Source organism: Ranitomeya imitator, chromosome 2 (assembly GCF_032444005.1).
Source record: "Ranitomeya imitator isolate aRanImi1 chromosome 2, aRanImi1.pri, whole genome shotgun sequence".
NCBI lineage: Eukaryota > Metazoa > Chordata > Amphibia > Anura > Dendrobatidae > Ranitomeya > Ranitomeya imitator.
The window spans coordinates 652,223,816-652,331,769 of record NC_091283.1 but is presented as its reverse complement, the minus strand read 5'-3'; the positions used below and the strand labels follow the sequence as shown (position 1 = coordinate 652,331,769).

Genomic DNA, 107,954 nt, shown 5'->3' with positions numbered 1-107,954 from the left:
ATGTCTAGGTCCTGGTATACGAGAGATGCATTAATATGGCTACCAGGAACACATGAATTGGCCAATTTATGCGCTAAACTCTCTCATTTTTTCATATTTCTAGTGCAGTAATGCAGTTTAATTTTCATGTTTGCATGTTTTAGCGCCGCAGTGTGCTGCCTTATTTATTTGACTGTATACGAGTTGGTGACTCTAGGTTCAGCACCTGTTCACACTTAGTCTATGTTTGGATGTGACGGTCACTTTTTTTAAATTTCCATTTCAGAAGAAACTTGCCGCTTGCACTTCTTTATTACCCAAGGCATCCCTTTGCTCCACCTCCATAAAATGCTTCATTTGTGTTATCAGTTCTGCAATGGCGGGAGTTTGGATCTAGCCAATATTTAAGGAGCAGTTTCTTCGGTAATATAAGCAAGGTATGCAGCAGTATAAGATAGTGATGTGCAACCTTTTGACTTGGTGTCAAAATTCGCCAAAAAACCGAGCATAACTCGGGTGGTGTGTCACTTCGAGTAAAAAAAAACATAAATTTTGCGATATTTATAGTTTAAATAACAAAAATGTATAATTGTAATATATAACTGTATTTAATAAACAAAAAACCTAATTATTTAACTTACCTGCTTAGTGACTTCTTTGTACATCCTTTGTTTCTTTTGTTGGTCTTGACATGATTTAACTTGTTTGGGGTGCCATGAACTAAGATAAGTGAGGGGGAGGGGGAATTCTTTTTTATTGCTGAATTTCATTGGCTAACTCTTCAATTGAAGGTTGGTATTTTGTACACTTCAAGCCCAAGCAAGTGCTACTAATTTCATCTGTCAATCTGTTTCTTTTGTTGGTTTTGATATTATTTAATGCTGAGAATAAGGTCTCACAAAAGTACGTAGAGGGAAAAATGGTGAGTAAAGCCATTGCTATATTTTTCAGGGTGCTAAAAGTGTCTGGTAATCAGTTCCAGACACTCCAAATTTCTCGTTCGTAGTGGCACTACTCTTGATTCTCCAAGCAACACCTTTCCAGATTCTCAAGCTTTGACCGCAAGTCGACAAACACCTGAGCCCACATGCTTTGTGGTATTTTCCTGATGAAGGGGTCAGATAGGCCTTGAAACGCGTTGAATAAACCACCAGAGTGATTACATTCAAATCTGTATTATTGTAGCAGCGCGGACTTAATCCACAAACTATCCGATACGGGACTGATAGGCAGATCTGAGAGTTCTCATCTGTGGCTGGCAGGACATTGACATGTAGTGGTCTCTCCGCTGCACACACTTTTTTCCTACAGGATTGGTGGCTCAGAGCTTAGTAACCTTTGCAGTGCTGGGGTTGTGGGTTCAAATCCCACCGTGGCCACATTTTAGGCTTGTGCTGCGCTTCTCCAATCTTCTAAATATTAACTCATTGGCTGAATGTTGGTCTATAGAAGTGTTCCCCAACTCCCATCCTCAAGAGCCACCAACAGGTCATGTTCTCAGGATTTCCTTAGTATTACCCAGGTGATAATTGTAGAACCTGCACAGGCAATGATTCCATCACCTGGGACATACTAAGGTCATCCTGAACACATGACCTCTTGGTGGCTTGAGGAATGGAGTTGGGGAAAACTGGTATATACAGTAGAATTGCCCATAGAGAGGAAGTTATAGAAACTTGACTCCAGCTCAAGCAGTTGCTCTATGCTCATCCACCTGGGGCTCAGGCCTCGTCCTGGCCTCACATCAAGGATAATGGAAAAAAATTGGAGTCTAGCTTAACAGGACTGGATTTTTCCTTTTCTTTTTCAAAAGAAAATATGGTGCATCCAAAAGAAAAATTTATATCTAATACATGCGCCTTTTCTGGGCAGCTGTGAGCTGCTATTTTTAGGCTGGGTGGGCCTATATCAATGGCCCCTTACCAGCCTGAGAATAGCAGCCCCCAGCTGTGAGCTTTAGCAAGGCTGGTTGTCAAAAATGGGGGGACCCCACGCCATTTTTTAAAATTATTTATTTAAATAATTTAAAAAAAAACAGCATGGGGACCCCTCTATTCTTGATAACCAACCTTGCAGAAGCTGACAGCTGAGGGTTGCAGCCCCCAGCTGTGAGTTTTGTCTGGTTGGTTCAGTAAAATAGGGGAAAAAGAAGTTGGGTTTTTCATTCATTTATTTCCGAATGATCGCAACCAGCGGCTGTGGAATACCCCAATCCTCCACTCCTGCTGTCATTGTTATTAGCGGCAGCAGGTGTCGGATGATGGGGGTAACAGTCCCAAGAGCTCCCACCTGCTGTCGTTCGGACTTTAATATAACGCTCATCATTCTCCTCTGCTTGCACCAATCGCCGGCAGAGCAGGGGAGAATGATGAGAGTCGGCTTCAGCACCTGCCACCGGGGAACAGCACTTACTGTAGCGCTTCTTCCCCAATGCCGATGCGTGTCACATGGAGGACATCAATGTGTGTTCTCCGTGTGCAGGACGTTTTGCCATCCATGCTGATGGCAAAAACGTGTTTTGCCCACAAACAGTCCGTGGAAACACACTGACATGTGCACTGAATGGGTCTACGTGTGTTCGTGTGAAAACTGTCACCACACCTACCGGAGACACGGACGTGTGAAAGGGGCCTAGGAAGGGGTTGTCCAAATAGTGGACAACCGTGTTAAAACAAAGGAGAACACGTCACAAAAAAAAAAATCATAACCAAGGGGGTACATAAAGGCATCTCTTTATAATTGATGCATAAAGTGACACATGCCAGATTTGATCGTTCCAGAGTGAAAAAAGGATTTTTAATTTCTCCAGCTCTGATGATTTTATAAAGACATATAAAATGTAGACACAGACCTACCGTAAGTGGTATGTATGGACTTTGCACATTTTACATTTTTTTTAAGGGGGTGTGATGTATGTAAATTTCTGTTGGGTTCATAATTTTAGCCCCTAATATCAATTTTTATTTTTGCCCCCTATGATGCAAAATTGCATGGAGGTGCCTGTATGAACAAAGTGCCAAATGGCATTTTGTCAATGATCCAGGGGTGTATTTTTAAAAAATATATAGCTATAGGGTTTGGTATCAATTTTTTTAGTTTGGTCATTTAGATTTAATTTTGTACAACAGAGCAAAAATTGTCCTGGCTACCAGAAACACAAAATGTCAATAAACGCCTTGCAGCAAAAAGCTTAGCGGCCTTTATAGGCCTGTTTATCTGTGCCATTAAAGGAAATCTATGAGTAGGATGAACCCTCCTAAGCCGTCTATATGGGCATGTAGGTCATAGCAAGCTGAATAAAATGATACAATGATATCTGCAATCCAATGTCTTATTCTAGATAAATCCATGTTTTTCTTATATGTAAATGACCTGTTAAGATCTATGGGCGAGACATAGATCTCCATGAGAATCTTCCTCCAGAGATTATTTTATATGAAAGGGGGCAGTTCCGATGGGAGACAAGTAATGACTGACCATCTGCTCTCACTATCACACACTGACACACAGCTCTACAGTGACATCCGAGCTAACACAGCACAGCAGAAGTGAAGTTTTTGTCTAACAATTCTCTAAGTTATGAAAAAGTATCACCGGGGGTCATTCAGCAGACACCTGGGAACCTCCTGACAGGTCCCCTTTTTTATTCACTCATAGTTGGAGCAGCTATACCTTCACTATATGAGGTCTTACCTTTTTTTTTGTCGCTATGAGCTTTATATTTATTAAAGTGCTATTTTGCCAAGCCCATCTGTAAGGCCATATTTACATATAGCATAAATGCTGCATTTTTTCTGATGCTTTTTATCTACACCAAACTGCGTGATAACAATCTTCTCTGGGTTTTTTTTGTTTGAATTTTTTATTTGTTTTCCTCCTTATTTGATGTGTTTGTAACAAGGTGACATGGGGTGGTAGTCATGACCGAGTCCATTTAAAGCAACAGTCCACGGAGACCCCGGCCCCTTGTACATAAAACAGACAGAACAGATGCAATCCCAGGCAATTTATTTTTTCTACCGGGTCACTGCAGCATGGCATCAGGGTTCAGGAACACAGTTGTAATCCAACAGGAAAACAATTTTTTGCTGAATAAAAGACGTAGAAAAAATGGATGCAGTAGATGGAACGAAACTTCCTGCTCTATCCCTAGAATCCTTCACTGCCGTATCAGAGGCAGCAACAGCTACGAACACAGTCCTCAGGCCGATTTCTGAACGCTTATAGTCCTCGGCGAGGCACTACTCAGTCCCGATGGCCGCTTCACTGCCCGTGGTTCTGGGGCAGCAGTTTTCTGTGCTTTTTCTGGGGTTTGGCAAGCTCGCGATCATTGTGGAGCACCTGCCCAGGCAAGCCTGCCCAGGGCACTGACTGAGAAGCAGGAACTTCCTTCTCCTTTTTGGGGCTGTTAGCCCAACCTCCTGGGTTAACCCTTTCTGTCCCTGCCTCTAACATGTACATAGCAGGTATAACACACAATACATACATTACAAAACAATACACATCAACAGGTTACATACATCAAGATATTATAAGCATAGTACAGGAACACATCAAGACATTTAATAAACAGGTACACCATCCGGTAAAGTCCCCGCGGCTGCATGAGTCGTTGTTGTTAGCCGCAACACATGCAGGGATTGCCTACCAAGCAGGCACTGATAGCGCATGAACAGAATATGTGCTAGTCTTAATGAGCCCTAAATGAATTCTTTCTATGTAGCCATTTGGACATGACCATCTATCGGTAGCCGGGGGCTTCTAGGACAGTTTCTCTGCAGTTGGCTGGACAAAACCATAAATGAGTAGCAAAACAATGCATACAATTTGACCTCTTCATATTACATTGATAAGACATATTGTTTTTTTTTAAGCAAGCATAAAATTTAGCCGACTGAACTCAGCAGAGGTATGCATGGTGGAATTTTTGTCCGGATTATCTGGTTTTGCATCCAGTGGAGCAGGTATCATGGTAGGGAAAGCCTAGAGTTGAAAAGTTACTGGAAGTAAAGCTAGATAAGAACGCTGTCATTTTCAGGACCTTGTCTAAAACTTTTATGCCCCCCTCCTTTGCCCAAACTATCAATATGATTATGTAGCCCTTTAAAAGAGAAGTCCCTCGATCCATTAATGACCCCAAAGCACTGATCCAGCAGTGAGAAATTGCGTTTTGAAGTTCAGTCTGGAAGATGCACTTACAGCTCCTGGGTCTTGGCCGTACTAATGAGCTAACAGCGCACTTCCCTAGCTGATTGACAGGTCATTCGCTCTGGAACAATGGCCACTGACCTGTCAATCCATTTCATGAAAGTCCAGGGGCCAGAGTAAGGGATGCTTTTGCTTGTGATTTTCTTTGGATTCTCTAATTCTAGTATGCTTGGAGGGATGGAGATACTTGCAGCCATAGTCTGGTGCTAAAGAGTCTTCCCCCTTAGGGGAAGCCCATTAGGCGGGCGGGTGTTAATGCTTGGAGGTCAGTGCTGGTATTTGAAGGGGTTGTCCAGTGCTAACATACTTGACGACCATGATGGCCTGTCCATGGTGTGGGCCATCAATATAAGATTGGTGCGGGTCCGACACCAAGTGATAAACTGCCGGATGTAAACCGTGTATGGAGCTGAAGACTGTGCGCACCTAGACTGACGCGTCTCTCGCTACACACGGATACGGAAAGATCTCTCTCGAATTTTAGACATTCAAATTCAGGCAGCGCCTAATTCAACGCATCTGTCAGGACGTTGCATCCGTTTTTCACTATTTTTAAGACATCCGTCGATACGTCACATCGACGCCTTCTGACGGCCGCCTACCGACGGATGTGTCAAAGAAGCCTAAAATGCTGTACCTTTCACAGTAAATCATAGATATTAGAAATAAGGGAGCAGCATTAATCTGCGACAGGTTCCCTGTACATTGGATTAATCTCTTCCTGTTGTATTTCCCCTTCACTTACACGCTCTTCAGATGATGTCCTACTGATGCACCCACTGTCAGGACGGAGCTTGCAGCGGAGCATGGGGGTGAAGCCAAGGAAATGTACAGAGATCATGACTGCACTAAGAGGTTCTGATATGTACAGACGTGTTTATATTAAAGGGGGTCTGATATGGGAGATCTGATATATACAGATGACAGGTCTGTATTAAGGGGGTCTGATATGGGAGATCTGATATATACAGATGACAGGTCTGTATTAAGGGGGTCTGATGTGGGAGATCTGATATATACAGATGACAGGTCTGTATTAAGGGGGTCTGATATGGGAGATCTGATATGTACAGATGACAGGTCTGTATTAAGGGGGTCTGATGTGGGAGATCTGATATATACAGATGACAGGTCTGTATTAAGGGGGTCTGATATGGGAGATCTGATATGTACAGATGACAGGTCTGTGTTAAGGGGGTCTGATATGGGAGATCTGATATGTACAGATAACAGGTCTGTATTAAGGGGGTCTTATATGGGAGATCTGACATGTACAGATGACAGGTCTGTGTATAGGGGGTCTGATATGGAAGATCTGATGTATAGAGATGACAGGTCTATATTAAAGGGGGTCTGATATGGGAGATCTGATATGTACAGATGACAGGTCTGTGTATAGGGGTCTGATATGGGAGATCTGATATATACAGATGACAGGTCTGTATTAAGGGGGTCTGATATGGGAGATCTGATATGTACAGATGACAGGTCTGTATTAAGGGGGTCTGATATGGGAGATCTGATATGTACAGATGAAAGGTCTGTATAAAGGGGGTCTGATGTGGGAGATCTGATATGTACAGATAACAGGTCTGTATTAAGGGGGTCTGATATGGGAGATCTGATATGAACAGATGAAAGGTCTGTATTAAGGGGGTCTGATGTGGGAGATCTGATATGTACAGATGACAGGTCTGTATTAAGGGGGTCTGATATGGGAGATCTGATATGAACAGATGAAAGGTCTGTATTAAGGGGGTCTGATGTGGGAGATCTGATATGTACAGATGACAGGTCTGTATTAAGGGGGTCTGATATGGGAGATCTGATATGTACAGATGACAGTTCTGTATTAAGGGGGTCTGATGTGGGATATCTGATATGAACAGATGAAAGGTCTGTATAAAGGGGGTCTGATGTGGGAGATCTGATATGAACAGAAGAAAGGTCTGTATAAAGGGGGTCTGATGTGAGAGATCTGATATGTACAGATGAAAGGTCTGTATAAAGGGGGTCTGATATGGGAGATCTGATATGTACAGATGACAGGTCTGTATTAAGGGGGTCTGATGTGGGAGATCTGATATGTACAGATGAAAGGTCTGTATTAAGGGGGTCTGATATGGGATATCTGATATGAACAGATGAAAGGTCTGTATAAAGGGGGTCTGATGTGGGAGATCTGATATGAACAGATGAAAGGTCTGTATAAAGGGGGTCTGATATGGGAGATCTGATATGTACAGATGACAGGTCTGTGTTAAGGGGGTCTGATATGGGAGATCTGATATGTACAGATGACAGGTCTGTGTTAAGGGGGTCTGATATGGGAGATCTGATATATACAGATGACAGGTCTGTATTAAGGGGGTCTGATATGGGAGATCTGATATGTACAGATGACAGGTCTGTGTTAAGGGGGTCTGATATGGGAGATCTGATATGTACAGATAACAGGTCTGTATTAAGGGGGTCTTATATGGGAGATCTGACATGTACAGATGACAGGTCTGTGTATAGGGGGTCTGATATGGAAGATCTGATATATAGAGATGACAGCTCTGTGTATAGGGGTCTGATATGGAAGATCTGATATATACAGATGACAGGTCTGCATTAAGGGGGTCTGATATGGGAGATCTGATATGTACAGATGACAGGTCTGTATTAAGGGGGTCTGATATGGGAGATCTGATATATACAGATGACAGGTCTGCGTTAAGGGGGTCTGATATGGGAGATCTGATATATACAGATGACAGGTCTGCATTAAGGGGGTCTGATATGGGAGATCTGATATGTACAGATGACAGGTCTGTATTAAGGGGGTCTGATATGGGAGATCTGATATATACAGATGACAGGTCTGCGTTAAGGGGGTCTGATATGGGAGATCTGATATGTACAGATGACAGGTCTGTATAATGGGGGTCTGATGTGGGAGATCTGATATATACAGATGACAGGTCTGTGTTAAGGGGGTCTGATGTGGGAGATCTGATATATACAGATGACAGGTCTGTATTAAGGGGGTCTGATATGGGAGATCTGATATGTACAGATGACAGGTCTGTGTTAAGGGGGTCTGATATGGGAGATCTGATATATACAGATAACAGGTCTGTATTAAGGGGGTCTGATATGGGAGATCTGATATGTACAGATGACAGGTCTGTGTTAAGGGGGTCTGATATGGGAGATCTGATATATACAGATAACAGGTCTGTATTAAGGGGGTCTTATATGGGAGATCTGACATGTACAGATGACAGGTCTGTGTATAGGGGGTCTGATATGGAAGATCTGATATATAGAGATGACAGGTCTATATTAAAGGGGGTCTGATATGGGAGATCTGATATATACAGATGACAGGTCTGTATTAAGGGGGTCTGATATGGGAGATCTGATATGTACAGATGACAGGTCTGTGTTAAGGGGGTCTGATATGGGAGATCTGATATATACAGATGACAGGTCTGTATTAAGGGGGTCTGATATGGGAGATCTGATATGTACAGATGACAGGTCTGTGTTAAGGGGGTCTGATATGGGAGATCTGATATGTACAGATAACAGGTCTGTATTAAGGGGGTCTTATATGGGAGATCTGACATGTACAGATGACAGGTCTGTGTATAGGGGGTCTGATATGGAAGATCTGATATATAGAGATGACAGCTCTGTGTATAGGGGTCTGATATGGGAGATCTGATATATACAGATGACAGGTCTGCATTAAGGGGGTCTGATATGGGAGATCTGATATGTACAGATGACAGGTCTGTATTAAGGGGGTCTGATATGGGAGATCTGATATATACAGATGACAGGTCTGCGTTAAGGGGGTCTGATATGGGAGATCTGATATGTACAGATGACAGGTCTGTATAATGGGGGTCTGATGTGGGAGATCTGATATATACAGATGACAGGTCTGTGTTAAGGGGGTCTGATATGGGAGATCTGATATATACAGATGACAGGTCTGTATAATGGGGGTCTGATGTGGGAGATCTGATATATACAGATGACAGGTCTGCATTAAGGGGGTCTGATATGGGAGATCTGATATATACAGATGACAGGTCTGTATTAAGGGGGTCTGATATGGGAGATCTGATATGTACAGATGACAGGTCTGTGTTAAGGGGGTCTGATATGGGAGATCTGATATATACAGATAACAGGTCTGTATTAAGGGGGTCTTATATGGGAGATCTGACATGTACAGATGACAGGTCTGTGTATAGGGGGTCTGATATGGAAGATCTGATATATAGAGATGACAGGTCTATATTAAAGGGGGTCTGATATGGGAGATCTGATATATACAGATGACAGGTCTGTATTAAGGGGGTCTGATATGGGAGATCTGATATGTACAGATGACAGGTCTGTGTTAAGGGGGTCTGATATGGGAGATCTGATATATACAGATGACAGGTCTGTATTAAGGGGGTCTGATATGGGAGATCTGATATGTACAGATGACAGGTCTGTGTTAAGGGGGTCTGATATGGGAGATCTGATATGTACAGATAACAGGTCTGTATTAAGGGGGTCTTATATGGGAGATCTGACATGTACAGATGACAGGTCTGTGTATAGGGGGTCTGATATGGAAGATCTGATATATAGAGATGACAGCTCTGTGTATAGGGGTCTGATATGGGAGATCTGATATATACAGATGACAGGTCTGCATTAAGGGGGTCTGATATGGGAGATCTGATATGTACAGATGACAGGTCTGTATTAAGGGGGTCTGATATGGGAGATCTGATATATACAGATGACAGGTCTGCGTTAAGGGGGTCTGATATGGGAGATCTGATATGTACAGATGACAGGTCTGTGTATAGGGGTCTAATATGGAAGATCTGATATATACAGATGACAGGTCTGTATAATGGGGGTCTGATGTGGGAGATCTGATATATACAGATGACAGGTCTGTGTAAAGGGGGTCTGATATGGGAGATCTGATATGTACAGATGACAGGTCTGTGTATAGGGGTCTAATATGGAAGATCTGATATATACAGATGACAGGTCTGTGTAAAGGGGGTCTGATGTGGGAGATCTGATATATACAGATGACAGGTCTGTGTAAAGGGGGTCTGATGTGGGAGATCTGATATGTACAGATGACAGGTCTGTGTATAGGGGGTCTGATATGGGAGATCTGATATGTACAGATGACAGGTCTGTGTATAGGGGTCTAATATGGAAGATCTGATATATACAGATGACAGGTCTGTGTAAAGGGGGTCTGATGTGGGAGATCTGATATATACAGATGACAGGTCTGTGTAAAGGGGGTCTGATATGGGAGATCTGATATATACAGATGACAGGTCTGTATTAAGGGGGTCTGATGTGGGAGATCTGATATGTACAGATGACAGGTCTGTGTATAGGGGTCTAATATGGAAGATCTGATATATACAGATGACAGGTCTGTATAATGGGGGTCTGATGTGGGAGATCTGATATATACAGATGACAGGTCTGTGTAAAGGGGGTCTGATGTGGGAGATCTGATATATACAGATGACAGGTCTGTATTAAGGGGGTCTGATGTGGGAGATCTGATATGTACAGATGACAGGTCTGTATTAAGGGGGTCTGATGTGGGAGATCTGATATGTACAGATGACAGGTCTGTATAAAGGGGGTCTGATGTGGGAGATCTGATATGTACAGATGACAGGTCTGTATTAAGGGGGTCTGATATGGGAGATCTGATATGAACAGATGAAAGGTCTGTATTAAGGGGATCTGATGTGGGAGATCTGATATGTACAGATGACAGGTCTGTATTAAGGGGGTCTGATATGGGAGATCTGATATGTACAGATGACAGTTCTGTATTAAGGGGGTCTGATATGGGATATCTGATATGAACAGATGAAAGGTCTGTATAAAGGGGGTCTGATGTGGGAGATCTGATATGAACAGATGAAAGGTCTGTATAAAGGGGGTCTGATGTGGGAGATCTGATATGTACAGATGAAAGGTCTGTATAAAGGGGGTCTGATATGGGAGATCTGATATGTACAGATGACAGGTCTGTATTAAGGGGGTCTGATATGGGATATCTGATATGAACAGATGACAGGTCTGTATAAAGGGGGTCTGATGTGGGAGATCTGATATGAACAGATGAAAGGTCTGTATAAAGGGGGTCTGATGTGGGAGATCTGATATGTACAGATGAAAGGTCTGTATTAAGGGGGTCTGATGTGGGAGATCTGATATATACAGATGACAGGTCTGTATTAAGGGGGTCTGATGTGGGAGATCTGATATATACAGATGACAGGTCTGTATTAAGGGGGTCTGATGTGGGAGATCTGATATATACAGATGACAGGTCTGTATAAAGGGGGTCTGATGTGGGAGATCTGATATGTACAGATGAAAGGTCTGTATTAAGGGGGTCTGATGTGGGAGATCTGATATATACAGATGACAGGTCTGTATTAAGGGGGTCTGATGTGGGAGATCTGATATATACAGATGACAGGTCTGTATAAAGGGGGTCTGATGTGTGAGATCTGATATGTACAGATGACAGGTCTGTATAAAGGGGGTCTGATATGGGAGATCTGATATGTACAGATGACAGGTCTGTATTAAGGGGGTCTGATGTGGGAGATCTGATATGTACAGATGACAGGTCTGTATTAAGGGGGTCTGATATGGGAGATCTGATATATACAGATGACAGGTCTGTATTAAGGGGGTCTGATATGGGAGATCTGATATGTACAGATGACAGGTCTGTATTAAGGGGGTCTGATATGGGAGATCTGATATGTACAGATGACAGGTCTGTATTAAGGGGGTCTGATATGGGAGATCTGATATGTACAGATGACAGGTCTGTATTAAGGGGGTCTGATATGGGAGATCTGATATGTACAGATGACAGGTCTGTATTAAGGGGTCTGATATGGGAGATCTGATATCTACAGATGACAGGTCTGTATAAATGGGGGTCTGATGTGGGAGATCTGATATATAGAGATGACAGGTCTGTATTAAAGGGGGTCTGATATGGGAGGTCTGATATGTACAGATGACAGCTCTGTGTATAGGGGTCTGATATGGGAGATCTGATATATACAGATGACAGGTCTGCATTAAGGGGGTCTGATATGGGAGATCTGATATGTACAGATGACAGGTCTGTGTTAAGGGGGTCTGATGTGGGAGATCTGATATACACAGATGACAGGTCTGTGTTAAGGGGGTCTGATATGGGAGATCTGATATGTACAGATGACAGGTCTGTGTTAAGGGGGTCTGATATGGGAGATCTGATATGTACAGATGACAGGTCTGTATTAAGGGGGTCTGATATGGGAGATCTGATATGTACAGATGACAGGTCTGTGTTAAGGGGGTCTGATATGGGAGATCTGATATATACAGATGACAGGTCTGTATTAAGGGGGTCTGATATGGGAGATCTGATATGTACAGATGACAGGTCTGTGTTAAGGGGGTCTGATATGGGAGATCTGATATGTACAGATAACAGGTCTGTATTAAGGGGGTCTTATATGGGAGATCTGACATGTACAGATGACAGGTCTGTGTATAGGGGGTCTGATATGGAAGATCTGATATATAGAGATGACAGGTCTATATTAAAGGGGGTCTGATATGGGAGATCTGATATATACAGATGACAGCTCTGTGTATAGGGGTCTGATATGGGAGATCTGATATATACAGATGACAGGTCTGTATTAAGGGGGTCTGATATGGGAGATCTGATATATACAGATGACAGGTCTGCGTTAAGGGGGTCTGATATGGGAGATCTGATATGTACATATGACAGGTCTGTGTATAGGGGTCTAATATGGAAGATCTGATATATACAGATGACAGGTCTGTATAATGGGGGTCTGATGTGGGAGATCTGATATATACAGATGACAGGTCTGTATTAAGGGGGTCTGATGTGGGAGATCTGATAAGTACAGATGATAGGTCTGTATTAAGGGGGTCTGATGTGGGAGATCTGATATGTACAGATGACAGGTCTGTATTAAGGGGGTCTGATATGTGAGATCTGATAAGTACAGATGACAGGTCTGTATTAAGGGGGTCTGATGTGTGAGATCTGATAAGTACAGATGATAGGTCTGTATTAAGGGGGTCTGATATGTGAGATCTGATAAGTACAGATGACAGGTCTGTATTAAGGGGGTCTGATATGTGAGATCTGATAAGTACAGATGACAGGTCTGTATTAAGGGGGTCTGATATGGGAGATCTGATAAGTACAGATGACAGGTCTGTATTAATGGGGTCTGATATGGGAGATCTGATATGTACAGATGACAGGTCTGTATTAAGGGGGTCTGATATGGGAGATCTGATATGTACAGATGACAGGTCTGTATTAAGGGGGTCTGATATGTACAGATGACAAGTCTGTGTTAAGGGGGTCTGATATGGGAGATCTGATATGTACAGATGACAGGTCTGTATAATGGGGGTCTGATGTGGGAGATCTGATATATACAGATGACAGGTCTGTGTAAAGGGGGTCTGATGTGGGAGATCTGATATATACAGATGACAGGTCTGTATTAAGGGGGTCTGATATGGGAGATCTGATATGTACAGATGACAGGTCTGTATTAAGGGGGTCTGATGTGTGAGATCTGATAAGTACAGATGATAGGTCTGTATTAAGGGGGTCTGATATGTAAGATCTGATAAGTACAGATGACAGGTCTGTATTAAGGGGGTCTGATATGGGAGATCTGATATATACAGATGACAGGTCTGTATTAAGGGGGTCTGATATGGGAGATCTGATATGTACAGATGACAGGTCTGTGTATAGGGGGTCTGATATGGAAGATCTGATATATACAGATGACAGGTCTGTATAAATGGGGGTCTGATGTGGGAGATCTGATATATAGAGATGACAGGTCTATATTAAAGGGGGTCTGATATGGGAGGTCTGATATGTACAGATGACAGCTCTGTGTATAGGGGTCTGATATGGGAGATCTGATATATACAGATGACAGGTCTGCATTAAGGGGGTCTGATATGGGAGATCTGATATGTACAGATGACAGGTCTGCATTAAGGGGGTCTGATATGGGAGATCTGATATGTACAGATGACAGGTCTGTATTAAGGGGGTCTGATGTGGGAGATCTGATATGAACAGATGACAGGTCTGTGTTAAGGGGGTCTGATATGGGAGATCTGATATATACAGATGACAGGTCTGTGTAAAGGGGGTCTGATGTGGGAGATCTGATATATACAGATGACAGGTCTGTGTAAAGGGGGTCTGATGTGGGAGATCTGATATATACAGATGACAGGTCTGTATAAAGGGGTCTGATATGTGAGATCTGATAAGTACAGATGACAGGTCTGTATTAAGGGGGTCTGATATGGGAGATCTGATATGTACAGATGACAGGTCTGTATTAAGGGGGTCTGATATGGGAGATCTGATATGAACAGATGACAGGTCTGTATTAAGGGGGTCTGATATGGGAGATCTGATATATACAGATGACAGGTCTGTGTAAAGGGGGTCTGATGTGGGAGATCTGATATGTACAGATGACAGGTCTGTATTAAGGGGGTCTGATGTGGGAGATCTGATATGTACAGATGACAGGTCTGTATTAAGGGGGTCTGATGTGGGAGATCTGATATGAACAGATGACAGGTCTGTATTAAGGGGGTCTGATATGGGAGATCTGATATATACAGATGACAGGTCTGTATTAAGGGGGTCTGATGTGTGAGATCTGATAAGTACAGATGACAGGTCTGTATTAAGGGGGTCTGATATGGGAGATCTGATATGTACAGATGACAGGTCTGTGTAAAGGGGGTCTGATGTGGGAGATCTGATATATACAGATGACAGGTCTGTGTAAAGGGGGTCTGATGTGGGAGATCTGATATGTACAGATGACAGGTCTGTATTAAGGGGGTCTGATATGGGAGATCTGATATGTACAGATGACAGGTCTGTATTAAGGGGGTCTGATATGGGAGATCTGATATATACAGATGACAGGTCTGTGTAAAGGGGGTCTGATGTGGGAGATCTGATATATACAGATGACAGGTCTGTGTAAAGGGGGTCTGATGTGGGAGATCTGATATATACAGATGACAGGTCTATATTAAGGGGGTCTGATGTGGGAGATCTGATATGTACAGATGACAGGTCTGTGTAAAGGGGGTCTGATGTGGGAGATCTGATATGTACAGATGACAGGTCTGTATTAAGGGGGTCTGATGTGGGAGATCTGATATGTACAGATGACAGGTCTGTATTAAGGGGGTCTGATGTGGGAGATCTGATATGTACAGATGACAGGTCTGTATTAAGGGGGTCTGATGTGGGAGATCTGATATGAACAGATGACAGGTCTGTATTAAGGGGGTCTGATATGGGAGATCTGATATATACAGATGACAGGTCTGTATTAAGGGGGTCTGATGTGTGAGATCTGATATGTACAGATGACAGGTCTGTGTAAAGGGGGTCTGATGTGGGAGATCTGATATATACAGATGACAGGTCTGTGTAAAGGGGGTCTGATGTGGGAGATCTGATATGTACAGATGACAGGTCTGTATTAAGGGGGTCTGATGTGGGAGATCTGATATGTACAGATGACAGGTCTGTATTAAAGGGGGTCTGATATGGGAGATCTGATATGTACAGATGACAGGTCTGTATTAAGGGGGTCTGATGTGGGAGATCTGATATGAACAGATGACAGGTCTGTATTAAGGGGGTCTGATGTGGGAGATCTGATATGTACAGATGACAGTTCTGTATTAAGGGGGTCTGATATGGGAGATCTGATATATACAGATGACAGGTCTGTATTAAGGGGGTCTGATGTGTGAGATCTGATAAGTACAGATGACAGGTCTGTATTAAGGGGGTCTGATGTGGGAGATCTGATATGAACAGATGACAGGTCTGTATTAAGGGGGTCTGATATGGGAGATCTGATATATACAGATGACAGGTCTGTATTAAGGGGGTCTGATGTGTGAGATCTGATAAGTACAGATGACAGGTCTGTATTAAGGGGGTCTGATGTGGGAGATCTGATATGAACAGATGACAGGTCTGTATTAAGGGGGTCTGATATGGGAGATCTGATATATACAGATGACAGGTCTGTATTAAGGGGGTCTGATGTGTGAGATCTGATAAGTACAGATGACAGGTCTGTATTAAGGGGGTCTGATATGGGAGATCTGATATGTACAGATGACAGGTCTGTGTAAAGGGGGTCTGATGTGGGAGATCTGATATATACAGATGACAGGTCTGTGTAAAGGGGGTCTGATGTGGGAGATCTGATATGTACAGATGACAGGTCTGTATTAAGGGGGTCTGATATGGGAGATCTGATATGTACAGATGACAGGTCTGTATTAAGGGGGTCTGATATGGGAGATCTGATATATACAGATGACAGGTCTGTGTAAAGGGGGTCTGATGTGGGAGATCTGATATATACAGATGACAGGTCTGTGTAAAGGGGGTCTGATGTGGGAGATCTGATATATACAGATGACAGGTCTATATTAAGGGGGTCTGATGTGGGAGATCTGATATGTACAGATGACAGGTCTGTATAAAGGGGGTCTGATATGTGAGATCTGATAAGTACAGATGACAGGTCTGTATTAAGGGGGTCTGATGTGGGAGATCTGATATATACAGATGACAGGTCTGTGTAAAGGGGGTCTGATGTGGGAGATCTGATATATACAGATGACAGGTCTGTGTAAAGGGGGTCTGATGTGGGAGATCTGATATGTACAGATGACAGGTCTGTATTAAGGGGGTCTGATGTGGGAGATCTGATATGAACAGATGACAGGTCTGTATTAAGGGGGTCTGATATGGGAGATCTGATATATACAGATGACAGGTCTGTATTAAGGGGGTCTGATGTGTGAGATCTGATAAGTACAGATGACAGGTCTGTATTAAGGGGGTCTGATATGGGAGATCTGATATGTACAGATGACAGGTCTGTGTAAAGGGGGTCTGATGTGGGAGATCTGATATATACAGATGACAGGTCTGTGTAAAGGGGGTCTGATGTGGGAGATCTGATATGTACAGATGACAGGTCTGTATTAAGGGGGTCTGATGTGGGAGATCTGATATGTAGAGATGACAGGTCTGTATTAAGGGGGTCTGATATGGGAGATCTGATATGTACAGATGACAGGTCTGTATTAAGGGGGTCTGATGTGGGAGATCTGATATGAACAGATGACAGGTCTGTATTAAGGGGGTCTGATATGGGAGATCTGATATGTACAGATGACAGGTCTGTATAATGGGGGTCTGATGTGGGAGATCTGATATATACAGATGACAGGTCTGCATTAAGGGGGTCTGATATGGGAGATCTGATATATACAGATGACAGGTCTGCATTAAGGGGGTCTGATATGGGAGATCTGATATGTACAGATGACAGGTCTGTATAATGGGGGTCTGATGTGGGAGATCTGATATATACAGATGACAGGTCTGTATAAATGGGGGTCTGATGTGGGAGATCTGATATATAGAGATGACAGGTCTATATTAAAGGGGGTCTGATATGGGAGGTCTGATATGTACAGATGACAGCTCTGTGTATAGGGGGTCTGATATGGGAGATCTGATATATACAGATGACAGGTCTGTGTAAAGGGGGTCTGATGTGGGAGATCTGATATGTACAGATGACAGCTCTGTGTATAGGGGGTCTGATATGGGAGATCTGATATATACAGATGACAGGTCTGCATTAAGGGGGTCTGATATGGGAGATCTGATATGTACAGATGACAGGTCTGTGTTAAGGGGGTCTGATGTGGGAGGTCTGATATGTACAGATGACAGGTCTGTATTAAGGGGGTCTGATATGGGAGATCTGATATATGCAGATGACAGGTCTGTATAATGGGGGTCTGATGTGGGAGATCTGATATATACAGATGACAGGTCTGTGTAAAGGGGGTCTGATGTGGGAGATCTGATATGTACAGATGACAGGTCTGTGTTAAGGGGGTCTGATGTGGGAGGTCTGATATGTACAGATGACAGGTCTGTATTAAGGGGGTCTGATGTGGGAGATCTGATATATACAGATGACAGGTCTGTATAATGGGGGTCTGATGTGGGAGATCTGATATATACAGATGACAGGTCTGTGTAAAGGGGGTCTGATGTGGGAGATCTGATATGTACAGATGACAGGTCTGTGTAAAGGGGGTCTGATATGGGAGATCTGATATGTACAGATGACAGGTCTGTATTAAGGGGGTCTGGTGATAGACGTCTCCTCAGACAGGGCCATGGTTGGTGGCACTGCGCTATTGGCAGTGTATTCTCTGGCAGCACACAGGTGCCCCAGCTCTTTATTGCAGGGTCCTTACTGGCTGCCGTTGGGTAATATGTGACATAACCTCATGTCTCCTATGGAAACAGGGACATAATAAAGAGATTACATCTCTACGTGCTAGCTCTAGTGCCGGAAGTCACAGTAATCACATGACCAGATATCACCACGTGACATTTCCGACCACAAACCGGAAGCGCACAACACCACAGTGTGGAGGCACGTGACGTGGAGAAGCCTCCTGGGGTCAGGCAGGAGAAGCAGCATGGAACGCACAACTATGAGCGCCTTGGAACGCAGCACCCGGAAGTGATTCTTATAGCGATTTCCTGCACGTTTGTCTGTGGCGGAGCTCAGGCTGGTTCGGCTCCTCACTCTCTGGTATGTATTTTCAGTTTTATAGCTGTCAGTAGGGGGCAGTATGGAGGCCAGTGCAGACGGTCATTAAAGAAATACACATTAAGTGGGGTATTAACTGGTTCATTGGATGAGATGCCCTCAGTTGGTCTGATGTTGCAGGCAGTTACAGTGCTATTGGACTGATGAGGAGCAATGTGGCCACATCCTCTGCCTTCTGCACTCCTGATTGGCCGGGAGACGTCCTTATTACCCCCTCTGTACTGCCCCCATCTGACGTGGTCCGCCACTACAGAGAGCCACGTCCTGGGATGCGCCACCAGCTTGGGGTCAAGGGCCACACACTTGTCAACCCCATGGGCCGCAGTATTACCACAGTGTTACCTTCCGAGACATTTCTTGCATATTGAAAGTATGTGCAATAAATATCTCAAAGGTGCCGGTTCCATGTTTCGTACTCCAGCCTATCAGGAAGGGGTAGAGGCAGCCTTCTCATGGGTGTGAGTCCAAAAAGACCATGCCTTCAGCTCTCCACATTGTAGTATACGCGTGATGCCGAAAGTCGAGGGCTCCAATTCTACTACTAAATCCAATGAATAAGCAGTGGCCAGGCCACATCTACACCTCATCTATCCCTCAGACTGCCCCAGAAATGACCACACAGCACACCTTCCATAGTGCCCATCCCTACGGAGCTATGCACTATGGGTCTTCTCCATGGGCTGCACAGAAGGGCATAGCAGGCCTCATATGGCCCCCAGGTTGTCCACACCTGCTTTATACAGACCTCAAATAGGACTACCATTTGAGATGGACCTGTTTGAGATTAATTGCTCTTCTATATAATCACGCTTACCCAATAGCTGGGCTTTTGTTGGAGGGCTGACTTTGATGTTGAGGAAGATGAAGCTCTTGGTCACTATAAGGCAGTGTTCCCCAACTCCGGTCCTCAAGAGCCACCAACAGGTCATGTTTTCAGTATTTCCTTATGATAATTGCATTACATGGAAAGACAATAATTCCATCACTTGTGCAATACTAGGGAAATCCTGAAAACATGACCTGTTGGTGGCTCTTGAGGACCGGAGTTGGGGGCCACTGCTATAAGGTATCCCAGAAAGATTTCAGTTTGCTTAACGTAAAAGAAAGCTAAAAGGGTATTCTCAGCTTGTGTATTCAGTAGCTCCTAGCTCTGCAGTGTCCTTATTACTTTCTAGGGGTGGGTGGGTGAACACTCCTCCTTGAGTGACAGTCCGGGTCATTAGCAAATCGGTAGCATTAGCAGAACATGTTCTGATGTTATAGTTCTACTCAAATACCTTCAGCTATCAGTGGTTTGTTCTGACGCTACACTGTTTTCACTATATTGACACATAGAAATAATATAGCATTTGGAAAAGCACACAGCTCAGGAAAGTGAAAGCCTCAATTAGTAGAATTGCTCAGAAAGCAGCCAGTGATGTGGGTTAATAATTTTGCAAGATTTATCACAGTAGCTTGTCGGAGCTCAGAGGGAGGGGCAAGCTAACTGCTGTATAGAGAGCTATGTGCTGGAGGGAGGTGGCTGGTATGTTAGGAGTTAACTCCTCTCCTGGAATATGTAACTTCTATGCACAATTGGTTGAGCTCCATGGAAACAAGCTGTACATTATGCAAGATAAAAGCTCTCATGCAGGAGAAGGCCAGTAGATAGAAAAAGCAAGTAAATGGCAAACTTGCTTATTTTCATGCTGTTTACCTAACTAAAGCAATTTAATTCCATGAGAATATAGTTTGAATGGATTCATAATTAAGATACATGTCTTATGCAGTGAAAATGTATTTGCATCAGCCAGATGCCCAAAATGACTTTTAAACTCTAAGATGTATTAATTCTAATAAAAAAGAAAGCGGTAACCACTCTTTTCTTCTTCCAGAGAGAGGTGCCTTCTGCCCCTACCATCAGGACTCTAGTCCACTCTTGGGGTCTTCAGGATGGATGTGGAGGGCAGTCAGCTGAACAACAGTGCATTAAAGCTTGCCTTAGAGATCATGTTCCTGCTGACGGGAGAGGTGAGGGATCCAATTCCTTTAAGTCCCTTTTCTTTCTTGACTTGTGCTTACACTTTTTTTTTTTTTTGCTTCAAATTCACCAAATTGGCAGATGCGAGTCATGAATTTTGTGCAAAGCACTTTTTTTCCTGTTTTTACTGGTTTTGAGACGTTTCAGTGGGAAAAATGTTGCAGAAAATGAGCCAATATGACTGGCATACATCACTCCAGGGGCGACTGGAATAGAGTTCGCCAAATTTTGTGATTTTTTTTTTTTTTTTTTTTTTTTTTTTAAGTTACATTTTATGAATCTGCAAAAAAAAGCTACACTGACGTAAAAATCAGAAACCTAGCTCAAAAAAGACAACCTGGGGAAAAAGGAGCAAATCGTTTTATGGATTTGCCGTAACTCAAAAAATAATTGAGATATATTTTTACAAAAATTGTAATAAATGCAATGATGGGTCTGACCCATAGACTTCTGAGCATTGTAATTTAGTGTCGCTAATCTGCAGCTTTTCATCCCAGAATCCACAGGAATGATGGTTTTAAAATCCAAAGCATGTTCATTATTCAGGGTAAATATTTTACATTCAGAAAAGTAACTCATTCAAGTACATTCACACCTGAATACTGACTTATCCTCTGTGTGCAAACAGATCCTTATGGTTGGTGTTAAAAACTGCCATCTGAATGCTCCTGATATGCTGCGATCAATGTACCAGCTGTGTATGTGTAGCCATAGCTCTAATGTGGCATTGTGGAGAATATAGAAAACCCACCTGCATACAAGTACACGGTTTAGGCTTCTTTCACACTTCAGTTGTTTGGCGTCAGTCTGCTCCGACATAGTGACGGATCCGTCACAATTGTTGAGAAAACGGTTCTAACGGATCCGTTTTTTTGACGGATCCGTTACTTGGGGGTTGTCAGGGAAAAGTATCTACTTTTTGGAGCATGCGAAAAGCGGATTGGGGCGACGGATCCGCCGAAATGACGGTCGCGACGGATCCATCGCCCATAGGCGGCCATTCTATAGAATGGCGGACGTGACGGATCCGTCGCGAACCGCCATTTCGGCGTTAGACCAAAAACGTTATAATGTCCGTCAATGTCTAGATGACATCCGCCAAATCTAGACGGATCCGTCATCTCCCTCTCCCCCTCCCTCTCATTCTCCCTCTCCCCCTCCCTCTCCTCCTTCCTCTCCCCCTCCCTCCCCGGATCTGGCGAAAAAACGGATCCGTCTCATCACTTTTTCACAATTTACGACTAATCCGTTTTTTTTTCAGAATTCGCCGTATTGTGCCTGATGACAAAAACCTGATGTGTGAAAGCAGCCTTACACGTTTGAGATGACATGGATCCATATGTACTGTGAATATGGATCCGTGTAATCCAAAACACAAGCTTAGGAGCCTTTATGATCATGCACATTTTTTTATTTCTATCATGATCCATTACAATTCTATTTGACGGACCTTCTCACATAACTCGCCTGAGGACTGGCTTGTTGCCTTTTTGTGCACAACTACCGTGAGCTGGTTCGTCTTTCTTCCTCTCCCTTATATTCACTCTTACTATCTCTTTTTGCTCTCCCACCTCCTCTTTGTTTGCATAGTCGCAGCATTATGGCCCCTATGCCCATTTCTGTTAGTACTCGGGGAATAACGTGCTAGGAACATAGAGCGAGCACAGGTTCTGGAGATGAGGATTAAAGATGGCTTTCACTTAAATAAAAGGCACAGATAAATGGCCTATATCAGTTTTATAGTAAGTAATGCTGTTTTCTTTTAGGTTTATATCATCATTAAAAAGCTTGGTGATGGTGCAACGTCGGGCAGCATTCCCCATGTGTCCGAAGGATGGAGCCTGGCCCAGAACACACTCATGGTGCCTTCACCTCAGTCAGAGAAGAGTGAGAAGAGCTGCGATGAGAAAATCCTAGAACTCACCAAAAAGATCATAGCGCTGCTGACCAGAGAGGTGAGTGATGCTGGGACCTTCTCTCTTTCCACCAGGGGAAGGGTCTGGATGGTGACTGTGTCGTTGTATTTGTCAGGTTCCTATGAGGAGTCAAGATGTCACTGTCTATTTCTCTATGGATGAATGGGAGTACTTAGAAGAACACAATGATTTCTACAGGGACACCATGATGGACAATCAGCAGACCTTCATATCAACAGGTAGCAGGAGATTTTCAGCAATGGTGAAGGGACTCTGTCAGCAGGTTTGTGTATGAAATCTGAGAGCAGCTTGGTGTAGGGGCAGAGACCTTGATTCCAGCAAAGTCACTTGCTGGCCTGCATGTTGTCATATTGATGCCATCAGTGTTTTATCTGCTGCAGATCTACCAGTTCTCTGAATGCTGATCTCTTTATAACCCTACCCCCACCACTGATTGGCAGATTTCTGTGTATACTTTGCCTTGACAGTAAGCTGCTAATCAGTGGTGGAGGTGGAGTCGGACTAGGGGGCATAAGACATCTAGTCATGTAGTGATAATTTCCTGCTGAAAAAAAAACCACTTATTGAAACAGCGACTCACAGACCAGCAAGTGACACATCACTGGAATCAGGGTCTCAGCCCCTACATCATGCTGCTCTCAGGTGACATAGCTAAAACCTTCTGACAGATTTCTTGTAAAGAAGAAAGCAGTTTTGAGGGGCACATATATATATTACACACACAATCATGTGATGGTCACATATAATTTGGTTACCCGTGTGTTGCTACAGGTGGTTCCATTTGGACAAATACAGAACCAGAGGCACGTCCCAGTCTTCCTCATTCTTACCAGGAAAATCACAATGGCGCACAAGATCAGCAGGTGGTTTTAATGGTAAGTATCAATAGCTCAGTCTTCATTGTATGGCATGTTCATATTTTTGGATGTCCTGAACTTGTAAGAAAAAAATTACAATTCATGTTTGTTGGCAAATTAGATTAACCCCTTCACGATTGATGACTTATATTTACGCCATTGGCCATGTTTCTGCCTTTGATGTGGGCTTACCCCCTGAGCCTGCATGTTTCCACGCACTTGATGGCTGAATTAACCCCTTAGTGACAGAGATAGTTTGGCACGTATTGACCAAGCTAATTGTTACAATTCTGACTACTGTCACTTTATGTGGTTGTAACTCTGGAACACTTTAATGGATCCCGATGATTCTGAGATTGTTTTATTTTTTTCGTGACATATTGTGCTTCATGTTAGTGGTAAAAATTTCTTTGATATGACTTGCGTTTATTTATGAAAAAAACAGAAAGATGGCAAAAATTTTGACCACAAAATTTGTTGTGCAATTTCATCTGAGTACGCCGATACCCCACATGTGGGGGAAAGCCACTGTTTAGGAGCATGGCAGAGCTCAGAAGGGAGAGAGCACCGTTTGACTTTTTGAACGCAAAATTGTCTGGAGTCAGTGGTGGAGCCATGTCACATTTGGAGACCCCCTGATGTACCTACACAGTGGAAACCCCCCAATTCTAACTCCAACCCTAACTACACCCCTAACTCTAATCCCAACCATAACCACAACCCTCCCCGTTAAAGACAACAGTGTTTTTACTTGCCAAACATGTCTCCCATTTTTTTTATATACTGTATTTTTTTGGATTATAAGACGCCCTTTTTCCCCCAAATTTGGGGGGAAAAATGGGGGTGCATCTTATACTGCGCATATAACTTACCGGCCGCGGTGCAGCAGGGTCCCTGGGTCACTGCTGGAGGAGGCAAGAATGGAGCATTGCTGCAGGCCGGTATGAGGGGGTGTTCGATGAGCGGTGTGCCGCTGCGGGTGTTCAGTGCTGGTGGGGGCTTTGCTGACATTTTGTGAAAGCCCAGAGCCCCCACAGTTATATGGTTTCCTATGCGGTGGACTCCGGGAAAACGGGTGTCGGGGGAGCGGCGCATGTGCAGATGAAGATCTCGGCCCAAAGATCAGCACAGAGATCTCATCTCCTGAGATCTTCATCTGCTCATGCGCCGCCCCCGGCAGCCGTTTTCACACATCTGGACACCCCCTCATCCCAGCCTGTGGCCTGCAGCAATGCTCCATTGTAGCCTCCTCCAGCAGCGACCCTGGGACCCCGCAGCACTGCGGCCGGTTAGGTTTATCCGCATTATAAATTGCACCCACTTTTTTCCACCCAAACTTGGGGGGGGAAAAAGTGCGTCTTATAATCCGAAAAATACGGTGTGCATATATGTGTGTGTGTATGTATGTATATGTGTGTGCGTGTGTATGTATATATATATATATATATATATATATATATATATATATATATATATATATATATATATATATATATATATATATATATATATATATATATTATACCGTATATATTGGGAGACATGTTTGGCAAGTACCCCTTTTGCATTCAGAATGACTCAATTTATAAGACTGTCCCATTATTTAACCTGTAGGGTGAATAATGTAAAGAAAAATAAATGAATTGTAAGAATATTAATTTTTTGTGTGCCAATTTGATGAAAAAGTGTTCAAAATGTCTTACATAAAATAAATGGTTTCACTGAAAACATCACCTCCTCCCTCAACACAGAAAGACCTCACATAGTTTTTGCATTGCCATATTATAAAAGCTGTAACTTTAATGCTGGCAAACAGAACTAACTGTTTTTGTAAAAAAAAAAAAAAAGTTTAGTGTGGGAAAAACAGCAAAACAAAAAACCTGTATACGATAAATGTAATATAACTGATCGTACAGACTCAAAGAAAAATGTTTTTCTATCTTACTGCACAGTGAATTGTGTAAAATAAAAACAACAATTAATGAATTGTTGTTTTTTGTTCACTTTGCCACCCAAATGAATGGCACCAATAAATACTTCAGCTCATCCTACAAAAAATAACAAGTATAATAGTTCTGAAATGCTGGAAAAGCAACATGGCTCCCAAAAGAACAATCCATACTCTCAAAGTGCCCTGTTGAGCCTCACATCGTGCCAAATCCATATCAACATGTATGGCAGTGCTGGGGATGGGAGAACACACTTCTCCGGGGCTAATGATTGAGCACTCCTCTGCTAGATAGCTCATTAGTACTGGTAATGGGAGAACACGCTTATCCGGGTCTAATGATTGAGCACTCTTCTGCTAGATAGCTCATTAGTACTGGGAATGGGAGAACACGCTTATCCGGGGCTAATGATTGAGCACTCCTCTGCTAGATAGCTCATTAGTACTGGGAATGGGAGAACACGCTTATCCGGGGCTAATGATTGAGCACTCCTCTGCTAGATAGCTCATTAGTACTGGGAATGGGAGAACACGCTTATCCGGGGCTAATGATTGAGCACTCCTCTGCTAGATAGCTCATTAGTACTGGGAATGGGAGAACACGCTTATCCGGGGCTAATGATTGAGCACTCCTCTGCTAGATAACTCATCAGTGCTGAGGACGGGAGAACACACTTATCCGGGGCTAATGATTGAGCACTCTTGCTAGATAACTCATCAGTGCTGGGGATGGGAGAACACACTTATCCGGGGCTAATGATTGAGCACTCCTCTGCTGGATAGCTCATCAGTGCTGGGGAATGGGAGAACACACTTATCCTGGGCTAATGATTGAGCACTCCTCTGCTGGATAGCTCATCAGTGCTGGGGAATGGGAGAACACACTTATTCGGGGGTAATGATTGAGCACTCCTCTGCTGGATAGCTCATCAGTCCTGGGGATGGGAGAACACACTTATCCTGGGCTAATGATTGAGCACTCCTCTGCTGGATAGCTTATCAGTGCTGGGGAATGGGAGAACACACTTATTCGGGGGAAATGATTGAGCACTCCTCTGCTAGATAGCTCATCAGTGCTGGGGAATGGGAGAACACACTTATTCGGGGGTAATGATTGAGCACTCCTCTGCTAGATAGTTCATCAGTGCTGGGGAATGGGAGAACACACTTATTCGGGGTAATGATTGAGCACTCCTCTGCTGGATAGCTCATCAGTCCTGGGGATGGGAGAACACACTTAGGCTAGGTTCACATTGCGTTAGTGCAGTCCGTTCAATGCATATGTTAAACTGACTGCTCTGACGCAAGTGCCGACTCTGCACAGCGCTAGCGCAGATGGAGCATCTGCTAGCTCCATCTGCGCTAGCGGTGACGGACCCGGAAATGCTGCAGCCCGCGTCTCGGGTCTGTCACTCAATGTCGGACGCATCGCTAGCGCACGCCCATTGTGTGCACTGGATGTCAGGAAGGGTAAAAAAAAAGTATGTTTGCCCATCTGATTTTAAAATAAACCCAGCTATCTCAGAGTTATAAAGCCATTTTAACATGGATTTTGAAAGAAGATACATCTGTTTAATCATGTGTAAGATCTACTGTCACAATAGCTCGCAATAAAAGCTGCATAAAGTGTCCAGTGGAGCTTAAAGGGAGTGTCTACCAATAAGCAGTTTGGTATTTAAATAGGTTCAAGCTGTTTTGCAGACTAATCTCTCAATAGAGTGTTATAGTGGGCCCAGCTTTAGGCTACGTTTCCGTATTGAATATTTGGTGAGTTTTTGATCTTGTGGCATTTCTGCACCTATTAGGTAAATTAGATTACTTGCGTTTATTTTTAATACTGCTGTTTTTTTTTCTCCTTTTGGGCATTATTGCTCTATAAATCCCATGCACTTTGCTGGAACGTTATAACCCTGTGTGTTTATCTCAGGAAAAAAACACAGCATCAAAAAAAATATCACAAAATCTCATCATGGGAATTTTATAGTGGCTGGGAGGTCTTCTTCTCTTATCTGTATAGACTTAGGGTATGTTCCCATGGTCAGTAAACGCTGTGGGTTGGACGCTGTGAACATCTGCAGCTTCAAACCCGCAGCAGCCAGATGTTATAGCATAGTAGATGGGATTTCAAGAAATCCCATCTCCACTATATGTTCAGAGACGCCCTCGGTTGCCCTGCGGAGACGGACATGCAGCGCGTCTTTCCAGACCGCAGCATGTCAATTTATGTTGCGGAGACGCTTAGTCTCCACAGCATAAATTAGGCTACCATTTCCGTCGTTTGGCCTCTGTCCAAATGCGTTGTTCTGTGCAAAAAACGCATCCTGTAAAGTTGCCCGCAGGATGTGTTTTTTTGCACATAGACTTGTACTACCGACGCATCCCGACATATGGACACATGTTCCATACGTCGTGCACTGGATGCGTCGGTGTTTGGCGGACCGTCGTGGTGAAAAAACGTTCAAGGGAACGTTTTTTCGTACATCGGATCCTGCAATTCCTACCGCGCATGCGCGGCCGGAACTCCTCCCCCTCCTCCCCGGGACTTTAGAATGGGCAGCGGATGCGTTGAAAAACTGCATCCGCTGCCCACGTTGTACCGAATTTTCACAACATCCGTCGGTACGTCGCGGCGACGCTTAGCAATGGCCCCGTACCGACGGAAGTGTGAAAGAAGCCTTACACACGCACTATCATTACATGCGGTAAAACCACATTATCTTTATAGTCACATGCGTATTAAGTGTGGGAACGCAGCTTACTATGCATGTGAACTAATTTAAATAATCTCTTACCTTCTATCAAAGCCGGAAGTTCACGTCGACTGCAGTTCCCGCGATGAGCTCAGCTGACCGTGAGAACTGCCGTGCACGTGACCGCCGGGGTTATCTTTGGTCACTTGCCAAGTTCTCATGGTCATCTGATTGTGAGAACTGCAGTGCAGGTGACCGCTGGAGACCAGGTTATCGCTGGTGGTCATCTACAAGCTCTGCTGTGTCTGGAAGTCAGGCTGGATGGTGGCATAGTGCAGAGCTGAACTCGTCGTGGGACATTATGGATTATCTTCTCGGCAGACAGGTATGGTATATTATTGCATTTTTTTACTTTACTTTTTTTTACAGGATATTGAGGTCGTCGGGGAATTAGGCTAGGTCGTAAGTATGGTTTAATTTAGAATATTAAAGGAGTCTGTCATTTACTCCGTCGCCTCATTGGGTGACACAGGACCATGGGTGTTATGCTGCTGTCCACTAGGAGGCGACACTATGCATAATCTGAAAAAGATTAACCGTGGCTCCTCCTCTGCAGTATACACCTGTGGTCGGCGTCAGCCTTCTCCAGTTTTTGCTTAGTGTCGCATAGGAGGCACACCTAAGATTTTTTACTCCGTTTTTTTCCGACGGATTACAGATGAAGAAAAGTTGGTCTCCTGTGAGACTCCCAGCATGGCTCCTTCCTTGCCCCCTATTATGGGGTGCCCGGTTGAAGTCGAGATGGCTATTCCCTATGTCGCTCCTTCCCCAGTCCCTCGGGTGCTGGTTCGAAGTCGAGAACCCCCCCCCCCCCCTTCCCCAATTCCTTTTGGTTTCTGGGTTGAGGTTGAGGCGAAGATGAAGCCCCCTGAAGTTCATAGCAGCACCCTCCATAGTCCCCCTTTGGGGGCATTAGGGTGAGAGCCTCAGGTAGGGCGTGTACAGGCAGCACTCTGCAGCTCCCAGCAATGGGCCAGCACACTGCGCCTGCATCCAGGGACCCCAACCCAGCTGCGGGCTCCTGTCGGGGCCTGGGGGACTGCAAGCAGGCTTGGCACAATAGAGACACAGGGCTCCCTGCGCCCCTGTATCTGCGGCGGCACCAGCTCTATACTGCCTCAGGGGGACCCCTTACAGGGCCCCCCTTTCCGCTTATAGCCCCACCGCTATCCTGCCTGTAAATCTGGGGGGGGTCCGGTTCACATCCGACCCCCTTCCTGGACTTCCGCGCCGGCCTGGAACCCTTCTGGGCTTCAAGCATCTAATTTAGGCCGCAGCTTTGGCCTAGCTGAAGCTGCCGCCTCCTCTCCGGCCCACCAACCGGATGACAAATATGACACTCTACAGCAGTGTTCCCCAAGTCCGGTCCTCAAGAGCCACCAACAGGTCATGTTTTTAGTATTTCCTTAGTATTGCACAGGTGATAATTGCATCACCTGCACAGGCAATAATTCCATCACCTGTGCAATACTAAGGAAATCCTGAAAACATGACCTGTTGGTGGCTCTTGAGGACCGAACTTGGGGAACACTGCTCTACAGTGTCACAGAGTGGGTGGATCGAGACAGGCCGGCCTCACACTAGCGAGTTTTACGGACGTAAGAGCGCAGAAATTACGTCCGTAAAACTCGCATAACATACGGCACAATTATTCTCTATGCCCCTGCTCCTATCTGCCGTATTTTACTGATCAGTATTATACGGCTTTCTACGGCCGTAGAAAATCGCAGCATGCTGCGTTTGTCACCGTATTGCGCAAATAAAACGTCAATGAAAGTCTATGAAAGCCCCAAAAATACGGATCACACACGGACCAGCAGTGTGACTTGCGAGGAATACGCAGCGGTGTTAGAGAGAAAAGCCGGTAATTCATTGCGGTGTACAGTAAAATCACACTGACAGCTTACAGTAGAGTAGGTAGAATAAATGTGTACACATAGAATAGGTATATATATATATATATATTATTGTATAGCTGTATGTCGGTTTTGCAAGCCTGCGAGAAAAACACGCAGTACGGATGCCATACGGATTACATACGGAGGATGCCATGCGCAAAAAACACTGACACACCCTGCCTACGGAGGAGCTACGGACCACTATTTTGGGGACTTTTCAGCCGTAAAAAACGGACCGTATTTTCATACGCTGAGTGTGAAGCCGGCCAAAGGGCGCATTTTTAAACAGCTTTGCCACCTTTTTCCTCAGCTCTCCGCCCTCTTCTCCTCGGCTGCCATTTCTACTGCAGCAAGGATTAACCTTGCATCTCCTGGTCAGCAGGACCAGGCCAGCCAGTCTCCGGGTGGCACAGGACTGTGGTTCTTCGGCGCTGGACCTAGGAGCAAACTGGTGGGGTAAGATCACAGCTGGGTTGTTTTACTCGGCTGTGAATCCATATTCCCTATAAGGCTCCCCTATAGGTTTCTCTGCGTAGCTACCCCTGTAAGGTGCTCTGCATAACCAGCCCTTTTGCACTCATGCCTGGCTCAAGGTCCAAGAGAACCAGGCAGGACTGCTATTATGCATTCTGCACAGCCTGCGGGACCGCTCTCCCCAATGGCAGCACGTACCCGCACTGCCAGGACTGCACTCCGACTGTGACAGAGCTCCAAGAGGCCCCTGCCAATGCTTCAGTGTCTAATGCCACGCGGGAATGTGTCACTCAGATGTCGCAATCTATGACACAGTCTATAGATAACCTAACCTCCACATTGCTTCAGGCTCTGCAGAGTCATGCCTCGGCTATGACGGCTACCCAGCAAAGGGAGAGCTTGATTCAGGGACAGGACGACCCTGGCACATCCACGTCTAGGTCAGGATGCAAGCAGACCCACAGGTCACGTTCCTCTGCGTCATCCCATAGCACACGGTCATCCCCTTCTAGGGAGAGACACCGTAGTTCTAGGTCATCTAGACCGTCCCCTTCCAGGGGCAGACAATGCAGATCTCCGCAATCCCTGACCAGAGAAGGCCTCCGCCCCAGCTCACCCAGCAGGGAACGCCTCAGTGATACCGTTTTTTACGTACCGGTAATAGGATTTTACAGAGTCCACGACAGCACCCACAACGAGAGAGGGGATCCGTCCACCTTCCGGACAGGAACCTACAGGTTAAAAAGGGGCGGTCCCCCTCGCCCTCCAGTTTGTGTTCCAGAGTACAAGGGATACCGCCAATGAATCAGTACATGACAATATTATCTTAAACACTATTAAATACCACCACCTCTATAGAGTGATCACTAAAGGCACACCTTCCAACAGAGTGCAAGAATAAGTAACTAAATATGGGGGGGAATGTATGGGTGCTGTCGTGCACTCTGTAAAATCCTATTACCAGTACGTAAAAACCGGTTTTCCTATCGCCACGACAGCACCCACAACGAGAGACTTTCAAAGATTATCTATTTGGGAGGGACCACAGCACGAAGTACTGAACGGCCAAACTGTAAGCTGGAATTGGCAGATAGATCAAGGCGATAGTGCTTATAAAAGGTGGAAGGTGATGACCAAGTTGCCGCCTTACATATCATTTCAATGGGGACATCTGCCTTCTCCTCCCAAGATGATGCCATAGCCCGAGTGGAGTGCGCCCTGATGCCTTCTGGTGGTGTTACTCCCCTGGCAGAGTAAGCAAGACATATCGCTTCTCTAATCCATCTAGCGATAGAATTCTTCGTGACACCTGAACTCTTTTTCCGATTCTGGAAAGAAACAAACAGAGCCCTACTCTGTCTCCAGCTTTGTGTCCTATTCAAGTATTCTAATATCGCCCTCTTTACATCTAGAGTATGATATTTTTTCTCCTCTTCTGAACCTGGATTTTCATAAAAAGATGGTAAATAAATCTCCTGACTTCTATGAAATTTAGTTGCTACTTTTGGCAAGTATGCAGGATCAGGTTTTAAGACAATCTTATCCTGGAGAATTATTAGATAGGGAGGATCTACTGACAACGCATGTATATCACTGACCCTCCTGGCAGATGTTAATGCTAAAAGTAGAGCTGTTTTTAAGGTTAAATTTTTTATCGAAATAGAATCTAATGGCTCGAAAGGAGGTTCAGTCAACGCCTCAAGCACCAAATTTAGATCCCAAGGGGGTATTCTTACAATATGGATTGGGTTAGAACGCTGACATGCCTTAATAAACCTAGCAACCCATCTATTACCAGCTATATCACTGTTATACAGAGCCCCTAAGGCTGAAACATGAACTCTTAGAGTGTTGACTGCTAAACCCAATTCCCAGCCTTTCTGAAGGAATTCTAAAATAGCCGAAATCGGAGCTTTATCTCCTAATGGTTGCTGATAAAACATAAGGAATTTTTTCCAAATTTTTGTGTAGATTTTCGTAGTGACCTCCTTTCTGCTTTTCAATAAGGTAGCTATTAAAGCATTAGAGAACCCCCTCTCCCTCAGAAGCTCCCTCTCAAGTTCCAAGCCGTTAAGTGAAGAGTCTCCAAATCTGGATGACGAAATGGACCTTGAGAAAGGAGTTCCGGAACCACTGGCAACACCCAGGGATCGGTCACAGACATTGTCCTGAGGAGAGAGAACCAAGGCCTCCTGGGCCAGAAGGGGGCGATTAAGATCACTCTGGCTCTTTCCGCCCTGATCTTTCTGAGAACTATCGGAATCAGAGACATTGGGGAAAGGCATATGCCAGCTGGAAGTCCCAATGGACACGAAGGGAATCCACTATGAACGGTCGGTCTGCTATGTGTAAAGATGCAAACTTCCTGACCTTCCTGTTCTCCCTCGTAGCAAACAGATCTATTACCGGCAAACCCCAAAGACTGACTATCTGATCGAATATTTGTTTGTTTAGAGACCATCTGTCATTCCCTGACGAAGGGAATGGCGACTGAGATAGTCCGCCTCTATATTGAGTTCCCCTTTTATATGAACTGCCGACAGGGAATGCAAGTGATTCTCGGCTAGGGACAATATCTGTGCTGTAGTGGTCATTAGGGATCGTGACCTTGTCCCCCCCTGATGATTGATGTAGGCCACCACAGTCATATTGTCGGTTTGTATCTGTACATGCGAATTTTTCAGGGATGGTAGTAAGTGAAGAAGAGCTTGATTGACCGCAGCAAGCTCTCTTAGATTTGAGGAATTCTGGGATTCTTGAATCGACCATCGCCCTTGGGTTAGAATGTCTCCCATATGGGCTCCCCAACCGAACGGACTGGCATCTGTTGTAACTACGTTGTCCGGAGTGATGGTCCAGAGAACTCCCTTTGCTAAATGTGCTAGATTGAGCCACCATCTCAGATCGTGAAGAGTGGCGGGTGATAAACTGAACTTTCTGCTTAGAGAACCCCGAAGATCTTTCTCTGCTTGAAGAACTTCGTACTGAAGCATTCGAGTATGAGCCTGAGCCCATCTCACCGCCGGTATACACGCAGTCAATGATCCCAGTAGAGACATTGCGTCTCTTAAACTTAAGTTTGGAACTTTCCTTACGGCCGTAATCCTTCGAATGATCTTCTGCTTCTTCTCTTCTGGTAGAAAGGATGACTGATTTTCTGAGTCTAGAAGAACTCCTAGGAACATCTGATATCTTGTAGGTTCTAGTTTTGATTTTTCCCAGTTGATTATCCATCCGAGTTCCTGTAGGGATGATATTATGGCATTTACCCTAGCCGTACACTGAGCAATTGAATTCCCGACTATTAAAAAATCATCTAGATAGGGCACTACAAGGGTTTCCCTTTCCCTGATATGGGCCATTACTTCCGAAACAACCTTTGTAAAAGCTCTAGGTGCCATAGACAGGCCAAAGGGCATTGCCAGAAATTGGAAATATTTAATCTGATGGTTTACCCATACTGCCATCCTGAGGAATTGCTGGTGATTTCTGTGAACTGGAAGATGGTAGTGTCACGATTCCCCTGACCGCTGTCACCAATGGGTCAGGATTCACACCGTGACCGTCACCCCTACGTCACGGATTGAGGTGACTTTAGGCCAACAGACGGCTATCACATGTGCAGGGGGGCTTATCTTAGTTATCCCTCCACTCCACGATGTGATGAAAAAAATCACACACAAGGCTATTGACCTCTTAGTTTACAGCAGGGGCTTATTCTAGGTATCCCACTGCTTTCAATATACCACAAACTGCAGGGATTTATGTATATCCCGCTTACAGTTCCACTTAACACTTGCAGCTCTCTGGCGCCCCCTTACTCTCAGGTCAGATTAGGTACTGCACCCTGGGTAATTAGTCGCCAGAAAGGCTGCCTGCTATGTACTGGCTATTGGGCACGCTGCAGCGACGCGATAACTACTCCCACTCAGGCAGGAACAATAATTATTAACGCCGCAGCCGCTACAACATAACCCAAAAGTCTGCACACTTCTCGCTGCCACCAGCTTCGATTAAACGGGTCCGAAGCCAGCCCCACACAACAGTAACAGTAGCGTATTTCTCTTCAGAAGACTTAGGGTATGGTTTAGAACAGGAGAACGAACTAATATATAATATTATATCCCATACAAAAAATTAGGCAGTGCTTTATCAAAAATATTTTATCAAGATGTTACACATGAGACAATTGCAAATATGTACAAGGGTAATTATGAAATAAACAGGGTTTAAATGAGAAAAGTAACACTCACATGTTCAACGCATTGCAGGCAACCAGGCTAGTGGAGTTTTTCCCATACGTCCCAGCTCATTTGGACGTGAGCAGGGCTCTTCCAGGAGAAGACAAGAAATCAAGCAGAAAGAAATCAAGCAGAGAAACTCAGCTGGAGATGTGTGCAGCCAGTTATAACTTCAAGGCTGTGACATCACAGAAAGGCTGGCTTATCCAGACCCTCCTCTCTCTACATTCTGCCTAAACTTTAAACTATTCTCTCTAATTTCTATAACTTCACTACAAAACATGTCAGAGTCCTAAAAAACTCATCATTCATCTCAGATTAACGTGGGCATTCTAATGAGATCAAATATGTCCTATCTGGGATACATATTTACAGATAAATCCCTACTTCTTTACCAGATGGAGTTAGAAGCCCGAGTTTCAAGGGATGGGTAGATACACCGAGTGGGAATCAGAATATATATTTTCGTATTTCTAGCTTAAATCGTTTGCCTAATATCTAACAAAAACTAAACAAAGAATCTTTCATGAATTTTTGGAGCCACTTTTCAGTTCTAGCTAGTGGAAGATTCTAACCTGGTCGTAAATACCGTTCGGCCATAAAACTCCCCACACTCTCTGAGAAGGAAAGCCAGGAATTGGCAGCTACAAACTGTTACTCCAAGAAGGGGGGCTTAGCCCACGCAGGCTAGCAAGAGAACTACTTATGATATTTCATACCATATCGTGACAGGTAGTACGCATCTTTTAGATCCAAGACCGACATGTAGCACCTAGGAAACAAAAGCTTAGTTGTTGATTTAACCCCTTCCCGACCCATGACGCCACGTAGGCGTCATGAAAGTCGGTGCCAATCCGACCCATGACGCCTATGTGGCGTCATGGAAAGATCGCGTCCCTGCAGATCGGGTGAAAAGGTTAACTCCCATTTCACCCGATCTGCAGGGACAGGGGGAGTGGTAGTTTAGCCCAGGGGGGGTGGCTTCACCCCCCCGTGGCTACGATCGCTCTGATTGGCTGTTGAAAGTGAAACTGCCAATCAGAGCGATTTGTAATATTTCACCTATTATAACTGGTGAAATATTACAATCCAGCCATGGCCGATGCTGCAATATCATCGGCCATGGCTGGAAACACTAATGTGCCCCCACCCCACCGATCGCCCCCCCAGCCCTCCGATCTGTCCGGTACACTGTTCCGGCTCCCCTCCGTCCTGTGCTCCGCTCCCCCCGTGCTCTTGTCCGCTACCCCCGTGCTCCAATCACCCCCCCTGCACTCCGATCCACCCCCCACCCCGTGCTCCTTTCCACTCCCCCCCCCCCCGTGCTCCGTTCCACCCCCCCGTGCTCCGTTCTACCCCCCCCGTGCTCCGTTCCACCCCTCCCACGCTCCAATCCACCCCCCCATGCTCCGATCCCCCCCCCCGTGCTCCCCCCCACCCCATCATACTTACCGATCCTGCCGGGGTCCGTCCGTCTTCTCCCTGGGCGCCGCCATCTTCCAAAATGGCGGGCGCATGCGCAGTGCGCCCGCCGAATCTGCCGGCCGGCAGATTCGTTCCAAAGTGCATTTTGATCACTGAGATATAATCTGTCACAGTGATCAAAATAAAAAAAATAATAAATTATCCCCCCCCCCCCCCCTTTGTCACCACCATAGGTAGGGACAATAAAAAAATAAAGATTTTTTTTTTTTTTCCACTAATGTTAGAATAGGGTTAGGGCTAGGGTTAGGGTTTCGGTATGTGCACACGTATTCTGGTCCTCTGCGGATTTTTCCGCTGCGGATTTGATAAATCCGCAGTGCTAAACCGCTGCGGATTTATGGCGGATTTACCGCGTTTTTTCTGCGCATTTCACTGCGGTTTTACAACTGCGATTTTCTATTTGAGCAGTTGTAAAACCGCTGCGGAATCCGCACAAAGAAGTGACATGCTGCAGAATGTAAACCGCTGCGTTTTCTGTGCAGTTTTTCCGCAGCATGTGTACAGCGATTTTTGTTTCCCATAGGTTTACATTGAACTGTAAACTCATGGGAAACTGCGTTTTCCGCAGCGTGTGCACATACCTTTAGAATTAGGCTATGTGCACAGTGTGCGGATTGGCCGCTGCGGATTCGCAGCAGTGTTCCATCAGGTTTACAGTACCATGTAAACCTATGGAAAACCAAATCCGCTGTGCCCATGGTGCGGAAAATACCGCGTGGAAACGCTGCGTTGTATTTTCCGCAGCATGTCAATTCTTTGTGCGGATTCCGCAGCGTTTTACACCTGTTCCTCAATAGGAATCCGCACAAAAAACACTGGAAATCCGCGGAAAATCCGCAGGTAAAACACAGTGCCTTTTACCCGCGGATTTTTCAAAAATGATGCTGAAAAATCTCACACGAATCCGCAACGTGGGCACATAGCCTTAGGGTTAGGGTTGGAATTAGGATTGTGGTTAGGGTTAGGGGTGTGTTGGGGTTAGGGTTGTGATTAGGGTTATGGCTACAGTTGGGATTAGGGTTAGGGGTGTGTTGGGGTTAGTGTTGGAGGTAGAATTGAGGGGTTACCACTGTTTAGGCACATCAGGGGTCTCCAAACGCAACATGGCGCCACCATTGATTCCAGCCAATCTCGTATTCAAAAAGTCAAATGGTGCTCCCTCAATTTCGAGCCCCGACGTGTGCCCAAACAGTGGTTTACCCCCACATATGGGGTACCAGCATACTCAGGATAAACTGCGCAACAATTACTGGGGTCCAATTTCTCCTGTTACCCTTGTGAAAATAAAAAAATGCTTGCTAAAACATCATTTTTGAGGAAAGAAAAATGATTTTTTATTTTCACGGCTCTGCGTTGTAAACGTCTGTGAAGCACTTGGGGGTTCAAAGTGCTCACCACACATCTAGATAGGTTCCTTTCGGGGTCTAGTTTCCAAAATGGGGTCACTTGTGGGGGGTTTCTACTGTTTAGCCACATCAGGGGCTCTGCAAACGCAACGTGACGCCCGCAGAGCATTCCATCAAAGTCTGCATTTCAAAACGTCACTACTTCAATTCCGAGCCCCGGCATGTGCCCAAACAGTAGTTTACCCCCACATATGGGGTATCACCGTACTCAGGAGAAACTGGACAACAAATATTGGGGTCAAATTTCTCCTGTTACCCTTGGGAAAATTCAAAAATTCTGGGCTAAATAATTATTTTTGAGGAAAGAAAACGTATTTATTATTTTTACGGCTCTGCATTATAAACTTCTGTGAAGCACTTGGGGGTTCAAAGTGCTTACCACATATCTAGATAAGTTACTTTCGGGGTCTAGTTTCCAAAATGGGGTCACTTGTGGGGGGTTTCTACTGTTTAGCCACATCAGGGGCTCTGCAAACGCAACGTGACGCCCACAGAGCATTCCATCAAAGTCTGCATTTCAAAACGTCACTACTTCACTTCCGAGCCCCGGCATGTGCCCAAACAGTGGTTTACCCCCACATATGGAGTATCAGCGTACTCAGGAGAAACTGGACAACAACTTTTGGGGTCAAATTTCTCCTGTTACCCTTGGGAAAATAAAAAATTGCAGGCTAAAAGATCATTTTTGAGAAAATAATTTTTTATTTTTATTTTCATGGCTCTGCGTTATAAACTTCTGTGAAGCACTTGGGGGTTCAAAGTCCTCACCACACATCTAGATTAGTTCCTTTGGGGGTCTAGTTTCCAAAATGGGGTCACTTGTGGGGGAGCTCCAATGTTTAGGCACACAGGGGCTCTCCAAACGCGACATGGTGTCCGCTAACAATTGGAGCTAATTTTCCATTCAAAAAGTCAAATGGCACGCCTTCCCTGCCGAGCCCTGCCGTGTGCCCAAACAGTGGTTTACCCCCACATATGAGGTATCGGCGTACTCGGGAGAAATTGCCCAACAAATTTTATGATCCACTTTATCCTATTGCCCATGTAAAAATGAAAAAATTGAGGCGAAAATAATTTTTTTGTGAAAAAAAAGTACTTTTTCATTTTTACAGATCAATTTGTGAAGCACCTGAGGGTTTAAAGTGCTCACTAGGCATCTAGATAAGTTCCTTGGGGGGTCTAGTTTCCAAAATGGGGTCACTTGTGGGGGAGCGCCAATGTTTAGGCACACAGGGGCTCTCCAAACGCGACATGGTGTCCGCTAACGATGGAGATAATTTTTCATTCAAAAAGTCAAATGGCGCTCCTTCCCTTCCGAGCCCTGCCGTGTGCCCAAACAGTGGTTTACCCCCACATGTGAGGTATTGGTGTACTCAGGAGAAATTGCCCAACAAATTTTAGGATCCATTTTATCCTGTTGCCCATGTGAAAATGAAAAAATTGAGGCTAAAAGAATTTTTTTGTGAAAAAAAAAAAAAAAACTTTTTCATTTTTACGGATCAATTTGTGAAGCACCTGGGGTTCAAAGTGCTCACTATGCATCTAGATAAGTTCCTTGGGGTGTCTAGTTTCCAAAATGGGGTCACTTGTGGGGGAGCTCCAATTTTTAGGCACACGGGGGCTCTCCAAACGTGATATGGTGTCCGCTAAAGAGTGGAGCCAATTTTTCATTCAAAAAGTCAAATGGCGCTCCTTCCCTTCCAAGCCCTGCCGTGCGCCCAAACAGTGGTTTACCCCCACATATGAGGTATCAGCGTACTCAGGACAAATTGGACAACAACTTTCGTGGTTCAGTTTCTCCTTTTACCATTGGGAAAATAAAAAAAATTGTTGCTAAAAGTTAATTTTTGTGACTAAAAAGTTAAATGTTCATTTTTTCCTTCCATGTTGCTTCTGCTGCTGTGAAGCACCTGAAGGGTTAATAAACTTCTTGAATGTGGTTTTGAGTACCTTGAGGGGTGCAGTTTTTAGAATGGTGTCACTTTTGGGTATTTTCAGCCATATAGACCCCTCAAACTGACTTCAAATGTGAGGTGGTCCCTAAAAAAAATGGTTTTGTAAATTTCGTTGTAAAAATGAGAACTCGCTGGTCAAATTTTAACCCTTATAACTTCCTAGCAAAAAAAAATTTTGTTTCCAAAATTGTGCTGATGTAAAGTATACATGTGGGAAATGTTATTTATTAACTATTTTGTGTCACATAACTCTCTGGTTTAACAGAATAAAAATTCAAAATGTGAAAATTGCAAACTTTTCAAAATTTTCGCCAAATTTCCGTTTTTATCACAAATAAACGCAGAATTTATTGACCTAAATTTACCACTAACATGAAGCCCAATATGTCACGAAAAAACAATCTCAGAACCGCTAGGATCCGTTGAAGCGTTCCTGAGTTATTACCTCATAAAGGGACACTGGTCAGAATTGCAAAAAACGGCAAGGTCTTTAAGGTCAAAATAGGCTGGGTCATGAAGGGGTTAATGGATTCCATCTTAAAAGCGTGGTACTGAAGATATTTATTTAATTTACGCAAATTTATGATAGTCCTAAAGGACCCATCAGGTTTGGAGATTAAAAATAGCGGAGAATAAAAACCCGACTTCTCCTGATATTTTGGAACCTCTTTAATAACTCGCTTTGTAAGCAATTGTTGAATCTCTAATTCTAAGGCCTGTTGTTGGGCCGGAGAGTCCAGCGATGTTATTACAAAATGATTTGGGGGTGTTCTCAAAAATTCTAACTTTAACCCAGACTCAACTACCCCCATTATCCAGGCACTAGAAGTGATTTTTCTCCATTTATCTGAGAAGAATCTAAGTCTCCCCCCTACTGGTAGATCCGTTTTATCTGTAGTTACGTCTACGTCTTGAGAAGGATGAAGGGTTCTTATAGTATCTACCTTTCTTCTTTTGATCCGATGTTTCCCAGTCACGATTATATCCCTGCTGGTCTGACTGGAATTTTCTGAAGGGCATGCGTCTCCGGAAGGCGTTCCTAAAAGTGGGATTAAATGTTTTAGGAAATCCCTTCTTTCTATCTTCTGCCTTTGCAAGGATGTCATCCAGCACCGGGCCGAATAGGTACTCACCCCTACACGGAATGGAGCACAACTTGGCTTTAGCCTGAGCATCCCCCTTCCAGGTCTTTAGCCATAGTGCCCGTCGGGCTGCATTTGAAAGACCCGCCGATCTAGCGGCCAATTTCAGGGAATCAATCGAGGCATCAGCTAGATAAGCCGCCCCTTCTCTGACCTGAGACAGGGAATTCAACAATTTATCCCTGGGTTCTTTTGCTTTAAGCTGTTCCTCCAGCTGAGTCACCCAGACCATAATTGATCTAGCAGTACAGGTGCCTGCGATTGCGGGCTTAAAGGCTCCAGATGATGACTCCCACAGCTTCTTAAGGAGCATGTCAGCCTTCCTGTCTGAAGGATCCTTAAGGAGTCCTACATCCTCTAGTGGTAGCGAGGCTGTTTTTGAAGTAGAGGCCACTGCCGCATCTACTTTCGGAATCTTCATCCACTGAGATAAGGCGTCATCCTCAAAGGGGTACCTTCTTTTTGCGGCCGAAGGTAAGAACCCTTTATCCAGCTTGTCCCACTCCCGTTTGACCAGATCTTTAATGGAATCTACCACCGGGAAAGCTTTACGACTTCTCTGGCTCAGCCCTGCGAACATAATCTCCTGGGTTGTTTTCGCTTCTTTACTCTCTGCAACCCCCATAGTCGCACGGACTGCCTTAATTAAAGTCTCCATATTGTCAATGGAAAAGCAAGGCCTTCCCTCCTCATCCGAGGAGGATGGTGAAGAACTTTCCGAGCATTCGCCCTCTTGTAACGAAGGGCTAGAATCGGACACCATCTCCATACTGATCTTTTCATGCCGTCTAGATTTAAGGGACGATTTTATTTCTTCCCTAATTACTTCCCTCAAATCCGATACCCGGAGAGGGGCCTCTTCTTCTAATGTACGGCATATACACTTCTGACATAACTTCTTTAAATAGGTGTCAGGTAGTGGCTCCGTGCATAAAGCACACTGTTTATGCTTAGATTTAGATACCTTCTTCCCCTATAACAAAGCACAGTACAGAAAGCAGTTGTATCAGCCAACGGCTCGGATATAACACTCACCACTGCTGACAAATATAGAGTACCAGTTTCTGAGGGGGTGAGGTGCGACGTGACGTCGGGTTGCTAGGGTCCTGCTGCCCACGTACCACATCACCACTACGAGATCTGCTGCTGCTCCTCTGCTCTCCTAGCTGTCTGTGTTCGGCGTCTCCTGTAGAAGACATGCTGCCGCACACACTCACCAAGCGCTGCCTTCTTTTAAAAGTCCCGCGCTCCTCCTCCCGGTCTCCTCCGGAAGTCGAAAGCTTTACTTCCGGGTCATAAGCGCCGACTTGCTCCAGCAGCATCGCGCGCGCGTGGACGACCCAGGGCGGCATGCCTTCCCCCAGGAACGCCACTGATCCTTGCCAGACGAGGGGGGAAGCTGAACACAGAACTTCCCCCGACGCTGCTTCAGGGCCCCCGACTCTGCCGTTCCCCCCGGACACCGCACAGAGGCTTGGCAGACCCGGGTAAGACGAAATCCTGCAGGCTCCCGCCGTCCGGACAGGAACCCAAACTGGAGGGCGAGGGGGACCGCCCCTTTTTAACCTATAGGTTCCTTTCCGGAAGGTGGGCGGATCCCCTCTCTCGTTGTGGGTGCTGTCGTGGCGATAGGAAAACACAGGATTCGGAAGGCATCTGTGACTCCGACTCGGACAAGGAAACGGAGGGGTCCCTGATCCCAATCCCTCCTAGCAATACAGCGCTAGTTGAGGACTTAATCTCTTCCATCCATCGGGTGCTGGACATTTCTGATCTGCCACCAGAGGCCCCAAAACACAAGATTTCCTTCGAAGGACCTCTGAAGCCGCCTAAGGTTTTCTCTAACCACCCAGAGTTTAAGGCGATCCTTAAAAAGCAGCTCTCACAGCCTGAGAAAAAATTCGCTAATCGCAAATATCTGGAGGCGAGGTACCCCTTCCCACAGAAGGATACCAAGGAATGGACAGACCCACCCGAAGTGGACCCACCAGTCTCTAGACTAGCAGCACAGACCCTCCTTTCACTGCCAGATAGCTCAACCCTCGGGGATGCAGCAGACCGGCAGGTAGAACGCATGGCTCGTTCAATTTTCGAGGCTGCAGGGGCTTCCCTGGCTCCTGCGTTCGCTTAGCTTCATTCTGGCCTGGCCTGGGCCAAAAATTTACAAGCTGGCCTCCAAGCATCCGCTCCTGAGCTGCTGAACCAAGCGGTTCAAATATCAGTCGTAGCAGATTACATGCAGCTCTGGATTCAGCAAGGGGTGTAGCCATCACAATTCGGCGTATCCTCTGGCTGCGGGAATGGAAAGTGGACGCAGCCTCAAAGAAGTCCTTCATGCACCCCCCCTACCTCAGTGGGCGACTTTTTGGTGAACAGTTGGACACGATGATATCCAACGCCACCGGGGGTAAGAGTACCTCTCTTCCCCAACTTAAACCTAAACGCACTTACAAGAAGCGTAACCAAACTCGATTCCGATCCTTTCGGAATTCTTCGGGCTGGTCCGTCTCGCGTCCAGCACAAAATCGTAACCGTTCCCCACGCAGGGACAACTCACGGTCGACGCAAAGGTCTGACAAGACCTGGCAGTCAAAAGCAGCCCAGTCTAAGCCGAGAGGAGAAAATCTCAGACTTTCTCCTCATCATGACTCACGGACTCCAGAAGACACCACACCCGTAGGCGGCCGACATTTGCTCTTTGTTCAAGTCTGGCTGCCTATTACAGAAGACAGGTGGGTCAGGGAACTAGTGTCTTCTGGATACAAGATAGAGTTCACCTCCAACCCACTGGACCGATTCTTCCTTTCTGCCCCTCCAAAACCACCGGCCAAGGCTTGTGCTTTCCGACAAGCGGTCTCCTCGCTTTTTCAAGCAGGAGTCATAGTACCGGTCCCCACGGCCGAGCGCTTCCGAGGGTTCTACTCCAATCTATTCGTAGTCCCCAAGAAAGGAGGCAGTGTGCGGCCCATATTGGACCTAAAACCTCTCAACAAATATGTATGGGCCCGTCACTGACCACAGATGCAGATTTGGTGCAGATTTCACCTGCATCAAATCCTGAGCAAACACTGAGCCATTCCTGACCGTGGGAACATACCCTTAGATTTCTCAGGTGCCTAGAGCCACCACTAGAGGGAGCACAGTAGGATACCAGTCAGTGCTGTGAAAGTGCATCCAGTAAAATACTTATGCGTCACTATGTTCTACAGTTTCACACTCCCGTAAATATGCAGTTTAGTTCTTAATGATAAGTCAGCATGTGGAAATGCAGACTTTTTACTGTTACCCAGATTTTGATTTATAGCAGGTACAGGAACTGAGCTTTCTTTTTCCACTTGCTGACTTATTAATAAACCTTTAATTGCATATTTCTATTCTGTGGTATTACACTACTTAGTGTAACTCTGACATGCAGAATGAGCCTCTGCTAGGCCGGTATTCAGAAAGGAACTAATGGTCTGCCGTATGAGCTGTGGTCACATGATGCAGGACAAGGCTGGGGCAATGCTGGGGTTGGCAGAAGACCGCAATTGACAAGTGTTTAATGTGCTCACAACTACACACACATTACTGATTGATAAGTGAGGCTATAAAAAAACGCTAGGAATTGATCAGTAGGTTTTTCCCACTTAGTCTATGTAGCATATTGTGGAGACAAAGACCCTGATTCCGTTGATGTGTCACTTACTGGGCCACTGGCTGTAATTTTGAATAAACCACTGTTTTAGCAACTGGAAGATTTATCACTAAAGAACTAGTAAACCTGCTACCATATAGTCCTGAACATTCGTGAGCACTATATAACCCTGCCCCTATCACTGATTGGCAGCTTTCTGTCCAAGTTCAGTGTACACAGAGATGCTGCTAGATCTGCAGCCGAGAAATCTGGGATTTTATAAAAAATGACAGCAAACAGCCCAGTAAGTAACACATTACTGGATTCGGAGACTGTGCCTACGTAGGAAAAACCTGGTGACTTATTCCCGTAAGCTCCCTCTAGTGGCTGTAGACTGCCAGTTTCTTATGTTTTCATTGTATACAGTAGATCTGTATCAGAAAAACAAAGCTCCATCTGGTATAGAGACATTAAGAAATGTATCATCAACTCTGGACCTACAAGCTACATAAGGTGGACATTTTTTTCCAGATTTTGACCAATTGTCTCTTGATGCACATAAGTGGTATTCTCCTGATACGCTACAATAAGCTAGCTCCGACATACTCTTTCTGTTTTATGGGTACAAATGTAAATGCTGCATAGAGTGCGGAGGATGCACGTGTACTGGTTCTCTGCTACCCAGTCAGTCAGACTTGTGACTGTGTCTCATGAACAGTCCTCAGGAGGTGATGTTATTGGGGCTGTCGCTGGCAGTGAGACGTGGGGCTTACCGATGTGGGTATCAATATTTTTAAATACCTGTATATTATCTAGGATGGAGTCATGAAACGTATTAAAGTTGAAGCTGAAGACGCATCTCATATTAGTTCTCATCCATGCAAGGAGGAGGCTATTCCTACAGCTATATGCCCAGGTAAGAGCAAATCGGTGTGAACAATTGAGTTATTTAGCTCGTTTTGGAATTTCTGCAATGTAGTGGTTACATTAGTCACATTATTTATATCGTGTAGAAACATCCGGAATCAGAAATGCATCAGAGGAGTGCCTCATTGATCCATATTTGATATGTAAGACCGAGCTGGATACAGGCTTTATGCAGGTATATATTTTTTGCTATTCATATGTTTTTTATTTTTTTGCCAAATTAGATGAATGTATTATGCTAGAGCGACTCAGTCTGCTGTACACGGAGGTAGACAAGGCACCACTGTTGCTGAATGTACTTGGTTTATTTAGATGCGGCATAAACCAAGGTAAAGCAAAAAGTAAACACAGCCCTCTGGGCAAAACAAAAGGAAAATGATAGCGCTAGCACAGTCCTTGTATTAGCAAGGATCAGCCTGCTTGGTGTTAGTAAGCAAAAACACTTCTCTGGCATGTTCCTCTCCAGACACTGAACACTGCTGCCTTTGGAGGCCAGCTACTTGTGCCCCAGACCACACCCTGGGGTGGAGATAAGCTGGACCTCCTCCCTCCCGCTCTATGGATGTCCTCATAAAAGCCAGCCCATTTACAAATTAGCTTAATATCTCACAGCACTTCGTGTGCTGGAGGAAAAACTCTGAGTTATATATCACTGACGCCATTAAGTGTAGTGAAATCTATCTCCCCTCCAGCACTTTACCAGTGACTTTGCCACAGTATATATAATGTGTAGACACATGTCTTAGTGACAGGTTAGGGCATCAGCTCATGGGTCACCATCTCCTGGATGAGCTGGGCATTTTCAGACACAGTTCCCAGCAGATAGGTTTGATGCAACTGGCTGTGACCAGTTTTATTGTCTGCGTACAAAATTCTGCAAAAGCAAAACACAAATTCTATAAAAGAAAAACTTGGATGTCAGCCACTAACTATACACTCTTGTGAGTGCACAACATCCCCCAAAAACCATACCTGAGCATTGCAGGTGATTAGCCTCAGTCCTCACTGACATCTGCAGGGGCTAAATGGGGCAGGCAAATGCCCCGCTCTGCTGCCAACCTGCCCGACTGGTTTATTTACACCGTATAAGGCCCGAACTTGGGGGAAATGTACACACCATCCGCCATTATATATAGATCTATATATTTATAGGGGTTGGTGATGTGTACATAGAGGGAAAAAACACAGTACTGTGCAAAAGTCTTAGGCTAAGTAAGAACGCTTCCAAAATAGAAGTTAGTAGTTTAATTTTATCACGTAACACTGGGTAAAACCGTCAATGAAAAAGACCTGGGTGTATGGGTGGTGGATGACAAACTCACATTTAGTGGGCAGTGCCAGTCAGCTGCTACAAATAAAATAATGGGATGCATTAAAAGAGGCATAGATGCTCATGAGGAGAACATAATTTTACCTCTATACAAGTCACTAGTTTGACCACACTTAGAATACTGTGCACAGTTCTGGTCTCCGGTGTATAAGAAAGACATAGCTGAACTAGAGCGGGTGCAGAGAAGAGCCACCAAGGTTATTAAGGAAATGGGTGGCCGGAAGTACCAAGACAGGTTATATACCCCTTCACCACAGGGGCAGTTTCAGTTTTTCCTTTTTTTTTGTTTTTTCCTCCCCTTCTTCCCAGAGCTATAAATCTTTTATTTATTCGGACTCCCATGACAGCACTACGAGAGAGGGGATCCGCCCTTCAGGAACAGGAAACCTACAGATACAAAAGGGCGGCACCTCTCCCGATGCATCAGTTGGTTTCCTGTTCCTGGAGGGACAGGATCCTACAGATAGTATCTCGTAGAAGATCCCAGGCCGGCCGACTCTGGTAGCGGGGAGGTCTCCTACCTCGGCCTGTGCGGGAGTCCCTGGAGACGCCACGGTGGTCCTGGCTGGACTGCACGTCGGTGGCGTTGGCAGCAGGGAGCAGGGTCCGGAGGATTCCTGGTCTCCATGAAGCGCCGGCGTCGGTAAGTATAAATTCCCCCCCCTGGTCCATGCGGTGCGGTGTGGTGGCGGCGTCGGAAGGGGGGCGCCGTCCGGAGCGCTGCTGTTCATCTCCGGAGCGTTTCCAGCATGCTGTGACATCGGGGGCGGAGTCGGCGGGCGCTTCCGGTTCACGGGGTGGCTGCGCATGTGCAGTCGTTCCAAGATGGCGACGCCGGTTTTCTACATTAGCCACCGCTGACCTCCCAGCTGCAGCCTGTACAGCAGGGGCCAATGGGGAGGACGCCAGGCAGCCTGCTGACCGGAATACAGGGGGATATAAGCAGGTGTTGGCAGTAGAGCCCTGCTTTTGGCCACAGCTTCATCATGGAAGATGATGGTGAGCAGCAGCCTCAGCTACTCGATAAAGTGCGGCAGAAAGCCGTGGAAAAGGAGCATGTCAGAAGTGACCAGTCCAGCCGTAAAAGCTCATCCAGGCAGGGATCTAGAGCTTCGACTGGCAAAGAGCCCCCTCGTGTTCCGGTACCTTTTTTTGGCGTACGCTGGTAAGTGATCTACGTGAATGTTCACTCAGTGACGCGGACCCCTTATACTTTGTCATTCTAGGGGAAGAAAAGTGCAAAGACGAAACATAAGGAGTGCGCCCTTTGTGGAATCCCTTTACCAGATTCTTACCCTAAAAAATTATGCGCCTCCTGTATACAACAGACGGTGAGGTCTACAGGAGTGGAGGGGTTGAGTGACATCAGGCTAGATAGATGGTATCACCCTTATTGTCCTCCCCTAGGTAGCGGAAGAATCTGCTTCTACGGCTAATCTAAAGGAGATGATCCGTATGGAAGTAAGGGAATCCCTGCGGTCTCTGTCCCAGGCAGGAAGTTCAAAACACAAAGCTCCGGTGATCTCTGATTCTTCGGAGGAAGAAAAGGAGGAAGGTTCTTAAGGCTCGATTCCCTCTTCCTCGTCATCAGAAGAGGACTCTGGCCGATTTTGTCTACCTCTGGACCGGGTTGATAAATTGGTTAAATCGGTCAGGGGTACGATGGGCTTAGAAGAACCTAAGACGCAGCTTTCCCGTCAGGAGTTAATGTTCAGCGGCCTGGATCACAAGAAACGTAGATCCTTTCCGGTGAATGAAAAGATTCAAGACCTGATTCTCCGGGAATGGAAAAAAACAGAGAAGAAAGGTTCATTGCCACCAGCTTTAAAGCGCAGGTATCCCTTTGAGGATGCGGCTGTGGATACCTGGGACAAGGCCCCTAAATTAGATGCTGCGGTGGTGAAAGCATCAAAGATAGCCTCACTACCTTTTGAGGACATGGGGACCCTTAAAGACCCTCTTGACAGGAAGGCGGATACCTTCCTTAAAGATACCTGGGAGATGGCAGCCGGATCTTTGAGACCAGCAGTGGCCACGACATGTACAGCAAGATCCTTAATGGTCTGGCTGGAACAGTTGGAGTCCCAACTTAAAGAAGGCGCTTCCAGAAATTCAATCCTAAGTGCGCTCCCAGTAATTCAGGATGCTGCTGCCTTCCTGTCGGACGCTTCGGTAGATTCAGTCAAAATGGCGGCCAGAGCGGCAGGACTCTCCAACGCGGCTCGTAGAGCCTTATGGTTGAAGTGTTGGTCGGGTGACATTCAGTCAAGATCCAAGTTATGCGCTATCCCATGCAAAGGGGAATATCTCTTTGGACCAACCTTGGATGAGTTGCTCGAAAAGGCTGGGGATGACAAGAAAAAATTCCCTAATTTGTCATCGGCCTCTTACCGGCGTCCATTCAACAGAAAAAGATTTGGTCGTGGAAGGAAGCGCGCATCCTCGCCCTCTAGAGATTTTAGATGGGAGGATAGACGCAGGAGAGGTACCGGCTACATGTTTCGCCGTTCCTCAAAAGAACGTAAGAAACCAGACCAATGACTAGCAATCCCTGTGGGAGGGAGAATGGCAGGCTTCTCTTCCGCATGGACTAACATCACAAATAGTGACTGGGTCCGAGGTGTTATATCGGAGGGTCTGAGACTGGAATTTATTCACTGGCCTCGGGATAAATTTAAGCTAACCCCCTTACGTTCCTCCTCTACTGAACAGACGGCTTTAGAGGCAGAGGTCATGAATTTATGCCTTAAAAATCTGCTGATTGAGGTCCCAGAATCAGAAAGAGGAAGAGGATTCTACTCTCCTCTATTTCTGATTCAAAAACCAGACAAATCATTTAGGACTATTATTAATCTTAAATCCCTTAATGAATACCTGGTTAATACTACCTTTAAAATGGAGTCAATCAGCTCAACAATAAAAATGTTGTTCAAACACTGCTTCATGGTAGTTATGGACTTAAAGGATGCATACTATCATGTTCCTATCCATAGAAACTTCCAGAGGTTTCTAAGAGTGGCGGTGTCTATGGGAGGAATTGTTCGCCATTTTCAATTTAGGGCTCTTCCCTTCGGCCTCTCAGCAGCTCCCAGGGTATTTACTAAAGTAGTCGCTGAGGTCATGGCGCACTTACGAGAATTCAATATTCTCATTATTCCTTATCTGGATGATTTCCTTATAGTGGGGAATTCAGCAGACCATTGCCTTTCTCAAGTAGAGTCAGTTACGACTAAACTAGAACATCTGGGCTGGATCATAAATTATGAAAAATCCCGATTGCAGCCCCTAAAAATCCAGAGATTCCTAGGGCTGTTATTAAATTCCGAGACCCAACAATGCTGTCTTCCACCTGATAAGTTACTCCATATTCAGCAGCATGTGTTAAAAGCAATTAATAAACCATCCATGACCCTTAGGCAGGCTATGTCACTGTTAGGTTCCCTAACTTCTTGTATTCCTGCCGTCCGTTGGGCCCAGCTCCATTCCAGGCCTTTACAGTTTGAGGTATTGGATAATGATAGAGCCTTACAGGGTTCCTTGCAGGGTCAGATGACATTAAGTCCAGTGGTTCTTGCATCTCTTAGATGGTGGCTAAAAGAAGACAAACTGTCAGCAGGAGTTCCCTGGGTGACAAAGGTGACTCGTGTAATCACAACGGACGCCAGCCCCACGGGGTGGGGGGCACATATGGGTGACGTTGTAGTTCAGGGTCTATGGGACCCCCAAACATCAGCCTCTTCCAATCAGAGGGAGTTGATGGCAATTGAATTCTCAATTAAGGAACTCCTCGTATATCTACAGGGTCACCATGTCAAAGTCCTCTCCGACAACCAGGTGGCAGTGGCCTACGTGAATCACCAAGGTGGAACACGCTCCGAGTCCCTGATGGAAGAAGCGGACCGCCTGCTCCATACAGCAGAGAACCATTTTCTATTTTTAACTGCACTACATATAAAAGGGAAAGAAAATATAAGAGCAGACTTTCTAAGCCGAAACACCTTAAAACAAGGGGAATGGTCTCTGAACACAGGTATCTTCAACCAGATTGTCCGCATGTGGGGTCATCCAGAGGTGGACTTATTTGCCACCAAGGACAACAGAAAAACAAAAAAATTCTGTTCCCTAAATCCCAGGGAATATCCGCTGGCAGTGGATGCCTTCCTGATCAGATGGGATTTCCGATTGGCTTATGCGTTCCCCCCGCTGGGCCTATTGCCTCTGGTGGTCAGAAAGATAAGGGAGGATCAAGCGAGAATCATACTGATCACTCCATTTTGGCCCAGAAGGGCTTGGTTTTCCTGGCTCAGGACCATGTCAGTGGAAGACCCCTGGGTACTTCCGGACATTCCGGACTTACTTCATCAAGGTCCGATCAGCCATCCACAAGTGAAGGGACTCCATTTGACGGCATGGTTTTTGAGAGGTCACTGTTAAAAAAACGATGTTTTTCCCCAAATCTAATTGATACCCTTATGAAGAGTAGGAAACATATAACAACTAAGATCTACTCTAGAACTTGGAGAAAGTTCCTGGCCTCTTCTCTTTTAATATTGAAGAAGGAATACCAATCAGCCAGATTTTAGAATTCCTGCAGAAGGGGCTAGAGCTAAATCTATCTACAAGTACGCTAAAAGTTCAAGTCTCAGCCCTAGGGGCCCTGTTTTCTTGTAACATTGCTAATAACTATTGGGTATCAAGGTTTATCAAAGCATCTAGTAGAGCTAGACCTACAGTTAGGGCCAGAAATATTTGGACAGTGACACAAGTTTTGTTATTTTAGCTGTTTACAAAAACATGTTCAGAAATACAATTATATATATAATATGGGCTGAAAGTGCACACTCCCAGCTGCAATATGATAGTTTCCACATCCAAATCGGAGAAAGGGTTTAGGAATCATAGCTCTGTAATGCATAGCGTCCTCTTTTTCAAGGTACCAAAAGTAATTGGACAATGGACTCTAAGGGCTGCAATTAACTCTGAAGGCGTCTCCCTCGTTAACCTGTAATCAATGAAGTAGTTAAAAGGTCAGGGGTGGATTCCAGGTGTGTGGTTTTGCATTTGGAAGCTGTTGCTGTGAGCAGACAACATGCGGTCAAAGGAACTCTCAATTGAGGTGAAGCAGAACATCCTGAGGCTGAAAAAAAATAAAAAATCCATCAGAGAGATAGCAGACATGCTTGGAGTAGCAAAATCAACAGTTGGGTACATTCTGAGAAAAAAGGAATTGACTGGTGAGCTTGGGAACTCAAAAAGGCCTGGGGGTCCACGGATGACAACAGTGGTGGATGATCGCCGCATACTTAATTTGGTGAAGAAGAACCCATTCACAACATCAACTGAAGTCCAGAACACTCTCAGTGAAGTAGGTGTATCTGTCTCTAAGTCAACAGTAAAGAGAAGACTCCATGACAGTAAATACAAAGGGTTCACATCTAGATGCAAACCATTCATCAATACCAAAAATAGACAGGCCAGAGTTAAATTTGCAGAAAAACACCTCAAGAAGCCAGCTCAGTTCTGGAAAAGTATTCTATGGACAGATGAGACAAAGATCAACCTGTACCAGAATGATGGGAAGAAAAAAGTTTGGAGAAGAAAGGGAACGGCACATGATCCAAGGCACACCACATCCTCTGTAAAACATGGTGGAGGCAACGTGATGGCATGGGCATGCATGGCTTTCAATGGCACTGGGTCACTTGTGTTTATTGATGACATAAGAGCAGACAAGAGTAGCCGGATGAATTCTGAAGTGTACCGGGATATACTTTCAGCCCAGATTCAGCCAAATGCTGCAAAGTTGATTGGACGGCGCTTCATAGTACAGATGGACAATGACCCCAAGCATACAGCCAAAGCTACCCAGGAGTTCATGAGTGCCAAAAAGTGGAACATTCTGCAATGGCCAAGTCAATCTCCAGATCTAAACCCAATTGAGCATGCATTTCACTTGCTCAAATCCAGACTTAAGACGGAAAGACCACAAACAAGCAAGACCTGAAGGCTGCGGCTGTAAAGGCCTGGCAAAGCATTAAGAAGGAGGAAACCCAGCGTTTGGTGATGTCCATGGGTTCCAGACTTAAGGGAGTGATTGCCTCCAAAGGATTTGCAGCAAAATATTGAAAATAAAAATATTTTGTTTGGGTTATGTTTATTTGTCCAATTACTTTTGACCTCCTAAAATGTGGAGTGTTTGTAAAGAAATGTGTACAATTCCTACATTTTCTATCAGATATTTTTGTTCAACCCTTCAAATTAAACGTTACAATCTGCACTTGAATTCTGTTGTAGAGGTTTCATTTCAAATCCAATGTGGTGGCATGCAGAGCCCAACTCGCGAAAATTGTGTCACTGTCCAAATATTTCTGGCCCTAACTGTATACACAAGAATAGATCGGTACCTTGGGATCTCAACCTAGTTCTTTCAGCTTTGACTAGGGAACCATTTGAGCCCTTACATTCAGCCTCAGTTAAATTATTATCCCTCAAAACAGCATTTTTAGTAGCAATAACATCTGCTCGTAGGGTAGGGGACATACAGGCTCTTTCTAGACTTTCCCCTTATACAGAGTTTCTACAGGACAGAGTAGTCCTCAGACCGGACCCGGCTTATTTACCAAAGGTAGCCTCAGATTTCCACAGATCTCAGGAGATAGTTTTACCATCATTTCTCCCTAATCCTTCTAATCCTAAGGAGGAGCTACTCCATACTTTGGATGTTAGGAGATGCCTATTAGAGTATATCTCAGTCACTGACGCTTGGAAGAGAGAGGGGGGGGGCTCCTGCTTCATTGCGCGGTCTCAGATGGTAAAACGCCATGCTGCACTGGTGCCGGTTCCAGATTGTCTCTCCATAGCTAAAGCACGGGCGGAAGTCCCGCCCCTAGCAACTTTCTTCCGGCGGCCCGCTGCATCATGGTCACTGTAGTTTCCTGCAGGATCATGGGCGGAAGTTCCGCCCCCAGCAACTTTCTTCCGGCGGCCCGCTGCATCATGGTCGCTGTTGTTTCGCGCTCCCAGCGTTTCTAGGAGAGTGCAGGTATGGGAAAAATCAAGTCCCCTGCTTTGGCCTTTGCACGATCCTTATGGCGGCTCCTCCCCCTTTCATGATCTTCATAAGGGAGGTTTTCTCTGCTCAGAGCTCGGTTTAGTGTGGTGCTCAGAACCGACGGGGACACAGGACTGGGGTAAGTGCTACTTCCCTCAGCCTGACAGCAGTTTTTTGTTCTAAGACCCAGTAGCTCATAAGGCGTTTCATAGCAGCAACAGCAGCAATAGTCATCATGTCTAGAAGGACTAAGTCTCACACAGTCCTGTATACCTCATGCATTACTTGCCGGGCTTCTTTTCCGCATGCGCAAACTAGCCATATCTGTGAAGCTTGCGATTCCGAACGCGCTCAGGAGCCCCCGCCAGCTACCCCGCCTGCTACCCCGCCTGCTATTCTGCCGGGTATGCCTGTATCTGAGACTGTGGCATCTCCCCCTGAGTGGGTCGTATCCTTAACGCAATCTATGGCGTCTCTAACAAAGGTGGTTGAGTCCCTTCAAGCCCCTGTCAGGGACGTTCATCCATCTGTTTCGGAAAGATCCTCCGATTCTCAGGACCCTCCGGCCTGCAGGGGCCGTACTCCCTCTAGGCAGACGCGGGGGAAGCGTACCCACACTACGTCTCCCGGTCCGTCGGGTGCATCCGTCTCTCGGTCTCCCTCACCTGTGGGAGTGAGTGAACATGGTTCGGACTTTGACTCTGAAGGGTCTTTTGATTTAGAAACTCCTGATTATCAGGAATCAGTTGACAGTCTCATTGAGGCCGTTAACCAGTCTTTGGGAGTAGAGGATGTAGCCACCTTACCTTCAGGTCATAAGGTGTCTTTTAAAAGATTCAAGCAACCTCATAAGGTGTTTTCTTCTCATCCTGAGTTTGAGGATTTAGTTCAACGTCACATGGAGCGACCGGATAAACGTTTCTTAGGCCAGAAGGCCCTGGGTACCAGGTATCCTTTCGCACCCGAGATTTGTAAAAAATGGGCAGAATCTCCTTCTGTGGATCCTCCCGTGTCCCGTTTGGCCTCTAACACACTGCTGTCTCTTCCTAATGGGTCTGCTATTAAAGATCCAACTGATCGACTCTTAGAGAGTCTAGCTCGGTCGGTGTTTGAGGCTTCAGGGTCAGCCCTCGCGCCGTCTTTTGCGGCGACATGGGTTGCCAAAGCTATGATAGCTTGGTCAGAGTCCGTCACTAAGGCTCTTCAGGATAGGGAGATTCCTGTAGATGTGATAGAGATGTCTAATCAGATATCCTTGGCTGGGAATTATCTGATTAATGCATCTTTAGATGCAGCAAATTGTTCAGCATTGGCAGCTGCAAATGCTATCGCTATCAGAAGGGCTCTATGGCTGAGAAATTGGCAGGCGGACTCTACTTCAAAAAAGTCCCTTACATCCCTTCCTTATCAAGGTGGCCTATTATTTGGCGCAAAGTTGGATCAACTTATATCTGATACCACAGGGGGAAAGAGTAATTTCCTTCCACAACAAAGGGTTAAGCAACCTTTTCGTCGCCAATTTCAAGCAAGGTTTAAATCCTTTCGTAACACCCGGTGGTCTGCAGCACCAAGCTCAGGTCCTCCAAGTCGGTCTAACCAAGACAGGGTGCACCAAGTGTCATATAGAGCCAATCCATTGGCAAGAATGCGATATCAACCATCAAGATCTAGGGGATCTAGATATCCTCGGTCTTCGGCTAAATGACTGGAGGCAGCCTCATGTCGTCTTCAACAGAGTAGGCGGTCGCCTACTTCTGTTCCATCAGTCCTGGCTGTCAGTCGTTTCCGACAGATGGGTGCGAGAACTCGTGGTTTCAGGGTACAAAATAGAGTTTCTCTCTCTCCCTCCAAGCCGGTTTTTTCCGTCCAGTCTTCCCAGTTCAAAATCCCGTCTAAGGGCTTTATTCAAAGCAGTCGAGTCTCTTCAGTCCAACGGGGTCATTGTTCCCGTTCCAGGGGTAGAAAGGTTCCAAGGATTCTATTCCAATCTGTTTACGGTCCCCAAAAAAGACGGGACTGTAAGACCCATTCTGGACCTAAAGTGTTTGAACAAGTTCGTCAGCACTCGTCACTTCCGTATGGAGTCGCTCCGCTCGGTTATTGCGGCTATGGAAAAGGGAGAATTCCTAGCTTCCATAGATATCCAAGATGCCTATTTGCATGTCCCCATATTTCTTCCGCATCAAAGATTTCTACGGTTTTCCATAGGCGAACGTCACTTCCAATTCACAGCATTACCTTTCGGTCTCGCCTCTGCTCCCAGGGTGTTCACAAAGGTGATGTCAACAGTTGTGTCCATCCTGCACTCCCGGGGCATAGTCATTTTGCCATACTTGGACGATCTCTTGGGGCCAACTTTTCAAGCATGCAAAGAGAACGTCAGCATCACTTTGGACACTCTATCCCGACTAGGGTGGCTGGTCAATCTAAAAAAGTCATCTCTAGTCCCATCTCGAAAGATTTCTTTTTTAGGAATGATCTTCGATACTTCTCGGGGTCTGACTATCCTACCCCAGAACAAGGTACTCTGCCTTCGGCAGGAAGTGAAAATACTACAGCAGCCGAGTTTTCACTCAATCCGGTTTTACATGAGGGTCTTGGGCAGGATGGTGGCGGCCATGGAAGCAGTACCATTCGCCCAATTTCATCTTCGCCCTCTCCATCAGGCAATTTTGTCAGCCTGGAACAGGAGTCATGCTTCTCTCAACCTCCGGTGCCGTCTGTCTCCCCGGGTCAGGCAATCTCTCATATGGTGGATGAGGAGCTCCTCTCTGCGGCAGGGGAAAGCCTTTTCTCCAGTCCATTGGCTGGTAGTTTCTACAGACGCCAGTCTTCTCGGTTGGGGAGCAGTGTTTCACCAACACACAGCACAAGGTTTTTGGTCCCCAGGGGAGTCAACTCTTCCAATCAATCTGTTAGAGATATGGGCAATTTGGCTGGCTCTGCAGCACTTTCACCATCTTCCGGCGGGTCACCCGGTCCGGATCCAATCGGACAATGCCACGGCTGTGGCTTACGTAAATCATCAGGGGGGCACCCGCAGCAGGTCAGCCATGCGCGAGGTAGGGCAAATCCTCCGCTGGGCCGAGAACAACCACTCCGTGATCTCGGCAGTTTACATCCCGGGCAAGGAGAACTGGGCAGCGGACTTTCTGAGCCGTCAGGGTCTTGCGCCCGGGGAATGGTCTCTTCACCCCAACGTTTTTCAGATTTGCCAACGCTGGGGTATCCTGGACGTGGATCTAATGGCATCCGGGTGGAATGCCAAGGTCCCCAGGTTCGTAGCTCGTTATCGAGATCCAAGAACTCTCGCCGTAGACGCACTGGTCCTTCCTTGGAACCAGTTTCGTCTTCCATATCTGTTTCCTCCTCTGGCGCTCCTCCCAAGGGTAGTCAGGAAGATCAAGATAGAGGGAGTTCCGGCAATTCTAGTCGCCCCAGATTGGCCTCGGAGGTCATGGTATGCGGACCTCATTCAGCTGATTGCCGGGGTTCCTTGGCAGCTACCAATGCGGCCAGATCTTCTGTCGCAGGGGCCGATATTCCACCAGAACTTAGGGGCACTGCGTTTGACGGCTTGGCCGTTGAATCTTGGATTCTGACCCAGGCCGGTTTTTCTAAAAAGGTAGCTTCCACTATGATTAATGCTCGAAAGACGGTTTCTGCGCGCATTTACCACCACACCTGGGAAGTTTTTCTCTCGTGGTGCAGGAAGAAGGGTCTTCCTCCTTTACGGTTCTCCGTTCCTAATATTTTAGCTTTTCTCCAAGCTGGTTTAGACTCAGGTCTCGCTCCAAGTACCCTTAGGAGGCAAATATCGGCCTTATCGGTTCTTTTCCAGCGCAGGATTGCTACCATTTCACAGGTCAAGACTTTTTTGCAGGGAGTCTCTCACATGGTCCCCCCTTACAGAGCCCCGCTAGAAGCTTGGGACCTTAATCTGGTCTTGAGCGCTCTTCAGGAAGCCCCATTTGAGCCCCTCCAAGAAGTTTCTTTAACGTATCTTTCTTGGAAGGTTTTGTTTTTGGTAGCCATAACCTCCATTAGGCGGGTGTTGGAATTGGCGGCCTTGTCCTGCCAGTCGCCGTTTCTGCAATTTCATCAGGATAAGGTAGTATTAAGACCAGTTCCCTCTTTTCTGCCAAAGGTAGTTTCCTCGTTTCACATCAATGAGGACATAGTCTTGCCTTCTTTTTGTCCTGCACCTTCACACCGTGTGGAAAAAGCTCTCCATACTCTGGACCTGGTGAGAGCGCTGAGAAGATATGTATCTCGGACCGCTTCTTTTCGACATCCTGTTCGTTCTTCCTGTGGGTCACAGAAAGGGATTCGCAGCCTCTAGGTCGACCTTAGCCAGATGGATACGAGCCACCATTCAGGAGGCCTACCGCATCAAGGGTGCAGCCATCCCGGCTGGGATCAGGGCACACTCTACTCGAGTGGTAGGGGCTCCCTGGGCACTTCGGCACCAAGCTTCAGCAGAACAGGTTTGCAAAGCGGCCACTTGGTCCAGCCTGCACACTTTCTCTAAGCATTATAATATCCACACTCAGGCCTCTGCTGATGCAAGTTTGGGAAGAAAAATTCTTCAGGCTGCGGTATCGCACCTATAGGCGGTAAGTGCCTAAGGGTTTGTTCCAGTGAGTCTTTTTTCCCACCCTGGGACTGCTTTGGGACATCCCACAGTCCTGTGTCCCCCAATGAGACGATGGAGAAACAGGGATTTTTGTGTTACTCACCGTAAAATCCTTTTCTCCGAGTCATTCATTGGGGAACACAGCTCCCTCCCTATTTCTTCTTGTTATTTTTCTACGGGGTTGTTCAGACTGTAGTATTATTCTAGACATGTTGTCTTTGCTCTAATGCTGTTTTGTTTTTCTCTATCTCCTACTGCTTGTGCACCAAACTGGAGCTGTCAGGGCCAGTGTCAAGGTGTATACTATGGAGGAGGAGCTAACTTTTTTTTTGTCTACTTAGTGTCAGCCTCCTGGCGGCAATAGCATACACCCACAGTCCTGTGTCCCCCAATGAATGACTCGGAGAAAAGGATTTTACGGTGAGTAACACAAAAATCCCTGTATATGCTCACCTTCCGGCGGCCCCCGGTCCAGCCCAGGCATTTAGCGATGCTCCTCGCGACGCTCCATTCCCAGTAATGCCTTGCGGCAATAACCCGTGATGATGTACCGGTCCCGCGAGACCACTATGTCATCACAGGTCGTTGCCGCAATACATTCTTGGAACCAGAGCGTCGCGAGGAGCGGGAAAGGCTCCTTAGAAGCCCGGACACAGGCTGGGTTTTAAAGAAGCTCTGTAATGACAAGTACTGAGGTCTTCTACAGACCCCCGGCTGTCATAGCAACCCATTGGTGAACTGCGATCATGTCACAGACTCACTGATGAGCCCATGGGATGATGTGCCCCCATGCCAGCGCATGTTATAGGCCTCTATCAGAGATTGTTTACCGGTTAAATACCGCAATCAATGGCTTCACTCCATCTGCGGTTGTTAGAGGCAGGTCCTGGCTGTAACACACAGCTGTGATCTGCTGGGTCTGGGATGAGCGCACCCCTTATGGCTGCTCCATACTGCTGCTTCTGACTTGTGCTGTACATGTACGGTGCATGTGATGATGGGATTAAAGGGAACCTGTCAGGTCCCCCATACTGGCAAACCCAGCAGCATTCAGCTAACCAGACCTGTATAACGTTTTTATTTATATCTCATTTTCCCTTAATAACATTATACAGGGCTGGTTAGGCAGGGAATTTGCTCATGCATAGGTGAATGCTGCTGGGTTGGAGGACATGGGGGACCTGACAGGTTCCCTTTAACCTTTGGGTTTTTTAGTTTAAAAAACTGCTAAGGAGCAATCTTACTACAATGTGCAAATATGAGGGGACATACAGAGCTCTTTCTAATGATCTTATTTCACATGGGTCTGATATGGGGACAATGGGGCATCCTCAGTGTCTAGAGAAGGTTTAATCATAATCAGATGCAGATTCTTTACTGTAAGAGCAGCGAGACTATGGAACTCTCTGCCACATGATGGTGAAATACTTGATTCACTACTAAAAGTCAAGAAGGGTCTGGATGCATTTCTTGAAAAATATAAGATTTCAGGTTATAGGTACTAGATTCTGTGATGGGATGTTAATCCAGGGAACTAGTTTGATAATCGGGAAGGAATTTTTCTCCTAATATGAAGCTATTAGTGTCTACTCCATGAGGTTTTTGCCTTCATCTGGATCAACAAGTTAGGCAATAGGTTGAACTCTATGGACTTATGTCTAGCTTCAAAACAATGAAACTAGTAGCAAAATGAATGAACAAAAGAGAAATCAAAATCTCATAAATATTTGGTGTGACCACTAGGGATAGAAACGGTTTTGGTTCGGGTTTCCAGAACAGTACACGAACTTCCACCAGAACCCAAACGCCATTGAAAATAATAGATAACCGCTAACTGCCAAGAAAAGGAAAAGTTCTCACTCACTCTGGCTATCACTCTCAAAAACAAAATTCATATGTGCAGAGTTTTATGTCCCGTTTATAATTTGGGCTAGGAGCTGCTTAGAGGGTTGCTAATGCTTGTCTCGTCTCGTTTTAGAAGTTCCCCCACAGTCATCTCCACCCACCTACACCGGAGTCTGTGTTCAGAGATCTCATAATGTACAAGGATAGAAGTCACATTAATAAGAGGATATTGGACCTTACAATGGAGATCATCTACTTGCTCTCCAGAGGGGTGAGGGCTGCCGTTTTCTGAGTAGTATTCTTCTGTGGAACATTCGGTTTGGATAGTAATCAGAGACAGATTTTATTACTTTACTCAATTTCCAGGATTATGTAATTCTGAAGTCGTCTGGTGAGCACGTGATACCTAGCGGCGCCATTCATGGCTTGGCAGGTCAGAATTGTACCCACAGCCCCCTCATGCTGCCAACCTCTGACTCTCTGACCCGTCAGCTACACAACGAGCAGAAGATCTTAGAAGTCACCAACAAGCTGAATGAGCTGCTGACCGGAGAGGTGAGCGCTGCTGGGACACGGCACAGTTACCGGCGTACATAATGTCTGGATGATGAATATGTTTGTATGTTAGGTCCCGTTAAGGTGTCAGGATGTCACTGTCTATTTCTCTGTGGAGGAGTGGGAGTATTTTGAGCAACACAAGGATCTGTACATGAAGCGCCTTACATCACCAGGTAAGATTCGAGACCCTATATGTTAATGTCTGGAGATTAGTGCTTGCCTTCATGTCTGCCAACAGTGCTGAGTTTTGCCAGAGATTCGGATTGACTATGTGGTGTCACATTAGGGACTAAATTTACTATGGCATTTTGCCTCATAAGGGGCATTCTTTGGTGAAAGCACCACTCTAGCATTTTTTTTATGAAGTGGTGCTAAATGAAGTTCCCTGCACCTAGTATTATTCGTAACAAACGCCAGCTCTTCCTGGCGCTGCTTCAGTCGGTCTCCAGCAGTTTGTGACCTGACAGATTGCTCCTGTGTCCAGAAGTCACCAATCCTTTGAGAGCCTCATTCTGAGAACTTGTGAGTGCTACCTCTGACTTCCCATCAGCTAGAAATTGCTGTCACAAGATGGTAGAGCTTTGCCAGGAGGTGCTGAAGCTGATGGTTAGTAAGTATAACACTAGTTAAAGTAATGCAAAAGTAAACCTATAGGAGGAGTTTCACTATGGCATCTGACTGGTCTACTAACATGTGGAGAGAAAATCCAGGAAGCTCGGGCACTCCCTTAGGTTGTACCGTATATACAGTACAGACCAAAAGTTTGGACACACCTTCTAATTTAAAGATTTTTCTGTATTTTCATTACTATGAAAATTGTACATTCACACTGAAGGCATCAAAACTATGAATTAACACATGTGGAATTATATACTTAACAAAAAAGTGTGAAACAACAACTTCAAAGTAGCCACCTTTTGCTTTGATGACTGCTTTGCACACTCTTGGCATTCTCTTGATGAGCTTCAAGAGGTAGTCACCGGGAATGGTTTTCACTTCACAGGTGTGCCCTGTTAGGTTTAATAAGTGGGATTTCTTGCCTTATAAATGGGGTTGGGACCATCAGTTGTGTTGAGCAGAAGCCTGGTGGATACACAGCCGATAGTCCTACTAAATAGACTGTTAGAATTTGTATTATGGCAAGAAAAAAGCAGCTAAGTAAAGAAAAACGAGTGGCTATCATTACTTTAAGAAATGAAGGTCAGTCAGTCCGAAAAATTGTGAAAACTTTGAAAGTGTCCCCAAGTTCAGTTGTAAAAACCATCAAGCGCTACAAAGAAACTGGCTCACATGAGTACCGCCCCAGGAAAGGAAGACCAAGAGTCACCTCTGCTTCTGAGGATAAGTTTATCCGAGTCACCAGCCTCAGAAATCACAGGTTAACAGCAGCTCAGATTAGAGACCAGGTCAATGCCACACAGAGTTCTAGCAGCAGACAAATCTCTACACCAACTGTTAAGAGGAGACTTTGTGCAGTAGGCCTTCATGGTAAAATAGCTGCTAGGAAACCACTGCTAAGGACAGGCAACAAGCAGAAGAGACTTGTTTAGGCTTAAGAACACAAGGAATGGACATTAGGCCAGTGGAAATCTGTGCTTTGGTCTGATGAGTCCAAATTTGAGATCTTTGGTTCCAACCATCCTGTCTTTGTGCGACTCAGAAAAGGTGAACGGATGGACTCTACATGCCTGGTTCCCACCGTGAAGCATGGAGGAGGAGGTGTGAGGGTGCTTTGCTGGTGACTCTGTTGGGGATTTATTCAAAATTGAAGGCATACTGAACCAGCATGGCTACCACAGCATCTTGCAGCGGCATGCTATTCCATCCGGTTTGCGTTTAGTTGGACCATCATTTATTTTTCAACAGGACAATGACCCCAAACACACCTCCAAGCTGTGTAAGGGCTATTTGACAAAGAAGGAGAGTGATGGGGTGCTACGCCAGATGGCCTGGCCTCCACAGTCACCAGACCTGAACACAGTTGAGATGGTTTGGGGTGAGCTCAACCGCAGAGTGAAGGCAAAAGGGCCAACAAGTGCTAAGCACCTCTGGGAACTCCTTCAAGATTGTTGGAAGACCATTCCCGGTGACTACCTCTTGAAGCTCATAAAGAGAATGCCAAGAGTGTGCAAAGCAGTCATCAAAGCAAAAGGTGGCTACTTTGAAGAACCTAGAATATAAGACATAATTTCAGTTGTTTCACACTTTTTTGTTAAGTACCGTATTTTTCGCTTTGTAAGACGCTCCGGATTATAAGACGCACCCCAAATTTTGAGGAGAAAAATAGGAAAAAACTATTTTTTAATAAATTGGTGGGGCGTCTTATAATCCATGCATCTTATTACTTACCAGGGGTTGTGGTTGTGGTGGATCAGGGTCCCAGGCTCGTTGCCGGAGGCAGGAGTGGAGCATTGCTGCAGGCTGGGATGAGGGGGTCTGCAGGGGGCTCCTGTGCTGCAGGGGGGCTCCTGTGCTGCAGCCTGGGATGAGGGGTCTGCAGGGGGCTCCTTTGCTGCAGGCTGGGATGAGGGGTCTGCTGGGGGCTCCTTTGCTGCAGGCTGGGATGAGGGGTCTGCAGGGGGCTCCTGTGCTGTAGGGCTGTCTCCGGTGCTGCGGGGGGCTCTGGCGACATTTTGTGAAAGACCAGAGCCCCCCGGCAGTTCTTCCATGCGTTCCAGTATGACTAATTCCGGGAAAATGGCCGCCGGAATCTCGAGAGATGAGATCTCAGCGCTGAAATCTCATCTCCCGAGATTCCGGCGGCCATTTTCCCGGAGTCAGTCATACTGGAACTAACTCCGGGAAAATGGCCGCCGGAATCTCGAGAGATGAGATCTCAGCGCTGAAATCTCATCTCCCGAGATTCCGGCGGCCATTTTCCCGGAATTAGTCATACTGGAACGCATGGAAGAACTGCCGAGGGGCTCTGGTCTTTCACAATATGTCGCCAGAGCCCCCCGCAGCACCGGAGCCTTCAGCATCACCCGGGGCAGCAGCGGACAACCCCGGCAGTGGCGGCGGACGACAGCGGCGGCAGGCGGTAGCGGCGGCGGACACCCCCTCCTCCCAGCCTGTAATGGTAAGCGGTATATCCGCTTTGTTAGACGCACCCACATTTCCCCCCCAAATTTGGGGGAAATAAAGTGCGTCTTACAAAGCGGAAAATACGGTATATAATTCCACATGTGTTAATTCATAGTTTTGATGCCTTCAGTGTGAATTTACAATTTTCATAGTCCTGAAAATACAGAAAAATCTTTAAATGAGGTGTGTCCAAACTTTTGGTCTGTACTGCACATACAGTTAGGTCCATATATATTTGGACAGAGACAACATTTTTCTAATTTTGGTTATAGACATTACCACAATGAATTGTAAACAAAACAATTCAGATGCAGTTGAAGTTCAGACTTTCAGCTTTCATTTGAGGGTATTCACATTAAAATTGGATGAAGGGTTTAGAAGTTTTAGCTCCTTAACATGTCACCCTGTTTTTAAAGGGACCAAAAGTAATTGGACAATTGACTCCAAGGCTATTTCATGGACAGGTGTGGGCAATCCATTCATTATGTCATTCTCAATTAAGCAGATAAAAGGCCTGGAGTTGATTTGAGGTGTTGTGCTTGCATTTGGAAGGTTTTGCTGTGAAGTAAACATGCGGTCGAAGGAGCTCTCCATACAGGTGAAACAAGCCATCCTTAAGCTGCGATAACAGAAAAAACCCATCCGAGAAATTGCTACAATATTAGGAGTGGCAAAATCTACAGTTTGGTACATCCTGAGAAAGAAAGAAAGCACTGGTGAACTCATCAATGCAAAAAGACCTGGGCGCCCACAGAAGACAACAGTGGTGGATGATCGCAGAATAATCTCCATGGTGAAGAGAAACCCCTTTACAACAGCCAACCAAGTGACCAACACTATCCAGGAGGTCGGCGTATCAATATCCAAATCTACCATAAAGAGAAGACTGCATGAAAGTAACTACAGAGGGTTCACTGCACGGTGCAAGCCACTCATAAGCATCAAGAATAAAAAGGCTAGACTGGACTTTGCTAAAAAACATCTAAAAAAGCCACACAGTTCTGGAAGAACATTCTTTGGACAGAAGAAACCAATATCAACCTCTACCAGAATGATGGAAAGCGAAAAGTATGGCGAAGGCGTGGTACAGCTCATGATCCAAAGCATACCACATCATCTGTAAAACACGGCGGAGGCAGTGTGATGGCTTGGGCATGCATTGCTGCCAGTGGCACTGGGTCACTAGTGTTTATTGATGATGTGACACAGGACAGAAGCAGCCAAAGGAATTCTGAGGTATTCAGAGACCTACTGTGTGCTCAGATCCAGCCAAATGCAGCCAAACTGATTGGTCGTCGCTTCATACTACAGATGGACAATGACCCAAAACATAAAGCCAAAGCAACCCAGGAGTTTATTAAAGCAAAGAAGTGGAATATTCTTGAATGGCCAGGTCAGTCACCTGATCCCAACCCAATTGAGCATGCATTTCACTTGTTAAAGACTAAACTTCAGACAGAAAGTCCCACAAACAAACAGCAACTGAAAACCACCGCAGTGAAGGCCTGGCAGAGCATCAAAAAGGAGGAAACACAGAGTCTGGTGATGTCCATGAGTTCAAGACTTCAGGCAGTCATTGCCATCAAAGGGTTTTCAACCAAGTGCTAAAAACAATTTTTTTATCTAAAATTAATGAATCTGTCCAATTACTTTTGGTCTCTTTAAAACCAGGGTGACACATGTTAAAGGGAACCTGTCACCTGAATTTGGCGGGACTGGTTTTGGGTCATATGGGCGGAGTTTTCGGGTGTTTGATTCACCCTTTCCTTACCCGCTGGCTGCATGCTGGCCGCAATATTGGACTGAAGTTCATTCTCTGTCCTCCGTAGTACATGCCTGCACAGTGTAATCTTGCCTTGTGCAGGCGTGTACTATGGAGGACAGAGAATGAACTTCAATCCAATATTGCAGCCAGCATGCAGTCAGCGGGTAAGGAAAGGGTGAATCAAACACCCGAAAACTCCGCCCATATGACCCAAAACCAGTCCCGCCAAATTCAGGTGACAGGTTCCCTTTAAGGAGCTGAAACTCCTAATCCCTTCATCCAATTTTAATGTGGATACCCTCAAATGAAAGCTAAAAGTCTGAACTTCAACTGCATCTGAATTGTTTTCTTTACAATTAATTGTGGTAATGTCAATAACCAAAATTAGAAAAATGTAGTCTCTGTCCAAATATATATGGACCTAACTGTACATACACAGTAGATGGTGGCCTGATTCTAATGCATCGGGTATTCTAGAATATGTATGTAGTTTATTTATGAAGATTTCAGAATAATGCAATGAATACACAGGATTCGGCCGGCCGGGCGCAACCAGTTAGTGAAGTGTGGTTCAAATCCAGCGGCAATTTGCGGCCTGTCCAAGGTGTGTCCAAACTTTTGGTCTTTACTGTAGTTAATAGAGTAGTAGGACTATATATCATGTGCTGACGAGCTATGCAAGGGCGCATAGCAATGCTCTAAAGCCACTTAATTACTGGTCATTGGTAAAAACGGTGGGTTGGGAAACAATGCAAGACATATCTGGACGAGCACATTTTGAGTGCTTCACTAGGATCTTCTTCAGGTTCAAGAGTTCATGAAGGTAGTGGTTAAGTTTCAATTTTTGGCACTAACAGTAAGGTCAGAGGTCATCGTTTTAAAGTTCACTGAAAGATCTGTCTTGGAGCATACAGAGGTCTTTCATTAAACTGTAACGGATGACCTTCACAACAAAAATTTTAATTTAAATCTGAGAACCTAAACCGCTACCTTCATGAACTCTTGAGCCTGAAGAGGATCCTAGTGAAGCATCGAAAACATGTTCAGTCAAAGAAGTCATTTGTTTCTCACACCACTGGTTTTACCCAGATGTCATGACTGAGCAGTAATAAAATGGTTTTATAGCAACAAGCTGCGCCGGTGTTGCTCCTCTTTCCTGTAATTTTCCCGTCTGTACTAACAAGCTTCCATCCAACTGATTAACCCTGAAAGAGCCACTATCATTGTTAATCCTGGTGCTGAAACTGGTAGAGGGGGTCTTTTATTATCCCTGTCTGTTAACTTATCAACCAACACTCAGAAAACTATCCATCTGCCGTCAAGTAGAAGTGGTGTGTTAGTCATTGTTAGAAAGTTGAAAGTAATTGGTTTTCTCAGGGTGGGGAGGGGGGGGGGGGTGTTGAGAGAAGAGTGGTGCATTCTGATTTAATAGATGTGTTTTACTTCCTTTTGGATCTTTTAGGTCAGCGCACCAGTCAAGGTTTTCTGAAAAGAGATGATGCGCCTTGCAGAAATGTCAGTACTTCACCGGTTACCTCAAAATACAATGCCTTAAAAGAGTTAGCCACCTTACTAATATTTTAGCAAATGTGTTTGGGGACACTTAAGACACAATAGGTAGCTGTCGGCTGAATGATGGTTTGGCTGACAGCCTCTCATGTGACTTCTCCAGACTCTCCTGGTGACAACTGATGTCATCCCAGTAGTTATCCGAGCATGCTCAGGTGTTATCCAAGTATCTTGGGTGTGCTCGGATAATATATTCGAGTCCCTGCAGCTGTATGTTTTGTGGCGGTAGACATCTGCAACATATGCAGGGATTGCATGTTTGTTTGGCAATCCCCGCATGTGTTCAGGCTGTCTACTGCCAAAAAACATGCAACCGCAGGGACTCGAATATATTATCCCAGCACACCCAAGATGATCGGATAACACGTTATCTGAGATCATTTGTTCATCCCAGTGCAGTCCGATTATTGCGGATGCCGGCAGTGGAGTAGATCTAGAATTTACTTTCTCTGTCTCCTCCGCACCTGTGCTACGATTCTCTCATACAGGAGAATCAGAGCACAGACACTTGGCTCACGCTTTCAGAAGAGCATCATTAGCGTAATCGGACCTAACCTCTCAGAGAGTGGACGGCCGTGTGTGCTTTAAGCCCATACGGAATATAGAACTGTATCTTGGTAAACTGCTAAAAAGACAAAACTTGTGTCACGGTCCAAATATTTCTGGACCTAACTGTATATGTACATACTGTATTACACTGTGTTTATGTAAGGATTCAAAAAGGAAGCACACTGTAGCGCCATAGCATGTGAATATGAAAATTTAATTCCATTACTGCATTAGAAATATGAAAAATTGAGAAAGTTTAGCGCATAAATTGGCCAATTCATGTGTACCTGGAAGCCACGTTAAGGCATTTCTCTTTCCAGGAAATACCTTACTGTGGCTTCCAGGTACACATGAATTGGCCAATTTATGCGCTAAACTTTCTAAATTTTTCATATTTTTAATGCAGTAATGCAATTCAGTTTTCATATTTCATATTTAAATGCTATGGCGCTACAGTGTGCTGCCTTTTTGTTTGAGAGTATACGAGTTGGTGACTCTAGGTTCAGCACGTGTTCACACTTAGTCTATGTTTGGATGTGACGGTCAGTTTTTTGAAGTATGTAAGGATTCAGACAAATTATTCTTCATATTGCACAATTTTGATTTTATTTGGTTTTTAACGAGTTTTAACTTTCTGCCCGTTTTTTTTTTTTTTTTTTAGTCCGCACAAAATACGCCTTATAGTCAACCAAATACAGTCCAGGGAGATACTGACTTTTCTGACTCCGAAGAGGTAAGCATTTGTAACTTGGCAAACCGTTCTGTACAAAATCATTGCTTTTATTTAGGTATATTTTTATGGGAGGGAAGAGGATGATTTTTCTTAGTTTTATTAAATTTTACCCACATGTTCTGCAGTACATAAGCATTTTTTCCCTTGTTTTGTTGATCAGACGGTGTCTGACAGTGAAGACTATGAAGATGATGAAAGCCAGTCAGAAACTGAATCAGAAGATGAAGTTCCCTTGTCAAAAATAAATGATCCGGTAATATAACGTAGCGCAAACTACTGTATATAACTAAGAACATGTAAAGGAGCAATGAAAAAATGGCATTAAGGTTAAGTCCCATTGTTCTTGCCCATCATTCAGTCTTTTATTGTCATACTCTTACTCTGTGGGAAATAATAAACTATCTTTTATTCGTTTAGGACCTGCAAGTTCTTTTGAATAGGTTACGGAAAATGGTAAAGGAGTCTGAAGATTACAACCCACAGTGCTTCCAAAACGACCCAGAGTGGGGACCAGGTGAGATCAGCTCGGCAGAAGCACCGTATGCAGTGGTGGAGACGTGCAAAATATACAATTAGTCACATTACAATCACTGAAATAATGATCTCCATACTCCGTGCAACTCTGGGTGGTAATGTGCTGCGTGGCTAAGAATCAGATGGCAAAGCTGCATGTGATTTATTGCCAGTTTCCGCTGTTTGGGAATGCAGTTTTCGGGCATGCAGCCCTTCACCTGTACAAGCTTTGTACAAACACATTTCAAAATCCCAGCTATTTCCAAAATTGTGTGCAATTTTGTCTGCTGTTGTTAGTCCCGCAGCACAATAACCCATATTGAGTGCTCTCACACTAATGACAAAATCGGACAGCCATGTATCACAGTCAGAGTACAGACCGTGATGTCTCACAAAAGTGCGTACACCCTTCACCTTTTTGTAAATATAATATCTTTTCATGGGACAACACTGAAGATCTGACGCGTTGACACAATATCCAGCAGTCAGTGCGCAGCTTGTATAACAGTGTAAATGTGGTGTGCCCTCTAAATAACTCAACACACTGCCATTAATGTCTAAACCTCCGGCAGCAAAAAGTGAGTACACCCCAAAGTGTCAATATTTTGTGTGACCACCATTTTTTTTTAAGCTCTGCCTTAACTCTCATGGCCATGGACTTCACTAGCGGTTAACAGATTGCCACTGGAATCCTCTTCCACTCCATGATGACATAACGGAGCTGGTGGATGATGGAGACTTTGTGCTTCTCCATCTTCCATTTTGAGGATGCCCTACAGATGCACTATAAGGTTTAGGTCTGGAGACATGCTTGGCCAGTACAGCATCTTTACCCTCAGTTTCTTTAAAAAGGCAGTGGTCGTATTGGAGGCAAGTTTGGGGTCATACCATGTTAGGATACTGCCCTGCAGCCCAGTTTCTGAAGACAGGGGATCACGCTCTGCTTCAGTATGTCACAGTACATGTTGGAATTCATGGTTCCCTCAATGAACTGAAGCTCCCCACAGCCGGCAGCACTGATGTAGCCCCAAACCATGACACTCGCATCACCATGCTTGACTGTAGGCAAGACACAATTGTGTTTGTACTCCTCACCTGGTTGCTGCCACACCTTTGATACCATCTGAACCAAATAAATTTATCTTGGTCTCATCAGACCACAGAGCATGGTTCCAGTAATCCATGTCCTTAGTCAGCTTGTCTTCAGCAAACTGTTTGTGGGCCTTCTTGTGCATCATCTTTAGAAGAAGCTTCTTCAAGGACCACAGCCATGTAGACCAATTTGATGCAATGTGCAGTTTATGGTCTGAGCACTGACGGGCAGATCCCCACACCCCACCCCTTTTAACCTCTGAAGAAACATTGGCAGCACTCATACGTCTATTTTGAAGAGACAGCCTCTGGATATGACGCTGAGCATGTGCACCCAACTTCTTTGGATGATCATGGCGAGGCTAGTTGTGAGTGTAACCTGTCTTGTTAAACCACTGTATGGTCTTGGCCACGGTACTGCAGCTCAGTGTCTTGGTTTGGTAGTCTTATAGCCTAGGCCATCTTTAGAGCAACATTTTTTTTATCATCCTCAGAGTTCTTTGCCGCGAGATGCCATGTTGAACTTTCAAGGACCAACATGTGCGAGTTTGAGAGTGACGACGCCAAATTTTACACATATCACACCTGGGAGGGAAAATAGCTGATTGGGCGCAATTTGGACATGTTCACTTAAAGGGTGTACTCACTGTTGCCGGAGGTTTAGACATCAATGGCTGTGTGTTATTTAGAGGTCACACCAAATTTACACTGTTATACTAGCTGTACACTGACTACTACTGATATGGAAATTTGGGTTGGATAAATCTATCCCGTGTGTGCTGCGGCCGTTCCCAATAAGACTGAGTATTTTGAGCGCTCATCAAGAATGAGTCTGTACACGATTGTGACAGGAAAGCATTCCATCAATACTGATCCTTTATTTCCTGATACATAGTTTTATAATTGCATATAGAAAGGAGTGGTTAGGGGTGGTTAGTTAGTTAATTAACATATTGTCTAGCTCCTCTGTTATTGGTTATCTGAATATATATGGAATATTGTGATTAATGCACATATGACTGCTGATTAAGCAACTAAAATGAAGTTCTCTGCATCTGGGACAAAGTTGAGACAACTCATCAGCACTTAATACATCTGGAGTTCTTCTGCTTTTTGGGTGGAAAACACCGAACTGTCTGTCTGGCTTATATCAGTTTATGTCAGCCATTTTAAGCAATTGATTATAGTGTATATAGATATATTTGCGTTTATATGAGTATATATGATTATAGAGGAGTATACATGCAAGTGAGATCTACGTGATAGAAATATTTCTATCACACTACTACTATACATTTTAACAATATCTTCAGTGTTGTCCCATGAAAATATATAAAATATTTAAAAAAATATGAGGTGTACTCATTTTTGTGACATTATATACATGCTCATATCCTGTAAATATTATGCAGTGACACTGATCTTAAGTCTGCATGTCTTGCAATAAGTGACCTGTGTGCTGTAAATGGATACTTTGATTCAGTGAAGATCCTGGAATGAGTACGCGATGTGTGAATATATCCTTAAGAGTGCCCTTTTTTATTGAAATCACTGGGCAGCCACAGACTGATGATCTTACTGAATATAACAAAAGTGACCAGAAGTGTCCCTAATGGCTCCCCAATCCAACTTTCTAGCAAAAGTCATATCCTAATTTCCCAGTTGTGGGATCCTGGCATGCAGAGCGATATCCCGCAATCCTACGTAGGCTTCCTTGCTATGAAATTTCAAAGAGCAAGAGGCTACCTCAGCGCTGTGGCATCCTTTACTAAGTGGTTACCTAATGGTAAGTTGAACCGCTTAGTGGAGAATGTGGTAGTACCCCTTTCTGACATCAGACGTAATAATCTGTCCATTTGACCTGGGTCTATCTGACCAGGGACGGATTATTATGTCTGATATTAATCTGTCAGCTGACACCTGGCACTAAGTGCCAGGAGTGGTCATGCACCGCTCCCGGCACTTTAACCCCCAAACTGCTGCAGTTGAATGAGATAGAATTTCGGGAGTCGACACAGGGATGACAGTCCTTCCTGCCTTTGGATCGGAGACCCTGCAGCGTGACGCAGGGTCCCGGTCATTGCCATGGTGAGCCGATGTTGTCATGACGACATCCTCGTCACCAGAGCTAGGAAACTTGCTGATCATGCACAGTGCATGATCAGTAAGTTTCTTTGCCAGTGCAGATATGTCACAACAACAAAAAGTGTAATAAAACGCGATTATAAATTGATATTGATTTTTCATTCTGCCTCCCAAAGATCGCAGTAAGGCTCAGCGCATATTTATCCTGCGCTCTGCGTTTAGCACTTACATCGGGGCATCAATGTAAATCTCTGAAATACCTGATTCAGATGCAACCTCTGGCGGAAGATTCCCTATAATGAGGCAGATGGAGGCACTGTATACACCGTCTGACCTGTGTTCCGGCAGTGCCTGTCTTTTTAGGATTGCATAAAGGTGCATAAAAAGTGCCACTTTATAAACTACTCTGAAGCACGTAAGGGTTCAAGGTGGTCACCACGCATCAAAATGCATTCCTTGAGGGGTCTAGTTTCCAAAATGGGGTCAATTGTGGGGGTTTCCACTGTTTTAAGCACATGAGGGGCGCTCCAAATGGGATATGATGTCCATTAATGATCCAGGAAATTTTACATTCAAAAAGTCAAATGATGCGCCTTCCCTTCCGAGTGCTGCCGTGCACCCAAATAGTAGTTTTCTCCCTAATATGGGGTATCGGCATACTCAGGAGAAATTGCACAACAAATTGTGTGGTGCAACTTCTCCTGTTACCCTTATGAAAATGCAATATTTTGGGCCTCATCAGTGGATATATAAGGATTTCTTGGGGCGGCAGGACTTCCCATTATTAAGGATAGTGATGGGAAGAGGTTGGAAGAGACCATAACGGAGGAAGAGATTTAAATAGCTATCATGTCAATGATGAATAATAGGGCCCGTGGGGCTGATGGAATCCTGGGTGAGATCTACAAGCAATTAATGGAGGTATCGGTGACCAAGTTGAAAGAAGATGAGTAGTGATGAGCGAATATACTCGTTACTCGAGATTTGCCGAGCACGCTTGGGTGTCCTCCAAGTATTTGTAAGTGCTCGGAGATTTAGTTTTCCTTGCAGCAGCTGAATGATTAACATCTGTTAGCCAGCTTGATTACATGTGGGGATTCCCTAGCAACCAGGCAACCCCCACATGTACTTATGCTGGCTAACAGATGTAAATCATTCAGCTGAGGTGAGGAAAACTAAATCTCTTTAAGCACTTACAAATATTCGGCGTGCTTGGGAAATCTCAAGTAACGAGTATATTCGCTCATCACTAAAGGTGAGTTACTGGTGTCCATGAGAGAGGCGGTAGTGGTGGTTATTCCGAAGGAGGGTATGGACCCAGAGCTGTCAGAATCCTATAGGCACATTTTTGCCAAATTTCAGTTTTTTTCACAAAGGCAAGTCATACCAAAGAAATTTTACCACTATCATGAAGTACAATATGTCACGAGAAAACAATGTCAGAATCACTGGGATCCATGGAAGCATTCCAGAGTTATAACCTCATAAAGGGACAGTGGTCAGAATTGTAAAAATTGGCCCAGTCATTAACATGTAAACCACCCTTGGGGGTAAAGGGGTTGTCATCTTTCAGAAAATCTTCTGCAGTTTGTTCTAAAAAAGACAAGCCACCTTTTACCCAATTTCCGGGTCCAGTGCTGAGTCTCTGGTGATGCTCCATATGTCTGGTATTGGCTTTATCACTATTGTTACGTCGTCAGTGCGGGAGCCAATCGGTGAGCTCAGTGTATCTGCCTGTGTAGACAGAACGCCCTCCCTCAGAGCCACGGTGCTAACTGATTGCCTGCCATGTTGTTGATGTGACGTCTGTGCCACCGCCAGTAAAGAACAATGGGAGCAGCGTCAGAGACTCAGCAATGGACAGTGAGTAAAGCACAGATTCTTATTTAATAACAAACTGCAGCCTGAATTCCTACTATCGAATCCATTCCTGCCTGTCGCTTGCAGGGGTTGTCTCAATTTCTTAAATGGATAAATTTGCAAAGTGCATATAAAAACAGGGACCATTGCAATTTACCTCTTATTAAAGGGGTTCTGACAGAAATTGAATAAAATCAATACTTTTAAATATTACAAATATTACTGACTACCTTTATCTAAAAAGTAATCTTTATTTAGTGCACTGTCAACATTTTAAATATGCCAGTTGCCATAGCAGTTTCCCAGCCATCCAAGCTGTGACATAGTAGGACAGGATGGGCTAACCCGAAAAGGGAAGTCTGGGATCCTTTCTGAACACCCACTATTCGGGCATAGACTTCACCAGGATGTTGTGTTACTGTGCGGGTTCGGCACCCTGACACCGAGTGTTTCTCCCTCTGTCATCTGCGTGACAGCGCATGAAACACCGGCGGCTCTGATCGGCGGTGAGATTGATCCCACCTGTGAGATACACACACTATATCTGTATACAGTTTATAGTCATCTAGCATATATAACGTATATATATTATGTACAGAGTAGCATGCGGGTACCAACATATACAGTGTAACATACACTTTGGATACTTACAATAGTGAGAGGATTCTGTCACTTACTGAATAGAAATGGCTGAAGACTGTACTTTTCATCCAGCAGCTCCGTCCTCCAATAAACCTGTGAGGATGACAGAACTTTTCTTTAACTGACTAAGAACATTTATCATCTTCTCCTTTTGGCTATGTGCACATGTTGCGGATTAGCCTCTGGAATTTTTTGTGCGGATTCTGCCTCTCTTGGCAGAAAATGCAGGTGCGGATTTGATGCGTTTTTTATGTGGATTTTGTGCGGATTTACTGCGGATTTCTATAATGGAATGGGTACAAAAACTCTGCAGATCTGCACAAATAAATGACATGGATGAATGGATCTGCAGCATTTTCCGTGCAGAATTTTCCGCACCATTAGCACACCAATTTTTTTTTCCATTGATTTACATTGTACTGTAAATCATTGTGGATCTGCAGCGTTTCTGCACGGAAAAAAATGCTGCGGATCCGCAGTAAATCCGCAACGTGTGCACATAGCTTTAGTCGCTCCGCTCAACTCGTCCTGTCAGGTTCAGTGAACAGGATACTTGATCAGACACGACCCTCATACGACGATGCTATGGCAGCTGACATATTTAAAAATCCTGACAGTTTACTAAATAAAGATAACCTTTTTGCTAAATAAAAGGTATTCAGTAAAATGTTAATATTTAAATGTAATTTATTTTATTCAATTTCTTAGAGAACCGCTTTAAAACGGAGAGATCTTTAATGCTATATTTTATTGCCCATTGCCTTGGTTACCGGCCACCACTATAATCTATTAGTGGTCGCTGGTTTCCTAAGTAAGTAGTGCAGCGCTGGCAAGCTTTTTGCTATAAAGTTTGCAATGCTATTCAGGCGCTGTGCTGATCACCGGATCCCACCAGCTTCAGTGCCCTGTGCTCCTCTGATACTGTAGAGGTAACACTGCCTATGCTTACAGCCTTGGAGAGCGCACTGTTTGGGCCAGCAGCGCAGCCATGCCAGTAGTCCACATTGTCCATCAGGAGCGCACTGTTCGATCCAGTAGGGCAACCATGCCAGTAGTCCACAGTGCCCATCAGGAGCGCACTGTTCGGGCCAGCAACGCAGCCATGCCAGTAGTCCACAGTGACCATCAGGAGCGCACTGTTCGGGCCAGCAGGGCAGCCATGCCAGTAGTCCAGTGTCCATCAGGAGCGCCATGTTCGGGCCAGCAGTGCAGCCATGCCAGTAGTCCACAGTGTCCATCTGGAGCGCACTGTTTAAGCCAGCAGGGCAGCCATGCCAGTAGTCCACAGTATCCATCAGTAGAGCACTGTTCGGGCCAGCAGGGCAGCCATGCCAGTAGTCCAGTGTCCATCAGGAGCGCCATGTTCGGGCCAGCAGTGCAGCCATGCCAGTAGTCCACAGTGTCCATCAGGAGCGCACTGTTTAAGCCAGCAGGGCAGCCATGCCAGTAGTCCACAGTATCCATCAGTAGAGCACTGTTCGGGCCAGCAGCGCAACCATGCCAGTAGTCTACAGTGTCCATCAGGAGCGCACTGTTTGGGCCAGCAGTACAGCCCTGCCAGTAGTCCACAGTATCCATCAGGAGCGCAGCCATGCCAGTAGTCCAAAGTGGGAATCATCAAGAGTGCACTTTTCCCCTGACAAGAAGCAGGAGCCTGAGGGGGAGTGCTGAGCTTCTGAAGGTAGAAGATGAGAATAACCATTGAAAGCACCACTCTGCACTTGTGTTTTTTATTTGATTCCCCCCAGAGCTATGTCAATGGTGTGTCTTCCCTTCCCATAGTAAAAATACTTATCCGCCACCATTTTGTGCTCTTCCTGGCTCCGTTCCTGTCCCTTTCAGCCATCTTGTGACTGTATTCCCTGACAGACCAGGAATCAGAGGAAGCAGTCACAAGATCTCAATAAACCCTCGTTCTGGCTGCCATAGACATACATGAGTTGTCGCTTCCGTATTGCCCAGCAAACAGCAGGTTACAACCTGTAGAACAGAAGAAGATGGCAGCTGGTAAGTATAATACTAGGGGTAAGGAAACTGCATTAGGGATACAGCTCCGGAGGAGAAATAAAAAAAAAACCAGCTCACTGGAATGGTGCTTTCATACACTGCATCCTCTGAGAAAGGTACACAACACAAAGTAATCTCCGCTGTCAGAGCCATTTGTAGCTGAAAGTGATATAGATGTGGAATAATGGTAGAATGCTATTTTCCTCCTCTTTTCTAGGATTTTGAGAATTGTTGCCTGACATCTGTGTTTGAAGCACAGCAAGTTTGACCTAAAAATCGTGTCCCAACTCTGTCATACATGGATCATTTAAAGAAGCAGCTTTATCTGGATTCTTACTGACGTTTTGGTGGAAATTACTGGACAAATGATGATCTTGCTTCGGACTGGTCAAAAAAGCGCACTGGTTTTTGTTTTTTTATATATATTATATGTAAAATAGACTGGGATTTTTTTTAAATTGTAAAAATGTAGTATTTTTTGTTGAATAAAATTAAAAATGTACAATTTACAGATTTTTTTTGTCTGCATGATGCGGCACGTAGGACTAGCACAATGAGGCAGTTCCAATTAAAAATGGAGGAGGACATGTAACACTGAAAATGGGCCAAGATTTTTCACTATATGCTGAATTTCACACCTATTAAGGCTTGCAGATACTTTGCACCTTAGTAGACAATTTTAGAAAGCGTCTAGAGATAGAAGGTGTAGTTAAGAGTGGTTGTAAAATTCACCTAATCCATAACTATGTGCTCCCATTTTTTTTTTCTCAAAAAGTAGTTTAAAAGTAAGAAAATCAGATTTATCAACCACTATTACACCACTGTGACAAATGTGGTGCATTTTCAGAATATTCAAGTGAATATGGATGACTGCAATTGGAAGTGGATGCTGCACAGTTTCCCTTCAGTATCCATAAGGTTATGGTATATACCAGTGGTCCCCAACTCCAGGCCTCGAGGGCCGCCAACAGTGCAGGTTTTCAGGATTTCCTTAGTATTGCACAGGGGTTGGAATCATCACCTGTGCAGATGATCACATTACCACCAATGCAATACTAAAGAAATCCTGAAAACCTGCACTGTTGGCGGCCCTCGAGGCCTGGTATATACAAATACACAGGGACCACTACAAAATGTTCAGTTTGTCTGAATTTTCTCTTTATAGGTATATGTTTGAGTAAAATGTTCTTTTATTCTATAAACTACTGACATGTCTCCGAAGTTCCAAGCAATAAATTTTGTATTTATTTTCTGAAAACGAAAGCATCCCCAGATCAACACCTGGTCGTCTAATGGTTAGACTGAGACCTGGAGAGGCGTACAAGCCACAGTGTCTTGCACCAACTGTGAAATTTTGTGGCGGATCGATGATGATCTGGGGATGCTTCAGCAAGGCTGGAATTGGGCAGGTTAATCTTTGCGAAGGACGTATAAATCAAGCCGCATACAATGTTATCCTGGAAAACAGTTGATTCCTTCTGCTCAGGCAATGTTCCCCAACTCTGAGGACTGGTTTTTCCAGCAGGACAATGCGCCATGCCACACAGCTACTGTAGGTCAATCAAGGTGTGGATGAAGGACCACCACATCAAAGCCCTGTCATGACCAGCCCAATCTCTAGACCTGAATATATATATATCTACTATATAATTGTTTAAGGGTCACTTCCGTCTGTCTTTCTGTCTGTCTGTCACGGATATTCATTGGTCGCGGCCTCTGTCTGTCATGGAAATCCAAGTCGCTGATTGGTCGTGGCAAAACGCCCACGACCATTGCCACGACCAATCCGCAACGGGCACAGTCCGGCGGCAAAATGGCCGCTCTTTCCTCCCCACAGTCAGTGCCCACTCCATACTCCCCTCCAGTCAGCCCTCACACAGGGTTAATGCCAGCGTTACCGGAGCGCGGTGTAACGCACTCCGGTAACGCAGCTATTAACCCTGTGTGACCAACTTTTTACTATTGATGCTGCATATGCAGCATCAATATTAAAAAAGATCTAATGTTACAAATAATAATTAAAAAAAAAAAGGTTATTCTCACCCTCCGACGTCGCCTGCTGTCCTCGGCAGTGCAAGCGGCAGGTTCCGGTGCCAAGGATGCTATGCAAGAAGGACCTACCATGATGTCACGGTCATGTGACCGCGACGTCATCACAGGTCCTGCATTCATACCAACCCTGGGACCGGAAGCTGCCGCGTGCACCGTACACAGGCGCCAGGACTTCAACGGCCCTTCTGAAGGTGAGTATATGTTTATTTTTTATTTTAAGTCTTTTTTTTAACCACGCATATAGTGCCCACATTGCTATATACTACGTGGGCTCTGTTACATACTACATCTCTGTGCTATACACTATGTAGCTGGGCAATATACAACGTGACTGTCCAATATACTACGTGGCTGTGCAATATACTACGTGCTGTGTTATATACTACATAGCCGTGCAATATACTATGTGGCTGTGTCTGTTCTGTTATATACTACGTCGACTGTGCAATATACTACGTAGCTATGCAATATACTACATAGCTGTGCAATACACTACGTGACTGTTATATACTACGTGGCTGTGCAATATTCTACGTGGCTATGTTATATACTACATGGCTCTGCTATATACTCTGTGGCTGACCAATATACTACATTCCTGTGCAATACACTTCGTGGCTGTTATATACTATGTACGCTGTGTTACATACTACGTAGCTCTGTTATACAGTCATGGCCAAAAGTATTGACACCCCTGCAATTCTGTCAGATAATACCCATTTTCTTCCTGAAAATGATTGCAAACGCAAATTATTTGGTATTATCTTCATATAATTTGTCTTAAATTAAAAAAAAACACAAAAAGAATTGTCCTAAAGCCAAATTGGATATAATTCCACACCAAACATAAAAAAGGGGGTGGACAAAAGTATTGGCACTGATCAAAAAAATCATGTGATGCTTCTGTAATTTGTGTAATTAACAGCACCTGTAACTTACCTGTGGCACCTAAGGCTAGGGTCACATTGCGTTAGCGCAATCCGCTAGCGCTAAACGGATTGCACTAACGCAATGTTTTCTATGGGGCTGCGGTCGGGGTCGCGGTAACGTCCCCGCTCTCGCAGATCCCCGATCTGCGAGAGCGGGGAACGGACCGCGGGCGCGCCTCGGACGCTGCTTGCAGCGTCCGCGGCGCGCCAGGAAACACCGGCACGTCGCTAGCGCGTGCCGAACATGCTAGTGAAGCGCGTTCCTATTGCCTTCAATGGGCGCGTTAACGGACGCGTTGCACGGCGTTAATTTCGCCGTGCAACGCTGTCCGTTAAACGCGGTCCCATAAGGCAATGGGAACCCAGCCTTACAGGTGTTGGCAATAACTAAATCACACTTGCAGCCAGTTGATAGGACAGAGGTTGAGTTAGCTTTAATCCATGTGTCCTTGTGTGTACCACATTGAGCATAGAGAAAAGAAAGAAGTCCAAAGAACTGTCTGAGGACTTGAGAAACCAAATTGTGAGGAAGCATGAGCAATCTCAAGGCTACAAGTCCATCTCCAAAGACCTGAATGTTCCTGTATCTACTGTGCGCAGTGTCATCAAGAAGTTTAAAGCCCATGGCACTGTGGCTAACCTCCCTAGATGTGGACAGAAAATATAAATTGACAAGAGATTTCAACGCAAGATTGTTCGGATGTTGGATAAAGAACCTCGACTAACATCCAAACAAGTTCAAACTGCCCTGCGGTCCGAGGGTACAACAGTGTCAACCCGTACTATCCGTCGGCATCTGAATGAAAAGGGACTGTATGGTAGGAGACCCAGGAAGACCACACTTCTTACCCCAAGACATAAAAAAGCCAGGCTGGAGTTTGCCAAAACTTACCTGAAAAAGCCTAAAACATTTTAGAAGAATGTTCTCTGGTCAGATGAGACAAAAGTAGAGCTTTTTGGGCAAAGGCATCAACATAGAGTTTACAGGAGAAAAAAAGAGGCATTCAAAGAAAAGAACACTATCCCTATAGTCAAACATGGCGGAGGTTCCCTGATGTTTTGGGGTTGCTTTGCTGCCTCTGGCACTGGACTGCTTGACCGTGTGCATGGCATTATGAAGTCTGAAGACTACCAACAAATTGTGCAGCATAATGTAGGGCCCAGTGTGAGAAAGCTGGGTCTCCCTCAGGAGGTCATGGGTCTTCCAGCAGGACAATGACCCAAAACACACTTCAAAAAGCACTAGAAAATGGTTTGAGAGAAAGCACTGGAGACTTCTAAGGTGGCCAGCAATGAGTCCAGACCTGAATCCCATAGAACACCTGTGGAGAGATCTAAAAATGGCAGTTTGGAGAAGGCACCCTTCAAATATCAGGGACATGGAGCAGTTTGCCAAAGAAGAATGGTCTAAAATTCCAGCAGAGCATTGTAAGAAACTCATTGATGGTTACCGGAAGCGGTTGGTCACAGTTATTTTGGCTAAAGGTTGTGCAACCAAGTATTAGGCTGAGGGTGCCAATACTTTTGCCTGGCACATTTTTGGAGTTTTGTGTGAAATGATCAATGTTTTGCTTTTTGCTTCATTCTCTTTTGTGTTTTTTCATTTAGGACAAACTAAATGAAGATAATACCAAATAATTTGTGTTAATACTAATTTTCTTCTTGAAAATGATTGCAATCTGACAGAATTGCAAGGGTGTCAATACTTTTGGCCATGACTGTATACTACGCAGCTATGTGTTATATACTACATCACTGTGCAATATAGTACGTAACTTGTGCTATATACTACCTACATATTCTAGAATACCCGATACGGTAGAATCGGGCCACCATCTAGTATATATAGAGCGAGAGAGAGAAAAAAACAACCAGCACTCCTAATGTGAACACGTACAAGCTGCATCATATAGATAAAGAACACAGCAGCACATGTACATGAATCTAGGCCATGTAAAAACACAGACAAATATTCAATATGAATTATAGTTCTCAAAAATATTTTTCATGAAAAAATTTCAATTTTTTTTAAAAATAAAACTTAGTTATAGATGAAATGAAGATTCTTAGCGCATAAATTGGCCAATTCATGTGTGCCCATCAACCACGGCAAGGTGATTTCCTGATGGGTCCTACATTACCATACATGCCACTTTTGGGCTACCAGCCTACAACTCTGGACAAAACATGTCCGCTGCGGTTATCCCTGAAGATTTATCATGTTTTGTCTTGCGGTTTTCGCTGCGGGTTACTCCTGCACTGGTTTTACTTTTGATGCTGCATATGCAGCATCAATAGTAATGTTAAAAATAAAATAAAAAATGGTTATACTCACCCTCTGACGTCCCGATCTCCTCGGTGCTGCAGGCGGCGGTCCGGTTCCAAAGATGCTGTGCGAGAAGGACCTTTGTGACGTCACGGTCATGTGACCGCAACGTCATCGCAGGTCCTGCTCGCATAGCAAACCTGAGACCGGGCGGCCGCGTGCAGCGTTGAGTATATCATTTTTTATTTTAATTCTTTTTTTTTTTTTTACCACAAATATGGTTCCCAGGGCCTGGAGGGAAGTCTCCTCAACCCCGGGTAGCAACCGCACATTATCCGCTTACTTCCCACATGGTGGGCACAGCCCCATGCGGGAAGTAAGCGGATCAATACATTTCTATGTGTACAGAATCGCTGCGATTCTGCACAAAGAAATGACATGCTGCGGGTTGTAAACCGCTGCGTTTCTGCGCGGTTTTTCCCGCAGCATGTGCACAGCGGTTTGCGGTTTCCCATTGGTTTACATGTTTACTGTAAATGCAATGGAAACTGCTGCGGACCCACAGCATCAAAATCACTGCGGTTCTGCGGTAAAAACCGCAACGTGTGCACATAGCCTTAGCCGACTGAGTGCAGCCATTTGGTTACTGAATGAACAAATATGTCACACATGATATATAATAGTCTGTATGCCAAGATGGTGACCCTGAGGGAGGACACAATATACAGTACAATGCATTGTAGTTTGAGTAACACACTATTTGAGGCTGGAGCTTCATGCAGGACTTACTACATTTATTACGAGTCACACATCAGGGCATCTGCGGGCCACACAAGGAAATATATGCAAAATGAAGACATGAACGGGTCAATTCAACTTTTTGAAGCTCTAAACATTTTTTTTTTGCTTGTGACAGCCATATTTACATTATCAAGGATAAGAAATACATGACTGCTGTCTTCAAAAAGAAAGCGTGCTACAGATTGTGTATGGTATTGCTGTGTACCCCATTTATTTTAAGAGAACAGACATACCGGGATCATTTTCTGGAAGAAGCATGGACCCATTACAGACTATATCTGTGACCTCCATTGCTAGAACACAATTATGGCTTCCTTTTCAAAAAACCATGCTACTCTTCTCTGTGAGCTGGATCGAGCATTTACTTGCATGACTGGTGGCGGCAGGACCAGATGCAGACCATGGAAAGCGGGGGCTGGTTTTGGGAAAGAAACTCAACTATGCATATCTTAGTTAACCCCTTTCCGACGTTGGACATAATAGTACGCCCACACAGGACTGACTTCCTCCCTTTGGTGTGAGCTCCAGCACTGAGCCCACATATTTTGTGGCACATGTCAGCTGTTTTGAACAGCTGACATATGCCTCTATCAGCCGCAGCTGTTAACCCGTTAAATGCTGCTGTCAATCTCTGACAGCGGCATTTAACTCACGCTTCCGGGAAGCATGCCAGAAATGCCGCCCATCAGTGACCTTGTCACATGATCACAGGTCACCGATGAGCTGGCATGACAACCAGAGGTCTCCAGCAGACATCTATGGTTGTCACTGCTGGACTATGAGCACTCATGGTGGCCGGCGCTCATAGCAAGTGAGCATTTCTGCTACATACAGGCAATCTCATCATCGCCTGTATGTAGCAGAGCCAATCGGACAACTGCAGCTTCTAGTCTTCCAAGGAGACTATTGAAGCATGCCAAAAGTAAAAAAAATAATGTTTTTAAAAATATTAAAAAAATATAAAAGTTCAAATCACCCCCCCCCCCCCATTCAAAATAAAAAAAAATTCAAACATACACATATTTGGTATCGCCGCGTTCAGAATCGCCCGATCTATCAATATAAAAATAATTAACCCAATTGCTAAACGGCGTAACGAGAAAAAAAGGCAAAACGCCAGAATTATGGTTTTTTGGTCACCGCTACATTGCAATAACGTTCGATCAAAAGATATCTACACCAAAATGGTATCAATAAAAATGATAGCTTGGCGTGTTAAAAATAAGCCCTCACCCAGCCCAAGATCACGAAAAATGGAGACATTACAAGTCTCGGAAAATGGCGCCATTTTTCTTACCAAAGTTTTTTTTTTTTACCACTTAAATAAAAAATTACCTAGACATGTTTGGTGTCTATGAACTTCTAATGACCGGGGGAATCACCACAACAGGTCATTTAGTGAACATTTTTTTAACCAACTGTGGAATTGCACTTTTGTATGCAATTTCACCGCACTTGGAATTTCTTTCCCCCGTTTTCCAGTACACAATATATTAAACCCTATGGTGTTGTTCAAAAGTACAACTTGTCTCGCAAAAAAAACAAGCCCTCACATGGCCATTTTGACTGAAGAAAAAAAAGCTATGGCTCTGGGAAGAAGGGGAGCAAAAAACGTAAAAACGGAAACTGGCCCAGGGCTTAAACCCCTTGTTGTCTATACCATTTTTGTAAAAAAAAAAAAAAAAAACAGACAAATATATGCACACAAGAAAAAATAAAATATAAAATAGTTTTTTCACTACTATTTGACTCCCTTTCATATGTCCTAACTCCTCATAACAACAGCTTTTCTAATATACGTTCATTACCTGTGCTTCTTCTGTGAGCACATCTGGGTGTGAGGGGCACATGATCATTTCTGACATGCAAACATGTTTTGCCTATCAGCCCCTCTTCTGGATAGGTGATTTAGGCAGAATGAGTGGATGACGTCACATTGTTCCTGAAGGGGGCGGCGCTGCATAAAAATGTCAGCACACAAACTCAGGTTAGGGTACCGTCACACAGTGCCATTTCGATCGCTACGACGGTACAATTCGTGACGTTCCAGCGATATCGTTACGATATCGCTGTGTCTGACACGCAGCAGAGATCAGGGATCCTGCTGAGAATCGTACGTCGTAGCAGATCGTTTGGAACTTTTTCGTCGCTGGATCTCCCGCTGTCATCGCTAGATCGGTGTGTGTGACACCGATCTAGCGATGCATTCGCTTGTAACCAGGGTAAACATCGGGTTACTAAGCGCAGGGCCGCGCTTAGTAACCCGATGTTTACCCTGGCTACCAGCGTTAAATGTAAAAAAAAACAAACAGCACATACTTACATTCCGGTGTCCGTCAGGTCCCTAGCCGTCTGCTTCCCGCACTCACTGACTGCCGGCCGTAAAGTGAAAGCAGAGCACAGCGGGGACGTCCCCGCTGTGCTGTGCTTTCACTTTACGGCCGGCAGTCAGTGAGTGCGGGAAGCAGACGGCAAGGGACAGACACCGGAATGTAAGTATGTGTTGTTTGTTTTTTTTTACGCTGGTAACCAGGGTAAACATCGGGTTACTAAGCGCGGTCCTGCGCTTAGTAACCCGATGTTTACCCTGGTTACCCGGGGACCTCGGCATCGTTGGTCGCTAGAGAGCTGTCTGTGTGACAGCTCCCCAGCGACCACACTACGACTTACCTACGATCACGGCCAGGTCGTATCGCTGGTCGTGATCGTAGGTAAATCGTATAGTGTGACGGTACCCTTAGTGTTCTCTGCCCTTCCTGATGCTTTAGACTTGTGGCACCTTGAATTGATGAGCTCTGATGTGTTGGACATTAGCACTTGTCAATTGAAGGGGGCTGCACTTGAAATCATTGGCAGGGTCAATGCACAGGACAGTAAAGAAGTGTGATTACGGCTTGTGTGCTCAGACACAGTCAATCTTTTCAAGGCAACGGAGCCCCCATTAGGAGCAGTGCATTACGTTGCCAAAGCATGCAAGCTCATGCCAGACTTCACAGCCCCCTGCACTGACACTCCTGATGCTATCAAGTGTGGGTGCCGGCTTCTTCAGTTGTGTTTTGTGAGGAGCTTGTTATTATATTGCCTGCCCCGAAGTATTGGCAGGATCAGCGCCGTGCTTTAAACGGACCTTTCATCAAATTTTTCATGTTGAAGTGGACACACTGTTGTGGCTGCAGAGCGGAGTAAAACGTTTTAGATTTTATTTAATTTCGCCTTTCCGTTGCTGAGATATTAGCAATCAAATATTTGGCACATAATGCGTTAACTAGAGTTAAGTCCAAGTGGGTATTAACCCCTTAACTTCCTTCAACATTCTTGTGTACCAAGAGTAGAGTCCACGCACTTGATGACTAATTTAAATCAACCATCATGTGCCTCTAACAGCTGCAGGTAAAGCAGTACTTTGCCAGCGGTTGTTATCTAGTTAAATTCTGCTGTCAATCACTGTCAGCAGCATTTAACGTGAGGTCGTCATTCATCCCACGTGATTGTGGGGCATCGATGAGTTGTCAGGACAACCCAGGGTCTGCTGATGACCTCCATGTCTGTCATTACAATACTCCTGTGAATGCCGGCTTGTTGCCTGTGTTCATAGGTCATTGTGATTTTCTCTATACATAGCTGTCGGGAAAATATAAATCATTTTCCATTGTCCGGATTACACAACCTAAGCTGACTTGCTGCCCTTCCCCCTTTTTGTTTCTGTAAGGACCCAAAATCCTTCCTGCAGCTACAATCCCCTCCAGCCTCCTCTGTCTCCTTCTGTGAAATTCTACTCTCTCCGCCACCCCCCCCCCCCCCCCAATGCGAGTTTATTGCGCTGGACAGCTCTAGCAAGAGTGAAGAATTTACTGCCGCAGATTTCTTTGTTCCTATCCCAAAATACTCACAGTCAAATTTAATAACTACCAGTAATCCTAGAAACGTGAAAATTGGATTTCCAGGATCTGGGCATGTATGGCTACGCATGGCGGCATTCTGTGGCCATTAGAAACCTGGGAAATTAATTTCTGCCCCCCCAGTAACACGCAGATATGCAGTGTTTGGTCTCAAAAGAATTCACAAGGGAAAAAATATAATGCCCCTATCGTCGCCCTGTGAGCCTCCAAGCCAAAGATATGGAAAATAGGAGTTTTGATAACTTCCAAAGAAAGGTGTATCTTCCTGGACTCAGCCCACCAGTGAGGTCAGCAAGGGAGGAGTCTCTAGGTTTGTGGGCAGAGCGTAAAACAAACGTAAATTTTGGGAGGTGTTCACAGCCAGAGAGACAGCCAAGAACACCATGCTGTGCTGCCAAACCATTTCATTGGGACCTCTCCTGCCCTTTATCAACACGTAATACCTGTGTCTAAGGGTACCGTCACACAGTGGCACTTTGATCGCTAGGACGGCACGATCCGTGATGTTCCAGCGATATCCTTACGCTCTCGCTGTGTCTGACACGCTACTGCGATCAGGGACCCCGCTGAGAATCGTACGTCGTAGCAGATCGTTTGAAACTTTATTTAGTCGCTGGATCTCCCGCTGACATCGCTGAATCGGCGTGTGTGACGCCGATTCAGCGATGTCTTCACTGGTAACCAGGGTAAACATCGGGTTACTAAGCGCAGGGCCGCGCTTAGTAACCCGATATTTACCCTGGTTACCAGTGTAAATGTAAAAAAAACAAAAAAAAAAACTACATACTTACCTTCCCGGTGTCTGGTCAGGTCCCTCGCCTTCAGCTACCCACACTGACTGGTGAGCGCCGGCCAGCCGTAAAGTACAGCGGTGACGTCACCACTGTGCTTTCCGGCTGTCCGGCGCTCACTGTCAGTGCAGAGAAGCACAGCGCCGAGGGACGCGACAGGAATGTAAGTATGTAGTGTTTGGTTTTTTTTTACGTTTACGCTGGTAACCAGGGTAAACATCGGGTTACTAAGCGCAGCCCTGCGCTTAGTAACCCAATGTTTACCCTGGTTACCAGGGGACTTCGGGATCGTTGGTCGCTGGAGAGCTGTGTGTGACAGCTCTCCAGCGACCAAACAGCGACGCTGCAGCGATCGACATCGTTGTTGTATTGCTGCAGCGTCGTTTTAGTGTGACGGTACCCCAAGATATAGTAAGTTCTTATGTTTATCCCTTTTATTTTCTAAATGTTGTACATATTGTATTTGGTCTCTTTTTGTAATATATTTTGTATTTTTTTTAAATCTTTTTGTAAACACTGCTTACTTTTTCTGGAATAAACTTAGAAAAACGAAGCTAGTAAATTTATATCTCTATGACCAAACCAACTCCACGCAAATTCACGCTACTTGGGGTTGCTTTCTGACCAGATATAGGCTTTAGTAATGAACCTTGCTTATATCTAACAAGGAACTGGTAGCAGCTTAGCGTTCTGGAGTTATTTAGGAATCCTGGCAGAGAAGGATCGGAGGTTCATATGTGTATTCCCAGCCTGGGACTGGTGATATACATACCGCCCTCACTGCAGAGTGCCCCGATAACCAGTCCGTGGCAGGGCAGCCTTTCCAGCGACTGGTGCAGTTCACTGACTGACCTGAGGGTCAGGGGGGTGCCAGAACTGAAACAAAGGTGGTTTCCCTGACAATAGCACTTCTATTAAAGAAACAGAAACATTAGACAAAGCAATATGTCAGAAAAATATAATACACCATAAATTATTCAGTTTGGATTGATTCGTGACATATAATGCTAGGATGGTAATAGTTATAAATGGCACAGAAGTAGGGTATTGCACACAAAAAATATATATTAACGGTAGTGTAGTTTAGCTGGTACATATGGTTAAATCAGCGTAGAGGTCTAACTATGACATAAGAATAGATGTATCAAAATAGAGAAATAATTGACGCAAAAAGGTCACATCATACAAAGGGTTACATTACCCGCGAGGTCCTGAAGCACAGTGTGGGGCACTGTAACTATATACCGTATATACTCGAGTATAAGCTGAGGCACCTAATTTTGCCACAGAAAACTGGGTAAGCTCATTGATTCGAGTATAAGCTGGATCTGCATTGTCCCCTCATCCCTGTCCTGGTATGCATGGCTCCTTATCCCCTTTCCTTGTATGAATGGTTCCTATTTAAAAAAAAAAAAAAAAAGGGATTTTTGTGTACTCACCGTAAAATCCTTTTCTCCGAGCCACTCATTGGGGGGACACAGAACCATGGGTGTTATGCTCCTGTTGCTAGGAGGCTGACACGAAGTTGAGACAAAAAAAGTTAGCTCCTCCCCTGCAGTATACACCCTCATGCTGGCTTCCAGAGACCCAGTTCAGTGTAAAAGCAGTAGATTATTAACAACCTATAACATAATATTAGAGTACCACATGACAGAGTAAGTAAAAGAGCCAAAAAGAAACAAGCCATAAGGCTAACAGGGTGGGAGCTGTGTCCCCCTGGGCGATCTGGTAACCGCCAGGGAACGTCGGATACGAGTTGCACAAGCTCCGCATACCACGCGACTAGGATCAAAGGAACCCCCTCCATCTTGATTTTTCGGATTACCGATAGTAAAGGAAGTGGAACCGATGCCATGGGAATATCAGTGCGTCCACCCCGATGGCCTGGGGATCCCGGGGAACGCGCTACGAAGTTGTGAACCTTCGCGTTCAGTCTGGACGCCATTAGATCTATGTCCGGAGTCCCCCAGCGAAGGCAAATTTGCTGGAAGACCTCCGGATGGAGTTCCCACTCCCCCGAGGCGAGACCCTGACGGCTGAGAAAGTCCGCCGCCCAGTTCTCGACGCCTGGAATGTGCACTGTAGAAATGGTGGAGTGGTTGTGCTCGGCCCAGCGGAGAATGTGAGAGACTTCCCGCATCGCCGCCCTGCTGCGGGTACCCCCCTGATGGTTTATGTACGCCACAGCTGTGACGTCTGATTGAATCCGAATTGGGTGACCCGCGAGGAGGAAGTGGAAACGTCTCAGGGCAAAACTGATCACTCAAATCTCCAAGATGTTTATCGGGAGTCTCGACTCCCAAATCGTCCAACGCCCCTGGGCAGTGTGGTGGAAAAATACCGCTCCCCACCCGAGGAGACTGGCGTCGGTAGTTACCACCAGCCAGTGAATTGGGAGAAAAGACCTCCCCTGGCTGAGAGATGAATCCAAAGTCCACCATTTGAGCGCTTGCCTGATCCGCGGGGGCAGAGGGCATGGCCGATCGAGGGATAAGGGACTCCTGTCCCAATTGTCCAGCAGAGCCTGATGTAAGGGGCGGAGATGCAGTTGGGCGAAGGGAACCGCTTCCATTGCGGCGACCATTTTCCCCAGGACCCTCATGGCAATCCAAATGAAATGAGGAAAGGGACGACAGTGTCCGTGTTCCCTGTTGAAGCGCTTGGGCCTTGGACCGAGGAAGCAGGACCAGCCCCTTGGACGTGTCCAGGATCATGCCTAGGAAGGAGACCCGTCGGGATGGAACAGGGGAGAAATTGTCCAAGTTGATTAGCCAGCCCAGGCGTGAAAGGTTATCCAAGGTAATGCAGACGCTTGATTCGCTGGCATGATACGACGGACCTTTGATCAGGAGGTCGTCTAAGTATGGCAACACAACTACTCCTCGGGAGTGAAGAATGGCCATGACAGACGCCATGACCTTTGTGAATACCTTGAGCGCGGTGGCAAGGCCGAAGGGTAAGGCTGTGAATTGAAAATGGTCCTCTTGGATGGCAAAATGCAGGAACCTTTGATGTGGCGGGAAGACTGGGATATGGAGATAAGCATCTTGGATGTCTATTGATGCTAGAAATTCTCCTCTCTCCATTGAGGAGATGACTGACCGGAGGGATTCCATCCTGAAGTGCCGGACCGTTACATACTTGTTTAGGAGCTTTAGATCCAAAATAGGGCGCACCGTCCAGTCCTTTTTTGGAACGACGAAGATGTTTGAGTAAAAACCTCAATCTCTCGTGTTCTGGTACCGGAACAATGACCCCATTTTGGCAGAGAGACTTGATGGCGCGGTGAAGCGCGTGAGAATGAGCTCCTGAACTTGGGAGATGAGAGGAAAAAAAACTGTGCTGGAGGGGAGGCGGAGAATTCTATTTTGTAACCAGAAGACACAGGTCTCTGACCCATTCGTCGTGGATGACGGACAGCCAGACATGTTGAAAGAGAAGCAGGCATCCGCCTACTTTGGTGGTGTCGACTAGAAGACTCCCCGCGTCATTGTGAAGGAAATCTGGAGGGCCTGGATCCCCTAGTTCTGGGTTGCCTAGGCTAACCTCGCCAGGACTGATTCGGCCTGTATGAGGGCCGAGGGTCTCTGTCTGTATGTGGAGATCGTTCTGATCTGGACGAGGTTGTGGAGGAGGACTAGAATGGGCTACTGCGAAAGGGCAAAATCGAAAATGTTGCTGATGCTGAAAAGCAGTTTTAGGCCTGTGCTGCGGGAGGAATTTGCTTTTCCCTCCTGCAGCATTGGAAATAAGCTGGTCTAGTTTTTCTCCAGACGTCCGCTCTGAAAAGGCAGAGAAATCAGAGACTTTTTATAAGATGAATCTGCGTGCCACTCTCTAAGCCAGTGTTCCCCAACTCCAGTTCTCAAGAGCCACCAACAGGTCGTGTTTTTAGGATTTCCTTAGTATGGCCCAGGTGATGGAATTGTTGCCTGTCTAGATTATGGAGTTCTCACCTGGGCATTAACCCCTTCATGACCCAGCCTATTTTGACCTTAAAGACCTTGCCGTTTTTTGCAATTCTGACCAGTGTCCCTTTATGAGGTAATAACTCAGGAACGCTTCAATGGATCCTAGCGGTTCTGAGACTGTTTTTTTCGTGACATATTGGGCTTCATGATAGTGGTAAATTTAGGTCACTAAATTTTGTGTTTATTTGTGATAAAAACGGAAAATTTTGAAAATTTCGCAATTTTCACATTTTGAATTTTTATTCTGTTAAATCAGAGAGTTATGTGACACAAAATAGTTAATAAATAACATTTCCCACACGTCTACTTTACATCAGCACAATTTTGGAAACAAATTTTTTTTTTTGCTAGGAAGTTATAAGGGTTAAAATTTGACCATCGATTTCTCATTTTTACAACGAAATTTACAAAACCATTTTTTTAGGGACCACCTCACATTTGAAGTCAGTTTGGCTGAAAATACCCAAAAGTGACACCATTCTAAAAACTGCACCCCTCAAGGTGCACAAAACCACATTCCAGAAGTTTATTAACCCTTCAGGTGCTTCACAGCAGCAGAAGCAACATGGAAGGAAAAAATGAACATTTAACTTTTTAGTCACAAAAATTATCTTTCAGCAACAATTTTTTTTATTTTCCCAATGGTAAAAGGAGAAACTGAACCATGAAAGTTGTTGTCCAATTTGTCCTGAGTACACTGATACCTCATATGTGGGGGTAAACCACTGTTTGGGTGCACGGCAGGGCTTGGAAGGGAAGGAGCGCCATTTGACTTTTTGAATGAAAAATTGGCTGCACTCTTTAGCGGACACCATGTCACATTTGGAGAGCCCCCGTGTGCCTAAAAATTGGAGCTCCCCCACAAGTGACCCCATTTTGGAAACTAGACTCCCCAAGGAACTTATCTAGATGCATAGTGAGCACTTTAAACCCCCAAGTGCTTCACAAATTGATCCGTAAAAATGAAAAAGTACTTTTTTTTCACAAAAAAATTCTTTTAGCCTCAATTTTTTCATTTTCACATGGGCAATAGGATAAAATGGATCCTAAAATTTGTTGGGCAATTTCTCCCGAGTACGCCGATACCTCATGTGTGGGGGTGAACCACTGTTTGGGCACACAGCAGGGCTCGGAAGGGAAGGCGCGCCTTTTGACTTTTTGAATAGAAAATTAGCTCCAATTGTTAGCGGACACCATGTCGCGTTTGGAGAGCCCCTGTGTGCCTATGCATTGGAGCTCCCCCACAAGTGACCCCATTTTGGAAACTAGACCCCCCAAGGAACTTATCTATATGCATACTGAGCACTTTAAACCCCCAGGTGCTTCACAGAAGTTTATAACGCAGAGCCATGAAAATAAAAAATAATTTTTCTTTCCTCAAAAATGATTTTTTAGCCTGGAATTTCCTATTTTGCCAATGGTAATAGGACAAATTGGACCACAAATGTTGTTGTCCAGTTTGTCCTGAGTACGCAGATACCCCATATGTGGGGGTAAACCACTGTTTGGGCGCACGGCAGGGCTCAGAAGGGAAGGCACGCCATTTGGCTTTTTAAATTTAAAATTAGCTCCAATCATTAGCGGACACCATGTCGCGTTTGGAGAGCCCCTGTGTGTCTAAACATTGAAGATCCCCCAGAAATGACCCCATTTTGGAAACTAGACCCCCAAAGGAACTAATCTAGATGTGTGGTGAGCACTTTGAACCCTCAAGTGCTTCACAGAAGTTTATAACGCAGAGCCATGAAAATAAAATAAAAAATTTATTTTCTCAAAAATGATTTTTTAGCCCGCAATTTTTTAATTTTCCCAAGGGTAACAGGAGAAATTTGACCCCAATATTTGTTGTCCAGTTTCTCTTGAGTACAGTGATACCCCATATGTGGGGGTAAACTACTGTTTGGGCACATGCCGGGGCTCGGAAGTGAAGTAGTGACATTTTGAAATGCAGACTTTGATGGAATGCTCTACGGGCGTCACATTGCATTTGCAGAGCCCCTGATGTGGCTAAACAGTAGAAACCCCCCACAAGTGACCCCATTTTGGAAACTAGACCCCGAAAGGAACCTATCTAGATGTGTGGTGAGCACTTTGAACCCCCAAGTGCTTCACAGAAGTTTATAACGCAGAGCCGTGAAAATAATAAATACGTTTTCTTTCCTCAAAAATAATTTTTTAGCCCAGAATTTTTTATTTTCCCAAGGGTTACAGGAGAAATTGGACACCAAAAGTTGTTGTCCAGTTTCTCCTGAGTACGCTGATACCCCATGTGTGGGGGTAAACCACTGTTTGGGCACACGTCGGGGCTCAGAAGGGAAGTAGTGACTTTTGAAACGCAGACTTTGATGGAATGGTCTGCGGACGTCACGTTGCGTTTGCAGAGCCCCTGGTGTGCCTAAACAGTAGAAACCCCCCACAAGTGACCCCATTTTGTAAACTGGACCCCCCAAGGAACTTATCTAGCTATGTGGTGAGCACTTTGAACCCCCAAGTGCTTCACAGACGTTTACAATGCTGAGCCGTGAAAATAAAAAATAATTTTTCTTTCCTCAAAAATGATGTTTTAGCAAGCAATTTTTTATTTTCTCAAGGGTAACAGGAGAAATTGGACCCCAGTAATTGTTGCGCAGTTTGTCCTGAGTATGCTGGTACCCCATATGTGGGGGTAAACCACTGTTTGGGCACACGTCGGGGCTCGGAAGTGAGGGAGCACCATTTGACTTTTTGAATACAAGATTGGCTGGAATCAATGGTGGTGCCATGTTGCGTATGGAGACCCCCTGATGTGCCTAAACAGTGGAAACCCCTCAATTCTAACTCCAACACACCCCTAACCCTTATCCCAACTGTAGCCGTAACCCTAATCACAACCCTAACCCCAACACACCCCTAACCACAACCCTAACCCCAACACACCCCTAACCCTAACCACAACCCTAATTCCAACCCAACCCTAACCCTAAGGCTATGTGCCCACGTTGCGGATTCGTGTGAGAGTTTTCAGCACCATTTTTGAAAAATCCGCGGGTAAAAGGCACTGCGTTTTACATGCGGATTTACCGTGGATTGCCAGTGTTTTTTGTGCGAATTTCACCTGCGGATTCCTATTGAGGAACAGGTGTAAAACGCTGCGGAATCCGCACAAAGAATTGACATGCTGCAGAAAATACAATGCAGCGTTTCCGCGTGGTATTTTCCGCACCATGGGCACAGCGGATTTGGTTTTCCATATGTTTACATGGTACTGTAAACCTGATGGAACACTGCTGCGGATCCGCAGCTAAATCCGCACCGTGTGCACATAGCCTAATTCTAAAGGTATGTGCACACGCTGCGGAAAACGCTGCGGATCCGCAGCAGTTTCCCATGAGTTTACAGTTCAATGTAAACCTATGGGAAACAAAAATCGCTGTACACATGCTGCAGAAAAACTGCACGGAAACGCAGCGGTTTACATTCCGCAGCATGTCACTTTCTGCGGATTCCGTAGCGGTTTTACAACTGCTCCAATAGAAAATCGCAGTTGTAAAACCACAGTGAAATGTGCAGAAAAACTGCGGTAAATCCGCGATAAATCCACAGCAGTTTAGCACTGCGGATTTATCAAATCCGCTGCGGAAAAATCCGCAGAGGACCAGAATACGTGTGCACATCCCTAACCCTAACCCTAACTCCAACCTTAGTGGAAAAAAAAAAAAATTCTATATTTTATTATTGTCCCTACCTATGGGGGTGACAAAGGGGGGGGGGGGGGGTCATTTACTGTTTTTTCAAAATTCACTGTGGAACGAAGATGGCGGCGCCCAGGAAAGAAGACGGACGGACCCCGGGAGGCTCGGTAAGTATAAGGGGGGGAGATCAGGGCACGGGGGGGGGGGGGGGGGGCGTCGGAGCACGGGGGGGATCGGAGCACGTGGGGGTGGATCGGAGTGCGGGGGGGTGGATCAGTGTGCGGGGGGGGGGTGCGGAGTGCAGGGGGGGGTGGATTGGAGCACGGGGGTGGGATTGGAGCACTGGGGGAGCGGACAAGAGGACGGGGGAGCGGAGCACAGGACGGAGAGGAGCGGACCACAGATCGGAGGGCTGGGGGGGCGATCGGTGGGGGGGGTGCACATCAGTGTTTCCAGCCATGGCTGATGATATTGCAGCATCGGCCATGGCTGGATTGTAATATTTCACCAGTTTTTTAGGTGAAATATTACAAATCGCTCTGATTGGCTGTTGAAAGTGAAACTGCCAATCAGAGTGATCGTAGCCACGGGGGGTGAAGCCACCCCCCCTGGGCTAAAGTACAACTCCTCCTGTCCCTGCAGGCCGGGTGAAATTGGAGTTAACCCTTTCACCCGGCCTGCAGGAGCCCAATCCGGCCATGACGCATATGCTGCGTCACAGGTCGGATTGGCACGGGTTTTCATGACGCATACGGTGCGTCAAAGGTCGGGAAGGGGTTAATAAGGAAATCCTGAAAACATGACCCGTTGGTGGCTCTTGAGGACCGAACTTGTGGAACACTGCTCTAAGCCATAGCGCTCTCCTAATGGTGACGACATTTGAGGCAGCAATTGCTGCACAGTCTGCTGCGTCTAAAGACGTGTACATCACATAGTCTCCAGCCATAGCGTTTTGTTTGGCGAGATCCGCTGCCTCAGACTGAAGAGCCTGGTCCTGAATGAATTTTGCAAGGGCATCTGCCCAGAAAACCATTGCTTTCGCGACCCATGCCGCAGCGAAGGAAGGGAATAGAGAGGAACCTGAGGCTTCATACACTGAGCGAGCCAGGGAATCTATCTGGCGTTCTGTGGGATTTTTAATTGAAGCCCCATCCGGTACGGATAAAAGCGTTTTGGTAGCCAAACGCGATACCGGAGGATCTACTAGTGGAGGTTCTGTCCAATCTTTGATAAGATCTGCGGAAAAGGGATACTTCGTTTTCAGGGTCTTTTTACCCGTAAAGCACTTATTCGGTTGCTCCGTGACACCGAACTATATCTAAAAAATCCGGATGAGAGGCGAACACCCTATGGGATCGCTTGGTTCTTGTAAAAGATACCGCATGATCCTGAGCCGAATTAAGGTCCTCATCAACCTTTAGCGTTGATTGACAGCTTCAATGAGGGAATCCAGTCGATTGCAATGCCGGAGAATCCGGGTCCAAGGATGCCTCAGACTCATACTCAGAGTCATGGTCGCTGCGAGCCCCTGGAGAGGGTGAGCGAGAAGTGGAGCGACCAGAGGCTGAATGGCGTGGTGAATGCTCAGGAGAGGTAGTGCGGATCCGTTTTTCGGATGTCCATACCTCCTTCAGGTGAGAGCAGCCCCTGCTGGCCGATGTTTCCCCTGTAAGGGAGGGGTCTCTTAACCCAGGTACACGAATGCCCCGCTTCCCAGAGGGGTCATGAAGGGATTCAATTGCCTTGGCCAGCGAAGACATGGATTGTGACATTGACGCGGCCCACTCGGGGGGCTAGATACACTGGGGTCGGTAGCGGCGGAGGGCTCTTGGGCACATTGGGCATCACAGGCTGAGCAGAGGGGAACGAGGGAGAGGAGCCTAGCAGGTGAAAAAGGTGGTATGTACCTTTGTAGCCTTTGACTGCGACATGATGTACCCCAATATAAGTGAAAAAAAAACACTGCTATGGAAACGATGTGGGTTAAAGCTGCAGGGAAGCACCTAGTGCAGTCTCCTTACCCAGGTCCTGTGTCCCGCAATCAGATGAGGTTGCTTTCTGAGTAGAAGACCGGCATCCAGGGCTGCTGACACGTGCAGAAAAAGGCGGCCGGAACAGAGCGGTGCGGTGCAGGGAAGATGGCCGCCGAGATTTGGGAGATGCTCTCGCATAGAGCGAGAAGCGCCAGGTCTGTGGGCAGAGCCGCTGGAATGATGAGAGCGGTGGGCGGGGCTTACCAGGATGCGGCCTGCACTAGGCCGAAGCCGGGGACTAAATTTATGGCTTCGGCCGGCGCGCACCGCCGGGAAATGTACCGCGGAGCTCTGTAGGGACCCTGCCGCTATGGAGCCCTCCTATGACCGCCGAAAAATGACCCATCCTGGGTGGCACTTACCCCGATATGAAGGGGATGGCAGATGCCGCAGGTCAGAGCTGTGCCCGGGGTAGTTAGGACGGTGCAGGGTTGGGGGAGCCTCCACACAATCCTCGTAAAAGGGGGGTGGAGAGGAACCGTCTGCCTCCTTCCATCATCTGCTTTTTTCAGTGGTGATGCAGTGGGGGCTGCACGGACGCCACATTGGAGAGTGCCTCTGAACATCCGAGGGTAAAACCTGGTGGGCAGGGCAACATGTCCGGCAATAGGCCTGGCTGCAGAAGAGGATACGTGGAGGTGACACTCCAGTGCTCGTCTGATAAGGGAGGGGGGAGACTGTGCCCTTGAAGGGGCCCGTCGCCCCTAAAAACAGCTCAGGCAGTGGCATCCCACGTCGCAGGAGAGGATACGGAGAGGGACACTCTGCTCGCCTGTTGTTGGTTCAGGGAGATCGGAGCCTTGAAAGGTTCCATCGCCCCTTCATCCAGTAAAAAGGTTAAATAGTAAAAAGTCCAAAAATTCTAGTCTGAATAGCAGACCCTGTGTGCCTCCTACAGACACTAAGCTTGAACTGGGTCTCTGGAAGCCAGCATGAGGGTGTATACTGCAGGAGAGGAGCTAACTTTTTTTTGTCTCAACTTAGTGTCAGCCTCCTAGCGACAGCAGCATAACACCCATGGTTCTCTGTCCCCCAATGTGGCGAAGGAGAAACAAACATCCTACTAACCTTCCACGCGCCCTCGCAGCATCTCGTTGGTCCCGGCACCTGCAGCTCTTCCTGTGCCGAGCGATCACGTGGCCCCGCTCATTAAGGTAATGAATATTCCCTCCACACCTAAGGGAGTGGAGACGTGCATATTCATAATAATAATGGCAAATACCTCCAATTAGAAATGTAGTATAGATATTCTGATTCGCTATCTCGCTTACCCAATGTGCAGGGCATTGCAAGTGGCTTAAATATCGATGGTTAAGACCACTAACAGATAGCTGTCACTACATCAGTGGTCATAACCATAGATACCTAAGCTACTGCAATGCCTTGCACATGGGGTAAGCAACATAGCGAATCAGAAGAACGATGCTACATTTAAATTTGGAGGTATTTGCTATTACTACACCTAAATATTTGGACAGGATCTTGGATATGGGAATACCCCTTTAAAATTAGCTCATTAACTGGCAAATATTTGATTGCCAATATCTCTGCCATGCAGAGGTGAAATAATAAAAAAAAAAAAAGGTATTAAACCTAACGGTAATTATGTTTCCAGGAGTCCATCCTGACAGCACCCTGGGGGACGTCCTCCTCCCCTTGCTGGGACAGGAAACACACGAGAGTTCAAAAGGTCATGTCCCACCCCAAATCCTCAGTGTTGTAACAAGAACCGCCTCATGGAAATGCAGAAAAAAATTAATGGTAAATAGAACATACTACATCATATGCCAGGAATGTATTACATCATATGGCAGGAACATATTACATCATATGCCAGGAACGTATTACATCATATGCCAGGGTTATGTTACATCATGCATATAAATATCACCAGGGAGGGAACTACCAGTGCTGTCAGGATGGACTCCTGGAAACATAATTACCGGTAGGTTTAATACCTATTTTCCAGGACGTCCCTCCTGACAGCACCCTGGAGAGTACCAAAGCACTTCCTCAGGGTGGGATTACCGCTTGGAGAACCTTTCTCCCAAATGCAGAATGCTGACCAGACAAAACATCAAGTTTATAATGTTTACAAAAGGTGTTGGCACTAGCCCATGTTGCAGCCTTACAAATTTGCTCTAGAGAGGCGCCTGCCTTCTCAGCCCAAGAAGTAGCTATCCCTCGAGTAGAATGTGCATGGAGACCCTTTGGAGGTGGGACCCCCTCTGACTGGTAGGCCTCAGAGATCACGGATGTGATCCAACAAGCGATAGAGGCCTTAGAGGCCTTCTTTCCTTTATTCTTTCCTCCAAACAAAATGAACAAATTTGGGTCAATGCGCCACGAGCTGGTGGCTGCCAGGAAGTCTAAGACGGCCTGTTTGACATCGAGTGAATGGAGAGCTTTTTCTTTTGCATTAGCTGGGTTATTGCAAAAGGATGGTAACACGATTTCCTGATTTCTATTTTTAACCGTTCCCACTTTTGGGATAAATGAGGGATCCAGTTTAACCCCTTAGTGACAGAGCCAATTTGGTACTTAATGACCGAGCCAATTTTTGCAATTCTGACCACTGTCACTTTATGAGGTTATAACTCTGGAACGCTTCAACGGATCCCGCTGATTCTGAGATTGTTTTTTCGTGACATATTGTACTTCATGTTAGTGGTAACATTTCTTCGATATTACTTGCGATTATTTATGAAAAAAACGGAAATATGGCGAAAATTTTTAAAATTTTGCAATTTTCAAACTTTGTATTTTTATGCCCTTAAATCAGAGAGATATGTCATGAAAAATAATTAATAAATAACATTTCCCACATGTCTACTTTACATCAGCACAATTTTGGAAACAAAATTTTTTTTTGTTAGGGAGTTATAAGGGTTAAAAGTTGACCAGCAATTTCTCATTTTTATAACACCATTTTTTTTAGGGACCACATCACATTTGAAGTCATTTTGAGGGGTCTATATGATAGAAAATAATGAAGTGTGACACCATTCTAAAAACTACACCCCTCAAGGTTCTCAAAACCACATTCAAGAAGTTTATTAACCCTTTACGTGCTTCACAGGAACTGAAACAATGTGGAAGGAAAAAATGAACATTTAACTTTTTTTTGCAAACATCTTAATTCAGAACCATTTTTTTTATTTTCACAAGTGTAAAAACAGAAATGTAACCATAAATTTTGTTATGCAATTTCTCCTGAATACGCCAATACCCCATATGTGGGGGTAAACCACTTTTTGGGCGCACCGCAGAACTTGGAAGTGAAGGAGCGCCGTTTGACTTTTTCAATGCAGAATTGGCTGGAATTGAGATCGGACGCCATGTCGCATTTGGAGAGCCCCTGATGTGCCTAAACAGTGGAAACCCCCCACAAGTGACACCATTTTGTAAACTAGACCCCATAAGGAACTTATCTAGATGTGTGGTGAGCACTTTGAACCCCCAAGTGCTTCACAGAAGTTTATAACGTAGAGCCGTGAAAATAAAAAAATCGCTTTTGTTTACACAAAAATGATCTTTTCGCCCACAAATTTTTATTTTCACAAGGGTAACAGGAGAAATTAGACCACAAAAGTTGTTGTGCAATTTCTCCTGAGTACGCTGATACCCAATATGTGGGGGTAAACCACTGTTTGGGCGCACCGCAGAGCTTGGAAGTGAAAGAGTGCCGTTTTACTTTTTCAATGTAGAATTGGCTGGAATTGAGATCGGACGCCATGTCGCGTTTGGAGAGCCCCTGATGTGCCTAAACAGTAGAAATCCCCCACAAGTGACCCCATTTTGGAAACTAGACCCCCCATGGAACTTATCTAGATGTGTGGTGAGAACTTTGAATGCCCAAGTGCTTCACAGAAGTTTATAATGCAGAGTCGTGAAAATAAAAAATATTTTTTTTTTCCACAAAAAAGATATTGTAGCCCCCAAGTTTTTATTTTCACAAGGGTAACAAGAGAAATTGGACCCCAAAAGTTGTTGTCCAATTTGTCCTGAGTATGCTGGTACCCCATATGTGGGGGTAAACCACTGTTTGGGCGCACGGCAGAGCTCGGAAGGAAGGAGCGCCGTTTTGGAATGCAGACTTTGATAGAACGGTCTGCGGGCATTATGTTGCGTTTGCAGAGCCCCTGATGTACCTAACCAGTAGAAACCCTCCACAAGTGACCCCATTTTGGAAACTAGACCCCCCAAGGAACTTATCTAGATGTGTGGTGAGAACTTTGAATGCCCAAGTGCTTCACAGAAGTTTAGAATGCAGAGTCGTGAAAATAAAAAATATTTTTTTTTTCCACAAAAAAGATATTGTAGCCCCCAAGTTTTTATTTTCACAAGGGTAACAGGAGAAAGTGGACCACTAAAGTTGTTGTCCAATTTATCCTGAGTATGCTGATGCCCCATATGTGGGGGTAAACCACTGTTTGGGCGCACGGCAGAGCTCGGAAGGGAGGGAGCACCATTTGACTTTTTGAGTGCAAAATTGGCTATCGTGTTTGGAGACCCCCTGATGTACCTAAACAGTGGAAACCCCCCAATTCTAGCTCCAACCCTAACCCCAAAACACCCCTAACCCTAATCCCAACCTGATCCATAATCCTAATCACTAACCCTAACGATAATCACAACCCTTACCCCAAAACAACCCTAATGTCAACCCTAACCATAACCCTAATCAAAACCCTAAATCCAACACACCCCTAATCCTAATCTCAATCCTAACCTCAAACCTAACCCTAATCCCAATACACCCCTAATCACAACCCTAACCTTAACCCTAATCCCAAACCTAACCCTAATCCCAAGCGTAACCCTAATGCCAACCCTAACCCTAATACCAACCCTAATCCAAACCCTAACCCTAATCCAAACTCTAACCCTAACTTTAGCCCCAACCCTAGCCCTAACTTTAGCCCCAACCCTAAGGCTACTTTCACACTTGCGTTGTTTGGCATCCGTCGCAATCCGTCGTTTTGGACAAGAAACGGATCCTGCAAATGTGCCCGCAGGATGCGTTTTTTGCCCATAGACTTGTATTGCCGACGGATCGTGACGGATGGCCACACGTCGCGTCTGTCGTGCACTGGATCAGTGTTTTGGCGGACCGTCAGCACAAAAAAAAATTCAATGTAACGTTTTTTGTACGTCGCATCCGCCATTTCTGACCGCGCATGCGTGGCCGTAACTCCGCCCCCTCCTCCCCAGGACATAGATTGGGCAGCGGATGCGTTGAAAAACTACATCCGCTGCCCACGTTGTGCACAATTTTCACAACATGCGTCGGTATGTTGGGCCGACGCATTGCGACGGCCCCGTACCGACGTAAGTGTGAAAGAAGCCTAACCCTAAATTTAGCCCCAACCCTAAATTTAGCCCTAACCCTAATTTTAGCCCCAACTGCTCTTCTCCTGCCGGCCGGCAGATGGAGACAGATGGCGGGCGCACTGCGCATGCGCCCGCCATTTTCTTTTGCCGGCGGCCAGGAGGAGCAGCAGGAGGACCCAGGGACACAGGTGAGTATGGCAAGGTCCCCGAATCCCCCTATTTCTCTGTCCTCTGATGTGCGATCACATCAGAGGACAGAGAATTACACTTTTTTTTTTTTTTTGCGGTCGCCGGTAAACAGTTAATTACCGGCGATTGCAAAACAGGGGTCGGTAAAACCGACCCCGATCATGCTCTTTGGGGTCTCGGCTACCCCCGGCAGCCGAGACCCCAAAGATTCTCGCGGGGCCGGCCGGCGGGCGCACTGCACCCGCCATTTTGAAGATGGCGGCGCCCACCGGGAGCCACGGGGAGCATCGGGGGAGATAGGTAAGTATTGGGGGGCTACCTGGGACCCCTTTTCTCTGTCCTCCGATGTGCGATCACATCGGAGGACAGAGAAATTAAAGAGATCGCTTTTTTTTTTTTGCGTTCGCCGGTAAACGGTTAATTACCGGCGATCGCAAATGCGGGGTGGGTTAAAAACCCCCCGAATCATGTTCTCTGGGGTCTCGGCTACCCCCGGCAGCCGAGACCCCGGAGAAAATCCGACTCTGGGGGGCGCTATTTACTTTTTCCACAGCTCCGTTAATTAACGGCGCTGTGGTTTAAGTACCTTTAGCGGCCGCCGTTAAAAGGCGTATCGGCGGTCGCTAAGGGGTTAAGGATTAAACGATCCTCTCTAATCTGGAGGTACGGGTTCCTAGTGCACAGGGCTTGAATTTCCCCCACCCTCTTAGCCGTGGTAATCGCTACCAAGAATGCTGTTTTACGTGTGAGGACTGAAATGGACATATTATCAGCCAAGGCGTAATCATCTTTACAGAGGAATCTGAGGACCAAATTAAGGTCCCAGGAAGGCGACAATTGTCTAATGGTGGGGCGCAACCTCTGGGTGGCTCTGATAAATCTAACTATCCACGGGTGGGCTGCTAGGGGATAGTCAAAAAAAGAGCTAAGTGCCGAGATCTGCACTTTCAAGGTGCTTGGTTTAAGACCTTTGTCAAACCCAGCCTGCAGGAAATCTAGAATTCTGGGTAAGTCGGGGGTGCCTCCCGTAACCTCAGACCTGCCACCCTCCAGACAGAAACGCTTCCAGATCTTTAAATAGATTGCCGATGTGACTGGCTTCCTACTGGATTTAATAGTGGCTATCACTTGGTCCGACAGCCCTCTTGCCTTCAGGATGCTCCTTTCAGGATCCATGCTGAGAGATGGAGTTTCTCTGGGTTGGGGTGATACACTGGACCCTGGTGGATTACATCTGCCCTGAGTGGAAGCTCTACTGGGCTCTCGATTGCCAGGTCTACTAGAAGAGAGAACCAGCTCCTTCTTGGCCAATATGGAACAATAAATATAACTCGAGCTCGATCCTCCTTGATCTTTCTGAGAACAGCTGGAATCAGTGCCAGAGGTGGGAATGCATATAAGAGAGGTTCCGTCCATTTCTGGCTCAGACCATCTATCCCTTCCGGGAGATCCCGAGGGTTCAGCGAGAAGAATCTTGAGACCTTTGAATTTCTCCTGTCTGCAAGTAGGTCTATAATGGGAGTACCCCAACGAAGACATAAATCCTGGAAGATATCCTGGTTGAGTTCCCACTCTGTTGCAAACACCCGTCTCTTGCTCAGATAGTCTGCTATGACGTTCTGGGAGCCCTCTAGGTGAATTGCCGAAATGGATAGGACCAAATTTTCTCCCCAGCGAAATATTCTTCCCGCAAGCTCCTGAAGCGGATGGTGTCTTGAGCCTCCCTGATGTTTCAGGAAAGAAACCGTTATTACATTGTCGGACAGTATCCTGACATGGCGATTTGCAAGAGTGTGTCTGTTCCTTCTCAATGCCTCCCAAACAGCATACAGCTCTTTGAAGTTGGAGGAGCTGTGAATGACATCTGCTGGCCACCTCCCTTGTAGGATCCTGCCTTTTAGATGAGCTCCCCAGCCCCAGGCACTGGCGTCTGTAGTAACTACTACGTAGGGATCGATAGACCATAACACTCCGATTCTTAGCTTCTCTGGTTGCGTCCACCAGAGGAGAGACCTTCGTACTTGATACGTCAGCTTTAAAATACTGTCCAGAGAAGACTGACGACGGTCCCATCTGGAAAGGATTAATCTTTGCAGAGGTCTTGAATGGAACTGTGCCCATCTTACACACGGTATGGAAGCCGTCATTAGGCCTAGTACTCTCATGGCCATCCTAATTGATGCTCTGCGTTCTAATAGGAGCCTGATTTGGATCAGAATTGCCTCCAGCTTGGTCTCAGGTAGTAGGGATATCCTGTTTCTTGAGTCCAGACACACTCCCAGGAAGATCTTCCTGTGTTCCGGAGTCAGGTCGGATTTCGGCCAGTTTATGACCCATCCTAATTGTTCCATCACAGATATAGTTTGGTTCCTGTGGTCTGACAGAATCTCTGGCGTTCTTGCTACCAGGAGAAAGTCATCGAGATATGGGACTATTATGATCTCCTGGTTTCTCAGGAAGGCGACAATCTCTGACACCAGCTTTGTAAATATACGAGGTGCTGAGGCAAGCCCGAACGGAAGGCATTGGAACTGGTAGTGACAGGTCCCGGACGGCAGAACTACCGCAAACCTCAGAAGCCTCTGAGATGAGGTGTGGACAAGGAAATGATAATAGTCACTTTTCAGGTCGAGAGTGCACATCACAGCATCCCGATCTATGAGGATTGCTGATCGCATGGACTCTATACGGAACCTCTTGTACCTGACCCAGGCATTCAGAGGTTTCAGATTTATTATTGTGCAAGAGTCGCCGGATGGTTTTGTTATGGAAAATAGGGAAGAGTAGTGTCCCTGGCCTACTTCTAGTGGCGGAACTGGAATTATGACTTCTGAGGAAAGCATATCCTTTAAGTCTATCATCATGGGAGAGTCTCGCATGACCACCGTAGGTACGATGTATCTGTCTGGTGGAGGGGAATAAAGCTTGATACTGTAGCCTTCTGACACAGTCCGAAGGACCCACTGATTTTGAGTGATTCGGGCCCAATTCTCCGCAAAGTGACGAAGCCTTCCGCCGATAAGAGTGGAGTCATTGTGTCTTAGATTTAGAGGAGGGGCTGAAGAAGAAACTTCTATTCTTATTGCCCTGGCTACGGGAACCCCTATTAAATCCTCTATTGGATCTACCCCCTCTGAAATCGGACTGTCTCCTGAAGGGAAAACCTCTCCGAAAGGACAGACCTCTTAGGCTTGTCCTCCGGGAACCCCTTCTTATCAGAGGCCGACTCTAGAATAGTATCTAGGGAAGGACCAAATACCCTTGCTCCTGAGAAGGGAATTGAACATAATTTGGTTTTAAAGGCATTATCCCGACCAGGATCTTAGCCAGACCGCACTTCTAGCCACATTGGATAATGAACCACTTCTAGCCGAAAATCTGACCGATTCAGCCATATCTGTCATATCGGACAGAAAGGCCATGGCAGATCTCATTATAGGGAGAGAATTTAGAACATCGGACCTAGGGGTTTTATTGGACAGATGCTCTTCCAAGTGACTCATCCATAGGTACATAGACCGGGCTACCGAGGTAGCTGCTATGTTAGTCTTAATTAGGGCCGCGGACGATGCCCAGGCCCTCTTTAGCAGTATGTTGGCTTTCCGATCCATAGGATCGCGCAAATTTGATGAGTCCTCGAATGGTATGGCTGTCTTTTTGACAACCTTTGCCACCGGAACTTCTACTTTGGGTATCTCTTCCCATAGTTTGACTTCTTCCGGCTCGAATGGTAGACGAGCCTTGAAGTCTTTAGACAATACTAGCCGACGTTCTGCCTCTTTCCACTCCTCCAGTATCATGGCTTTAATATGCTCACTAACTGGGAAGACTGTCTGCCAACGTCCTGCCTGGATTGTGGCTTAGATGTCTCTTCTATCTGCACGAGATCATTCGTCTCCTCCGCCTGGAAGAGGTATTTCCTTTGGTGGTCCTGGCTCCCTGAAGGAAGCTCCCCCTCTTCTTCTGAGACAAAGTCTTCAGAGTCAGACTTGTCCTCAGAACTAAACTCCGGCTCTCTTAGGTCTCGCTCCCGTCTGGCTCTCTTGCGGCTGGGAATGGGGCTGCACTTCACCATACTGGACAAAGAAGCCTGAACTTCTTCTCGTATTAGGGACCTCATTTCTGACAACAGTGCGGGCTGTTCGTCCCTCATAACCTTAGATGTACAATCTGCACACAAGGTTTTGCAATGAGTGTCCGGAAGCTTCACACTACAAATAGGGCATCTACTGGATTTTCCAGAGGCCTTGCCGGATTTCTTAGCTTGACCAGGGAGGTTCCCTTATCCTTAAATGACATAAGATAGGGAGTAAGTAATGGGGTAAACCTGCTCGTGCGTGCAGATAGGGAAGTCTGCGCTATGCGCACTTACCCCTTCCTCGGCTGGCATGTTTCCGTCCATGATGATTCCCGAGGTAACAGATCCCCGCAGCTCACCACGCTGGACAGAAGCGCTTCAGCTGCTACGCGTTCCACGCTGGAGCACACACTTCCCACGCTCTTACAGCGTCACCGGAAGTGACGGTAACGGATGCCGCGATACCGGAAGTGAAGCGGTTCCCTGGGAACTTCCGCCTGAAGACGCCGTGCAGGCCACAACACCGCTCTGGATGCCGCGAATCCCTGCCACATGGAACCGCATCCGCAGCCGAGAGCCTCCCACCGGGAGGAGCGGCTGCCACCAGGAGCTTCGCCACTCGTGGTCTTTGGAGCAGAGGGACCCCCCCGTGGAGGGTTTCTGCCCTGAGCCTCTTGACAGGGGGAAGGGTATTGGCAAGCTGCACGATCCCCCTGAGCTCCGGTAAGCTGCGCAGCTTCTTTCGTGCGTCCCTTGCAGGGACAGGAAAAACACTGAGGATTTGGGGTGGGACATGACCTTTTGAACTCTTGTGTGTTTCCTGTCCCAGCAAGGGGAGGAGGACGTCCTCCAGGGTGCTGTCAGGAGGGACGTCCTGGAAAATAAATAAAAAAAACACTGAACATTCAGATGGGCAATCAATATCAGATGTGGT

General features: G+C 45.7%; 1 protein-coding gene across 2 annotated transcripts; it reads left to right on the top strand.

The window, feature by feature from the left end:
- Positions 1-18,827: 18,827 nt before the first annotated feature.
- Positions 18,828-77,515, top strand: LOC138667092 (uncharacterized). Of its 2 annotated transcripts, none has more exons than XM_069755393.1 (15): positions 18,828-19,013; positions 20,906-21,041; positions 22,818-23,006; positions 23,083-23,206; positions 23,760-23,863; positions 45,577-45,676; positions 45,774-45,862; positions 60,683-60,820; positions 60,916-61,104; positions 61,178-61,280; positions 67,419-67,471; positions 68,736-68,807; positions 68,968-69,060; positions 69,225-69,321; positions 77,224-77,515. In XM_069755393.1, the coding sequence occupies exons 2-15, from the start codon at positions 20,964-20,966 to the stop codon at positions 77,229-77,231; spliced, it is 1,437 nt and encodes a 478-aa protein (XP_069611494.1). In that variant the 5' UTR covers positions 18,828-19,013; positions 20,906-20,963; the 3' UTR covers positions 77,232-77,515. The 2 variants fall into 2 exon arrangements, with proteins under 2 accessions (XP_069611494.1, XP_069611495.1); XM_069755394.1 differs by having other exon boundaries at positions 18,929-19,013; positions 60,686-60,820.
- Positions 77,516-107,954: the final 30,439 nt, after the last annotated feature.

Coding starts and splice junctions, on each gene's coding strand:
- LOC138667092 (XM_069755393.1), top strand. CDS start 20,964: ATGGATGTGGAGGGCAGTCAGCTGAACAACAGTGCATTAAAGCTTGCC. Junction 23,207..23,759: donor GCAGACCTTCATATCAACAG/GTAGCAGGAGAT, acceptor GTGTTGCTACAG/GTGGTTCCATTTGGACAAAT. Junction 61,281..67,418: donor GAAGCGCCTTACATCACCAG/GTAAGATTCGAG, acceptor TGGATCTTTTAG/GTCAGCGCACCAGTCAAGGT.